General features: G+C 37.2%; 1 protein-coding gene across 3 annotated transcripts; it reads left to right on the forward strand.

Moving 5' to 3' along the window:
- The first annotated feature begins 61,375 nt into the window (after positions 1–61,375).
- LOC128533964 (xylosyl- and glucuronyltransferase LARGE1-like) lies at positions 61,376–115,251 on the forward strand. 3 transcript variants are annotated; one of them, XM_053508199.1, is made up of 16 exons: positions 61,376–61,547; positions 62,025–62,687; positions 76,852–77,038; positions 88,424–88,698; positions 89,955–90,037; positions 96,664–96,787; positions 97,215–97,386; positions 102,561–102,665; positions 103,835–103,947; positions 104,443–104,568; positions 104,705–104,860; positions 106,980–107,143; positions 109,480–109,758; positions 110,031–110,177; positions 113,100–113,295; positions 114,135–115,251. In XM_053508199.1, the coding sequence occupies exons 3-16, from the start codon at positions 76,933–76,935 to the stop codon at positions 114,330–114,332; spliced, it is 2,244 nt and encodes a 747-aa protein (XP_053364174.1). In that variant the 5' UTR covers positions 61,376–61,547; positions 62,025–62,687; positions 76,852–76,932; the 3' UTR covers positions 114,333–115,251. The 3 variants fall into 3 exon arrangements, with proteins under 3 accessions (XP_053364174.1, XP_053364173.1, XP_053364175.1); XM_053508198.1 differs by lacking the exon at positions 61,376–61,547 and adding an exon at positions 61,590–61,765; XM_053508200.1 differs by lacking the exons at positions 61,376–61,547; positions 62,025–62,687; positions 76,852–77,038 and adding an exon at positions 81,233–81,293.
- Positions 115,252–144,179: the final 28,928 nt, after the last annotated feature.

The raw sequence follows: 144,179 nt of genomic DNA on the forward strand, positions 1-144,179 counted from the left end.
TAGTATGTGCTGTACAGTATGTTCTGCGTGCATGCAGTGTGGGGACTCAGTGAATCAAACGTATTTGTCCAGCACATCCCACACATTTTTGAATGGGTTAAGGTCTAGGGACTTTGGAGGCAAAATTGTCATGTTCCTCAAACAATTCCTCCACATTTTTGCAGAGGTTCATGTAAAGGGGTGTACTTGCCCTGCAAGAAAGTTTAAGTAGGTAATAAGTGTCAGAGTAACATCCACATGAATGCTAGGACCCAGGATTTTACAGCAGAACACAACCCAGACCACAACACTAACTTGTCACCTTGCCTTCTTTCCATAATGCATCCTGGTGCCTTCTCTCCCCAAGGTAAGCAATACACAGGTACCCATCCATACACATTACATAAAATAATTCTGACACCTTTCCATCACAGCCAGCATTAAAAATAGCTTTTCAGAGGGAATGAACCAAATTGGCTAACCTTCACTCCCTAGTTTCTGGTTCTCCAGTTGTCCTCCCGTGGACCAAATTTCCAACACATTATCTGTAAAAACTGACTACTCACTTGGGTATATAATATGGTGTTTTGCTTAGCATGCAAATCTAATAATGTCTTATTTCACAGAATGTGTCGCAGATTTTAAAAATTATGTATAACATAACTGTTATTTTTTTGTAATTGTCATGTAATTGTTAATGCTTGTGAAACTGCAAGAACAGTAACAGAGTGTAAATATATTTTTTCTTGACTTCAACATCCTGTCTCTGTGTGCATAGAGTTTGACACTGAATACAGGATAAAGCGGTACAGAAGATGAGTGAGTGAGTGACTTAAACATTCTCCACGAATCAGTTGAACTTGTTTAGATCACTTACGACAGCTGCTATTTTGCCAAGCTGGAATTCTTGCTTCATTGATCATACGACAGAAAGAAGCAACACTAATGGCTTTCCAGAACATAATGTATTTTGATGTAATTCAATGTTTACTGTGGTTTGCCTAAAATGTGGAAGTTCAAAGCTTCGAAAGGAATGTTTTTACATTAAAACTTGTTATAGACAACCTTGTGTACCAGAAAATATGAAAAACAAAAAAATTGTAAAATATAAAAAAAAGAGTGAAATATTAAAAAAAAATGACCGTATATGTGCGTTATTTATGTAATATGCAAACAGCAAACATAAAAATATGCAAAAATGTTCAGAAATAAGTAACAGTGGTGTTAATAATAAGTAAAGATATTATATCATATTTACAGTATATACGGTAAGGAACTGTGCTTAAGCCAAGTTGATGTGAACCTTGGTATAATCAGGTTCCTGTAAATTGCATATTGCAGTGTTTTACATAAACTTCCTTAAGCAATAAACATATTTAGTCTGTTCAGAAATAATGTTGTTCCTCAGTGGTTCTTTGGGGGTATTGATGGTTTTATTTAGAGTTCTACTTAAAGCTTTTAGTTAATAAAAACTATGTGGAAACCTACAGTACAAAATAAAACCATTAAATGCTCTCCAGACAAACACAAGAATTGTCGAATTAGATTTAATAATAATGAATTTTTTTCATATTATATGGTGGCTAAATCCAGTTTTCAGGGTATTCCATAAAGTAAGCTAATAACAATATGGCATATTTACAATACCCTCACTGGACTAGTGTAGAAACAGCACTCCAGGCTCAGTGATTTCCATGAACAAATTAAGGTGCCAATTACTTCTGGCCTTAGTCAAGCCAGAATTATAAAAAAAATTAGGCTCACACATGTGTGCAAAACAGCAGCCCTATTATTTGCTTAAAGTACAGAAATATGGCAGTGGACAACAATTTGTATTAATAATAAAAAAATTGTTTAAACATTACTGCAGATAAAAGCAACATTTGACAAAGCTTGAGATGCAGCATGGGAGAAAACAAACAAACCAAAAAAGTAAATACAGTATGTCAATCAATTAAAACAACTACATAAAAGAAGATGACTATTTCAAATGATTCTACATACTAAAACAATACAAATATTTTGCAGCGGATCAACTCTCATGTCATCAAGATCTCAGCCAAAACTAATTGCAACTCTGGATAGAAATAAATGTTGTTACATTGCATCTTAATTTGTAGTCAATTTTCTCAGCTCAGGTTGCTGTTTTTATATGATGTTAAATGATGTTTTTATATGATGTTAAATATCAAGTCTTGAATTTGGTCCCTTATTTCTGTTTTATATTTCTGACAGTGTACCTTGCATGTTTTAACGTCTCTTCTTGCCCAGGATAGTTGAATTTGTCTGTACTGTGATTTATGCTGTATTATCTGGTATGTCCAAAACTAAGTCTAACATTAAATTTCTTTTCATTAAAAATCCTGTTTTTCTTTCTCCCATCACATCTGCCACCTTTCCTTCAGTTTCTGCCTAATGTTCTTGGCTTTTGCCCTGCTCTACCTTGTGTATCTGCTTTTATGTAACTTCTCAACCTTGCCTGCCATTTAATTTTCGTGTGAGCCGGTACCCACACATACTTATTGGCACCCACAAATAATGTTAATTCGTCCCATCTTTTAAATTCTATATACTGTATTGTTTGTTAAATTTCTATTAAAATGTCTGTTCTACTGTCTGAATGACTATTATAAATTGGAAGGTGATGTATTTTAATCTAAACAAACAACTGCCCTCCATATCTTTTATCCAATGTGGTGCTAAAAGTATTCAAAGCAATTCCCTTGGGTAAACTGATAGTGCCTCATTGATGTATTTCTCCACATTAAGATTCAATTTTGGAGCAGAAATGCCACGCTTATATGCCTCTGTGTAGATCTGAATTTAAATGTAATCCGTCTATATGTCTGTTTTAGCCTAGAAATTTTGTTAATGTATTCTTTTAGTAAATGTTATATTTTACTGTAGCATCTGGAAGCATCAGCAGATGTATTGTCAGCACTCCTTAGCACATGGAACATCTGACATAATATTTCGGCATAAATAAAAAAGAGGTTTTGTGTACATTGGTCAGAACTCGCTCTTTCAATTATATCAACATTTCATACATGGGAGGACCCGAAACCCATCTCAGAAAATGTTCTGTCTGTCTGCCCAGGCAGACTTTGCATTATTTATTATAAATAAAATCAAAATGTTGAGTAGAAGGAAAGTTATGAGCAGTTACAGTATGTGCCACAACTGGCTAGACAGAATTTAAACAAACGTTTACACTAATTGGATATCTGCTTGAAGTTGAACCTGCACAACAAGTGACATCAAAATGTTGAGTATAAGCGATGTTATAAAGAATTATTTGCTGGAAATAATAATCTATTTAGTTATTAATAAGCTACTCAATGTAGCTCAATGTTAACCAACACCTGCACCCCTGACCCACTCATCATCTATACCGCTTTATGCTGTATTTAGGGTCGCGGGGGGCCTGAAGCCTATCCCAAGAGACTTAGGGCACGAGGCGGGGTACACCCTTGATATAGGGGCCGATCCAACGCAGGAAACACACACATACACACACACTACGAGCAATTTGGAAACGCCAATTAGCCAAATCTGTACAGTAGGTCTTTGGACTGTGGGAGGAAACCGGAGTACCTGGAGGAAACTCCATGCACACAGAGACGGGAATCGAGCCTGGCTGGAAATCGAACCGGAGTGCTAACCACCTTACATCTGCACCAATAGATATTAATTAGAAAAGCTAAACTGAATATTTTTACCGGGTTTACTTAATATTTTTACCAATGAAATAACAGTGTCAGGGTTCTGGGGTAGTTCAGTGTTTAAGGTATTGGACTATGGTCCAGAAGGTCCCAGGTGTGAGCCCCACCACCAAGTTGCCCTTGTTGGGCCCTTGAGCAAGGCCCTTAACCCTAAACTGGTCAGATGTATAATGAGATAAACATGTAAGTGGATGTAAACACTCTGGATAAGGGCGTCTGCTAAATGCTGAAATGTAAATGTTATTAATTTAAACCCGGCCTTCAAATAAAGTGGTAACTATCATTTTTGCATAGAGACTTCTTTTTCCACAAGGACTATATTTAAATATCTTTTTTATTTATTTTCACATAAATAAAAACACTTTCTGTCCTTTATACTGGAACTCCTAAAAAATACTTATGTTATATAAAAAAAAGAAAATCTCATATTACAGATTGTATTTGTGTTAACTGCATGTAATATCTATACAAATCCACCACACTATAGAATAAAATTGATGATGCTTTCCATTAGGATATTATAGACTTCTCCGGAGCATATTGTGCACATACTGGCAATATGCCACTGCTCTCACTGCAGAAATCCTCCATTACAAGTAATTACAAATAAAATGATTGAATGTAAATTGAGTACTACATTCAGTGGAGAAAGGCACAGTTAACTTCTATTTTCTATGTAATGAACGTGGGGCATTAAATACAACTGTCAAATAACAGGAGTTATTTGGGTCTGTGTGAAAGAGATAGACTAAAACAGCAGTCTTTAGTTTATGTGCTGCTGATTCTGGTTTGGTGAGATTAAGACTTCAAGTGACAAAAGACCATGATATGCTATATTTGACTTCAGAATAAATGCATGTAAAGTAAACTGATAAATAAAACCCGCAAAATGAAGTTTAGAAAGCCCCATTTTTCAAGTATGCTCAAAAGTGCTCTCTGCAAACACAGGTTTAAAGTGAAAGGAGCTGAAACAGGAGAGGAATATTTTCCAAATTCTCTTCCTAATTTAGTCGTGTCATTGGCACTATTACCAGTCAAATCTATTACTACCAGTCAGGGAGGGCCAAAGAACATCATGTGTTTCCTGTGAACCATGGTACACCATCTTTTCGAACTGCTTATTCACGCACTGTTGGGAGCAGCGTAACACTTGGAGGACATTCGCACTATCCGCTCCCCCCACTTGCATAAGCGCACAGATGCCCATGATTGGCTTAGAATGCCTCCTATACCCCCCTCCCCCAGCCGGCTGTGGAAAGCTACAGCATCACCAAGGTTAGGACTCTTCAGATGTAAATACAGTACTTCAGTTTACTACACTATACTGTAGTAAACTATAATATTATTCTTATGGGGTATCGTCAGCTGGAAAAGGCACAGCAGAGATGTAAAGACATTTGATGAAAAACTAAAACAAACAAAATAGAATTCAGAACATGAACAAAACTGCCAATAGTTTGACTAGCCAAGACTTTAACATATTAAAACAGGCAAAAAATGGCTGTATCAAAGCAGATGTGAGACCCCTCACTGGCTACTCCAAGCGACATTTATTCACACATGCCTAAACATGATGGCAATCTAGGTTTTGGCAATCCAAACGTGTGACAAAGGTGCACTCTGGGAAAAAGTCCCAACCCTAAACAAAGTGCAAGGCATCCTCCAGAGGTTATCTTGTGGTTTCTACAACCAGGTTGTGGAAGCAGTGCAACAATCACTGAACAATCCATGACTTTTCATCAATAGGTAAGACCTATTGACACCTGGCTCAGGAGACACCACACACACACTCAACACACTCAGATCACAAGGAGTGGCAATTCCCGAAAAGTAGACCAAACGTCAACAGCACGTCACTCCCCCACAAATGATACATCATCTACTGTATGTACCCATCACTTATGATACATACATTTAAACAATTTATTTATACAGATGTATAAACAAATGTTTTATATGGAAATTTACAGGCTTGTCACTGAACGATTTACCCTGACAAAGAGCCATATACTGTAAGAATGGTGGCAGCTGGCACACTTAAAATAGATGCAGGATTATTTTTTATAGTCTAAATAAAAATATTTTTCTAAACATGGGCTATTGTTATTTACCTATACTATTTGTTAATTTAGTTTAAATGATGTTTGGACTGCAGGATGTTAAGCCGGCATCATGATCCCCCTCTTTAATTTCCTATGTACAGTAGTCTAATCAATGTCTAACACAAAGTCTACAAAAAGTTTTCTCAAAGCGCACCAGCAGAAGTAGACTAAAGATTATAAATGCGTCAGGGAAAAACAGCTGCGACCATATTAATAATTCATTGATAAGTTAGTGGTGTCTTTGGTTTTGGCTGTAGTGATGAAGGTAATCATGTTATCTCCGCAGCAGTGGATGCGCCTATATACATTACATCATCTGTCAATTGTTTTTCATTAGTTTATGTATAGGCAGACATTTCGTTTTCTATAAGTTTATTTTTTTCACGTCTGTGAGGCAAGTATACACAGAGTTTCCGGTTAAATTTTTTTTGACGCGCTCAAGTTCACAGAAACCAGTACAGAATAGCGCACCCTGTTTGCCTTTTATTATTTTACAAAAGCATAACATTTTGTCGTCATTGTGAACGCACTTAAAAGTTAAGTCATATAAAGGCAATGTAGCATTTATAGTTTTATTATTTAGTTTTTGCACATTAATCTGACAATAACTGTGGCACACCTACTTTTTCTGATGCACACCCAGAGTCTTCTTTCTAGCTACACATAATAAAATCTAAAAGCTCACTGTATTATTGTTTACTTTGCTTAAATTGGAAATGGCTACATTTAATTTAAATGTTTAATTTGTACAATAATTTTAGTACTGTGAATATGAATTTGTTTAATGTTTCACTTAAAATTATCTGCTACCACATGAGCTGCAGCTTATTAATCCTTGAGAGAATTAACTAAGTCTATAGTGTATAGCTCTAGGAAGAGACCTGGTGGTTTCGAACTTTTTCCACTTACAGATGATGGAGGCCACTGTGCTCATTGGGACCTTCAAAGCAGCAGAAATTATTCTGTAACCTTCCGCAAATTTGTGCCTCAAGACAATCTTGTCTCGGAGGTCTACAGACAATTCTTTTGACTTCATGCTTGCTTTGTGCTCTGACATGAACTGTCAACTGTGGGACCTTATATAGACAGGTGTGTGCCTTTCCAAATCATGTCCAATCAACTGAATTTACCACAGGTGGACTCCAATTAAGCTGAAGAAACATCTCAAGGATGATCAGGGGAAACAGGATGCGCCTGAGCTCAATTTTCTAGCTTCATGGCAAAGGCTGTGAATACTTATGTACATGTGCTTTCTCAATTTTTTTAAAATTTTTTTTATAAATTTGCAAAAATCTCAAGTAAACCTTTTATGTTGTTATCATGGGGTGTTGTGTGTAGAACTCTAAGAAAAAAGAATACATTTTATCCATTTTAGAATAAGGCTGTGACATAAAATGTGGAAAAAGTGATGCACTGTAAATACTTTCTGGATGCACTGTACTTAAGGTGGTAAAGCCAGAAAACGCACACCTCTAATGCTGGTTAAACCATAATTCTGATCGAGTAACATCTACAGTATAGCAAGATTGCAAAGTTTTCAGAGCAGACAGTGCCTTCACAGCAGACAGTGCTTTTGACAAAGTTAACAGAGCCTGCAACAGTGCTAACAGAGCTAACAGGCCTAAAAGGGTTAATTGAGAAAAGCTCTGAAAGATGGCACTTAACTTGGGCTAAAACTAGGTGCTAGTGGATTACCTGGTCACCTCTATCTTGAGCTGAGCAAGCTTTCTGTCGAGTGCTGGATTTCACCAACAATAGTCTTCACCTTCTGCCCTCTATCAACACTTGGTCTGGGGTTCATGTCCTTGGGTTATCTCTGACAAGTATGCTGCAAAAATTGATTCAACTTATAAGAGTTTTCTGTTACCTGGAAATTGATGTGGTTTAAGTAGTATCTTCCCAACAAAGGTGCAGTCCTCATTTGTCTTTACAGTATGTATCATTTTAAATTAGGTCTATTTAAAAGACAGCTTAAAGTTACACAGTATTTTCACTGGTTAAACTGGCTATGAGTATGGTGTCAAGTTACAGTAAAAAGATAAATTAAACAGCTAGTGCAAGTTTGGAATGTTGGAATTAGTCACATTAATTGAAAAAAATTCAAGCTGCTATTTTCAACTTAAAGGTAAATTTAAAACACTAAAAGGCCTTTTTTTTTAATACAACGTGACCCTCTTTAGCCAAAACGTATGCCTTGTTGTTTCCATTTGAAAACCCTGGTTTCTAGTGGAGTGGCTCTATTCTGGCTGAGGTAATATCTGTGGAAGGACAAGATCTGTTGCAGGACAATATTGTACAGGTTTTCTAAAGTATTGTAACATTGGCAAGAAATCTTAAGTCGAAAGCATTATTAAACTGCAAAGGCTAAAAAAGGGAATGGAGAGTGAAAAGAAAGGACTGGTAAGAAGATGGAAAAATGATGGGGGTAGCAAATCCCTCCAGGCATCATCAAAATGGTAAACACAAATGAACATAAAACAACATGATGTATATCATGCTGGCAAGATAAACAGACCACATGCTAACAGATAACCATACAACAATATTAAGCATTAAAATAACAAAGACACTGCTGAGGCTCATGTGTATGTAGATTAGTGTTTGCTCATAAAAACACAGTGATAATAGAGAATCTTTCACCTTTAATTTCATGTGAGAGCAAAGCCTTTTAAGGTCGTAATCAGCAAATTAGTTTTCTCTGGGTGCTAATTCCAGTGCCGCTGAGAGCAACTTATGCAATTTGCCTCCATAACTGATTACCCCCTTGTAAATGGACAGCCAATGTGAAGCTAATTAATTTATTTACCTCATTTTGAATAGAAGGCTGTTGCTCTGCTATTGCTGAATTTAAATATCACCTCGGTTTGACTTGAAGGTTACCTTTAGTGATGGTTTCAAATAATACCCCAAATTAAGCATCAGAAAAGCAAATTAATAACTCCTGTTTAACTTGTTCTAAGGAGAGGCATTTGGTTTCCCGTGGGAGTAAAACCATTTCTGGTAAAACCACCTATAAAGCAGCAAAGCATCAAACAGCACAGATTGTGTTTAGGCCAACTGACTACATATTAGTTGCATTCCCTGAGGAGGTATTGGATGAATGGTAGTGTTTATAGAAGGAGCTGCTCTATCAGATTGGAACTTGACTCAACTAAATTTGATGAAAAAAGCAATATCAGTAAAAAATAATAACAATCTTCCGACCTGGGAGAGGCATAAAAGAACTGGAGAGTCAGTCAGCATGACATACAAAGTCAGAGGAAAAATACAAAAGAGACAAAAATCCTTTTGCTCTCTATTAAGCAAACCCAGCCTTGCTGGAGAGGCCACATTTCCACTCTACAATAAAAAGTCCTGAAAAAATCTTTTAATAATATGAGCTGGTTGGTCAGGAGACACATATAGTTGCATATCCTCAATGTGCAGACCTCAAAGTGATCAAACCTGAGCTCATTAGCACATTTGAATAAAAAGACCCCGACTGTATATATACATACAGTAAATATAGCATTAGATGCACACACACACACACACACACACACACACACACACACACACACACACACACACCAATGCATTTTGAAGCAGTTTCTACCAAAAAAAGCTCAAGATTTTTTCAAGTGTTTTTTTTCTATTTTCTTTTATATGTCTTTGACAATAGTGTTTAAATATAAATGCGCTGCTTGAGATAATTATAATAATTAAACAATTCTGCCAGACAACTGTGTTCATGCAGAGGACGAACAGTCTGAGCTGTACACTCATGCCTGCTGGCTCTTTCATTTCAAACACTGCATTACAGATCCTTAAAATAGATACGTTATCAACTCTGTTAGACATTACCCGCAGTGATTTGTCAACTTTATTTTACTATTGTTTTAAAGTCACAGCATTTTGCACTCTGTATATAGAATTATCAGCACCTTATTAAGATAACCGATAAAAGGTAAAAAAAAATACTTAGTGATAATATAAATAAATTAGGGAGGTATAGCCCTGTAAGAATATTTTTCTTTTACTCTACCCATGTCTTACAAGCCTCCATTTATTGAGGTCAATAAGTATTTGATTATCCTGTGATTTTGTTCTTTTACTTAGAAATCATGGAGGGGTCTAAAATTTTTAGCATAGGTACATTTCCACTGTGAGAGACAGAATCTAAAAAAAAAATGGAAATTACATTGTATGATTTTTTAACAATTTATTTGTGAATTACTGTGTTAAATAAGTATTTGATCACTTGCTTATCAGCCAGATTTCTGACCCTGAAAGACCTGTTATTGTGCTTTTAAATAGTCCATATGCTTCTTACGGAGCCACTCCTTGTTTTTCTTGGCTGTGTGCTTTGGGTCATTGTCATGTTGGAAGACCCAGCCACGGACTATCTTTAATGCTCTGACTGAGGGAAGCAGGTTTTGCCCAATATGTCACAATACATGGCCCCGTTCATCCTCTTCTAAATACAGTGCAGTCGTCCAGTCCCCTGTGCAGAAAAACACCCCCAGAGCATGATGCTTCCAGCCCCATGCTTCACTGTACGTATGGTATTATTGGGATGATACTCACCATTCTTTTTCCTCCAAACACGGCGAATGGAGTTAAGACCAAAAAGTTTTACTTTGGTCTCATCTAACCACAGGACTTTCTCCCATGACTCCTCTGGATCATCCAGATGGCCCCTGGCAAACTTTAGTGTATTACTGATAGTAGCCTTGGAAACGATGGTCCCAGCTCTCTTCACGGCACTGTCCAGCTGCTCCGGTTTAATTCTGGGCTGATTCTTTACCATTCTTAGCATTATTGATACTCCATTTATGTACTTAGACTTTGGCTTATTGTGGGGTGCACAGGTGTCTTTATGATAGCTAAGATAAAGACAGTAGCACCTGTTATAGACCTCAAACAGATGCTACTAATTTAGAATCATGAGCAGAGTGTAGCTAGACTATTTAAAAGCACAATAACAGGTCTTTAAGGGTCAGAAATCTGGCTGATAAGCAAGTGATCAAATACTTATTTGACACAGTAATTCACAAATAAATCGTTAAAAAAAAATCATACAATGTGATTTCTGGATTTTTCTATGCTGAAAATTGTAGACCCCTCAGTGATTTCTAAGTAAGAAAAGTCAAAGGGTGCTCTAATACTTATTGACCTCACTGTATATTGTCACATGTATGGAACATGAGCAAAACAAATTTATGTGACTTATTATTTGTCACATACACATCATAGCACAGCATTTTTTTTTTACATTTCTTGTTAGAAAGCTGGGGTCAGAGTACAGGGTCAGCCATGATCCAGCACGGCTTGTGCACAAAGGATTAAGGGCCTTACTCATGGGTAAAACAGTGGCAGGGTAACGGTGCTGGGGCTTGAACCCCTGACCTGAACCACTGAGCCATATCTGCACCGTAGTGCTATATAAATGCCTATTTTCTTACTGGATTAAGAACCAGGTGAAAGATTTAAAGACAAAAACTAAAATGCAATCAAATCATTCTGTCAGGAACACAAAGCATTCTGGGACTGAAACATGGAATCTATAGTAGAGACTGAGTAGTAATAGTAGTTCAGGTATTCACTGCAGTGGTGTTCATGCAGAACATTTTTCAAAGCACAAAGATGGCAAACTGTGGGGGGTATGTGTGTATACAGTATATATACAACTGTAATCCTATTGCATTGAAAAGTTCAGAGTCTCTGACCACTGTTTCTACAGTGCAAGACCATTAATTACATTCTTTTTTCCCTAAGTAGTGTTTCTTTGCTTTTTAAGGAAATTGGGCAGTCAGTCAATCAATTAACAAAATGACAGGGAAAAATATTGATAGCCATGACACACACATACGTACAGAGAGAGGAAGAAAAAGAGAGAGAAAGAGAGAAGTTCAGCCAAGAGTCATGAGCAAGTAAACTGCAAACAAAGCAGTGAACTAGTCGGCAAGACTACCAGGAAATAAACAAAAGTCTGTACATCGTGAAGTACGAGACTGGGCTATTTATATAATTGCTCTTTATTGACAACAGGTGAGTCTAACTATTCATCCAGAAATCTGAAATAGACCCGCCGTAGGCGGTTACAGAAAAAAAGTGTTGTCATGCTCATTCTGCTTTCCAGTCTTACCTTGTGATGGATGAAAAGAAAATGTTGTTTAGTATAAATGCTCCAATCCTCTGGGTTTCTAAAAATCTTGTAAATCATTGCAAATATTGTATTGTTAATCTGCATCAACACTGTTCCAATATTTAATATTATCTAATGTCTTATGATTGTAACATCCTAATGAAATTAGGTGATGGTCATGATTAATGGCCAAGTTGTATGGGAATATTTCCAAAGCCTTGCCTTAACTGCCCTGGTATGTTTGTTTGTGATGCATGAAGCATGCTCAAAAACTATAGAAATACTGCTGACTTTCTCTGCACAGCTGTGAACCAGGCAGAAGATATCACAGCAGAGTCTCCTGGAAATATAAAGCTCTTTTGCCATGTTGCAGAAACATCATTGGGCAGCAGAAAACTTCACTAATCAGTCCCATGCAAGTGGAGCAAATGGCTTAACAGTATTGGAATGCAGTCAAGGAGATTAGCAGACTACAACCACAATCACATACAGAAAAGAGATAAACATCACAAACACTTTCAGTGGCTCTCTCTCTCTCTCTCTCCCTCGCTCTCTCTCGGGTATGGCCAAGACATGGGTTCAGAATGACAAAAGCAACACAATGCATAAAAGTTTCTCCGCACAGGCAGTAGCTCTAATTAACACCTTTAAATGTGAACACGTTGTTACACCTGTGTATCCAGTACCCTACTACTTCCTTCTTAAAAAGATTTTAAAAGTACATTTACATTTTATTTTAATTTATGGTATTTACCAGATGCCCTTATACAGTATGAGTGAATTAAAGTAGTGCTATGAGGTGTGTCAAAAATATACATCCTCATGTTCACAGACTAGGATACAATTAGTCTAAAACATTTTGGGGAAAATTGTAGGAAAAGCCCACAGACAACATAAAAAAAAGTAAATTAAGTAGTTTAAAAGTGAGGTCTTTATACATACTTTGAAGAGCGCCATGGACACATTGTTCAAACATTTAGGGGAGGTTTATTCCATTGTGCAGGTGCCAGAACAGAGAATAGTCTTCATGCATGCCTTTCTCATACACCGAGAGATACAGGACCTGTCAAGCAGTGCTGGAGGTTGTTAGAGTGCATGGTGCAGTACAGGGTGTGATAAGTGTTTTGATGTAAGTAGATGGTGAGTGGTGAAAAATAAGTCACATATAAGCACATGAGTGGCATGTGTGGATAAAAATTGATGCATAATTGATACAAAATTTTGTAAGAGGAAATGAATATACTGTTAGCATGTTAAATTAGTATTAATTTAATAAACAGTGGTATGAAGGATTATGTAAGGGTACAATCTTATCTAAAGATTGAGTATAAAGGGAGAATAGAAAAGGCCTTAGTATTAAGTTCTGTGGTACACCAGTGGAGATCCCCATGAAGCAGAGTAGATCCCCTCTACTTCAACTGATATGACAGACCTTTGTAGTTGAAAGCAAACTATTGTTATGCTGTGCCACAAATAGGAAGGCTCATGAATGAACAAGAAAGTCTTGTGGTTGACCATGTAAAATTTTGCAGAAGGGTCAAGAATGAATAATAACCATCACAAAACTGCAGAACACTCAAAAAGAGCCACCGACCAGGCTAATATACTCTATGAGCAATACAGTTTAAGTATCATGCAGGTTACAATTCAGGATGCTACATAATGTATAAATTAGAATTGCAACACCAACGTTTTTACCAGCAAAAAATTGACCCATTAGTGTAATATATGGCAGAGACTGTACAAAACTGCAGGTATGAAACCACAGCTGTGTGGCAGAGTAGCTGTGATCAACAGACCAGCCACAGTTGTGGCGTAAAATAATATTCTGAGTAACATCAGTACAGTGAGCAAAATTAATGTCAGCTTAAAAATAAATAAATAAATAAATAAATAATAATAGTTTGTTAATGCACTACTGCAGTGACTTCACATTGTAACAAATTGTCTGTTATACAGTAAAAACTCGGATTGCGAGTAATGCAGTTTGCGAGTGTTCCGCAAGATGAGCAAATTTTTTTTTATAAATTTTGACTTGAAAAACGAGCACGTCTTGATTTACGAATACAGAGTATCATGTAGCACGCGTGCGCTTCTTGTTTTGACATCGAGTGTCACGTGATCACAATTGAGCCAATAGTTTTTCTCTCTCATGCACTGCGGAATTGTGGGTAATCATCTCCCCTGCTCAGTCTTAGTGTGTGTCTTCTACTTGTACAGCATAATCAACATCGTGCACCCGTGTAGCCTACTGTTTGCAATAACACTGTGACCATGTGTGTGCGTGTAAAGCATCTTTTATTTCCTGTTTGTACGTCTGTATGTGTTTGTGCGTGTGTGTGTGTGTGTGTGTGTCAAAGTCGTCTATTCACGCGCATGTGTAAAGCAAAAGCAAGTGTCATTAGAGAGGTAAAGATCCATTTTTTCTCTCTCTCCATCAGCCTGCACTGATTCTGCTAGTGTGTGTGTGAGCATGTCATTAAACCATTAATTCTTAAACATTTTTTGTCATTCTCCACTTAAGTGGGTGGACGAATTTTCAAGCCCCACTTGTCAACAAAATGATAACGAAATCGGCCAAGAAGTCGAGTGGCTTATTAACGTGACTGGGGTGTGTTGTGTCTTCCTACTTTGTCGGTCTCATGCTGTCTGCTGCCAGCGGTTTAAGTCACAACACACACACACTCTCCTCTGCCCCACCATCCCCACCATGAATCCAAGCGCAACATAGGCTTCATCATGTTTTCCTTTCGGCTGGCTTTTTGGTTGATTAGGCTGATAGTGCTGAATCACCTGCTTTTTTGTGGCCCATGTAACGAATGTATTTATTGAAGTTATTATGGTCACTACATACAGTACGCTACTGACCCGGTTTTATATTCGCATCTCCGAATTCAATATCTGCGTAAATAAACCCACAAATAAGATACCCACATATATTTCCTCTCTACATTGTCTTTAAGCTACATTCGCCTTAAATTATACATGTTCAAAAGCATAAACACCATTATTCTCTACGGTGCAATGAATGATTTAGGGATCATCGCAAAATGCCGCACACCAACAAAAAGCGTAGAACGATATTGATCTTCCCTTTTGTTCAGCGCCTGAAGGATCAAAAGGCAACTTTGTTGAAATGCCAGACTAGTACTGCCTGATTAAATATTAATTTTTAACAAAAATACAGAAACATCAGCATACACATTGGAATAAATGAAATTACATATAATACCGAATATTTCCTTATATTGTTCCTCTGCAATTAACAGGCCAACGTTAAACTGTTATTGTTGCACTATGGTTCTGCTTTTTCTCTGATGTTATTTTAATTTACTTGTATTAATGATCCATTTCTTTGTGTGTGATTGTTTAGTTTCGAGTGTCCGATCTTTATTGTCAATAAAGAAAAGCATTAATTAGAATAGGTACTTTCCTATTATTTTCCACTAATTCCCTCCCGTTCATTGCGCCCCATCTGTCATGTCTGTATTTCCCACTAGTGGGGCGCGCCCAACACTTTGAGAACCACGGCAATAAACACTGTGCCCCTTCCCTCCTCCACTCACCTTCACACACACACTTACACTCTAACAAAAACACTGTTCTTTAAATTAATTTGTTTTATTTTTACTTTATAGCTGTGATTCCGTTATTGTGCGTGTGCTCATGTGTCAGAGCGATTTCCTGTTGAGTTTGTTGATGCGGCAGTGTTTTCGTTAATGTGTGTGTGTGAAAGTTGTCCCACATAATAAAGAGAGGGGGAAGGGCTACTGTGTAAGATGAAAAGACCGAGAGGGGGGGGGTCATTCCTCCTATCCTCTTACTTTAGCTTTACACACACGCACACACATACTGTACACAGCGCGTGTGCGCACAAACAAACAAACACACACACACACACACACACACACACACAGAGTGTGCGCGCACAAACACACACACACACACACACACACACACACACACACACACACACACACACATACACACACAGCGTGTGCACGCACAAACACATACACAGCACCTGCGCGCACAAACACACACACACATACACAGTGCGTGCGCGCACAAACACTAACAACAATCATCTGAGTTTCCATTATTTCCTATTGGAAAATTATCTTTGATTTACTTATGTTTTGAAATACGAGCACACTTCCGGGATGTATTATGCTATATTAATTTATGTTGAGATAAATACGCATCCATATTATTATATTGATATGTGGTATTGTATTAGGACATGAGGGGACAGTAAGATTTATCTGTGAGACAATGCTGTGCCTGATTTTTCAGCCCAGAATTTGCTTAGACTTAAGAAGGTTTTCAGCAAAAATTTGTTACAGTGTATTTTCTTTGGGAATGAACTAGGCAGGCTACACTTTGCTCCTCACTCTCATCAACCATTGGGTTTTCCATGACCTGGCACTGGTTCACAGGCAGTCCGCATGTGCTGCCATTTCGGTAATGCTCAGAAACCTGTCATCTTGCATCACAATTTGGCCCTTGTATAAGTCACTCAAATCCTTATGCTTGTCCATCTTTTTACCTGCTTCCAACACATCACCTTCAAGAAATGACAATTCACCTGCTGTCTATTATATCCCACCCATCGCCAGGTCTGAATGAAAAGTGCTAATCAATGGTATTCACTTCACTTCTCAGGAAATGTAATGTTATGGGTGAGCAGTTTATACTTGGCCCTTCTGGGTTCAGTATGGCCTTTTTGAGGCAATTGATAAAAATAAAATAAAAAATCCTATATCCATCCTTGCCATGTTGTGCGCACTTCATATGCCCTTACAATCCAGCAAAAATAATTTGGTACAGTGTATTATTATCTGGTATTTTATCTGGTCTCATAGACACAACATCATGCTTTAAAAGGCCAATAAGAAGCTGTATGTTGAATATGCAAGTGTGTGCGCCTTATTGTAGTTTCTCTCCTTTGTACAATGTGGGTTAGGGTATTAAATGACTTCTTCATTTATGAAATAAATTGTGTTTGATTGACTAGATTCTGACAAGATGCCCTTATAGCAAAATGAGTAGAGTCAATTGCTCTGATTACTTTTGGGAAACCGGATATTGCTGCAAATTATCCCTTGCCGTTGGCCTCTTAATTTAACATGTAAAGAAATCTAATGTACCAACTTGTCAATTTAATTATGACAATCAATACAGCTGGCATGTCGGTGCCTAAGGGTGGCTGGACTTCCCCCCACCCAATAGCTATTTTTAAGCCAGGAATCCATGTGTATAAGGTACCTACTGTACGTATAAGGGAGCAGGTTTTGCACATCGGTCCTTTAAACCTGGGACCATCTTAGCTTATAGTTCCAAGAAAATGGCTTTTAAAAAGCTCGATTTGGCTCACTAGTTAGTCATCATTGCAAGGCAATGTTTGTGGTGACTAAAACATGTTCTTGAATTATTGATCAGTTGGCATGGTCTTATAACAAAAACAAAAACACCTTTGTGCCAGAGACAATTTACTATTCTTTAACCTAAAGAAGTCTAAGTTAAAGTGTAAAAGGATCAAGCTAAATAGTCAACTTCAAGGAAGGATTTGGTTGGGGAAAAATTATGAATGATGGTCATTCGAGATCACGTGCTTGGTGAAGTTGAGTTGTTCAGCTGGTATCAGATGATAGCAGAAGTTTTATGAACCTTCATGAAATTGGCCTGGAGGTCCAGAATGAAAAAAGGTACAGTACAATGAACAATTCCATAAGTGGAGAACTCCAGGCCACCTGGGTCATTTGGGGTGCATATATGAGAAAAATGCCACTAGCCCTGAACAAACCTGTCCTGGCAATTCTCCATTCCACCACAGTTTCATATGTAAAGCAACCATCCTGTTTTCTAATGGAGACTAACATTACTTATGGAAGCAAACCCACTAATGTTCACAAAAATTCAAACACAATAATTTTATTTAGTAATGTGGGGATGTAATCTATTTTATTACAGTTCCAAACTTTATTATTTGGATTTAAACTAAATTCAAATTCAAATTTTATTTGTCACATACACAGTCATACACAGTACGATATACTGTACGATACACACATACATAGGCCTTACAGTTACATTAATTACACTAAATTCTGCTCACTACAGCTATATGAGAGTTGGTGTACCAACTACACTACACGGATGGGAAAAGAGTTTGTAGAAATATTTAAAAGGCTAAAGCTAAAAATAAGCTGATCAGCTTTAATGTAATCAGTGATACTAATTCAGATTAAAGCCCACATACATATCTGCCAGTCTTTCTGTACAGTGGGCCCAACTTATTAATACAAAGAAATACAAGTTTGTAAGATTGTGTATCTTTACGCCTTATTTATGCTAAGTTGTGCTATTGTTTCAGCCAAATAAACCCCCTGTTTAGTAATCGGAGAGTAAATCACAGATAAGAAATAAAAAATGAAAAAAAATTGATCAGAAAAATATAATGTTTTGTCTTAAAATGACTGCTCAAAACTTCACATTTGACTTAATTTGTGGCAAGTTTAACTTAAGGCAAATACCAAAATACCCGCAGGAAGAATAAACATACATTGATCTGTCCATTTATATTTGAAAGGCAGCTTGTACTGTAAGTGCATTACTATTATTTCTGTGTATTTTTTTGAGACTGGTTTCGGGTCCTTTAATGTATGTAACGTAATGAAAGAAAAAGCAAGTTCTGCCCAATGTACAGACAAATATCTCTTTTATTTATATAGAAGCTTTTTTCAAAAAGTTTAAAATTTAAATCAAACTTACCATGTCAGTGTGAATAGGAATATCATATTATAAAGAGATTTGTAAGTTAAAAACAATAATATTTTATCACCAAATAAATGAATCTTTAAGGTTAAGGCATATACTGTAGTTAATATTCATTATCCATTTCTATGCCAAGATAATTTATTAAAAGTTAAGCTTTTAGAGGTTTATTTAGTTCAAGGGGACAGAGAAATGTATATGTAGTTCTACATGTCCCTGACTTATGAACATTTAAGATACGAATTTCTGCATTCATATGTGCTTTGCATGCCTGGTCAGAGACTTCATTATTTCTTCACTACCGGACACACTGGATCCACTACAGTTCGCTTACCGTGCAAACCGTTCCACAGACGATGCAATCTCACATCTCCTCCACACATCACTCACTCTCCTCGACACTCGGAGGGGGAATTATGTGAAAATGCTCTTCATCGACTATAGCTCTGCATTTAATATGATTCCCTCCACCTGGGACTCAGCTCATCTATGTGTCAGAGGATCTCCAACTTCCTGACTGGCGGACCACAGGCAGTAAGGATGAGCGGACATGTCTCAGACTCCATCACCCTCAGCACTAGAGCCCCCCAGGGTTGTGTTCTAAGCCCCCTGCTGTACTCTTTGTACACCTATGACTGCGTGGCCACTACCAACTCCACTGCCGTCATCAAGTTTGCTGACGACACTGTCGTGGTTGGCCTGATCACGAACAATGATGAGACAGCCTACCTAGAGGAGATTGAAAATCTGGAGAAATGGTGCCATAGGAACAACCTCCTCCTGAATGTCAGCAAGACAAAAGAGCTGATAGTGGACTATTGTACAAAGCAGGAGAGGAACTACCAGACCCCAGTCATCAACAGGAGCCCAGTGGAGAGAGTGGACAGCTTTCAATACCTAGGTGTTCACATCACGCAGGACCTATCATGGTCCTGTCACATCAACACCGTGGTGAAAATGGCCCGGCAGCGTCTCTCCCAAGAAGCTTGAGAGACTTCAAACTGTCCTCCAAGGTGCTCAGGAATTTCTACTTCTGTACCATAGAGAGCATCCTGACGGGGAGCATCACAACCTGGTTTGGAAACAGCACCATGCAGGACAGACGAGCTCCACAGAGGGTGGTGCGATCAGCTGAGCACATCATCCGCACCAAGCTCCCTGATCTGCACTCGATCTACAGCAAGCGGTGATGGACCAAGGCCAGGAAGATAGTGAAGGACCTCAGCCATCCCAACAATGGACTGTTCTCTCTGTTGCGGTCTGGGAAGTGATTCCGCTCCCTGAAGACCAACACAGAGAGACTGAGGCGGAGCTTCTTCCCGCAGGCGATAAAGTCTCTTAACCACAACACAAGACTAATACTGTCTTTTTGTTACATCCAACACTGACTGGGCATCCAAGGCCATTTTGGACACATTCATGCACACTTTGCACTACATATTTATATTTTCATCTACGGACCACTGCACAAATCACTTTAATAAGACACTTTATCATATTTATATTTTCATCTATGGAGCACTGCACAAAACACTTTAAATAAGACACTTCACAAAGTCACTTTTTATTAATTTTTATGCATATTTGCACACCCCAGCCATTTCAAAACTTTACAGTTTCTGTTTTGACGTTTTGTACAGCATATTTTACTATTTTATTTTATTTTATTTTGAACACATTTCTTTTATTCATATTTATTTTCTTATGTATAAGCTTTTATTATTTTTTAAGGTCACTGGCAGTCGTGTAAGCATTTTACTGCATATCGTACTGTGTATGACTGTGTATGTGACAAATAAAATTTGAATTTGATATGTGAACAGACCATGGTCCGACTTCAGGTTTATTCACGAAAGTAGCTAACATGTAGTCAGTCACTTTGTCAGACTTAAGAACAAATCCGATTTATGAACGTGCTCCCGGAAGAGAACTCGTTCATAACTCGGGACTTACAGCAAGCTGATGGCTACCGTGGACAGCTGAACCATACTGATGGCCAGCTGCACATCAGTATGGTGAGTAGTGGGTCTTGGGTATGAAACTGATGACTATTATTTTTTTATCTACACATTCAGAGCCTGACCATCTTGGAAACTATCTCACAAGCGGCACGCTACAGAGGTCGCTCCTCATCTCTAGCCTCCGTCAGCTGCAACTGTCCCCAGGTCCGGACATTCGCTCCAATCTTCGGAAGCCAAGGGTCAGCACTCTCTGCACCCTCCTCCCTGACTCTCACCTACACTCCACTTTTGTTAAATGAAAGAGCACATTTTTTTCTCACCCTCCATCTCTCAGTGTCTGTATTTAGTTTGCCTTGGTCGAGACTTTAAAGAATTACATACACATTCTGCTATGTTAAGGTGCAGGATTTATGTATTGTGTTGCTGTTAAAGATATAAGCAGAAATGTAATGAAAAAAAATCCTAAACCCAAACTATTATGCATTTAATTTCTTTCTAATGCAAAAATTCGAAACATACTATTCTTATTTGCCTATGAAGGTTATGTCAATGTAACAACAATAACTTTCTATTCTCTTCCACTTTATCACTTACTGTAAGGCAGCAAATTCACAAAAGATGATTTATGATGTATAAGCTCATGCATATTCAGGTCCTCCTCACACACTGCTATGGGACTATGGAGAAATGACATCCTGGGGGAGGGAAGCTGGTACAGCCAGCTGGTGGACATTTTTTCCTCCATATATACTATGCATTCCAAGCACAATGCTATAAATATGGTCTATTGTCTTTCAGTCCTGTGGGATTGACTGTCTTTTTTCTTTTTCTTTCCATTTTTAGCTACAGTCCAGAATGGTTGTCAATGCACAGAGGAAGACTAGATTCTGCATGTGGAACATAAAGTCAGTGCTAGTTGTTGGGTTATTAATATCACCAAAAAAGAAAAAAGTTTAATGTGTTCCAGTTTTCTGAGCTTTTTATGTTTGCAGCGTTCACATGAGAACTTTTCAGTAACACTCTGACTCAGATCTTATTTACAGTAAGTAAAAAAATTGTCGTTCACAATGAAATGGGAGATTACATTATTATTATTATTATTATTATTATTATTATTATTATTATTACTGGGCCAGTAAACAAAACATTTTAAACTAAGGACTATTAAACATTATTGTGTAAATCATAGAATCTTTGTTTAACCTTTCTTTTACCATATCTTGATTTACAAACTTGCTTTCATTGCTTTACCATGACCAACTTTGATCCATTCAGTTTTCTGCAGGGTGAAACCTGACCAAACAATAAAAACTAAGCAAGCCTTTTTTTCTGGGGGCAAATAGACTAATGCAATGATTTCAACATAAGATACAGATGTTGGAGGTGATTGAAGATAAAGCTAATCATGAAGCTTATTTTTTCTATTTAATATAATCATTTTAAATATCTTAACATACACTTTTTTTTACGTGTGATTATCACATTTGTGAAATTTTCCAAAGTTTTCGACTATGACTTGAGTCCAAAAGCAGAACCTTTTTTTTTTTTACATATTTAAAATATTTTAATTGTAGCATTTAAAAAAAGGTAAAAATTATGTTTTTTTACAAAAAGGGAGTATAGAATGGCAATTTGTTCCGCTCACTCACTCCGTCTATACTACTTTATTCTGTATTCAGGGTCGCAGGGGCCTGGAGCCTATTCCAGGAGACTTGGGGCACGAGGAACATGCAAACTTCATGCACACAGAGATGGAAAACGACTCTTGCCGAGAATCGAACGGAGACCCTGCAGGTGCGAGGTGACAGTGCATAACTTACCATGCCACCCAATTTATTCCAGTCTATTCTTATGAGACATGTGTAGTTTATAAGGTTTAAAAAGTATAGATTACAGTATCACAGTACCACTTGCCATTTCTTACAATATCACAGATATAATTTGTGATTCATTAGATTGAAATATGAAATGACCCTTAGTCCTCCTGTCTAATCTGACACACTGCCTTATTTTCATACACTGCACTCTCTGACTACTTTGTATATATTTAATATTAATTCTTCCTTTTCATGTTAAATGTGTGGTAGACCTTATGACAGCTCCTGTTCCTATCTTAGTCCCTGTGGTCATTCATCTTTCATGGTAGATTAAGTCGCATTAGACACAAGCGTAATTTGCTCTCAGTGTGCATAATCCTTGCCCACTGAGGCTTTGATTGTTCTACTTTTAGGAATCATCAATCTAGGCACAGCGTAATGACCTCACACCCACCAATAGACACTTCTCTCTATTATCACACCAGAACCCACCCACATAGAACTGTACCTTTCAAATACTTTCAATTCACCCAAATCACTGCATCACGTTTTTACCCTGTAAGCTCAGGAGAAAATGGACAGCTACTGTTGCTATAACAACCCAACACTTAGCAGAGCAAATCTTTGTGATGGACAGACTCCTGGGAATCAATCGTTTGTCCTAGTTATAGATCTGCTTCACATATTGTCCTCCTACCTGTATGTACTTTCTTCTCAAATATTTTGTATGTAAAAGAAAGGCTGATTTCTCATAAATTTTTTTTGCTAAATTAAATGTATGAAAAGTAATTAGGTCACTATGCTAGTTGTGTTTTTAATAGTATTTTCGTTCAAATTAAGAATAATTTACAGTGGGAACACATGATTAGTGGATTATCAACTTTTTTGGTTACTACATTGTGGTAGGGTAGATGAAAGGTGTGAGAAAACTGGAAAGCCTGTTGGAAAACCAATCAGATACTGGGAGAACTCTTGAAACCTCTCATAGTGAGGGCTAGTTCAACTTAGGACCCTAACACTACTTTCAACATTTTTTGGCAAGGGATCTTTTGTAGAAAATGGTCTGCCTCTTGTTGTAATTGTATTTATTATAGATGTGGGTAAATTACCAACACCTTATTAACCCAATAGCGCTATAAAACCCAAAGCATGTTTATTCATTTGTTTTTATAACTACACTTTAATAAATGTATACAGGTTTTAGGATTGCATGCCATATCCTTTGTGTGCAGCCCAATCTAGGCAATATGATGGAAAAATAATTTACATTTTAATTCTCAACATGATTGAGAAAAAAAACCCCATTAATATAGGCAAATAAAGGCCATAGACACATGTTATTATTTTGTTTCTCGATGTTTCTGTGACCAACAAATAAGAATAAGAGCATTTTTTTAATTCTTCTGTTCCAGTTTTCTGGTAAAGGTAAAATGTATGTGTTTTGTTAAAATAATTACTTTTTTTTTGACAGGATGGTCTCCATGAAACTGTCCTCAGTTGCCACACGCATCCAGTTACTAGAACATCCAGTTACAGTCCAACCTAGAGATGATAAAACCAGTTTCAGGCATTGAGGAAGGTAATTCTGTTGTTTCTTACAGCCTAATGAGGACCCACCCAGTGTGTTCAACTCTGGTCTCATCAGTGAGGAAGGGTCTGTCAGTTTCACACATTATTAACTATTAACAAGGATGCAGGACAAGGAATCACATTCCCTGAATTTTCTTATTAATACGATTTCCATAAATATCATGCCCAATTAAAAGCTACATTATGAAATAATTTTTAGAATATGTCTATATTGGTCTACATTATCAATCTCTCTCTCTTTTCACAACTCATGTTATTGCCAACCTTGAGGATAATTAGGTTATAATTTACATTTTGCTCAGAATAGAGGCCGGATGAGGATTAGCACATTACTGAGGCAGGCTTTGACTCGTTTTATGAAAAGATGGACAGTTCCTCTGCAGCTGGCTTTGGGCTGTTTTTCAGCTGGTCAGTTTGACTGATGAGGCAGGATTTGTGCCATTTTCCAGAAAGATGACCATCCTAGCCGATATGGAATGACTGTCTGTCACTTTGATAGTTCATTCCCAGATGACAGGATATTTAAGCAGAAATGAAAGCTTTAAGATCCCAAAATGGCAGCTTTCCAAAAATGCCATCACAACATGAATACCATCTTAGAACGTGTAAATTTTTTAAATGAAATACTGTATTCAAAATGCATATGGACAGCATCCACATTTGATTAAACCAGTGTTGAAATCCTTCCAACAGTGTTTGAAACACAAATAGTTTCCTTTGCAATTAAAAAATAACATTGAATACTAAATGTGCGCAAAATTAAAGCACTTACACTGTCAACAAGGAATTTTAGCAGGTAGAGGTATGTACATAGCTTTACCTCATTTACATACCCATTTGCCGTGCCGCAGACTGAAGAATGACCAACGCCACATTATGTATGTATCTTTTCTATCTTGTATTTATAAAAAAGTTTTTCTTTTTAATTATTAGCTGTATATTTAATCATACACATCCACTGCAAAGCACTATATGTCAAGGATTTCATTTCAGTTGATGAGATTGTCTAAACCAGTGAGTCATATAATTTCTTGGTATTCTTTAATTGCATACTGTACAGTCCTTGAAAGTAAATTTAAACGCAGTTTCCCTGGTGATCATTACCTTATGGCTAAAATGGCCATTTTAATTATAACTAACAATATGTCCTGAGCAAAATGTCAGTAGTCCACACAAACGCCTTTAAATTGTACTGTAGATCCCTGGACCAAAACATTATAATAATATAAGAATGATGGAGAAAAAAAAAACTCTGTTTCGAGAGAAAGAGAAATTTTAGAAAAAGCTGCAAAAAGTATTACAAAATGAGTTTGTGTACGTTTTATATCAAAATTGTTATGGTCATGAAAATACTACACACACCTCCCACAGGTTTGTTAAAATTGATAAATCCTGCAGTTGTTGTTGCGGCAATGTAAATATGCAATTTAGTATCAATTATATGTTGGCTGAGCTTCAATGTAATGATAAAGTGTCTCATGTTTTTATTGTACGTTTTTCCTAGTGAGTCATACTGGCAGGATAATATAAAGAAAATTTTTTAGTTTTGTTGAACATAAATCATTTTTATTTACAAAGAATGTGGAAAATAAATAGAACAATTACCAACTTTATGCAAGTTTGTTAAGCATCTTCTAATGTTATGGTTTCTGTACATACTAGTTAGCTACAGATAGAAAGTCAGACACAGCCACAATACATCAACAGATAGTTGATAGTAGTGCACTTTTTTCCGGCATCCTTTTACAAACAATTTTACAATGCATGATCAACCTCCTACTATACCAGTTTGAGATTCACTTCAGTATCACTACAGTAGTTGATGATACTGCCTTTTCATAGTACTTTATTTCTGCTATGGTAACTGCAATGACAGTAGGCATTCTTTTTTCTTGGCATCACTTGACAAATATTTAATTAAGTCATCATAGCAGTCACCGTTTTCTGTTAGTTCAAATCGTTTAAATCGTTTTTTTAAAAAACAAACAAACAAAAAAAAGTTTTTTATAGACAACACAGGTCATCAAAACATCATGGCAACATTAATTTGCCAAGGTTACAGATGTCGAAACACAATTTTTAATGTCGAAACAATACTAAATTATAGCATTCATTTTTCTCTCAACTGAAATACGTCCTTGCTGTTGGTAGTTTTTTCTTTTCTTTATGCAATAAAGACAATCTAATTCTGAAACCACTGCTGAATGCGACCACTTGGGAACCTTCCGCTGATTTTAAGAAATGCATATATTTTGCTTTTAAAAACGAGCACCACAAAATAAATAAAAAGAAATACTACGCAACTGCAATTTACTAAACCGGTAAATTGGAAGTACTTGGAAGAAAACAGAGAAACAAGTACTGTAGCTCTGTACTGCTTTAGATAGTTAGCAAAGCTGTGTAGTATACTGTAGTAAGGCTGCAGTGCAATGTGACTAAATTGTGAACAATATATAATTTTTTCAACTTTATCTCTTGTTGTTGGCATCATTAATACTGTTTTTTTTAATGCATTTGGTAGCCATGCATTTACTGTAATATTAAAAAAAAGGAAATTAAACAAAAAGATAATTGCATTTTGCAGTGAAACCAATGAAGTATCCAAGTCAAGTAGGCTTTTATTGTCATTTCAACCATATACAGTTCAGTATACAGTGAAATGAAACAATGTTCCTCCAGGACCAAGGTACATACATGCCAAAACATTTGTCTTAACAAAACAACGTAAATTAACAACACACTTTACCGGAACCAGCTAACTAAGAGATCTAATTAGCTGACTAGCTCAGATATGACAGAAATTTTTTTTTTACGTTAAAACTATTTATTTTTCATACAAAAAAGAGACAACAAAAGACAGCAGACAACAAAGTAAAGGTGCAAATGTGCAAACAAAGAGTTACAGAACAAAGTAACAGTATTTTTTTTTCTTTTTAGTGATGAGGTATGAGTTGAGGTAGTGGGAAGAGAAACAGTAAACAGTAAACGTTGACATATTTGTGTGTGTTTGAGAGAGAAAGAGAGAGAGAGAGAGAGAGAGAGAGACTAAATTTCCAATCACATATATTGCTAGTACTGTACATATGACACAAACTGCACCACATTTTCTTATTTTTAATATTTTTTTCTTTTTCTATACCTACAGTAGACTATGGTATAGACCCTGGTTAAGCACATCCCCTCCTCAGTAATAACGCATTCACTTATCTGTGATCACTGAATCCTGAGGCACCCATTGCTTAAATCAGATTTATCTTGCCTTTGAAGCTCTCCCAGCAGCTTTTTACCTTCCAATAAGTCTGCACTTTTTTCTATTCCAGAGAAAAAATATTTAAATTCAGTTCAATACAATAAAAAAAATTGTATAGCACTTTTAACAATGGGCATTGTCACAATGCAAGTGTGCATAAAAAATATGGAAATAAATTTGAAAATGTACTGAAAAAATATATCGGCTATAACTACGATGAACAAGCTGAGGGCGTTTGAAAAACGTACTGAGATGACAAAAGAAAGAAACCTTGAGAGCAGCCAGACTGAATCCATTCTCATTGGGTGATAGCAGACGGTATGACTATGACAAAATTAGTCGCTGATAAACCTGTTTGCTATGAGGTTGAATTTCTAATACAACTAGGAAAGGTGTATAAACTAATAGAAAGGCCACTTTCGTTGTTGGAGACTCAAGGTTACAAAAAAGTAATAATCCAGTCCTAATTTATTGAGTGACTCAGTCATAAGTGATAACAGAAAAACTGCCTGCATCAACCAAGTCCAAGACCATCTTCATAATTAAGTGGAACCATCCTCAGTCACAACATGCATCCCAAACTGAATGTCCTCAGCAGCGGCCAGAGGCCTCCATTCGATGAGAACTCCGAACAACAACTCCTCATCAACTTGTCATATTCCTAGGTAATTTAGCTAAAATTTTATATATAAGAATCGAATATTATTTTTGTTTCTTATATAAGAGTGGAAAGATACATTAATCTATCAGCATTAAGAGCTTCCTCCTTTACCTTTAATTAACTGCTGTTTCCTAGAATACTGTAGACTCCAGGCCCCCACAACCCTGTACTCAGACGATGAGTGAGTAAGTACTGTAGCAGTAACACATTTTGATTGCAAAAAAGGAAAATAATTAGTCTCTTTTGGGAAATTTTCTAGACAATTACTAAACTTATTACTTATTAACTTATTATAAGATAGGCTACAAGATACTGGGCACACTACAGGGCCCTATGCACACACCCATTTAGACAAACATGGGGAGAACATGCATAAAAACTCCACACAGACCAAAACCCAGCTACACTGTTGACCTGTGGACCATGGAGCTGTGATGCAGCAAGGCTACATGCTGCAGAATTTGTGCATCTTATAAAGTACGTAGCAACATGGATACACTATATTTAAGCAATATCAAATGAGATTGCATGCTATTGGACATTAAGCACAACAGCACAACCTCGAGTCTGATGTAGCTTTTCCACAAACACCATTTATTATCAACAGACTATTTTTTGTTTGTTTATTTAACCAGTTCTTGCTCTACCAACACATAAGTTGTATGGAATCTCCATTTATTCCACTTTAGAATATCAGCTTCTTAACTTCTGGGTTGCGGGCTTAAATCTCAAATGCCATTGGTGACACATGCACACGCATACACTACAGGCAATGTACTGTAGGAACGCCAATTAGTCTAATCTCCATGTCTTTGAACTGTGGGAGGAAACCGGAGAACCCAGAGGAAAAACCACCAAGCACGGGGAGAACATGTAAACTTCATGCATCACAGTCTGATTGAGCATGATCAGGACTATAGCTCACTATATAGACTATACTGCTGCTTTTGCAAAGTTTTTGCAAAGGGCAAAAGTGTGCAGACGTGCATTGTCATGCAAGATTACAATGCCCTTGGATAGCAGTCCTCTGCGTTTAATCTGAAGTTTAGGCTTCAGCTTTTCAATAAGCATCTCACTTTAATGAGCAATTAACCTTTTACCTGATAATATTCTAATACAGGTCCTTGAGAATCCAAAAAAAAAAAAAACTGTAAGCAATGGTTCCAACTAATGGTTGACTTTTGAACTTTTCTTGATCAGTGACTGAGGATGTTTCTGCCCTATACCCTGCTGTTTACTCTCAGGCTTGCAGTGATGATTCCTCGTCTTGTCTTCAGTAATAAGCCTCTTTTACGAAACTTTAAACTGCTGATAAGACAGTGCAGCCAAAAGAGGTTTTAAAATAACTGAAGTGCGGATTTTTTTGACTCTACCTTATACTGTATAATCTATTCTATCATGTTCTTTTCTATTATAATATTATAATTAATCACAGTTAAATGCATGATCAACATCTGGTCTCTTAATTACACAACAAAGATGTTCCCTTTTTCAACCTGCCAATCATGTATTTGTGGTAATTCAACTGCTGCAAAAAAGAAAATATTATATAATCTTAACCAAAATCATCACTTTCCCCTATGTACAGAGATGTTTGGGAAATTTTAGAGTCTGGTGTCATTCTTCTTTCAGTTTTTCCCCATTACACAAAGAAATGTCATTTGCGTACGTGATTTGGCACACATTTTATGTCTGACACAAATACTGTACATGACACAACCCTACCCATTTTATGCTTGGAACTGACATTCAGAATGCACTGTCTTGTTCACCCCAGTGGCTGGGGTTCCCCACTAGGGACTTAAACAGTGGGCTGTGTTTCATACACGATAAGTTTGTAGACACCTAATCATTACAGCCATATGTATGGTTGGGCCATCCTTTTCCAGATTTAGTCACACCCTTTGCTGTTATCTAACACTCCTTAGGTTCTGGAGCACGGCAGTGGAAATTTGTGCTCATTGCCACAAGGGCACTAAAAGAGAGAGATAGAAAAAGAGAGAGAGAGAAAGAGAGAGATAGAAAAAGAGAGAGAGAGAAAGAGAGAGAGAAAGAGAGATAGAGAGAGGTGCATACTGATTAGTCTCCCTTTGTGCTTTAGTCTATATCTATACAGTATCTTCCCATAGCATAACATGGTGTTTGCAAAATGTCCAAACTGCACAGTGTCCCATTTTAAAGAACTAATCTCCAAGCATATGATACACTCATGAAATGCTTACGTTGTCAATGCTGGGGTTTATTTTCATTTAGCTGGCTCATGTAGAATGCTCTGGTAAACTGCATTTGTGTAGTCCTTTTTTTATTCTAGGAGTTATTTTTTGGTTTTCGTTGTTGACAAAGGAATATATTTGCATTTACTAGCACTGACAGCAGGTTTCCTGGTGGATTAGTTCCTGGCATCCAGTGTTCTCCTGCTGTAGCCTGGGTTTGCCTCTGGTTTGCCCCGGACTCGGATTTGACTAAAGATTAGCATCAGCACTATGCCTATTTTAATAGGTACTTAAGCAGCTATTTAGTTAACAAATGTTTAATATATAAAAGTCATACTTACAATATTGTGTTGGGGTCATTCCTTCAATGTTATCCTACTGTCATTAAGTCAATGTTATTTCAACATCCTTGAAAGTAGTTGTGACTTTTAAAGACCAAATCCCTGTGGTTCAATGTCAGTAATGTTGGCAAAACATTTTGACAATCAAACATTTCTGCTGTAGGGGCTGTCTGTGTGTGCTTTGCAGCCAGTATCAAGTTAATAGAGTATGTTAGAAATGAATTTTATACAAAATTAAATTAAATCTTTTGGAATTTAGCCAGTATAGTGCTGTGAAGTATAAAGAGTGACAGGACAAGGAGCAGTTTGGTAGCCAGTCAGGTTTCAACTTGCCCATGACCCCGTGACCTTGCCCCAGATCAAGCTCTGCTTCTGCCCTCTAGTTCTTCTATTCCAGTGTTGGCAAACCTTGTTCTAATGACACTATTTTGTACACAGGGTATTGTCATGCTTAAAGATGTTTGTGTTAGACGCCTAGATCAAGTAAAAGGAAATAGTATAATACACAAAGACATACTTATTAACACAGTGTTAAAAATGAAAAAAAGATTTTACATGGTTTTACATGGTAAAACAACATTATAATCCACTGCCATTATATATATATATATATATATATATATATATAATGGCAGTGTATATATATCTACAGTATATATATATAAACACAGTATATATATTTTTTTTATTGAGTTACTTTTTAAATATATCTTCTCACAGATACTGTACCTCACATGATTGATTGTTCATAAATCCACGAAAAAAATCCCAGTAGTTTTAAAAAAGAAATCAATATTTATCTTTCAATTTCTTCCAATTATCAAAATTGCTCATCAACACGGAGCTATTTGAAACAGTAGATGGTTACAACTTACCATATACAAAACTAATAACATTGTTAAACTGTGGGAAGAAAGAATATCCCACAATGTGCTAATAATATCCTTGTACTGAACGTAGCTCCATAAGGACTGTGAAAACTTTATATAAATTAAATCATAACCTAACTAATGTAATCACTGAATTGTATACTGTAATGATATGAATATCTGAATTTGCTCTGTACAGCTATTACTGTGTAGCATTGGTGTGAGCCCTGGGTGTCCCATAAAACGTATAATAATGCAGGTTTTGTGTTATTTCTTGAGGTGCCAGGATCTATCTTCTAGTACTTTTAAAATATATGTGACATGATGGAGCTGAAGTCATTCGACGAAAAGCAACTGTGACATGATCAGAGTAAGACATCACAGTATGCATCACCTCACAGTCACTAATGGAGCAAAGGTACAGACTCAACATACAAGCACCATCAGTGACAGGGAATCGCCATCTCACAGTCTATAATATGATGTAACTATGATGTAACAGTAACTGTAACTGTGTATAAAAACCTGCGTGTAAGAGACTGCAGTCAGTAACATGTGAGACAGGGAAGCGCATCGGCTGCTGGTCATCTCAGGGACACCGTTGGTATGATAATTCCGCTCTTTACTTATACAAAGGACTGATCACTTAAATCTGAGTTACTTGATATTTGATTTTTTTCATTTGATATTTGATTTAATTGCTATTTTGCACAATACAAGAGAGAAAGAGTAACTTATGTTATGATTATTATTTAAGTGTTACTTAAATACATGTACTGTATTTACAAAGAATGTAACATAATGTGTATTACATGTTTGCTAAACGGTTTATGGAATAGTAAGTGTTAAGCTTAGTTAAATAATTTTGTTGTATTTGTTTACATTTTATTTAACTATTATTTATTAGAAGTAATGATTGAACTATTTATCAGAATTAGTGATGTACCTTTTTGTGGCTTTTATTTAAGGTTATCGACAACTTAGTTGAATCTACTTTGAACAATTGTTGTGTAACCTGCAAAAGTGTCAAACGCCTTTGAATTAAAAAGTGATTCCAGAGTTGATCCTCATGTCCCCTGTAGTTGGCTAATGGCTTTCTTCCGAATTTGAAGCAGAAGCTGTGCAAATTCCCAGATAACTCAACAAGTACAGGCACACCTGGGTGGCAAGGTTACTGATCCAGCTTGATCACATCCCTAGTTTCTTGCACTTGCACTTTTTTTGCATAAATATTTTATTTGTGCTCGGACATATCAGAGGAACACAAGACTCAACTCTATGCTCTTACTTTTAAAATAAAACACAATAACTATACCACCTATGGTATAGTTGTTGTACAAAAGCTCTACCACCTGTATAAATCTACATGACTCTACATGTAGCTTATTATGACCATATTCATCAGGTGTTTATCATTTTCTATTGCTAGTCGCACTTTGCAGGATATTTTGCAGATAGGAACATTTATTTGATAGCCTTGGTATTGACAATAATGTCCAAGTTAATAATATAAATACTATAAATTACAGCCCCCTGTAAATAACAGTTATTCTGCACATTTAATAAATAGTTTTTCAATTATCCAGAGTTTCTATTAACAACCAGTCTTATAAAACAGAAAAGGTTCACATTTAACTATTTTGATTAAAATACACCTCCTGTCATAACCACACAATAAACTGTATATTCAAATTTTATTTAATTATAATATATTTTTTTTATTACTGCATATCTAAGCTTAGGCATAGTGTCTTACTTTCACTCTATGGGTCCTGATTCTGTACCTGCTTTATTTTTGCCGTGCAAATAATATTATAACTGGCCTCAGTTGGTTTAATCTATTCCAATCGCAGTGTCTTTTTTATCAGCTGTCAGCTGGACTATTAATTGAATATTAAGCTTCATGTTAACACACAGCTACTGGTGGTGTGTAAAAAGCCCTGACTAGAAGACATTATCCCAGGGCCACTAGTAGAGCTTGTAAAACAAATGATTTTTGCAAAATATCAAATAAGTTAAATAAATGAATAGATTAATTCATTCTACTGTGTCCAATTGTCTATGATTTACTTAATCTAAAATTGTACACACTGTGTTTTCAGTTGGTTTTTGTTTGGTATTATACAGGTAATTGTTTTTCTTCTTTATATTAAAAAAGTCAGGCTGTAAATGTAGAGTAGCCCCGACTTTTAATTATGTATTAAAAATGTTTAAATGGTACAAGAATTATAAAGGAACAAATTCAAATAATAATAGAGAATTCTTTTTTTATAAATCAGATAAATATCATTATAAATTACTTATAATTTTTTTAAATGTTTAAAGCATTATTAATTTTATTATGTTATATTCTAATTCCATGGTCTTTCTTGATTTTTATTTTTTCTACAATCCTGAAAGTGTCCAGTATTCTAAAATGTGAAAAAAAAACAAAAAAAACATTTAATTAGAAAGTGTATCCAAACATTTAATTTGTACTATAAAGAAGGATAGATAAATATGTAAAGAGAGAGAGAGAGAGAGAGAGAGAATGAATAATAATTATACTGCACTCTAAAATAAATGTTGGCAGGCATTTCTAATCAGATGCATTTGACTGTCTAAAAGAGCCAGACAGTTATTCAGGGTTTTAAATCCTTCCCTGAGGACAATAAGAAACAGCTGTATCATAGACCTGCTGCATTTGAGTCAGTTGGACTCTTTCAATGTTCAAGTGTCAGGTTTGCTGGAGGATTGATTTGTCCAAAGCTCAGGCTTACTTCATTTGTTTACACAAAGGGAGGACTTTGTATTATTAGATGTAACAACAGACACAAGACAAAGACCCTGCTGAAACTACCATAAAACTTGATCTTTTAAAATATTTTATAATACAATACACTTACAGTGTAGGCCTCAAAGCTGACACAAAACCAGAAAACAATTCATTTATAGGACATACAAATAAGCCTGTTTACATTTCTGTTAAGTAACATGTATAATTTAGGGTTTAACTGCATGTTTACATTTACAATACATTTAGTACTGGAGTGACCTAGTTTGTTCTTGTGCTATTATGGAAGCACATTTTTCAGTTTGACAAAGCTAGATTTTTCCAGTGAAGCTATGGGACATTTTCCACACATTCATGCCACAAGAGCATTTGCAAGGTTGGAGTCTGATTTCCAGCAAGAAGCCATGGTGCACCGTCAGCATTCCACTTTACCCCAAAGGCGTGCAGTCAGGTTGGGATCATTCTCTCTTGGCCACTTAAGTTCTTTCACACAAATTTTGGCCAACATGTTCTTTTGAAGTTCATTTTCTGGATGGGGCATTGTCATGCTGTAAAAGGTTTGGACTAAGATCCTCTAATGCAATAAAAGGAAATCATAAAACTACAGCAAATGAAACCCTTCTAGAGAATTGTGTGATTTGAGCTTTATTGGAACAGTAAATTGGAGGCTCGTCTACTGTATAAGTGTTTCAGCTAGATGTCAACATACTGTACAGTATTTTAACGAAGTGTCACCATATTAAATAAAGTCCCTTGAATTTAATTATAACAGTTCATATGTCTTTGCCTTTTGTATGTCTTTTACACTTGTAGCTGTTTAAATATGTCTGTAATTAATCCAAAAATGTGAATTAAGAATAATTTTAAAACATAATATTTTGGAATTTAAACAATTTTACAGTGATTGGAAATCTTTAAATTATCATACAGTAAAATGAATGGAAGTTATAATCAAACTGATTAATGAGGAAAGCTAGAATATACACAGTACACTGCAGTGTGTATCCATACTTTACCTCAAAATTACATCTCAAACCTTAGTGCAAAAAAGACATTTTCAGATATACCAGTAAAAGAAAAACAATATGTCATTTAAATGTTTTGTTATTGGTTTTGGTTAAATAAAAATTTTATTTAGAAAAATCTCAATATTACTGCAGTTTTAGATCATCATGATAGACTAACATGATACTCTGCCTGCCCAAAGAAATTGACTATTTAGATGTAAATAAACAAGTACTTTAATTAGATAATTACAGCAGTGATTAATATGTTCCAGCTGGGAACAATTATTTAAACACTAACTTGTGCAGAGCAACTTCAAATTTTTTAACCCATAAGAACCCAGACCTATTTCTTCTTTAAACAAAAAGGGCAGATATAACATAGGCCAAATAGACCATATGGAACACATTTTGAAAGACAGCACATGGCATTTGCCCTGACAATTTTAGTGTTAAATATGTGACAAATGTCAGTAATATTTGTTTAATATAATTTAAATAATTAGATATAAAATTATTATAATTGTTAAATTGGATGGAACTTACTTTTTGTAACATGAACAAACTTTTTAAAAATAAGCTAGTTCTGTCACATGTGCTAACCAGACACACCACCATATTGGAAATGTTGCCATGGGTAGATAAATTCATGGATTGTCACATGACTGCACCAGGATGTTCGTTTGATGTCATTTAGTGACTTTATGAGTTAATGTCAAGGAAATAGCTGAATAAAGGATTTTCCATAATATGTGACACCTGTGTCACTATGGGTTCATATAGCTTTTAAACAACAATGCCGGTAGGCATATCCTGCGGTTGTGGAAAAGATGATTCTGTGTTTTAGAAGGGTCAGATTATTGGCCTGCATCAAAAAAAAAAAAAAAAAAAAAAGCCAAAACCATCAGAAATGTTGTTAATGACTGGAGTTAAGAAATGGGTTCAGTTACAAACTGTGCAACACATTAAAATCTGGAGGGATAATACTGGACCATCAATTTTACAGAAAAAAATGTGGTTGGGAATAATAATCATATTTTGAGATCACCCAAACACTTTGTAGTAGTATATGTAGCATTATAAGAAATGCATTGTAAAAGAAGGTAGCTAGATAAGTGAAAGTAAGAACATGCACCATGTGACTGACTCACAGGACTTGGAGAAAATAGCTGTGTGGCCATAACATTTTTTTTTTTTTTTTTTATGTTAATAAAGCAAAATTTACACACAAATAAATGCATTGTAATGCAATAGAACAGAGCTGAGTTAAGCCTTAAACTACTTACCCTCTGAACTTTGAAACCACATTCTAAATACATATGACTGGTCTTAACCCACACAACCATGTCTAACAGTCTAGTCCATCATACATTAACAGTTCTGCTTAATTGATTTGTCTATTGAAACCAGCAGAAATAAAGCCCAGAGTTTAAATTGTACTGGATGCAGCTTTTAGTGTTTTACTGACAGTAATATTCTGGTCCTCTGACAACATCACAAAGTGCATTATTAGTGTTGGATATGTCATACTTACCTGAGTATGTTGGAAACACTTTTCTTCAACCTGATGTGTCCTGCAGTAATCAGAACTGTAGGAAATGTTCTAAAACAATTATTCAGCTTTTCAGCTTTTCAGCACCAAACCAAGTAAACTGGCCAATTCATTTATCCAATCTGAGCTGAAGTTGGTTAGAGGAACATACTTGACAGAGTAATAAAGGCAAAATTGTGATGCTGTGTAATGTGTGTGTGTGTGTGTGTGTGTGTGTGTGTGTAAAAAGGAGTGGGGAAATGAGTAGTTTTCTCCTGTTTATTATAGTTATTATGTGCTAATTAAGCAATATCACACCAGAGGGAGTTCTGTTGTACCGATTTTCAGCACAACTGTGATGTGGTCAGAGCCACTGTTATACCACAAACTCAATTTATTATAAAGAAATTATGATTTGTTCAATTTATAGTTATTTTTTGCTTTGCCAACAAATATCCTTCCATGAGCTGGTGACCAACTCTTAGTTACTGACATTAAGTATCATTAACAAGGGGTGAAATAGTTTTACGTAAATACTTACTGGCACTATGTAGCCAACATGTGAGGAGAATAAACCATGGAAGTGTTGCCAAGTCCTAAGAAACTGACGAGGTTTATATTTTCACCTATTCTGCTTTAGAATAATAGCTATCTTCCAGGGTTCTGGAGTTGAATTCTAAATAGCGTAAAATGAAAAGCTAGGGTGGTGTGCCGAAAAGGGTGTAAGTTAAAAGTAGTGGCTTTGATCAAGGGTTAGAGAAGGATTTGAGATTCAGTCTTGTGTTAATAGCTAGTGTAGTAGCTAGCGTTAACTGTGAACAAAACAACATAACCAGTTCAGAGACATGAACAGAGGCAATTTGGAACAATTACTAAGAAGATTAAGTGTTGTTTAGGATGCCATAACGTTAACAAATGTGTCTTCCTGCTGAAAGAGCATCTATAATTGGTTTTAAACATGAGTTTTGGCAGGCACCTGCTCTATCCTCTTACTAATACTGCGGATCTACTCTTACCCTTGCTACGACCAACAGTTGGTGTAATTACCTATTGTTAGAATGGAGTGAAGCATATAGTTAGCCGTCCAAATCCTGTTATGCTCTACTGTATATCACCCACTCATGGAACGCCCAACTTCCAATCAGATTACTTGTTTGGAGCTAACTGTTGTATAATAAGTTTTATGTGTCCCACTCTTAAGTGATGCAATAACTGCAAGCTCTGATGAATGTATGCTGTCCTGACTACAAGCTGTACATTAAATCACACCATGCAATGAGACCATAATTAGCCACTAAATCTGCATATTGTCTTTCAGATCATGCAAAAATATTTCTCCACTGTTGAAAGCTGCATGCACTTCTACTCTTTAGAGTCATTTTCTCAATTCCTAACTGAAAGGTTACTTCCTGACATGGGGTTATGTTCAATTATGTATAAGAAATATTATTACATAGCTATATTCATATTTGAAAGACTAGTCAAAATGACATTGGCTTCAGAATGTTTGAGCATTTAGGAGTGACTTCCTTCCCCTAGAATCTTGATGAAAATGGTCCCTGGTTCAAAAGTTAAGAATGAATATTATTACATTAACTTTTAGCCTTAGAAAAAGCAGACCTAAAGTAAGAGTGTTGAGCTGGTACTCAGAACCCAGATCTGTCATATCCTATTTTAGCAGCTGACTGCAATGCGTAGAGGGTGCACTATGCAGCTGCCTAATGTCTCCTTTTAAAGGATTCAGTTTTGCAGCCTAAGATTGGCTCTGAGTTCCCTAAACAAACAGTAACTGATCAGTGCAAAATATATTGCTGCTCCTAATGGAGTCTTCATTAAACACCTAATGGAACAACTAACATCTAAAGGCACAGCATCCTGCTTTGATTTGAATATGCGAATCTCATTATAGCTAAGAGAAGACAAATAGACAAACTACTGAACCGTAGTGCTCACATGCAGAACAACTAGGCTTTCTGTTGTTTATTTGTGCACTGTTAATATAACTCCATTTCCAGTCTTCGTATATCCATTTGTAGCCATTATTTATTATGTATACCACTAATGGTTGAAATACAGAATGCACTTTCTATGATGGAAAAAAAAAAAAAAGCAAATGAAGGATGTTAGTGACTTGGAGTACTTTCTTTGATATTTCCTTTATGGAAGGCCATAGTGCAGCATTTTAAGACTTTCCAGCATTAGTTATGTAATGCTTTGCACTCTAAATTGTTCATGTCAGGCTTTTCTGCCTCAAATACCAGTAGGTTACATAAGCCTTGAGGATCAGATGTTCATTTTTGATTTTAGATTAATTTAGACAAGACAGTTGACTAAACTTTTAAACTGCTAACCTTTTAACCTTTAATTTTTATTAGCTTATGTTCTTTATTTATTAAATCCTATGTCTCCGGTTAAGTGACACAGGTAAAGATTTACTTATGTTAAATTTAGGTTCAGGATGATGATTTTTTGTGAATTTAGATTTACTGTAACAAATAAGCTTCTGTTTTTGCTCCTAATTTTTCACAGCGGGTATTAACTTTTGTGTGAATCATGGATTATCCATTATATTACTTCCTTTACTGATATACAAAACAAATGTAAACAAAAACAAGTTACAGTACTTAATAAAAAAGATTTTCTATACTGTTGTATTTCCGTTATATTTATAACACTTAACGTGGGTGCCAAGAACACATTCACTCATACATTACAGGCAATTTGGAAATGCCAATTAGCCTAATCCTCCACAGTACCGTGAGGACACACACCAATCATGGGGAGAACTTGTGAACTCCGTGCACACAGACCCATGACAGAAATCTAGTCTCAACCCCTGAGGTGCAAAGCCACAGTGCTAACCACTATGCTACTTTGATGTCCCAGTTACTTTCCAGTTTTTTAAAATGAGAAACATGTTCTGACTGATTCTCTCCATGAGATTAAATTAATGACCTTACAAAATTTATACTTACACTCTAGGCTGTGGGTTTGATTAGTTCAGTTAGCGCCAGTGACCTCCAATGCTCCACAAGATGCCCTGGTCTTGATGCCTGTCACAGGGGCCAATAGATGTGGTCCTTTTTTAGCCAGTCATTTAGCATCTTCCATTATTGGGCAAAATACCTATCAGTTTTCACAGCTCTTGAGTAATAGCAGCTCTACTTTGGAGTGGGAATTTATATGCTGCCATACCTGTATTGCTATCCCTGCCTAAACAAAGATAGATATCTCCTCCAGGGCAATATCAAACATATTATGTTTACTGAAATGGAAAAAAAAAGTCACTGACGTTGCTGATTAAACTGGATTCTGCAAAGGCATTGGAACTAAGTACTGCTATATTCACACCAAAACTACTGTATTGTAAGACCCAGTGGATTGGAATAAAAAAAACATACAGACTCCAGATTAATTTATGATGGTATCTGCTGTTTGGAGACCCTTTAATCCTTTAAGGGTTTAATTTAAAGGATTTTATTTTAAGCATGTGGAAGGTTTGTGGGAGTTGGGTTGGGTCTTATACTAGGCAAATATAATTTCATCAGTTGGAGTGATGAGACCTCTGACTCAAACTCCTTAACATGACTGTTTGCTAAATTAATTCTGCTGTTGATTTTAGCAAAAATCCTATCACATATTTCATAATATTTACATCAACAATTTACACAATTTGTTTAAGTCTAGTTAAAGTTAATTGCTCTATGCTTAAACAAGAATAAACTTAATCTTAATAAAAAACAATAATAATAATAATTTATCATTTAATAGTTTAATAAAGTCTGGAATGCAAAATTAGCAGAGGTTAAATTAAATAAAATTATAAAAATAGTAAGGAAAGTTGACCACAAATGCTATTTATATTTGGTAAAAATATAAATCATAATGTGGATATACCATGTTACACTGTAGAGAATTTTCTTTTCATAATGCACTTTACAGATATTATTTATATGGTATTGAATATTTGTAAAAAATTACATTAATTTATATAATTATTACATAACATATTAAATTATAACAATAATTACAATAATTATATTATTTAGCTTGTTTGTGTGATACTTGATTTTAATACTAGAACTGATAAACAAGAAATCATCCTTCTGTCAGACCATACAGTTTATAGACTGTTCTGTAAATAATTAGCACTCATGCCAGTATAACTTAATACTTCTTAAAACCCTAGTTTTGGTGTACAGTGGAACCTCAGATTTCGAGCATAATTCGTCCCGGAAGTGGGCTCGTATTCCAAAACACTCGTAAACCAAATTAAATTTTCCCATAAAAAATAATGGAAACTTGACTTAATTGTTCTACAGCCCCCAAAAATAAAAGCATAAAAATAATTAATACAAAATAAAAAGTAAAAATAAAACAAATTAACCAGCACTTTACCTTTCAAAAAAGTAGAAAATGAAGCCCGGCAGATAAGTGTTTTCTTTGTACACGCAGGCTCTGTGTGTGTGTGTGTGTGTGTGTGTGTGTAAGGCTAGAGCAGTGGTTCTCAAAGTGTGGGGCGCGCCCCACTAGTGGGGAATACAGACATGACAGATGGGGCACAATGAACGGGAGGGAATTAGTGCAAAATAATAGTAAAGTACCTATTTTAATTCATGCTTTTCTTAATTGATTTATTTAATCTTTATTTTCTTGATCGGACACTCGAAACTAAATAATGACACACAAAGAAATGGATCATTAATACAAGTAAATTAAAATAACATCAGAGAAAAAGTGGAACCATAGTCCAACAATAACGGTTTAACGTCGGCATGTTAATTGCAGAGGAACAATATATAAGGAAACATTCGGTATTATATATGTAGTTTCATTCATTCCAATGTGTATGCTGATGTTTCTGTATTTTTTCAGGCAGTACTAGTCTGACATTTCTAGTTTCCAGTGTGGTAACAAAGTTGCTTTTTAATCCTTCAGGCGCTGAACAGAAGGGAAGATCAATATCGTTCTATGCTTTTTGTTGGTGTGCGGCTTTTTGCGATGATCCCTAAATCATTAGTTGCGCCGTAGAGAATAACGGTGTTTATGCTTTTAAACATGTATAATTTAAGGTGCATGTAGCTTAAATACGATATAGAGAGGAAATATATGTGGGTATCTTATTTGTGGGTTTATTTTCGCAGCTATTGAATTCGGAGATGCGAATATCAAACTAACTTTACCGCGGACACAAACACGTGTTATGCGCTAAAATGCCCTCCTGCCACGGATTGCCCCCCTACATAATCTCTATCAATTATTATATTAGGAGATACATTAAAAGGTTTATTATTATCAAATATATTATTACTATTATAATTAACCCTAGGCACGTGACAGCCGTCGAGACAATTAATACAAATCCCCCAAACTGATTATTTTATGGCACATTTATTTTGCAGGGGTTTGTCAATGTACAAATAACAAATTATTTATCAAAAATTACACTAAATAAATATTGTTTGTGGTGAAAAATTACAGGAAACGATTTTTATTATAAAATAAGCAATATAAAAATATACATGTTGTATATGAAAAAAATATATAGGCTAATTTATATATTTTTTTCTCCTATACAAATTTTTTTTTATATTGCTTACTTTATAATTAAATTCATTTGTTATAATTTGTCATTTGTAATCCATAAACCTATGAATTTATGTTCTAATATATTATTTGAAAGAGTTTTTGTGTGTGGGGGGGCAATCTGTGGCAGGGGGGGCATTTTAGACCATAACACAGTAGCGTACTGTATGTAGTGAGCATAATAACATCAATGGATACATTTGTTACATGGACCACAAAAAGCAGGTGATTCAGCACTATCAGCCTAATCAATCAAAAATCCAGCCGAAAGGAAAACATGATGAAGCCTACTGTATGTTGCGCTTGGATTCATGGTGGGGATGGTGGGGCAGAGGAGAGACTCGTGTGTGTTTTGTGTCTTAAACCGCTGGCAGCAGACAGCATGAGACAAAGTAGGAAGACACTTATCGACAACACACCCCAGTCACGTTATAATAAGCCACTTAACTTTTTTGAAAGAAAGCTCTAGATAAGTGACAAAGTAAGCCTGTTATAACAATTGCACATGTATTTTATCTGTTTTGAACTTGGTGTTATTTGATCTTACTGGTCTAGAAATTGATTTTTCAATAAATAGTAAACTTGGCCGTTTTGGTTATCATTTTGTTGACAAGTGGGGCTTGAAAATTCGCCCACCACCTTAAGTGGGGAATGACAGAAAATGTTTTTAGAACCACTGGGCTAGAGTAATGGAGACTTTTGCTTTCAGCCCCTTCTGTCTCCCCCTTCTCATCTTACACATTAAAACTTTCTCCTCTCGTTTAAACACACACAAACACACACACACACACATTAATGGAAAGACTGTTGTTTTCTTCTAAATTATTAAAGCTTCTCCATTTTATTTTAATGTTGCTCGTGACAGCATAACAGCCCGTTAATTCATGCTGGTGTAATGATGAGATGGACAAACTGGTCGATGCACACCTGTTCTTTTATTTTCTGCATTGTCAGGTTATAGTACAAACCTTCAGGTGGATCCTGCACTTAAATCCAACTAAAAAAACTACTGGAGAACAAAACTCACGCTCTATATCCTAGCTTACATCTCGCATTCACGTTCACACACACCGGACTGCATTACCCACAATGCATCTCCCGTACTGGACTACACTTCCGTAACAGCGGTCATGAATCAACGTCTCTCTCCCGCTATACTGTTTTATTTGAAAATTAGCAATAAACATCGCTAATGACACTCGTGTGAGCGCAAACTAACAGAATCACTGCTGTAAAGTGAAACAAACAAACGAACCAGTACCTTATCTCTGAAAAGATTTCGACAGAGCAGAGTTTCTTCGGAGAGCAGAGTGTGTGTCTCTTACCTTAATTTCTGTGTGTGTGTGTGTGTGTTTGTGAAAGGGGTTTAAACACACACACACAGACGGCACAGTGTCAAATCACGCCGCGCACACGCACACACACACCGCGATGAGGAAGAAAATAGATTTTTAACCTCTGTATTGAGAATTTATTTTGGTGTCCTCGCGTGCACACAGGTGTGTTATAAGAAACTTTACACGTGCTGTACACACGAGCTTCCGAACACAAAATAAAATATGTTTTACACACACACGTGGTCACAGTGTTATAGTAAACAGTACACGCGTGCACAGATGTTGATTATACCAGTAAGAGACGAGCACTAAGACCCAGCAGGGGTGACGATTCCGCAGCGCAAGAGAGAGAAAAACCGTTGGCTCAGTTGTGATCACGTGCTGCTTTGGGTCAAAACAAGTAGCGCATGCGTGAAACATGATACTCGGTGCTCGTAAACCAAGACAATGCTCGTTTTTAAGTCAAAATTTATAAAAAATGCTCGTCTTACGGAACACTCGTAAACTGCGTTACTTATAATCTGAGGTTCCATTGTATTTTAATATGCCCTATATTCCCAGTATTTCAAAACCCTGCTCTAATACCAACTTTAATTCCACTGTAGTTCCACGTTTTAAATGTGTGCTGTTTTTATATCGGACATAGGAAAAGCCAACATGTGACACTACTATTGGTTATTACACCATTGTGCAAATCCGACTCCTACAACGTCAGTTTTTCTTTTCTCTTGAGCAGTCTGGTGCTATGGAGGCTTATATGGCTTATAACAGGTTGTCAGGATCAGTTTCCGCAAGTGTAATGAGACTGGAAACTGCACTAGCAGACTGTTGGTGCAGGAAGAAAGTTAATTTAGTATACAGCAGGTAAGAGTAGCTATGTTTCAGGAATCTGTTCTTTTTTTTAATGCTTATGCAATAGTTTGCGTTCATGTTGCTGATATGATTCATTGTGTGTGGATTTATTTTTACGATTAAAATAAAGTGTGTGTTTTATTAGAGAGTCAGAAAGGCATATTAACAGATCTAAAGGGTACTAAATAGTCAATGCAAACATTGTTTGTCTGAGAGACTTTTGTATTATTTATATACATATATACATTTGTATGTTGCCATTTTGGAATTCAGTTATAAAGTCAAAGCATTTGTAATATTTGATATTTAATGTTGTTTTTAACACTCTTGATAATGCCATAAAGCTTTAAAACATTGGCTCCTTTTCAGTCTGACTATAGTAAGGAAATAGCTCTGATTCTTTAGATTTAGATGCTTTAGTATAGATAAATAATGTACTATAGGTTAAATATAGCATGGCCAACATTCATTAACAGCAACAAAATATACTCCAGGCTAAGTTTGATTTTTGTGTAATGAGTAAAAGACATCTCTTTAACACTAAGGACAATAGGTTCCTTCTTAAGGAGAGAAAATGTCCACTTGATGCATCCCATTACTTAATTCAGAGTGCAGTGAGCCTGTGAATCAGTAAACAGTGGAATGGAATGCAATAACGTAAATCCAATATCTTTGTTTCAACTGCATGACAATTAGCCTTCCATTGATAATTTTGTTTTAATTATGTAATGCTGTCTTCTATATAGTGTATCAGTGCAGAATTGCTAAATATACACACAAAAATTAATTGGGTAATGTCCAACATCAGAATGGGGAAAAAATTGATCTCTGTGATTTTGACTATAGCATGATGTTGGTGGCTGACAAGACAAGGTTTTTCCACACAAAACAGTCTCCAGAGTTTACCCAGAATGGTGCAATAAAGAAAAAACATCTGGTGAGCAGCAGCGCTGTGGACAGAAACACCTCATTGATAAATGAGGTCAACAGAGAATGCCAGACTGGTTTGAGATGACAACCAGCTACAGTAGGTCAGATTCAATTCAATTCAATTCAATTCAATTGATTTAAATGATCAGTTTAAATTAAACTGTTTAAATTTAAGTGCCGTGAAAAGTTTAGTACAATGGAAAAGGTGTTTAAGTTCATTTGAAGTCCACTTTCATTGTTGGAGGCTCAGGTACAAAATCTTTTGTGGGAATTTTGGTCATAAACTATTGAGCAACTGCAATCACAAGCAATCAAAGAAAAAACTGACAAGCAGCCTGCTCACTTTGACTGAAGTGGGTGTTGTGGATCATAAAACAATACCGGTGCACCCAGGAATTGTGATCATTTAGTGCTTTTTAGGTCACTAGCAGTATATCGATATAAAATTCCCCTGGGAGCCAGTGCAGTGTGAATAGGGGTGATGTGCTTATTTCTTTTGATTCTAGTGAGGATGTGCTGGGTGCTGCATTCTGGACTAACTGGAGCTTGTTCATGCATCTACTGTAGTTAAACATCCAGACAATAAGGCCTTACATTAGTCCAAACTGGTAACGAAAGCATAAACAAGTTTTTTTCTGCATTATGTATTGTATATTGGGAATATTTCTAAAATGAAATAGGGCTATTTTAATAATATTACATACATGACCTTCAAAAAAAAGACTAGAATCAATCATTACACCATGGTCTATTACTGCTGCACATGACGAAACAGAGATACTGTGTTATCAGAAAGCTTATTTCTAGCTGCATGTAGCCCTTCTAGCCCTAGTACTTCTGTCATGTCATAATAGTACGAGTAAGTTAATAAGCATCCAGTTAATGTTTAATAACTGCTAGTTTAAAATATTTGGGAACATTTTTAAGTGAGGAGTATTTTTGAAAATTGTACAGTTATTTCTGGTATTATCTGTTTGATGATTTTTTAACAGATTAGTGAAATTAGTTCAGTCTCTAAAATTTTCCAAATGCTGATTTGAGATATTTACTGTACATAGAGGATAACCTATTTAAAACTGTCTGGGTTTAAAGCCTGAATCTTTTACCTGATATTTTAAATTTTGTTTTTGAAAAAAATCATGAAGTTCTTCCTACTACATTGTATTGGTGTGCATGTGTCTGTGGTGGTCTTATTCCTAGTTAATTTTACTACATTGGCAGTCTAGTGACATAGTGGTTAGCACTGTCGCCTCCATCCAATTCACGTGTCAGGTCTGTGTGCATGAAGCATGGTCTTCCTGTGCTTGGTGGGTTTCCTCTGGGTTCTCTGGTTTCCTTCCACAGTCCGAAGACACACAAATTAGGCTAATTGGCGTTCCCAAATTGCCATAGTGTGTAAATAAACATGGAAATGGTCCATGGACAACAGAGGATGGATGTAATTTTGCTACAGTATTAAATAAAAATCTAGCATTATTTTCATTTTCAGGAAAGAAGAAAGATATCTTGCAGCACTAAGGCTTTTTTTTTTAGTTTTCAAGAAGCTCTTTTTGCATATGCGATCATTATATGAGGTGTTAGGTTTTCTCTAAAATTATTAATCTTTTAAAAGGGAAGCTGCGTTATATATGGTGTAAAGGAATGTCAACTCCAAATATTTATCATATGATCGAGTTCTGTGGGGTCAGATAGTGAACCAATCATACAGTAATTAATAGCGCAGGCAGATTACTGATAAAGCTCTGTGCAATAGTTGGTGTAAATGTACGTTTAGATCATCTTAGATGATCTTAGATAACTTTGGACCATGGAAATGTCAATATATTTTCTATATTTTATCTAAAGGTTAATATTAAATCCATAGTATGACCAGCTTTATGAGTGGGGTCCTGCTATGCACTAATTTACTCTTACTGAGTTCAAAATGGACATATTGTAAATGCTGCTCTCAGAGGGTCTTCTGGATTCTCTAAATGAATATCAAAGTCTCCAGCAACTAATGCTTCGTGTATAGAAATGACCAGGTTAGAGAGGAAATCCGCGAACTTACAAAGAAATTCGAAGGACCGTCTGGGGGTCTTACTCACTCTCACTCATCTTTTATACTGCTTTATTCAATATTCAAGTGCCTATAAGGAGACTTAGGGCACAAAGCGGGGTACACACTCGACAGGGTGGCAATCCCTTGCAGGGTAATCTGCATGTCTTTGGACTGTGGGAGGTAACTGTAGTAAACAGAGGAAACCCACCAAGCACAGGAAAAACATGCAAACTCCATGCACACAGAGACAGGAATCGAACTTGCCCGGGAATCGATGCTGGGGCTTGAACGCCAGATCTTCCAATCAGTAGCCTAGTAACCCCCTGGGGGTCTGTAAATAATTACTGTAATCGAATAGGCAGTCTTATTTTTTGTGGCTATGATTATGTTGGTATGGATAAATTTAATTGTGTTAAATTTGTGTCCATGTTTTTGTATGATGTTTAGATTATCATTATAAATAACTACAACGCCTCCTCCTCTACCAGTTTGATGAGTCTCTACTGTTTGTAACTGTATCTAGAGGGACTAGATACATTTAAAGCTCTGTAGTCATTTAGTTTAATCCAGTGTACCAGACTTCTGATCAGTGATTGTTTCATTAACAGTAATCACTTCTGATTATTGTTGTGAAAGATCCAATATTTAACAATCATTTAGATCAGAGGTGCTGGCAGTGCATTTAGTGGTCTAATTTTATTACTATTATATTATTTTATTTTTTATATTTTAAATATTATTAAAAGAGGCTTTGTGATTCTTTCTACACTTTTGTTTAGCTTGGGGAACAGACACAGTCTCAATGTGATAGAACTTGAGTGACAACTCTGTGCAGTTAGCAGATGATCAAGCCTGTTGGAATGGAATACTGTATGATTTCTTTTCAAATGTGGTAGAATGGTAGATGCACATAAAAAAAAATCTTCTGAATTTAGCCAAAATACCAAAAAGAAATATTTTCATATAGAAATATTAATAAGATTATAAATATAATATAGGAATATTTCCATACGCTGTTACGAAAAACAAAGAGTGGCCTTCCTTCCTTCCTATTTGCTAAATGTGATCAGGGTGGGTCTGATCACATTTAGCAAATATTGCTCAGTGGCCAATTCTTGTCCTTGTCAAGTTACACAGAACAATAAATTTTATATTATTTACCAATTTTATGTGACCAAAAAAAACAGGGTTAACCCTAAACAAAGCTAATTTTCATAAGCCTTTATAACGGCTCTAATCTGAGGTGCTGTTGATTTGGTGATTTCTGAGGCTGGTAACTCTAAAAGAACTTCTTCTCTGCAGCAGAGGTAAGTCTTGGTCTCGCTTTCCTGGGATGGTCTTCATAAGAGTCAGTTTCATCATGGTGCTTAATGGGTTTTGCAAATCTACTCGACAATACTGTTCTTGCAAGAACTATTCCAGAACAGCTGGCCTTCATCTCTTAAAATAACAACTGACTGTTGCGGTTACTTAATTGCCTAGTGCAGGCTGCTTGTCAGGACTTTTTATTATGAAAACTACAGCAGGGGGCAGAGCTTTTTCCTACAAAGCCCCAAGTTATGGAATAGCCTTCCAATTAATGTTCTTAGACATAGTCTCAGTCTACTAGTCTAGGTTTATTTATTTATCCAAGCCTTTTGTAAATAGATTTAAGGTAAAGGAGCAGATCTGGGGGACTCATGGACGTGGAGTATTATGGTGAACTGGTAGAGTATGTTTGGATGCTGTCTTCCCCACTCTTACTGATGACTCAGGTTTGTTGTCAGTGGAGCGACTTCCCAGGGAGCCCTCATGTCTGTGTGTGCTTGCACTCTGCACCAAAATACATTCACTTTATACAGTACCTTACTGTATGTGACAGAGGCCATACCTAACTGTTCTCTTTTAACTCCCTCTTAATCATAGTTTTGTGTCCAAAAGTTTATCTGGTACTGTATGCCAAAAACATCCTTGGACTTGTTTGCAAATTGTCACACATTAGAGAAGAATTGTGTCCTGCATAAAATACTTTCTGCGTTTAATTACCAGCAAGAGAAAAATGGCAAAAAAGAGATACAGACCAGCAATATTTGTTTGTTTGTCATTGATAGTAAATGCAGTTATTATTTTAAAAAACTACTTATGACAGAGACTTTAACAGAGGTTTAGCAAAAGTAAGCCTGCATGCATGGTTCATACGTTAATCTGACTTGGAACTTAAAACCAAGACTGACAAGTTGCTTACAATCCATAAAGCAATCCAATTATTTGTGCCTTAAGGATACAGTGCTTAATAGTTTGATGTTGAATTTTGAAAATGGTTGACATTTCCCTGTGGAATGATCTTTACATATTTCCAATACTTCATTTTTATGTTGCCTTTCCAATGGCTCCAGTGTTTATAAGTAATTAAAAAAAAAGTTAATTAAGCAACCAAACAAACAAACGCTAATGATTTTGTAAACCTACTGTATGAAACTTGAATTGGATAGGACAGCTCCAGAAGTCTTAATTTTGGGCAAAGTTTGGATTTAATTTGAAGCACTTCTAATGTTTTGCATTAATGCTGAGTATCTCCTCTTATTCCAAGCATATTTAAATTTCTTTGTGTTCCACTAAGCCATTAGCACCCTGAAAACAATTCTAAAGAAATACCTTTTTAATTTAATTAGCAGTTATCTATACTTGAAAAAGTGACAATCGACTGCAGACTCCCTGTGACCCTGTACTGAATAAGCTGGATAGAAGATGCATTAATTTTTTCTTGTGTATAAAAAGATTTGTTGTGAACATTGTTTTGCATCTTGACTGTTCTTTGTAGGAAGCACTATTTTATGAAAAAGAACCCTGTATGATGTAAAAAAAAAAAAAAAAAATTATACTACATTTCAATATACAAGCCAGTATATTAAAATATCTTATTTGAAGTCCTATTTGCTAAAATATAAAATGCTGTATATTCTACAAATTTATATATATTTAAGTTTATAATTGGACACTTTAGAAAACAAAGATTTTTGGATGTGATTTTTTTTTTCTTCAAAATGACTAGGGATTAAATGGAAAATATATTCTAATACATCTATTTTGGTGGTTTGTACTTTAGACTGATTCACTCAGGTTATAGTACAGTATTTCTATCGCTTATTCTGTTTTCCTGTTCATAGCATTTCTCTTTTAATCCAGAGTACTTTTAGAAATGCTTGAATGTTCATTTACACAATATTTTTTTTATAATTGATCACCCATTTAATAGTGAATGACAAGTTAAATTAAGTGATTAATTAAATCAATTTGGTAGCCTATTGTAGCCTGCAAGTGATGATAAAGCTGACCCCCCAAATTTACGCCTACACAAGTACTTCATTCTCACCTCAATCCCCTTACAGTATGTAAGACTCTTCATCCTTCTTTTTTCTCCCCATAGAAAAAGCTACATTTTAGCAAGCGTCATACCTCATAACACGAACACTGAATGCCCACTACATTTTAAAGGCAACAGTCATTAACTTTTATTGGTCCTGTAGTTTGCATGTGCAATTTATATAACATGTAACATGATAAAAGGTCTACATGTCTACACAACAGATTCCATTTTTATTACAGGTGTAGACTCCCACTCATGTTTTTCTTGTTGAGTGCTGAATTGAACAACATGTTCTATTGTGCTGGTGAATGCTGGAGAGCCCAATGCATTGGCCCCCTGTGTAATTGTGAGCCAGTGCCCATCAGCTTAAGTTTAATTTGTTATGCTAAACAGAGGTGCTCCATCTTCACAGCCATAAACAATAACCTGATTCTTCATTCTGTCACAGGGAACTCAGGAGAGCCCAGAAGGACCATCTGCTCTCACTAAACCAGCTACAGTGATGAATTTTTCAGCCATATGAACCTGTGTGGATCTGAAAACTAAATAGTTTTCTTTAAACCAAGATAAAGTACAGTGCATCAAACAATTAAAATATTGTAAAAAATATTTTTTCATCATGTAAATTAATTTTACATTTTATTTACATTTTATTTTACTTTAATTATATCACAAAGTGAAACTTACATATTTTAGAATAATGAAATGTGTATCCTAATATTTCAAAATTAAAATTTTTTGAAAAAAAGTATGCTAAATATTAAATCCTAGCATGCCAAAGCATACTTACTGTAAGTGTACTTGCTCCAGACTAATGACTAGTATACTGTACTTGTAATTTTGGAACAACTTATTTTGTACTAAGTGTATTTAAGTTATAATTAAATTGAACAAAAGTAAAATTTTAAGTGTATTAAGTATACTTTTGTGTGCTATAGAAGAACAACTTTAAGTATATTTAGTACACTTAAAGTACAGTTGAACCTTGGATTACACGCATAATTCGTTCCGGAAGCGGGCTCATAAAACAGTGTAAAACCAAATTTCCCATAAAAAATAATAAAAATGCAAATAATTCGTTCCACATCCTAAAAAAAATTAGTACATAAAAATTATTAACAAAAAATATTAAGTAAAAATAAAACAAATTAACCACACACGGATGTTGATTATACCAGAGACGCACACTAAGACTAAACAGGGAAGATGATTACCCACAATTTCGCAGCGCAAGGGAGAGAAGAAACATTGGCTCAGTTGTGATCACATGACGCTCGGCGTCAAAACCAGAAGCGCATGCGTGACACATGATACTTGGTACTCGTAAACCAAGACTTGTTCGTTTTCCAAGTCAAAATTTATTATAAATCTTTGCTCGTCTTGCGGAACTCTCACAAACCGCATTACTCGCAATCCGAGATTTCACTAAATATATTTAATGTATTATAAGTGCATTACATCAATTTGTATTTTAAATGTTTTACCATTACACTAAAGATGTTTAGGATAATTTACAAATGCTAAATGTATTTTTTACACTATAACATGTTTTTGAAACACATTACATAAGTAATTATTAGGTAGATTTTTATTCATAAGTTCAACAGATTTAATTTGCAAAAAAAAAAAACAGTTTTCCAGTTTATTTGTGTTCAACAAAACGTCAGGGTGTCTTACAAACACACAAACTAAAATATTAACTTAGACAAACTTTTGTCTAAACCAAGACAGACATTAGTATTAGAATATACAGGTACAGTATTAGCTCAAATCTGGTGTATTGATTCTAGCTGTTACACAGAGACTGAAAACAGGCCCACAAGAGACAAGAGAGAGATTCAGCGTGCAAAAATGAGTCTGAAACGCGCACGCACATTTCTATGGGGAAATGTACAGAAAGTATACAGAAGAATATTAAAATTTGTATTCTAATGTATACTTTCTGTACATTTTTATAATGATTATTTCCAGCATATTTAAAAAAAAAAAAAAATAAATAAATAAATTTCATACAAATACAAATATAAATACAAAAAATGAATAAATAAATTTAAATAAGTGTACTTTGGAAATGGGACCAACTTTTCACATAAAGTATACTTTCCTATAATATATTTTTGTAAAGTGTACTACAATACAATTATTTTGAAGTATAAAGTTTAAAGTTAATAAAAAAAATTGTAAAAGCATGATGTTAGTATACTTTTAATATATTAACTGATGGTACAACATTTTCTTAGTATATTTGCAATGTTCTATCGAAGATTTCTATATATTTGTACTTTGTAATACATTAAGTGTATTTTTTAATTTAAGGGAAAAAAAACCCTTAAATTAAAAAAATTATGCACTCAGTACTTAGTTGGGGCCGTTTAAACATGAATTACTGGACTGATGCAGCATGGTGTGGTTGTGATCCATCTGTGCCACTGCTGAGGCATAATTGAAGATTAGGTTGCTTTGATGGCAGCAGTCATCATCGTCTGTATTGATGAGTCATGTGTTTTTATCTCTCTCTCTGACAATATCCCATACATTCTCAGGTCAGGCGAGTTCCCTAGCCAATCAAGAACTGCAGATATATGGGTAAGCGTGGTACGTTAGTGGTAGTTTTGGCAGTGTCAGTAGGTGATAAGTCCTGCTGGAAAAGAAAATCCGAATCTCTATAAAGCTTGTCAGCAGACGGAAGCCCTAAAATCTTCTGGTAGATACCTGCTTTGAATGTGGAACTGATAAAACACAGTGGACCAACACCAGCAAATGACATGGTAGCTCAGTTCATCTGTGGACTGTGGAAACTTCACACTGGACTTCAAACAACTAGGATTTTGTGCCTCTCCACTCTTCCTCCAGACTCTGGGACCTTGATAATTTCCAAATAATTACAAAATTTAGTTTTATCTGCAAAGAGAAACTTGAACCACATTTTTTACTTCTTAGCTCAGGTAAGACATTTTTGACATTGTCTCTTGTTTAGGAGACAACCTTTGACAATCTTCTTTCTGAGCTGTAAGCCATGATCAATAAATGAAAAACAAAAAGGCTCCAAAATATTTTAATTGATGTAAAATTAATCTAAAATATATGGCAATTAAAATAAATTTAAATTAAATTATGACAGATTTTTTTTTTTCTAGATGTGTTGTATGTAGCACTGTTGCCTTGTGCCTCCATGGTCCGAGTTCGATTTCTGGCCAGGATTGATTCCTGTCTGTGTGTGCATGGAGTTTGCATGTTCCCTCCATGCTTGGTGGGTTTCCTCCAAGTACTTCGCTTTCCTACCACAGTCCAAAGACATGCAGAGTAGGCTAATTGGCCCACCGTGACCCTCAATACAGGATAAAGTGGTATAGATGATGAGTGAGAGAGTGAGTGAGTGTTGTATGTGCTTTCAGGGAAATTATTGTATATAACAGCGGCACAGTGGTTTAGTGGTTAGTACTTTCGCATTGCACCTCCAGGTCCTGGATTCGATTTCTGCATCCTGTTTGTGTGTATGGAGTTCACTATGTGCTTGGTGGGTTCCTTCAGGTTCTCTGGTTTCCTCGCACAGTCCAAAGACATGCAGATTATTCTAATTGGTGTTTCCGTAGTGTGTGAATTCATGTGTGAATGTTGACTGGAAGTCCCACCATGGTCGTAGAGAATGGGAACAAATACAATGTCATCACTGGCCTCCACAGTCCCAAGTTGGACTACAGTGGTTCCTGGATGGATGGGTGGATACTATAACTATGTGTAAACATACTGTGCATAGCAAACAGTGAAAAAGTAGGGTCAGAGAAAGCTACTGGCTGTTTCTATTTAACAGCAATATGGCTGGTCTGTAACAGTTACCTTACCGCACTCACTGAAGTCATTTACAGATTAGCATAATTAGTCCTTCTGGCATCATGCTGCAGTGATGCATATTTACACTATGCCTGTCAGATACAGATACCCAAAAAGTAGCACAAATATAATACATAGAACTGTTAGCACCCAAGGGGATATGGTCTACAAGGCATGAGCTACCGCTCCACACTGCATTACGCAACCTGATTGTTTTCAGTATGACACATTTAAGGTAATGATTACTAGTATAAATATAGCATGTCTTGCACTCAACTAAATTTCTTTTTTTTTTAATTAATTATTCTTTCTATTTTGGTGATAAATTATCATAAAATTTGAAAAATCCCTGTTAATTCCCTACTAGCATATACTAGTCTATGGCCTATATTCTTGTTTTCATGGATGTTGTTTACTGTAGTTGGTACTTGGAGGTAATGGAGTAAAAATTAATCTGCATTTGCCTTTCGTGACCAAACTCTCACACTTCCCTTAAATTTACGTTTATATTTCATACTTGGAATTATTTTTATATCCACATATAACAACATTTCAATATGTACAGTATTAAAGACCACATTACAAAAAATATACAGTTTAAAAAATAATACATATTTTACTTATACAGTAAAACATTGCAAACTTTTGTGCATGACAGGCCTTATGGAGAATTTCTTCTGCCTTGTACAATAGTTTTCCGATTTAAAATTTTAATTGTTTTTACACCATAAGATTATTCCTATATATTGGATAAATAAAGCTACTAATTAATTGAATTGTCAGTAGTTAGAGCAATGACCACATAACAATAACTTCTACTAAGGACTGAGCCAATGGCAGAGCTTTTAATACTTGTAATAATTATTGTTTACATTTATTTTTCATAATTTAATTAATGTTTAATAAATTAATATTTACAATTACCTTACTTTATTCTGGGTGGCATGGTGGCTTTTAGGGTTGAGGATTTGAACCCGACCCTTGATCTGTGCCCCACGATGGGTTAGCACTTTATCCAGGGTGTACCGTGCCTTGCGCCCTAAAATTCCTGGGATAGGCTTCAGGCACTTCATGACCCTACACAAAATAACCAATCACTGTTGCAAAAAACAATAGGTTTGCAGATAATTAACCAGCATAATCAAAATGTTATTGATAATAATAGCTAAATTCTGTTAGCTTGAAGGAGCCTTAACCTCTGTAAGCTCAGAAAATAATGTTTTATATAATGATGTTTAGCTGTTAAAAAGGTTTAACCAATAAAAATCATGTTTGATGTGCAAACAAGATGGAAATAAAAAGCCTCCTCTTAGAATACAAAAGAAGTACCTTTTGATGGTACCACAAAAGTGACAAGGCCAAGTACACTTTGGTGCCCTTTTTTTCTCGGAGTATATTGAGTACTGATTCAGTTTGTGCCCTAAAAGACTGGTCCGAAGTTGCTGCAGTTTGCCTGCGGTTTGTGGCTGTGCAGTGGAGCATATGAATTAGCTAAAGGTAGTTGGCATTTGTTTGCTGGTTGAGCTCCCTTAATCTCTTTTGTGGAGACCTATGTCTGTGGCATTATTAAGACCTGCTGATATTCACCGCATGTTCTCTTTAGCAATTCTGTCTGCCTCCTTACTGAAAGTCAGTTCATTGTAGTTGGCAAAGTATAAGATCTTGTCTCATTTGCTTGCAATGATTTCTTCTTAGCACAGGGTAACTTTTTCCTATGTGAGCCTCATTAACAAATAGATAGAGTGAAGCATGGGAGAACTCCATTCGGATCTTCATCCTGGAGCGAGCTGTCAGGCCGGTCTCTGGGGAGGAACTCCACAGATGTGCTCTCTGTTCTGTCCTGTTGTTTCACACAGAGCAATTATTTATACGTTATCGGATGTGACAGGCAATACAAATCATGCAGATACTTCAGGTACTCAGAGTAGCATGAAAACACAGTCAATGGATAAGCAATGTCTGTGGGAAAACATGCTCCGGGCAAATACCATGTGCCATTATTCTGTTATTCTACCTGAGGCTAGCATGACTGACATTTTACCCAGAACATTGCTTAGTTCTGGTCATTGATTGCTGTGATATCCTCTTTAACAGTAGCACTCATTTTGCATAAAGCTGCAATGAGAGACAGATTATAAAACATAATATACTTAAGAACATAATGCTTCTGATTAGTAGTGGCCGTTAACCATAGATATTGGTTGGGTAGGATGACAAAAATATTATCATAACATCAAAAAAAAAAAAATTCACAGGGAATCAGGTGTCGATTTCTTCTATATGCTATCTGGCTCATTTTTAGAGTCACTTACAGTAATAATAGGCAGTTGAGAGTTATGAATTCCACCATGCAGTCCAACAGGAAACAGGTAATTAACTTTTTCCCCCCAAGGCTACCTAGTGACAACAGAAAGCTGATATTGCACATGATGGCACAGCCACGGACTAACCATACCAAGTGTTGGCTTGTAAAGTATCCTGGCACTATTCTATTACAATGAACATCTTATAGATGGGATTTCCTGTCCCAGTTGAATCGCATCTCATGTCTTCTTAAGTCTGGTCTATTTCTTCAGACTGTATCAGCCTACGAAAGTCCACTGAGACTTTCCCCAGCTTGATCTATTGCTTTCCAATGTTTCTGACCTCTATTACTTATTTCTAATTATAGCCCATGTGTAAAGTCTTTGCTGCTGATAGTGGAAAGATTCTTCTAGGCAATGATACAACGACAACAAAGTATTCTTCAAGACCTTTTTTACTTGACGTTTTAGCTTTTCATCTGTGACCTTCAAATTATATAAAAATAAGACAGAGAATTAATTTAATAACATCATGCTGTCAAAACACTGTGCTGAAATCTGAAGGTGTGGATTCATTTTCTGTGACAGTGTGATCATTCAAATGACAGGTATACATTAATGTTCTTTAAATATTACTGTCTCTATAGTAACAGCTCATTTAAAGGGCGTACTTTACAAGGAATTTACATAGGAACTCTACACAATCTATGCATATAAAAATAAAATTATTTAACAACGCCTTTAGTTAAGAGATGTTTGTTTTGCATTTATGGATCATTTATGTATAAGTGCTTAATAGTTTTGTTACAACAGTTTTGTTTTGGATGAAATAGCCTGAGATGTGCTCTTATTGGAAAATGGTCTAGGATGTAATAGATTTTAGTAACCTACTGTGTGCTTAACAAAATGCAGAAATTGAACACACACAAATACCTTCAATCATCCAGTAGTAATGACAACTCAGGATAAGAACAAAGTTTTAAAATAAATAAAAAAGTTTTCATTTTAAATTCATTACCTAATTGCAAATGAGGCAGTACAGTATATGACTTTGGACCATGTTTAGATGTGTGTGTGCGTGCGTGCGTGCGTGTGTGTGTGTGTGTGTGTGCAGACACCATTAATTTGATTTCTGAGAACACTGCCTATAAGCACTGCCACCTGTAGGAGCAAAACCACCATCAGTGAAGAAAAACTGCAGCCAGGTTTACGTGATTGACTGGCTTTTCAAAACATATTCCTGGCAATACTTACAGTGGAAATATATACCAATATTATAAGTCATCAAGGATACATTGTTATACCTAAGATAGCATGTCAGTTCTTTATAGTGTTTACTAGTTCTAACTGTGATGTATAGGACACTTACCCTGCCATAGCTGACAAAACACATACTGATTAGTATGCCTAAGTGCAAAAGCCAGAGCACTTAGAAAACACAATGACTATGTATAGAGGCAGTAATTGCATGTCTTACAAGATAGAAGTAAAATACAATAAGAGGAGACAGAGTAGTCAGGACAAGCAAGAAGGACTATATCGTGTTTATGTCTACATTAATTTGGCTACATCCAAGTGATAATTTTATTGTTTGTTTTCCCCTTCTCAGAATAGACCCTAATGAATGATAACTATCTCTCACTTGTGCACAAAAGCAATTTGGTTCTTGATTTTAGATACTTTTCAGCGTCTGAATTAGTGTGTCAGCTCAAATCAAGTGAATGTTTACAAGTGTGAATTTCAGATTACATTTCATGTGTGGGATTGTGCAAATTGCCTCAAATTAAGTACCTGCTTAAATATTTTCCCCAAATGAAATTATCCATTTTTGCATTTGGTACTTGATTGTGGTATTATATTTCTGTAACAACAAAAGGGGTATAAAAAGCGCAGTACAATTACATCACTGGCCTAAAGGTTATGATAAACTTATATTGTATACAACGATCAGCCATAACATTACAATGCAAAACATTATGCTAAATATTGTGTATGGTCCCCCTGTGTCTCCTGGGCAGGTCTGCTCCCTCTCCATTGTGGTGTCTGGCACCAAGACATTGGCAATTGATTGTTTGGGTGCTGTGGGTTGCAGGACAAGGCCTCATTGGGTTGGACATTTTTGTTCTCTACATTGGATGCTTGATCAGATTTGGATGTGGGCAGTTTGGAGGCTGGGTTAGCAGCCTGGCCCTCTTTGCCTGCTGGGTTGGGCTGTGATGCACTGGATGTTTTGGTGCCTTTCTGCCATGGCCAACATTGACTTTTGCCTATGATTCTGTCAGCAGTTTGCTGGATGTAATTGGCAATATGTCATATGTCAATGTTATGTGGTGTTAATGTTATGGCTGATCAGTGTATATTTAATATTACCATAAATGGGATATTTATTGTTTTTACACACATCTTTATATAGGTAATAGTCAAAGGCAGTAATGAACCCTTTCACATACAATAGGTACTTCATCCAAATTAGTATACTGGTATTAATTACAGACAATGAAATGTAATCTGAAATTCAAACTTGTATACACGTCTTATTTCCACAGTTCCCTTTTAGGATATAATAAATTCATGTTTTCATGTTTCCAAAACAATGTACATGGCCATGTATTACTGTAGCAGTAAAGCAAAATTAAATTGCTCTGCATAATATAAATGTGAACACCAGTAACAACATAAAAAACACTAAGAAGCTGACAACAACAAAAACAATCTCCAAAAAGTACCATACTTTTCTCTGAAGAAACAAATTAATTTGGTGGCCAAAAGGTCTGTTGCTGGTAGCTCAGCTGATCATGCTCTGTGAAATGCTGACCTTCCCCGCAACCTTCTCACACCTTCATTAACCTCTATTATTCTTGGCTTGTGTGATGATTGCTGCCCTGTGGCTATGAGAACTTTGATCTGCAGCAAATTGAAAGTTACCATCTCCTTGTCTAAGATAAAATTTATTACTCAATAAAATGACCCAGGACTCTGCTCATATCCGAGAAAAGTTCTGTGGAGCATCGTAGTGCATTTAACAGCTTTCAGAATGTCTAAAATCTAGGTGCTTTACATGTGAATATGTTATAGAGCTGTTGATGATTATTCTGGTCTACATGTTAAACAACTTCCTACTGTAGATTGTATTCCTGAATAGCCGCTTTGGAAACAGCTCATTGCAGGGTACCATGCATATACATACATGATCACTTTTTTTTTTTTTTTTAACTATTTAGAGACCAATTTACCTACTGGCAAAAGGAACCTGACATATTTGGGAGACCACGCTGCAATAACCTGAGCTCAGAATCAAACTGGAGACCCTAAAGATGTAAAGCAACAACTCTCCATTTAAAACTACATTATATTCATGAAACTAATTGAACATTTTAAATGCTTAGGTTTTTTTTAAATTAAAAAATATACTTTTGTGATACAACACATTTCAACTTATAATAACTTGAAATAGAGATACAGTACAAACGAGCCCAGACTCATTATTCAGAGTTGATGGCATTAAAGATCTGATTAGTCGATTCAAACAGATGTTTTTATTGTCTTACTGTCAAAATTAAATTTTGTACATTAAAATATTTTGCATATGGCTTATTTATTTTATTATATTATTTGGTGTAAAATGTATATTTTAAAACAGGGAAATGCAATTTCTCATTTTAAAGCTTTAAATTCAAATCCAATTGGCACAAATTATTATTTAATTTAGACTATCATTTAGTTTTAAGTGGAGTGTTGCTGCTTAACATCTTTAGTCTTTAGTTCTACAAATTGATCCTGAGCTCAGGTTATTGCAGTGTGGTCTCCTTGTTGTGTCAGTTTCCTCTTGATTCCTCACGTCTCCCAAAAATGCCAAATGTTATTCTAAAGTGATTGTGTATGTACTGTATGTGCATGAACACTATCCAGGGTGTTTCCCCACCCCGTGCCCTAAGTCTCCTGGAATAGGCTCCAGGGCCCAAGTGACCCTGAAGACGGAATAAAGCGGTATAGACAAAGACTGAGTGAGTGCGTGTATGTGCATGACACCCTACAATAAAGTATTTCCAATTCAGGGGATATTCCCATCTCATGCCCAGTGTTCCTGAGATATGCTTTTGCTGAAGATAAATGAAGAAACTAGTGTTTTAAAGATCTTACTAAGCTACTTACTTCCTAAGATAATTCAACTTATGGAATACAAAATCTATTGGATTTAAGTCAGCTTCAACGTGATATGTTATTTTAGAAGAACAAAACAAGCTTAGATCATTTTATAATCAAATCCTTGTATGATAAATGTCATTCTGTAGGGCCCGTGTTGTGTGTGTGTGTGTGTACAGGCTTGGTCTGCAGTCCGATCCGGACGGCTGTACCGTGTTTTACGGAGCGCACATTGGCGCGGTGAGGATTGGATCCTCCGTGCTTTACATTACCGGGAGGATGCTGGGAGGATGAAGGCGCTGTTGTGTTCAGGCGAACAGCACATGCAGCCGGCGGTTTCTGCCGGTCAGACCCAGACTCGACTCTGATGATGATCTATGAATAAGGAAACGTTTTACCGAACAGACATGTCGCTCTCTGACTGATCTCCGGCGCTGTGGACGAATCGGGATTGGACCTCGGTGCTTATAATGAACACACACACACACACACACACACACACACACACACACACACGCTTTCTGTGTTGGGACTGTGAATGACAAGCGGAACGAGAGCGGAATTTCAATGATCGCATTTCTCGCGTTAATGCGGAATGTGTGCAACTTTGCCCGCGATGTGTGTTGATCTGCCTGCGTGTGTTTGAGAGAGAGAGAGACACTCAGCAGTATGAACAGCGGTATGATACGGCTCGGTTTTTATTTAACACCGTTGATTTCTTAAACAGCGTCCTGATGTTCTGATGTAGATTATAAGGAGAATCAATTTCAGGAACATATATATATATATTTTTGTTTTGTTTATTTTGGCTAATCGAGATCGTTTTTCCCGATAATCACGCCAGGAAACTCCGTTGGTGTGTAATACTGTACTAACCGTACGGAAGTTAGGAAAACTCTGTAATGTCTTTATTATTGTTGTTGTTTTTGACTCTCCAGGATGGCGGATGGAGCCGATGCCCCAAAAGACATGAGTGGTTTTGAACACGTCCTCTGAAATTACTCGGATGCGGCAACATTTACAAGCTGGAGATCGCTTTCGGATGGGAAGAAATGATGCGGTTGTTGTTTGAGATGTTTTTCAAGCTTCCAGGAGCGAGTCATAAAATCGGGCGCGATTAAATGTGGAGACCGAGACAATCCCGCGTGTCCAGTGTCGCGAAAGTGTGAACGCGGACACATTTATCACTCATTATTATTGACCAGAGGACTTGGTGACAAACATTTCACGACTCTGTCGCTTTTAAAAGTGCGCACACTGAACGATTTACGGAGGAAGACCGGGAACTCACCGATCACACGCGATCATCTCACTCTGAGTAACAGGCTGGAAAAGGTCACAAAGCTTCCCCCGCGATCCTGGACATTTATCAGCTACTTGTAAACCACGCTGCAGGATTTTGGTGTGTGTGTGTGCGTGTGTGTGTGTGTGTCAGTCCGATGAACAAGAGCTTCGCCGTCGAGCGCGCGCTGAGCCGGAGCGGAGCTGTCCACTACCGCGGGTTCTGACGCAGAGCTTCACCCGATACTGACAAAGCACACACACGAACACATACAGACACACACACACTACGGGTTGCCGAGACTGTGTGACTTCACAAGGTAAACAAAGACTTCTACATGTTTGCATCTATGAAGTAAAACTTAATGTAAAGTCTCTCTCTCTCTCTCACACACACACACACACACACACACACACCTACACACACGTACTGTATATGCAGAATTTTAGGGCATTTTAAACAGCACATTTTTTATGGGCTACACAACACATTTAAGTTACTTAAATGTAAAGTTACCTAATGTACAAGAATAAAAATGAGAGAAGATGCTAAATAGAAATAATAAAAACAATGATTGAAAGAAATGGACACAATAATGTGAAATACAATACAAAAGGATAGTAAATTCATGTAATTAAGAATAAACAATATTTAAGCTAGTTGGAGCAGCAAAGTTAAATATATGATTCAATATGTGAATCTCTTTGAGAGCTCTGGGTTCTTCTAACATTAGTGTAAAAGCTGCTTTTTCAGTCATTTCCGTACACAGTGTTTGGCTATTATTCCACATCACATTCTTTGTTCATATACAGTACACATACAGTACAACAGTGCATTTATTAGAAAAAAAATCATCCCTGTAATAGCCAATACATTCCACATAATAATCTAACTAAAAATAACTGATAGGTTTAAAAATCATTAAAATCTACATAGCATCTATACTGTTAGAATGGCAGTAGCTTTCTGAGTGGGGTAAATTTAAAAGTTTTGAAATTATTGATACTTGTCTTGCACTTTTTAAGAATAAAAATGATTAATTTCAAAGGAAAATCAAGGATGCATGATGTCTCATATTCAGATATCCTAAAAGCGTAGATATTTTTGCTCTTCTGTATATACACAGATTAGCTCATAATGTTAAAACATTACATCCAATATTGTGCTGTTGGGACAGGTCTGACCCATGGGGGCATGTCTCCACAAGACCTCTGGGGGTGTGCTGTGGTGTCTGGTGACATTAGCAGCAGATCCTTTGGGTGCTGTGGGTTGCCAGGTGGGGCCTTCATTTATTTGACCTGGATCCTCAGTCAGATTGAGATCTAGAAAATTAGAGGCCAGATCGATGACTATGAGGTCTGTGTTTGCTAAGCCCCATATGTGACAGGCTATGATGTGTTGGGTGTTCTGATACCTTGCTTTTATTTCGTATTATTGACTTTTTGTGCAATTTGTGCTGCATGAGCCTTTCTATGAGAATGGACGAGACGGGCTGGTCTTTGGTCCTCACAGACATACTGTAGATAAGCCTTGCCCATGATCCTTAGGGAAGCTGCAAATAAGCAAAACCAGCCCTAAGCAGAAAGTTCTATTTGTTTCCCAAATATAGCATGCTTAGTGTGTAATTTTGCATCTAAGTAAAGGTAAAGTTATTGTATTTGTGTGAATCCAAATTGAGGTTTTTTGTAAAATCTGTTTCAAGTTAACGCAACACAGGTATAGTGTTATTGCTGTTCCTTTTACCAATCCCCGTTTAGCAACAAGGCAGCTTAAAATGACCAGAATGGGGTTGGGGACTGTTCCTGGATAATTGCAGTGTTTAAGTAAACCCTTAAAATGAGTCAGTGCCAATGTTCATGGTCAAACTGAACATCATCCATATGTTTAAATGTCCTACTCTCTGCTCTTTTCTCGCTCTTTCTGAGAATAAAAATAGGGTAGCATCATACTCCCTAAAGACTCTATTTGTAGCTGAGGAATTTAATGAATGTTCTACTTCCCTGACCTCATTTCCTTCCTCCTGTTGTCATGAGCCCCCTGAGCTATTTTCCCATGACCTTTGATTGAATAATAGGCTTCTTTTTGGTCCTGAAGGTAAAGGTAAAGATTTGTGATGTTGTCACCTCACAGTTTAATGGCATCATGTTTAATTGTTTATTGTCTCACAGGTTTTACCCATGCCGCATAGGTTTACTGCAGGCTCTCAGGTTTCTTCCCACCTGAACAGAACTTGGATTGGCTACTCAAAATTTCCCCTACTTGTGAATATGTGTGTGTGTGTGTGTGTGTGTGTGTGTATGGTGGACTGTATCGGATTGACAGCTTATCAAGGGTATATTCCCACGTGTGCCTAGCATATTGGAATGAGCTTAATATCCACCATGACCGTGACAAGATGAAGCTGTTACTCAAAATGAATTAATTAATAATTACATAAATAATTAAGTAAAATTGTGGCAGAGACTTTTGGGGAAAAGGAAACAACTTCGATGTGAAATCCCAATGTTTTATGCTGCTGAGGTTTTATTGTAATTTATTCAAGTGAAGCAGGTGATAGTTGTTTTGTGTGGCTACGTGTTTTCATTCCTCTTACTCCTGATGTTATTTCGTGTGTGCTGCAGTTAAGATTTTGCCTTAGTGTTGCATTTACACAGTGCTGACTCCACTGCACAGGAATAGACTCTAACATTCTTACTCTCAGACACATGAGCAAGCATTCAAGCCCTTTTTGCACAGTTTATTTTCTTGAGTTGCACTGCATGATTGCTTGCTGTTTTACACTGTTATACGGGGACTGACTATCCAGATGTGTGTTTAGGTTAACATAAGCCTCATATCACAATGACTCTCACTTTGGTTAGCTCTCATTTCGTTGGGAACCTGTGTGCTGCAGGGAGTACAAAATATTTTGTCTTAGCAGTGTAGTAAATAAGAGCCAAAACTTAGATATTTTAACTTTAACCTATAAATGTGTGTTTTTTAAAAAAAACTTTATTTCTACACCCTATAAATAACACAGTTGCTTGTTTATTTTCAAATACCATACAGATGATCTAGAAAGTATGTGTACCCTGTGCAAATTACATGTTTGGGCTGTAAAGATTTAAAACTAAAATAAATCATGTCAGATCTGTTTTTACATTTAGATATAGATGTAAATATAGAAGCTAACCAAATTAAACAAGCAAATTTTAAGGGGAAAATTTACAATAATCTAAATGCATAAGTGAGCAGTGTGCACAGCTAATCCACTTTGTTAAAGCACCTTTGCAACTACTAACTGTAGGAGTCTACCATCTTACCACCTGTTGATTTGGCAATTTCTTTTCATCATTATTTCACTCGCAATATTGCTCCAGATCTTCCAAAATGTTATGATGTACTGAGTACAGCCCTCTTCATGTTATTCCCCAGGTTATTTCTTTTTTTAGAGAGATCAAAATGAGCTCTGCTTAGACCATTTCAATGTTGAGCATCTTTTCCTGATGCTGTTCCTTATTTGAGATGGATTTGAGCTTTGGGGTATTATTGTACTGCAAGGTAAAGGTTTCCTTTAACATGTCACACAAAGGTCTGCAGGTTTTTTTTTTTCTTTTTTTTTTTTTTACCAAAGAAGATTGGTATTTTGAGCTATCCATGATTCTGTCCATCTTGAATAGAACCCCAGCCCCAATTAAAGAGAAGCTGGCCTGAAGATAAGCTGTCATGGTTCTGCCATCACCAAGCATCACTATGGTGCTTTAGGCGGTAATACAATAATCCCATATCCTGGGATATTTAAAAATAGCAACATTATCCCTTTAATTACAGTCCTAAAACAAATCTGCTGTCCAGTGTGTGCTGTTTATATCAGAGTTTGCACAGTCACAGAAAAATCCTGGAAAAATCCTGGAATTAAGAAATCACCTTGAAAAGTTGAAAAGAAATTTTAAACATTTTAATCATAACAAATGCTCAAGCATATGTGTGTGTGTGTGTGTGTGTGTGTGTGTGTGTGTGTGAGGTTGTGTGTGTGTGTGTGTGTGTGTGTGTGTGTGTGTGAGGTTGTGTGTGTGTGAGAGGTTGTGTGTGTGTGTGTGTGTGTGTGTGTGTGCGTGTGTGTGTGTGCGTGTGTGTGTTTGTGTGTGTGTGTTTGTGTGTGTGTGTGTGTGTGTGTGTGTGTGTGTGTGTGTGTGTGTGTGAGGTGGTGTTAAGCTGTCCGATGGGTTGGTGAAAGATGTTCAGTTAGAGGTCTTTGTGCTGCGGATATGATGTAGTCTTGAGTGATTGTGCACTCAGTGAGTAAAAATTATAGCATGGATGCTAAAAGAAAAACAGTGTGCGACCCTCCACACACTGCATTTGAACAGTTGCCTTTCCTGAAATCATGTTCATTTGAAGCCACACACAAATAAGTAACAAAAAATCATTAGTAAAGAGTAATATTTAGTAGTATGAGTTTGAATGTGATAGATTTATGCTGAGAACAATCACATGCCCAATTACAAAATAAAAAGATGCACACACATATGTAACTTCATTTTTAAAGGTGGTGGAAGATCTGACATAATTTGTCCTTTTTGCATTTTTTTCTATTGCTCAAACCATCCTGTCCATGCACTATTGGGCATTTTTATTATTTTTTATTTTTTTTTACCTTGCTACAGTTCTTTCCTTTAAGTTGTCTCTGTCCCAGTTACTCAGTATGTTTACTAGTATTCAGTGCTGTGGAAATGACATTCAAGTCAGTGTAGAGCAGGAGATATAAGCAATAAAGGAAGCAATTGTAGCTAAATAAATTCAATGCAGGCACAGTAGGCTCACACATTTTAATCTAACTGTGACCCCACATGAGTCACTCGGAAAACTGGGAAGTCAAGTTACACACACTGCATGACTCAGTATCAGCAGAACACTTATTTCTTTGTGGGTGAAATCTTTTTTTTAATGCAATTTGCATCACACTACCCATTTCAGACAACATGTCCTTCAAGGCTATACTTGTACAGTAGTCTGCTTTAAAACATGAAAATTTATATTCTCATCTTAATAACATAGAGCTTACTTTCTGTAGCGGATTTGTGTAACCTTTTTCACAATAAATGTACCAAGGTCTAGGAATGAAGTTGAACAATCACACGTGTATATTTAAACAATATTAAGATAAGGAGCTGTTGGTGCAATGGGTAGCATTGTTACTATGAGCTCCAGGATCTTGGGTTTGATTTTAAACATGATGTACTGTGTGACATATAGCATCGTCTATCCTGTTACCATATGTGTATCTTCTGGGTTCTCCAGTATGAGCACACCTCCTACAATATGTACAGTGCTTATACTGTAGGTGATTGGCTTTGTAAATTGAATGCCCTGAAATGACCTGGCATTCCATAAAGTTCTGCCTTTCACCCAGTGCCTTTCACCCCTGACCGGAATGAAGTGGTTAGTGAGGGTCAATGATTGAATCAGTTATTCAATAAATGCAAATAAAATGGTTAGGGGGTTGTGGTTTGCTAGCTATCCATCCAGCCATTTATCAATATAGAGTTATTGTATGTATCTATTAATACATTTAAAAATTACATGCTGTAAAAAAAAAAGCCTGATTCATAAAGTACTGATCCATAGAGAAAGCAGCTCTCAAAAATGTATGATTGAAAATAATTGTGACTAAAGTAATTATCTTTATTTTTTTTTTAAATAGAACAATTTCCCAAGGCGAGCTGTAAAAGTTTGTTCAGATTTTTCCCCTAGATTTTTCCCCATTTTATAGTGCATGAATGTAGGAACAATTGTGTTTTCAGGTGTTGGGGATTTTTTTATTACCACTGTTTGGTGGCTCAGTATGTCTGGAGACTACTCACTCACATTATGACAAAAGGGTTAATACTATGTTAGGTGTGTGAAATTTTTGGGTTAAAAAAGACTGATGATATATTAACGCTATCAGCTGGAATAGAAGAAATGTTAGAGTCATTTTCACTCAGGAACACCTCCCCTGCAATGTCTTTGATTCTGAATGAATATCTGTTCACTGACTTGGCAATTCGTTAGAGCTTATGCAGAATAATCAATGCATAGGCTAACTCCTTAGAACTTGGTGTATGTTACAGTGCCTCAGTCAAATCCTGTCTGTTTTACTGTTTTTTAAATAAGCATTTAATTACCACTTTATATGATTCTTCCAGCTTGTATCAAATTGAGGTCATGTATGGCTTCTTCAATTCAATCCCTACTTTCTTTCTTACATTTCCAACTTTTTTTTCTACCATGAGTTACATACTGTACTGTACTCACCCTGGAGGTCACATGATTCACTGATGAGCAAATATTTTGTTGCTACAGGGACAACTTCACAAATACGTAGCATATAAATACCGTAAAGGATCAAAGATTCTTATAGAGCATGATCTAATTTATTCAGTTCAGCAAAAAGTGTGAACTTATATTTTAGCCTGCATGGTAAGTATACATTAGAAATATGAAGATGATGCACAATGAGATGGGTCAATCACTGGTTGTGGGCTGCTGTTGTGCAATGTTCTCTTTTTAATAAGGAGTCAAGTAGACCTATGTGTCATTTCCAAGAGAATGATTTGCATAAGTGGAATGGGCTTTAATGTGGCATTTGATGGCCTATAAATCATAATGGGCTCTGCCGTTTGCTGTGGCTCACTGCACTGTAATATGACTACAAATTGATTAGTTTGTTCCATCATCACACTTGGTTTCTTTTTATCACTGACGTACAGTTATGAGGACAAATATTTTGTAATCCCTATGCAGGAGCTCAGAGTGAACGTCTAATTTTCCTGCAGTGGAAATCAGTAAAATTGAAAGTACAGTACACTTCAAGCATCAAGGTGAATTATTAAATTTAATACCCGAGTGGGCATGCAGACCTAGCTTCAGGTCATCTATAGAAGGTCTTTAAAACTCTAGACTTTCCTAAAATAAATTTAGGCTATCTACTAAAGATACCACTAATTACTCTACGAAGACACCGTAAAGGTGACTTTAGCATGATGACTTTAGTATAGGGCTTACAATGAGTCCAGGACAGTTCTGGTGTGTTAACATTTTTAGGGATCCTGAAGACATCCCCATTCCCAAAGGCCTCTACTTTGTAGACATCCCACGTCCCTAGCTGTGCCTACTGGGGCAGTGCAAGATTTTAGCTCTTTATAAATCACATATGTTGAAATGAGATACTGTAGTTAGCTGTATCATACTACTTAATTAAAGTGTGCTAAATCGCAAAAAGGAACTCTGAATTCTTTTCTGGTACATGATAAGATCTTAAACCTGCAGTAAAATAACTGCTATCTAATAGGTAATGCCAGGCCAGACGTATAAGACAGGATGCAAGATTAGGATTCAATGGCACAGGCAACGTTGGGCAGTGGTGGGTGGGTGGCTGACTGTTTGGGCAGCTGAAAAATGTCACTACACTGAGTCTAACATAGGTTCTAGTACATACATTAGTGCTGAGGAAAATTAACATCTTAACACTTGCAATAAATGGGGATTGTAAAAAAAAACATTAACGCCATTAATGCAGCGTCAATTTTTTACTTCCCTGAGGCTTCCTTGTTGTGGTTGTAACAATGATCATCACTTTAATCTGTTCTTCTGTGGGCCAATCCTCATTCAGCAAGGCAGTGGCTCTGGAATCTGCTTAGCGTTTCCCGCCAAATCCATGCCTGGCATGTTCATTTAAGAGTTTTAAGGTTTTAACATTTTTAACCCTTTCTAGCATGCTGACTTTTTAGGGCACTGAAATTCAATTTGGATTTGCTCAAGTATGTGTCACAAGTTATAGTTCTCACAATGTCATATCTGTTACGCACCTGTAGAATGGAAAGAAAGGACATGCACTTCTACACTAGGTAGGACACAGGATATTTTATAGATTCTTTATGAGGCTTTTGTAACAACAGGCAACACTGTTGCTGAGCATTTTCTAATTGTTTGCATGTGCTTGCACTACAGTATATTTGGAAAAGAGCGAGAATGCATATTTCATAGTTTTCAGTTCTACCTGGAATAAGTGTACACTAAATAATTTAAAAGAGAACATGGAAAATGAAAGCCTAACGGCATAATGAAAAACAAATGATTTTTCACTATTAACAGACTTGTACTTATGTGTGAAAGGCAAAAACCTTGCATAAGCGTGGGTGTGATACAGTACAAGGTGATCAGAAACTGGTTTGATGTGCTGTTATGGTCGGCTTTATGGTAAGCTTGTATTGTCTTATGTTACAACTACACAGCCTGCAGTATTTGAACTGTATACCGACATCAGGTAAAAATGTTTTCCCCAGAGTGAATCTGAACCTCACCTACAGTATGATGCATAGCCTTCTACTATACCCTAAAAGTTGTCTCTAGATGTTTAAGGAGCTGTGTGAATCCTGCTTTTGGAACTGTTTGAATTTTTTAATTATGACTTAACCTTCAGCTTATTCACAGTAGTTAACAATATACAGTACAGTAGAAATGAAGTTTATTTTATATAGCATTTTTATAAATCAGTAGTCAGTAAACAAAGCGATATCAACCATACAAAAGCAGAAAATCTCAGATGTTAAACATATGCAGTAGGACACTGCAACATATAAAAATTAAGCAAAAAGCCATGCGGTAAGATCCACTCACGTTTTAAAAGCAGTAAGGCAAGGCCTTTTGAGTTGTAAATCATGGTACATTGTGCATGCTCAGTGTGGCACCTGTTTAAAAAAAGAAAGAAAATCCCCCTTTCCCACAATTTAAAAGAAAAAGAACATCACATGTATCAATTAGGGATGCAACAGAGAAGAATTTGCTTCATCATCTGGAGATTGCAAGTTTAAATCCAAGCTGAGCAAATTATGTGCTTTTTAATGTGGCATGTTCAGACTTACATGTTGATCACAGCAACTTTATCCACTCATGAACAGATGTGGGTAGAGTAGCAAAAAATATGATAAGGTAAGAATAGCTGTCCTTTAAAATAATATTACTCAAGTAATCTACTACTACTCAAGTAGAAGTAAAAAGTAATCATCCAAAATATTATTTAAGTAGGAGTAAAAAACTATTCCATGAAAAGATACTCAAGTACTGAGTAACTGTTTTAATCGTAAAAAAGTTAAGTATCTCAGTTAAGTATTCTCAGTTTTTTTTTTTTTTTAACTAGCTGGGTTTACTGCTGCCAAGAGCCTTTATTCAGTTATAGTTTGAATCAGATAAAAATATTAAAATATTTTCAGATTTATCTCTACTATATATAATATCACTGGAAGAAACCATTGCTAAAATAAACCATCAATACGATACAATCAGGACCTTTATGATAAGATCAAAATAATGACTGCCCTCCCAAACGGATATAAATATCACTACTTTAGCCTTTCTGAGATAGCAGACCAGCTGAGGATATATGATAAATAAAGGTTTCTCCATTTTAAACTCAAGTAAAGTTTTGATAAATTGCCCTTCAGAATTTTCTTCTTTGTGCTATGATTGTTTAAAGCAGATGCAGCGGAAATGCATGCTATTTAACAGATTATGTTTACAGCAGACTGCCTTATATAGAGTGACTTACATTTTAGCTCATTGTAGTGGTTGAGGAGTTGAGGGTTACAGTAAGGACCTCGATCAAGGGCGCAAGAGTGGCAGCTTGGTGGTGCTGGGGTTTAAACCCGGGATCTTCCAATCAGTCGTTCAGCGTGATAACCACTGAGCTACCCCGCCCCGTGACAGATTTCAGAGACTTTTCAATTAATTTTGATATTGGTAAAGCATTTTCATTTATTATTTGTTTTCATTTTGTGTCTTATGAGTAATAAAAGTTACAATTCTTGCAGTATTTAAATATATAGCCCAACTGTTCTATTTTTTTCTTTTAAAGACATAAGAATTGTATGTAGGAGAAGGAAGTAGATGCTAGAAAGGGTTGTAGAAAGAGGTATTATTTTGCTCCTTCTTGCTTAGGACATTTATAATGCAGCTTCCCTGGGGCTGTTTTAACTCTGGTTTAATTTGCTCCGTACCAGATTTAAATAAGTTGAAGCTCATTTTGTGGCATTTTTCATTTAGTTCAGATATTTCGCATCGCATCAATTTTCATGATCAAGATTTAGGAGTGTTTTACAAATGCTCAGGGATTTGTCATGAATTTGGTAGCATGGCATTTGATGGATACTTTATGAGAATAAAAAAGCTTTTTTTTGTCGGATACTGTAGTTAATTACCAAATAATAATGCGCCAATATTACTTATAATTCAGTTCAATAATTATGCTTATTTCAGTTATATTTAAAATGCCAATATCAAAATAAGTCTTCACACAATTATAGGGCTATAGTATGAAACCATTTTATTAGTTTGAGGAATTTAAAGGAATATAAAAGCACACAGAAAAAATTTCCCTTAAAGTCCAGCTGCACCTACTGTATATAAATACTGTACAGTGTTAATTTAACACTCTTGTTGTTTATTCAACACTCATGATTTTGCTGTGTATGCATGTTGATCTGCATAGGCAGGCAGAAGTGCTCCCGTTTTTCCATTAACACAAAAAGTCATGTACTGTGATATCGATCAATCTCTCTGACTGTACTATTGCTAATTGTGCAAATAGTACCGAAGGCATGGATTTGTCAGCGGAAACCTCCACAATAGATTCTAAATTAGAAATGGAAAGACTGATGTCGAAACTGAAGCTTAATTTTACTGTGGTGATGGACGCTTACTCCCTATAACATGCTTTCGGGACAGTGCTCTTGCTTCCTCTGTTTGCATATTAGCCTTATCTCTGACTGTCAAATCACTTTGCCTTCATTCCATTTAAACATTAAAAGCAACTGCATAATTAATTGGTTGCAATCTTGTTGTATAATTTAGTGGGCTATCATAATGACAGTCTCACTTTACAGTTGCATATATTACAGTATGATTATTATATGTTCCAAACAATAATTTTGTAATTCAATAATGTGATTATATCATCAAGCGGGACAAAAAAATATAGATCCATAGAAAACAAACAGCTAGAAACGCAAACACTTATTCCTAAAGATCTGGATGCATTAATTTTTTTTGTAGAGTAGACTTGGAAATATTTTATTATAGCTGTCATCTTGGAAAATGTATGCAATCCAAATAAGACTATAGACCAAAAAATAAAAACTCTTTTAAGGAAAGTGTTTTAATTCATGTTCTGTGGTCACTATTATTGTATTATAAAGGTATTATTTTGTATGAACTACTGTATGTTCATATGTTTATGTTCACACCCTGTTTTTGTTTCTTCATTAAATCTCATTGATTTTGAAGAATTAATACTACAGTATTATACCATTTAAGGTATTAATTAATAATTTATCATTATCTGCTAATGTTGCTCTTAGGTTTTTAAAAAATAAATTTTTAGCTTTAAGCACTCTTTTTAAATGTATATGAATTCCATTTCCTAAGGCAGAAATAACTAAGCATTGTTATCGTTCAGGGTATAATTGCATGCTCTTATTTTTGCCATGTTAGTCATCATTTTAACATGATAACATGATGATAACACTCATGGGATAGTATAACTATACACAATGGCTAATTACTTTATAAAGATGCTAATTTGTTTTCGTCATCTGAATATTTTCTACACTGATGCAGATCAGGTTTTAGTAAAAAAATATTTGAATATCCTACATGTTATTTTATTTTATGTGTTTTTTTGGTTGTATTAAGTCCCCAATCTCCTTTGTTCCAACAGGATGTTGGTTAAAACATCCAATAGGATGTTAATGAAAGTCTAAGTAAGATAATGGAAAGTGAACCAGATTACATCACTAATCAATATGTTTGTTATAGCTGAACCAGGTTTCTATTTTTTCCAGCGTAGCGTCAGAGTGTTCTTCTCAGCATAATTGGCTCCACATGATGGGGGCATGTTTGCAGAACTGGGGCCAGAAAGAGACATAGAGAAAGACAGCCAGGATAAGTTGGAGGGAGCGGAGTCTCTGGTTATATGTTGCTGGAAAAGATCTTGAGAGCAGGTTCTTCATCTCTGAGATTCTCTTTCTTTCTGCCTGACAGAACTGCACTCCGAAGGCAGGGAAAACCACACAGTCCTTCCTTCTGTCTGCTTTGAAGGAGATTAAAAGACTTCTCCCATTACCTCAGAAGGTGGAAGTGTTGTATTGGAGTACATGTGACAGCCTTAATATGCTGGTTAGGACACCTCAGCACAGCATGACCTACTTATACAATCAGTGCTGTTTCCATGTGGCCTTGTTTTAGAAGCCGATTAGGCAAAGGGGAGAACTGTTCAGGACTTACTAAGCTTATGAAGTTGTAAAAAGCATTAAATCTACCAGGTTGTTAATAGAAGTTTTCTGAGATCCTTGATTACATTTACATTTACGTTACAAGGTTTCATGAGAGTAGAAATGCTGGTCTTTTTTACAGAAAGGGAGGCCTACTGTAGGTTCTGATATACAAGTATTTTACAAAATAGTTGGCATACTATAATATCACACTATAACATGGTAATTCACTGCTTCTTTTAATTTATTAAAGAGTAAATACTTATTACCTAATGCAATGTCTAACACAGTAGGCAAAACCCTGCTTATCACCTGTTGCATGGAGATGAAAGAACAATGTGTGAGGTACTATAATTAAGCAAGTCACAGTCATCAGCCATCAAGACCACCACTCTGAAGTAGAAGATGTATGAAGTGCTTACTGACCAAGGCAAGCCAATGGAATCCTGCATCAAACACTTTCTTGAGATGGATTTAACCCAGTTACCAGAGATTCACAGATGCCTTCCCAGATCTGCCAGTTATGGATGAGCTAGACAAATTGTAAACATGGAAGACTCAGCAAAAGCATTGACTGAAACAGGTGCTTCAAGATGCTACATACTGTATGATTGGCTGCCTGCCCAATCTCCTGGGCATGCACTGCTCCTGTGGTGCAATATTTAAAGACTTCACAGTGAGGACTGGAGTGAAGACTTAGTGCCACCCATCACCATCATTCACCACACTCTTTAGGTAGTTGGCAATGATACCTACCTAGTGTTTATAAACACTGTCCTCAGTTTACTTCTCTAACTTGGGGAGACCTGGACAACCCATGGACAAGACCTGGACAACCCATGCTAGAAAATGTCAGAAATACCATGGCATGTGCATGGATTTAGAAGCACCAAATCCTTTTCCTGTGACTTTCTATGGTGAGCTTGTAAATAGATTCATCTCCAGCAACTGTAAAAGAGGTAGCAAAAAGTAGGTCCTAACTTTTCCTGAAACTGACAGTTGCCACTTCCATAGCCATTGATGTTTTTATTTATGTTTGCATCACTAGTAGAATGCATCCTTTGTAGCCACATTAAAGTGCTGTTATTCTTTGACAGTTAAAGGAAGGACCAACACTATAGCACCTTCTGCACTAATTAGAAGGACTAAACTGGTTTTGCACATTGCAATTTGTTTGTTTCAAAAAATAGCATTAAGCTGGTTATATGACATAAAGGGGAAAAAAGGTAGCAGTCTAGCATAACAAAAAATACATACTATTTGTGTAAAATATAGCTTGTTAATGTAAATGCTACATTATTTTAAAAATAGAGAGTTTAATGCTATAGAGCAGGAAAAGCTGCTATGATCTTATAGTCATGTTTTGTTATCTCTAAAACACAAAAGCGACAATAACAGCAAGTAAACAGTATTCGGATAATAATTTATGAACCAAAGTAATAGTATAATTGATTGGCCCTTTGTCATTTATTGCAAAACACCAATGTGGTTACTGAAAGATAGACTATGAAACATTAGGATTATTTAGCATTCTCCGGAGTGCTACTTTTAATCAATTGAAGTGGCAATACTGACCTTGTTCTCTCTTACAAAATGCATTTTATTTTACATATTAAAATACTTTTAAGTAGAGTTTGGCCAGTGTAGAGACTAGAAGCTGGGGTACTTTTATTCGCTACTCATGATGCTCTGGGCTCCGACTATCTTAATTTATCTCCCTACATTCCCTGAGCACCTGTTTCTGGGTCAGCCTAGTTTCTGCCATCCATCTCATCATCTACTCTAAAATTAAAAGCCATGCCATTTACTTTTATAGCCCTCCACTATCTTCCAAATGCACCTTGGTTAGTTGAATTATGTAGACATCTTCCAGATAAAAAAGATACAGCTGATGTGGCTGTTTCTCAAGGAGCCACTAAATAAACGCCTGAACCATAGCAACGTTGTAGTGGCAGCTCTGTACTTGTTTGTCTTTTTGTTGTGTCGCAGTACTTGTGGTTGTGTGGTATACTGTATGTGGGTCTCTTAAATTGAAGGATAAAAGATGGAACCACATAGCTATACAGTAATATTGTAGCAATAAGCTATGAAGATCTGTTTGAGTTTCAGTGGGTTTGTTGTGTGCATAAGCAATAATCTTGTTTTTTTTTTTTGTTGTTTTTTTAAACCTGTAACTTTTGTGTTTTTCTGTCAGAGCCATGCGCCCCCTGGCTAAAACTTGCTGCCCAAATAGAGGTCTGTCAGCCTCCTGAACGCCCTCTCTCTTTAACGTAGAGGATGCTGGGAATGTGTCGTGGGCGCAGGAAGTTCCTGGCTGCCTCCTTCATCCTGCTCTTTATCCCAGCACTCACGTGGCTCTACTTGTCTGCTACTAATTTCACAGGTAGGACGTTTGTGCTTGTTTACAAGAAAATATCTTTTCTCTCTGCTTTGCATCCTTGTCTCATGCTCTGTTTATGCTTTGTTCATGCTCTGTTTTAATATGTTGATTTCTAACAGAATAAACCTCATGAAATTTTTTCCTAAAAACATCACATGTTTAATGATTAAAATTTTATGAAGCCTGGTCAGTTTAACAGTTGTTGTTTTTTTTGTGTGTTTTTTTTAAATATTTAAAATCCAACAAATCTTAGCAAAAACAGTGATCAAATTCCGGCATGATTAAAAATTTAACTACGTACTATTTTGCTGGGATTGGATCCTGCTTCACTTTAAATACTGTATAAAAAATTAATTTTTTTATGTCATGTCATTGTCAAAATGAATTTAATTGTCAAGGAAAATTGTTAACCATTTAAAATTATTTGAATTTTTATTAAAAAAAAAAAAACAAAACTGTAAAATGCTTGGATAAAGATTAAATAATAAATATTATTTAATCTTTATCCAAGTTATAATATTTTGGTTATGAATTAATTAGAAGTCATTAATGAAGAAAATGAAATAACTCCAAACAGTTTACAAAATATGATGGTGAGTCAAAATAAATAATTAGAATTTATTTTCAATAATTTGTAGAAAAAGCCAAAGACATCATTTTTCTACATAATTTTCCTTTGGAAAACACTTTGTTTTAAGTCTGTCAACAAGCTTTCGTATTTCCTCGCGCCACAAATGCACCGCTGTCTTCAGTTTTTCATCAGAAGTGAATTTTCATACAAGGGTTGCTTTCAGGGGACCAAACTGGTGAAAATCCTGTGGAGCAAAAAAAGGACAATAGGGAGGATGCTTTACCTCCTCAAAACAAAGTTTTTGCAGTGTGTCAACAGTGAGCGCAGAAGAGTATAGATCTGCATTGTCATTCAAGTTCACAACACCCTTGGATTATATATAATGTTCCAGTTCTGGCCCTTGAGAATCCCAGAAAACTGTAAGAATCAATTCTCCTCCTGATGGTTAACTTTGTAACTTTTTCTGTCTGCGATTTAGGATGTTTACATTCCATACTCTGCTGTTTACTCTGAGGCTCGTAGTCATGAATCCATGTCTTGTCACCAGTATCGATTCTCTTTAAGAAACTTTCACCTTCCTTAGAGTATAAAAATATTTGTTTGCGGATATCTAAACCCTTCAGTTTATGCTTTTCTAGGAGTTTAAACAGCACCAGGTGCAGCCTCAGGCCACGAAAAAGAATCCCTGCACGCTGCTCTTCTTTTGTGAGAATCACAAGTGGGACATCCCTTTTTGCTCGCATCTAAGTTGCAAATGAACTGATGTAACACGTTCACACCTGCACAGCAGTGACTGGGGAGACGGTAGCCTTGAACAGAAAGCACTGATAAGACCATTATAAGGCCAACTCTTGGATTATAATATAAACAGAGTGCGGATAATTTTTGACTCACCCTCGTACTATAGGTATTTATTCTGTCCTGCATTAAAGCATGTGTTCTTTAGTAACATAACAATGTATTTAGACTAGTAGAAACATTTTAACAACGGTTTTGTTTAATCTGTTGTCTGCATGTGTACAGTAAGTGTAAATTATATACCACTCCAGCCTTTGTATTTGCTTTACTGATCTTGCCTACTGGTATGTCCAGAAATGCTTGGGCTAATGGATGTGTCAGTATAGTGGTATTTTTAAACCATTTCATCTGAATTTACACTTATGATACCACACCACTTCTAAAGACAGACACAAGGCTTCAGCACAATACAGTATACAGGGTGTATGTGAAAAGTAACTAGGCATTAAAAATTGGTAATAAAGTCCATATTTGTAATATACATTTATTGAAACAATTTGTACATGTACCTGTGCTGCCTCCAGGTCCTCCAGTGTGTGAGGCTTTGTCCTCTATACCTCCTCCTTTGTGTAGCCCTACAGGACAAAAATCACATGGAGTGAGATCTGGACTTCTTGGAGGCCGTTTATTAGGTCAGTGTCGTCTTAGCCAACATCCTGGAAAATGCTGTAGGATACACTGGAAGACTTGGAGACATGGATTCAGGAGATTTTCCAGCAATATCCCACAACTTCCTTCAGGAGACTGTGTGTTTCTTCCCCGGCCACTTGAGGAAACTAATTGATGCCACCAAACCTTCAATTTCCTAAGTTAAAAAAAATGAAATATGGACTTTATTACAATTTTTATTTCCTACTTACTTTTCTTCCATCCTGTAGAAACTGTATTTTCCTGACCACTTTTCCATCATCGTTATCATGATCAGTATTCATATAGCATTTTGTGTTTGAGCCTGCATGTAAGATGATCTTTCTTTAATTGACAAGTGACCAAGCTTTTGAGCTTGCACTTTGAACATGAAGATCTTGCTGTTAAAGCTCTATGTGCTTCTCTCTCTCTCACTAATCCTAAACAAACCATACAAACTTAAGTGTGTAAAAAATGTCTAGGCAAGAATATACTGCATTATACTGCATGCTATAATGAGGATTATAATAAAAAGTAACTGTGGTCCCAGAGAGCTGGAGGCAACTGTAATGTTTTATACTCGTCCTAAACCTGAGGAGTTCAATTAGATATGTTAGAGAATGAAAAGCATCAGTGGAAACTGTGCTGAATTCCAAATGTATAGGGTAGCCCAACAGTTGCATCTATTTTTGCTTATATGTAATTTAAGCCTGACCTGACTTAATGTGATAGGCACAGAACTTTTTGCACTAAAGTATATACGCTATAGCTCAAACGTTTGGGATGCTTTCCAACTCCATGGTTGTTCCTGATTTTTATTTCTTTCTACATTGTAAAGCAATGCTGAAGGCGTCCAATATATGCAGTAATCTCCTTTAAACAGTTAATGTTGAGATGTATCTGCTACTTATGCTCTGTAAAGCCTTCATAATGGCTCTAATCTAAAGTGCTGTTTGTTAATTAGGGATTTTTGAGGCTGGTGACTCTAAATGAACGTCTCCTCTGCAGCAGAGGTAAGATTTGGTCTAGCTTTCCTGGGAAGGTCTTAAAGACCTTAATGATAGCCAGTTTCATCTTTGGTTCAGCTTTCCTGAGAGCTAATTTCATCATGAAGTTTGAGATGAACTAATGACAAGGTTGACTTATTTTAATGATATAAGGGCGTTTCCTATTTAAACTTTAAAGTAGCATATTTTCTTCTTATCATGGGCTGATTGCAATGAAACAAAACCTATATGTTACATCAAGTTCGTCCAAACACACCTGTGAAAACCCAATTGAAATTTGTGTTTTTTATGTGATGTATGCACAAACAAACAGACAAACAGACAGACAAAAACTCCAAAAACCATCTTGATGTGTTCTAATACTCGTCTTACTGTACGTCCCCCAAATTATTTTTTTGGTTATATCTTAAATGTACAGACATGCCAACTTTTTACATAGCATTATATGTATCAAGTAGATTTTTGTTTTTATACAAGCCATTGGTGTTTTAAATCTAATGAAGGCCGCAACAGGAAGCCAATTTAGGAAGTGTAGTAATAGGGGGTACATTTAGATTTGGGAAAATTAGAGAGACTGAAAACAAGTCTTGCGGCTGTGTTCTGGATCAATTGAATAGGTTTCACACAAGTGTCACACAGAGGCACCCGCAGAAGACAGTTAAAGGTATCCAGTTTTGATAGACAAGGGACTGAACAAGCACCTGAGTGGCCTGTGTAGTTAAAAATGAATGAATCCTTCTGGTTTTGTAAAAAAGAAACTGACATGAATGTGTCAGCAGTGTAAGCAGGACAGGACAGTTGATTTTCCAGCGATACCCTAGAGTTGCATGCTGTGTCCAAGAGGAAGATCATTGAATCGTCCAAGGAGATCATTAGATCCTGATGGGGAGAATTAATACCTGGGATGTGGAGCAACTTATTTTTGCTCAGATTAGGTTTTAGCTGATGAGCTGACATAAGACAAGATGTTGGACAGACATGCGAAGATCTGAGTTAATACATGAGTGTCTGGGAAAGGGAAGTTGCATGTCCTCTGCACACCAAGCGATTAAGCATAGAGGGAAAAGAGAAGAGGACAACCACTGAGCCTTGTAGGACAAAAACTGAGAGTCTGTGTAGAGCAGATGCCGATCCCCTCTGTGACATCTCATTCAGTATGACCGGCTTTGCAGACTCCAAGACTTACCGTATGATGATGGACAGCTGGAAACAAAAATTTCATGAATGAGGACAGATGACAGGTTGTCGATGACAGGTTAGTCGATGTAAAAGCATATAGGTTCCCAGTGATGGCCAAAAGGACAGTCTCTGTGGAATGTTTCTGCTTTGAAGTCAGACTGGATAGGATCTTTGAGGGTTTGCTGTAAGAGATAAAGAGACATTTGATTGTATCTAGTGTGATCAAGGATTTTAGACAGAAAGGAGAGAAGTGATACTGATCCCTGGTTGCTAATTCAGGATGGGTCTAACCTTTAGTGTCTTGAATGCAGCAAGTACTGTACATTACCAGATGTTTTGAAACCATTTTGGAGATGACCTCAAACCTTTTGGACACCTTGTACACATCCTGAAGTATTCCATGTCTATTATATAAAAAAGGCTGTTAAAAAAAGTCTTACGAAATCTTTGATAAAAATTTCTTAGCACAATCTTCATTAGAGCTGATAATTCAACTATAGATTTTTTACATTTTGTGCTTTTAGTTGCTTTTTAAAATCTATGCAATTGGTTGCATTTGCTCTCATTCTTGTTGCTGCAAATAAATATCGTAAAAAGGATTATTTTCAAATCAACACCTTAATCTCAGTAGTGGTTAAGGTTATTAATATATATATATTCAATTCACTCACTCACTCACTTATCTTCTTTAACGCTTTATCCTGTATTCAGGGTCGCGGGGACCTGGAGCCTACCCCAGGTAGCTTAGGGCACGAGGCAGGCTACACCCTGGATAGGGTGCCAATCTAGCGCAGGGCACACACACATACACTCACACCCATTCACACACTACAGGCATGCAGGTTAGGCTAATTGAGAATGCCAATTAGCCTAACCTGCATAACTTTGGACTGTGGGAGGAAATTGGAGTACCCGGAGGAAACCCACCAAGCATGGGGAGAACATGCAAACTCCATGCACACAGAGATGGGAATCGAGCCTGGCCAGGAATCGAACACGGACCCTGGAGGTGCAAGGCGGCAGTGCTAACCACTACACGACAGTGCCGCCATATTTAATACATTCAGTTCGGGTCAATTTTATTTGTTTATCGCTTTTAACAATTGACAGTGTCGCAAAAGCAGCTTTTCACAATCAAAAGTATTATTTAAATTTATATGTTAATGTGAACGTGTATGAATCAAAATGATAAGACACTGGCGACAGTGGCAAGGAAAAACTCCCTGAGATGGTAATAAGAAGAAACCTTTGGAGGAACCAGATTCAACAGGGAACCCATCCTCATTTGGGTGAAACAGAGCAGAAATTGATCTGCCTCATACTGTGTGAGACTGGAAGTTCAGTATAACAGGAGACATGTTTATGTTAAAATAAAGTCCAGTTTGTTATTGGAGGCTCAGGTAGACTGTAGGAAAGTCCTGAACTATCGAGTGACTGAAGTCACAAGTCCTCAGGGAACAGCTTTCTGCATATATATATATATTTATATATATATATATATATATATATATATATATATATATATATATATATATATATATATATATTTCATTTTTATTTTTCCCGTCCTAGGGAAAAAAAACGTCTTTGAACCGTCTTTGACCATCTTATCAACAACAATCTGGCTACTTATTTAGCTAATACTGTACAAAGAACAGGCAATCAGATCAGCATTCAAAGAAAAAAGTTGTATATTACCTTTAAAGGTGGAAAATGTGGTGTTTGAGTGAGACTTCACTCTAGTTTATCTTCTTCTCTAGAAAATGACAAGACAGAACAGAGCCTTATCATTCGCTAGGACACGGATCAGAATGCACCTCTCTCTTTGTGTTTTGACACATAACTAAATTTGTTTAAATCTTTCCTGCCACTGAGTTCAGTTGCTTAGTCAGTTTACCTTCAGGCAGCATGACAAGAATGCAAAATAATTTCCCCTGCCCTTCTCCCAGACATTTTAATCTTGGCTCACAGCCAAAAAGTAATTGCTTTACCTTTCCGTGGAGGAGCATTGACTCGATATTGAAATAATATTGAGATAACAGTCATGTAATGCTATGCCAAGGTCATGACTCTTTTCCTCCTGTCCCCTCCGCAAGGCTCAGGGTAAATATATTTATGAAAATATATTGAAAGGACATAAATTTGGAAGGACATATTAAAAGGACAATATTAAAGGCAAATAGAGGATATAAGGACATAAAAAAATAAACCTGTGCAAAAGAAAATGATCATTTTAGTGATTGACATGATCAGACTTTTCTCAGCTTGAATGAGCCAACAATCAGTCAGGTCATTGTCGAAATATTAATAATAAACAACATCTTTCATTACCAGCTTAGGCTAAAAGTCTACCCTCAATCAGGAATTCAAAACTGATATTGCTATTTTGAAGTGAATACATAATGTATTATGGCCTCTGAATTATACATAATGTATTATGTTCTGGCCAAAAGTGCCAAAAAGTGCATCTGCATATTAGAAATCAAAAACATATCAACTGCTGAAAGTCAAGTAGTGGTAGTCAAACATGCTCTTGGACATCCACAAGTATATACCCATCAGCCATAACATTAACACCACAAAACATTAACACATTAACACAATAGATTATAAATTATATACCAGCAAAGTAGTGACCAGTATCACAGGCACCTAAAACTTATTTATGCCCGTGGGAAAAAAGTCTAGCTCGATATCAAAAAAGCCAATACAGCACAAATGGCTGAAAAATGTTACTGGTAGCCACAATAGAAATGTATGAAACCCAGTGCAACATAGCCTGCCATGCTTGGGGCCCAGCAAGTAATAAGCCCAAGGCTGACCCAGCCTCTTAACTTCCCAGATCCCAATCAGAACAAGCACCCATGAGATACACTGAACACCACACAACTTGCAGCACCCAAGGGATCCAGTGCCAGGGCCTTGGTGCCAGAAACCACAGCACAATCCAGAGGTCTTATGAAATCTCTGAGACCACCCAGGTGGCACAAGGGGAAAGGGGAACCAACACAAAACTAAGCACCATGTTTTGTGTTCTAATGTTATGGCTGTCTGTGTATACTGCTATGTTCCATTTGTGTCCAGTGTAAGGTACATCAGACATGCTCATCAGAGCAACGTCTACCTATACCTCTGGTCTCACATAGCACTCATGAACCTCTATAAAGTGTTCCCCGTAAAGTCCCAAAGATAAACTATAATGATGGTCATAGGACATCAAAACTCTAAATCTGTACATCTTGTTCCAGTAAACGCAGGAAATCCACAGCTTTTGAAACCCCTGAGCTCCTTTTACACCCAACTATTTCATTATTATAGCATAGCAGAAGACAGTCAGTGGCCAAGGCACATTGTTCAGCTCAGCTTTGTGGAAAAGCTGAGGGTCACAGTGTACTTTTCAGTAAGAGCACTAAAATGTGAAATGAGAAATTCAAAAAGCATTAGAAAAAGTCCCAGGATGTGCCGAGGATGCTTAACCAAAGTAGGACAATTAATTAACAATTAATTCATTAATTTTACAGGTATTAGGTATTATGAAAAAATATGAATCAGTGCCTAGATGAGAAAAGAGGAAAGCAAAAGCCTTTCCTGTCTTTGGTAATGCCTTTTGCACCACATTATTAAGCTGTTGAAGTAAAAGCTATTATATACCAGAGGTTTATTGGGCTCCAGGGTTGGCAATAGAAACCAGGAGAAATTACAGAGTTTACTATCAGAGAATTGCTGAGAATTGAGAAACAGCACATAGCAAGGTTGCGTCAAGACTGAACCTTAAGTGAATGGTCCCTGGCATAGGTGTAACCGATTGCTACTATTTATAAGATAGTGCTCTCTGGCTTCCCCTGGAACCAGAACCTTTTCAAGCAATGTTTCTTACTTCAACATTGTAAAGATGATACAAGACTAAAGTAGCTATCCATAAATGCCATGGCTACAATTGCTATTCACCATGATAAAAGGATAAATTAGCTTTCCACTAATAGGAAATACCATCTATTCGGTTTGAAATCATTTTGACCTATACAATGCTTTATTGGGCTTTTAAACAAAACTGTCATTTTTTACAAACAAAAGAAATATGCATTATGTTCAATTTAATTTATTCCGAAGGCGAGCTCTTTGAACTCGCCTCCGGAATGAATGGCAAAATTTTGTACGCATTTTCCCATAGGAAATAATGTAAATGCATATCATCAGTTCCAGCCACCCAAAAATAGTACCTATATTACTAATATCCCAACCCAACACTATATCTTTTTTGACACCAGCTGCATTAAAAAAAACGAAACTGAAAGTGTCTCTCTTTTCTTTTCTGCTGCCGTCCTTTATAACCTTCTTGGGACCCATGGTGCTACAGTATGTCCACTAAATTTTGCACAAAATGCAAAAAAAAAAAAAAAAAAAAACTACAAAAAAATATGTAAACTTGCTTTGCTTTGCTTCCCACTGACACAAACAAGTTTTAAAGAGATCCCGGGTGTATGCGCAACTTAGACTGCTGCTATGTACAGAGCAGTTGCTGGGCCTCAAATAAATACACTCTCTCACTCATCATCTATACCGCATTATTCTGTATTCATGGTCTGTATTCGGCCATCGCAGGGCACAGGCAGTTTAGAAATGCCAATAGCATAATCAGCTGGTCTTTGGACTATGGGAGAAAATCCAAGTACCGGAGGAGACCCACCAAGCACGGGGAGAACATACAAACTCATAGAGACAGAAATCAAACCTGGCCAAGAATCAAACCCAGACCCAGAAGGTGCAAGGCGGCAGTGCTAACCACTACACCACCGTGCAGCCTTCATACTGTACTGTATACATTTTAACATCTACAATTCAATGTTAACTCATATAACTATTACAGGGAGACCTTATCAGACATTCATTGTAGTAATGAAGTGCTACATAAAGGACCCCATTTTGGCTCTAAGACTTTAGTCTCGAGTTTTATCTGATCCTTCTGGAATGTATCAAACCCCAAAATTGACATCAGTCTAATAAAATACTGCATTATTTAATTTGAATACAAAAACAGGTATGCATATTTTGAACACCACACAAATACAGATGCTGGCTTTACATTATACTCCTAATAAGTATGTATGAGGACACAGTTCACTGTGACCGAACATAAGCCAAGGACTCAATCTTTCAGCAAATTGATTAGTGCCTTTAAAAGTGATAAAGTACATAATAGCAAGGATCATTTAACCAATGCATTGCTCCAAAGCAATTTCACTTCTCTGCAGTTTGAAATCTCTCTTATTGTGATGCGAAATTAATTGTGCGCATCAAAAACAAACAAACAGTAATCTTTTTTTAATTGAAAGTGGGTGTCCAAGGCCAAATGGGCAGGAGCTGTTCAGAATGAATTGTTTAGTCTGTTGACTAAGGGGGCTTGCACACCACAGGCTTCTGTCCATTTAAATCGTAAACAGTATTACACTCAGGTGTGGACCAAAACAACCAAAAGGACGTGGTCTCAATCGGAGTCATCTCTTGAACTCTGGTGTCCTCCTGTTGAGAAAGCATACCGAACCAAAAAAGGACTAATGTACATTCCTTCTGAAATATCTTTGGCTGATGAGCATCACAGGTCAAGAGGATTAATGCACGCTGCTGTCTTTGGTGACTCCTGTGAAATAACACATTGTTTTCCTGCCATAGACATGCTGAAGGACTTCCTATGTATGAGGAAACACCGGACCATTAAGTGGATGGTCATGAGAACATAACCCTGTTCTCATGAGGTTTGAAGTGATACATTTTGGTATGCCTGGCTTTTGACTCGAAAGGTATGAAGTGATAAATTTTGGTATGCTTGGATTTCGACTTAAAATGTTGTGTTTATTTTGCACAAACAAAGCATCAAATCAACCACAGAATTGTAACTTCAAACAGGCAGGGGTTGATCTAGTGGCCAACCATGTAGAACAGGACAAGCAGAATTCGGAAACCAGAATAACAAAAACAAGTCAAACACTTGAAGGTATCCAAAGAAAGTAAGACTTGGTAATGGGCAGATAAATTCATGTGGTGTGTACAGTATACTTCACAACGAGTCCTATTTATGCACCTGGGTAATTGGGTGCGGGTGTTTAGAAATCGGTGATCTGGAACATTACTGTTGGAAAGTGTAGTTGTCTCCACCATGCTTGTATGCTGAGACAACCCTGCTGGTTCTGCCATCCTAGCTGGCCTGACAACCCAAGTGGTTCAGACCAGAGCAACTGAACTAAAGTGTAAAATCACTAAATGGACTGTGAGTATTATTAAAGCTACTTAAAACTTGAAAGAATTAATCACATGTCACTCATCAGCACACATTTATAGTACCATGTGAACCGGTGGTTTATTTGTACTAATATGCATTGTCTCTTATCTATCTGCCTTTTTCTTTAATAGCTCTGCTCTGCCCTGATGATTTCTGGTGTCAGATTTGTAAACTAATCTAATATAGGCTTAGCAGCCTTTGCTATGGATTTCACCATAGAAGCCTTTTGATCCTCTGGTTTTGTTGCTACATACTGTACAGTATCTATTAAGACTTTCCTACAGGGAAGCCTGAGAAAGAGAGCTTTCTTTAGACATTCCTCAGGTAGAGAAATGGTAGATTAGGAGTTTATTGAAAATGTTCTTAGAGTAATAAATGGCTTTAGCCACTGTATCCATATTATTTTCTCTATTTTCTGTACTCTCTGTTCAATCCCTGAGGAAGACTACACATGGGACTTAGTGCTGAGATGACTGATGATGCCATACAGTAAAGCTATCTGTCTTCTGACCATGATCAATAAGAGCAATAACTGCTTACACCCCCATTTACTTTGCTGCTGTATGAATACGATTGTGTGTGTGTGTGTGGGGGTGTGTGTTCTGGAGTGAAAGTGGAAGACAAAAGTATGGGTCCTCTGGCCTTTATTTACCATACAGTAGGAGTGTGAGATTCATTGCTGTAGCATAAAAACTGTCCTTTTGCTTTTTGCATAGTTTGTCTTCAAATTTGAATGTAGAAACATAAGGTTTTCCCTTCCCATAACCAGCTGTACCTTTTCAGCCAACACATGTATTATGCTTTGCATTCAAAGTTAGCGTTAGATGAACTGAATAACCGTGCTGTAAATGTTTCATGCATTTTTCTGTCTAAAAAAGACTTTAAAAAAACAAATACTGTAAATTTCATAGTATTTTTCTTGCCCTCAGTAAAGCCACTACCTCTGTCTCCACTGGAGCCTCAGTCCTCTACACTGGCCCTGGAACTGCGCGTAAGGGAGGTGGAAGAAGAAAACCGAGCACTCAGGAAAGAGCTGAGTCATCCACCCAGGAGCCCCACCCACGGCAACCAGTATGGCAGTAGACGCCATGGCAACCAGTCCCATGTTGGCAGAGATGGTTCGAGGCATGCTGACGCTCCGAGAGGCATCTTACCAGGAAACAGCTCTGACTGTGTGTCTCAGCCTGTGGTGGACAAGTGTGAGGTAATCTTCCTTTTGGTCCAAAAAAGGACTGACAATATATTTGTAACTATGTAGGTATCTTACAAAGAAAACCAAAGGTGAGGGCGATGGTGGTACAGTAAGGGAACTTCCTGAGATGACAGGAACAAACCTTGAGAGGAACCAGACTCAACAGGAAACCCATCCTCATTTGGGTGATGTCAGATAGGTACAGTAGGACCATAAATCAGTCATTGGTGTTACAGCATCTGTGTTCTAAAAGGTTAAAAGGGCAGTATAGTGGGGAAAGGTGCTTAAGTTAATATTAAACCCCACTTTCTGCGTTGGAGGCTCAAGTAAATGGAAATTTCATATATATTTAAAATATAGAGCTACTGCATTCACAAGCCATTACAGAACAACTGTCTGCATCAGCCAAGCCTAAATCCATGTTCATGGTCATCAAGTAGAACTGTCCTCAGTCACCACATGCATCCCAAGCTGGACATACGGGGCCATCCCAAGCAGCAGGAAGGCATCAATACAATGGAAATTCCAAACAGAAGTGGGGCACTAGGATGTATCAGACAGATCCAGCGGGCAGGAGGGGGTAGGATCACCGTCAACTCCCGAGTGCCATGTATAGCTTGACAGAAGGAGAACATAAGAGAGAGAGAGAGAGAGAACAATTTGGTATGCTAACAGTCACATAATGTATAAGGTGAATGTGTATTTAGTGCAAAGTGCAAGCAGGGACTCCAGCAGGACTATGACAGCATAAAAGGGAGAGCCAGAAGGAATCAGACATGAGGGCTCCCTGGGTAGTAAAGCAACATGTCACTTTAACTGTTTTCAGCAAAGGCGGAGAAAGACAACATCCAAACATACAAGTTATAACATATTTACCTATACTTTACAGTACTGTATGTGAAATAGTGTCAAAGAGGGAACACATTATTATAATATAATATAAATTAATTAAATTATATGTAACTGTATTTATTCATCAGCATGTAATAATATTTCATGACATGTTAACTATTGACTAATATACTGATAAATGCTTTATGAGTGTTTAAGAAGAGTTCAAGTGGAGGATTTAAACAAAAAATCTCATTGTGGTTTAGATAGTCATCAGTGTTCCCTTAGTGGAGCTTTGCAGAAACAAATTGGTGCTTAGTGTTGAGAGATCTCCTATAATGCTGTGCTGCTGTAGAGATACAATTTTACTTATGCAATCATGTAACCATCATTATCCTCTTCATTTTTGTAATGATTCTTATTCTTTCTCCCTCTAGACAATTCATATGGCCATAGTGTGTGCTGGGTATAATGCCAGTAGAGATGTGGTGACACTGGTGAAATCTGTCCTGTTCCACAGGTAAGGATTGCATCATGCTTAGGAACATTATATAGGAGTAACCTTTGGCTTATTTTTAGGCAAAACCAAAGGTGTTGTCATGCCTTCATCTTTTCCTGTCATGTCAGCAAGTTTTCATTCCCAGCATAAACACACACACACACACAAACACATGCACATGCACACTCACTTGCACGCACACACAGACAGTCTCTTTCTCCCGCTCTTTCTCTCACTCTCTGCTTCTCTCTGTGCCGGCCTTGTTGTTGTCCTTAGCTTACAAATCTGAATATGCTTCTCTCATGACGGCAGACTGTTGCCTGGCAACGTAACCTTCATGAACTTCAGCTCTCATCCAATTTCTCCTCCTCTTCTCCCAAACAAAGTCCCACAGTGTAAAGAAGGAGAAACACAGAGAACGAAAAGAATATATACAGAGACATACTGTAGATAGACAGTTTTAAGAAACAAAACAGGCAACTGTAGAGTGGTGTTGTAGGTAAACAGTTTAGGGGTTTGAAAGTGAAAACGCTCTTTCTGTGGAATTTACTGGATGCTGGGCATTATCATTCCAAAGGACATTGTGATTATGTGGTAATGTTGCTTAATAAGCCATATCAGATGCCAGGCTTATAAGATTACGACTGCACATATACCATTTAGTTTTAAACAGAAATCTGCTGGTACAGCTTAGCATCTTCTGTTTTCCCATTGCCCTTTTTTCCAATAAGCTAGTAGTTATGAAATCACCTCATCCTGCAGTCTTGTGGCCCCTATTTATAGTCATCTGTTCAACATGTCATTTATATTCACTCTGTCTTCCATTCACAGACATTTAAACAAAGTTAAAGAGAATCGATTGAGAGCTAATGCTAACATAAAACCTAATGCTAACATAAAACCAACATCGATCATTTGGGTTATTAATTATACTAACCTAAGGTTTCTGTAATGTTAAATCTCACTCATCTTTAGTAACCACTTTATTCTGGTCAGGTTTGCAGAGAGCCTGTTCCACGACCACTGGCGCAATTCAGGGATACAGGATAGATGAGACACAACTTCATGACAGCCCACCATGCACACACCCTCCAGTGTTTTGTGACTGGAAACCAGAGAACCTGGTGGAAATCTGTGGATAACAGATAAAAAATCCACAGAGACAGTTACGCAAGCTCAGAATTAAACTCAGGACCATAGAGCTGTAATGTATATAATAATAAACAGTACCATCTATTCATCCATCCATATACTATCTTCTGTAATCCAACTCAGGACCATGGAAGCCAATAGTGACCATTGTATTTATTCCCATTTTACGTAACATTTACACACTACAGGCAATTTGGGAATGCTAATTAGCCTAATCTGCATGTCTTTGGACTGTGGGAGGACACCGATTTACCCAGAGAAAACCCACCTAGCACGGGGAGAACATGTAAACTCAGTGCACACAGACTCTGAGGTGGGAATCAAACCCAGTTTTTATATATATATATATATATATATATATATATATATATATATATATATATATACTTTTTTTATTATTATTATTATTATTATTACATTGGTATTGATTACCACAGAATTATGAACATTGCAACATCACATACACTGACTGCCCAAAAAATAAATCACTACTTCAGGAGGGTCAAATTATTAACCTACATCAAGCAAAGAAAACAACTAAGGAGATTTTTAAATAGTGGAATAAAAAAAGAACAACTGGCTTTAATGTGAGTATTGTTATACTGTATGCATTCTAATATCCACAAAATAAGACAAAAATATATCTACTGGATTAATTTGTGTTGAGTGATAGGACATTTGCAGATTAATTGACCTCTTCTTCCAGGTGCTTGAGTCCTCTTTATGACTAGTATATGACATGGCATTAATAAAACTAGCCTCCAGTGTTTTCTACATCATGATGTAAAGCACTGAAGGAATGTTCAGGATGTGTTAGTAATATATGATTGCACTTTTTAAAATTAGTTCCCCTTTAATAGCTTTTTACTTTACCTAAGGCTTTTTGACTGGTGCCCAAAAAAGTTGGCATTCGATTGACCTATGCTGGATTGTCCTCGATGTCTGCTGTATTAATGTGGATTCTTAATAAGAGAGGAAAGTATTAAAGTACTAAAGCACTTTGGGAGGATATAACTTTATGTAGTTTCCTCATTTTTAGCACATTAAGCATTTCTGTGTAATTTAGTGAAACACCAGATTAGAATCTTACTTGCTAGCAGAGATCACGCTCTCCCAAGGTCTAATGTTGCCTCTCTCAAAATTTCGGTTTACTTTAATTAAAAAATGTTGGCTTTCACTTCAAGGCCTCACAGTGGCTTAGTGGTTAGCACTGTCGCCTTGCACCTTCAGGGTCCATGTTTGATTCCCTTCTTGGGTCTGGAGTTGGCATGTTCTCTCCATGCTTGGTGGGTTTCATTCCTCTGGAAAAAAATGGAAGTTTGTGAAAATGGTTTTGCAAAGAAGTTAAAAAGTATTGCAAGCTGGTAAAGAATATTTAGTCAAAAGGCACAAATGCCAGAATATGTCAAAATTGGTTTCTTCATTGCAGTGTGATTTTTGAAATATTTCTCTCAGTCTCTCAGTTCTGCCAAAATTGGTAAATCAGCCTGCAGTTATGTTTGTGACAATGTAAATATGCAATTTGGTATGAATAATATTTGATTGCATTTGTATCTTCTGCACCAGTTTAATTTTCTCTTTGGTACCACTTCAGTAGTTGGCAACCTTGGCTTGTTACAGTACTCTATTTAGCTTATTCACAGAAGCTGCAGTTTTGCCCAGCCAGTAGTTTCACTCCACTAATCAAGTGACAGAACTAATGTGATTGCCTCTTTTTTATGTGTCATGTTTTTTCTATGAAATGTACACAGTTACGTGTAAGCTGTAAGCTTCTAAAAGACAAATATGTAGCTTGTATGGACAACTTATTTGTTCCTGATGAACATAATTTGTCAGATTGAGTATTGTCTTAGTTTTTTCCTCCTCAGCGAGTTTAGCTCAGTGGATTGCATCTCAGCTCAGTCAGACAAAAGTTGTACATTAGACATTTTGTATAAGACTATTAATAGTCTAGGGAACTCACATCCAGGAATTGCTTTTATTGTTGGTTGTGAAAGGTTCTGCCCAAATACATTACTTTTCCAACTTGAGCTGAGCAGATACTGGATCACAGCAATACTGCACTCCTGCTTTCTAGTTTCAGGACCGCTGATCACACTTTCATCCTTGTTTTGCATGTGTACAAACAAAAGCTCTAACAGGATAAAAAGGTTCTTAGCACAGAATATATCTATGAAGTGATGAGGCTGTTCTTACACTTCAGGGCTGTTCCCAGGATGAAAATTTCATGAATTTCCAACAGCAGACATTAATGAATACACAAACTCCAGTTACATCAGTATGTGGAAAACTGTCTGTGGATTGCAACAGCTATGCACTAATCATCCCTGTGGCTGATGAGATCAGGACGGTTAACCTACAATATATCCTGATGTCCCTGAAGTCGAGTTCGCAAAGCATCTGCCAGACACCTAGCAGAGGTTTTTACTTACATTTTAATCTCTCCCTAAGACTGTCCATGGTTTTCACATATTTCAAGAAGCCACCTGTTGTCCCTGTCCACAAAATTCCTACAGTCCCCTACAGTCAAGTGCTTGGAGCTGCTAGTTAGAAACCATGTATTTTTCATCTACAGTATAATGGACCCGCTCCAATTTGTACAGACAATACCACTTTTAAGATAAAGATAAACATGAGAATACCGATCATTGACTATAGCTCTGCTTTAACACTATTATTCAACAAAACTCATGACAAAGCTGAAAGATTTGAACATTCATCTGTAATTGGATTTTGGACTTTCTGAGGGGCTGACCCCAAATGGTGGAATCGATGACCACGTGTCTTGCACATTGTCTCTGAACACAAGGACTCCATAGGGGTGCGTTCTCCTCCGCCTCTCCTGTACTCTCTTTCTACTCAAATATTATTTTCAAGTTTGCTAATGACACCACCATCCTTGGCCTCATCATGGACAAAAATGATCCCAGAACATTAACAGAGAGGTGCAATGACAGCAACCTCTACCACAAGTGGTTGTCAGCCGATGGTGCCGTAAGCAGAATCAGTGTGAATGTGCTGCACCTGGCAACGTGTCTATTTAAGGGTCCTGATACCTGCTCACTTGGTGCAGTCATTAAGTAGAACTGATAAAGGTATCAAGGCCAAGAAAGACAAAACGCGCAGCAGAACAATGGCGAAAGACTGAGCCAACGTCTTACATCTAGCCAGTGTTTGGAAGCGTGCAAGCAGTAAAGCGTGCAATCTCAGTTTAAGTGTTAAAACACATATAAGTCGGATGTAAATCCTAGGTAAGGACGGATTCTCCCCCAGCAGATCAAAATCCTTATTTTTAGTTTTCAGAGCCCTGCCGGGTCTCAAGAAGCATTTTCAGTTTTCCTTGATTTCCTTTTCAGTTCCCAATTAATCATCCCACGCTATCCCCAAACAGGAAGGTCTTCCCATGTGTGTCTCATAAGCACTCTCAGAACCTCCTATTACCTTGACTCCCTCAGAAGCCCTGTGTAAGGGCTCTTATAAATATTATTGCATCCTGTGGTGCAGCTCTCTAACCCGCCCCACGTAAAACATCAGGCTAAAGAATAGCTTTTACCTGCAGGCCATCACAACCCTGAGTAAACTAACCCAGTCATTAGACCTTTTTCGTGCTGTTACACTTATGCCTCCACTACCTGGTCACACACACTGGTCACCTCGCTGACAGCTCAATGGCACATATGGACATTTTCCTTATATTTCTGTCACTTTTGGACATGTTGGAATATTTCTACGGGCACTATTACCAGTTGTATTATACAGTAGATTAACTTTAATTGTATTTTTTTATTTTAAACGCTAATCTGTAATGCTAGATCAACTGCGTTCTAAGCTCCTCTGTGTCAATAAAGGACTGCTCAGACACTGCATATGCATATAGCTACAATTTACTGTATACTCTATTTAGCCATAAGTTTAAAACCATTAACAACAAAACTACCTAGATTGTGTGTTCCTTTTATGTTGCCGGAATAGCTTTGGCCACTTGGGACCAGGGGGCTTCACACGACCCCTGGCGGTGTGTTGTGATGTCTGTGATTTGGGAGCTGTGGTTTTTGCAGGGTGTTGCATCCATGGATTAAGATTACAGTATTTGTCCAGTGCATTCAATGGATTCTTAATCAGATTGGGACCCAGGAAATTTGGAGGCCAGTTTAACAACCTTTAACTCTTTGTCTACCATGGCACCTGCATTACCGGCTGCGATGTGCTGTGTGTTCTGATATCTGTCTGACTTTTTTTGCGGTTTGTGCTGCATTGGCTATTTGTGGGATTAAGCCGGATGGGCAGACTGGCTCTTTATTCCTTGGGTGGAGATCATGTTACTGGTATACAAGTAGTAATCATATATATATATAAATACAGTACAGTATATCCATTCATCCACCCATCAATACTGTACATACATACATATGTACATACACCTGACCCTCACATCAAGTACTGTATTTTTACAGTATGTATATTTGTCACTTACTTTTTGTGCATATGCCAATTAAATGTGAACATTTAACCTTAAAACTTGGGGGAAGTCTGATTTTTTTTTCATGTTTATAGTGAATCATAACTGCATAAGCACTTTTGCCCATCCTTTAGTTACATACTGTATATTCCAAGCCTTGTTTATACCTGGAAATGTGTCTTAACCAATTACCTGTTTTTTCTTTGAGTACTCTTTGGATTATCCTGGTTCTGTCCTTTTATGTCTGATTGTGTTTGAATCATGCCTGCTCCCTCATCACAAGTTGAAGTGCTTTATAACTGGTGTTAGCATGCTCTATGGTGAAAACGCTACCCTAATGGAGTTAATGATGTTCACGCTCTTACTGCATCAATGAGACAGCATGAGTCCTGTCCTTTAGCCTGGAGCTACATGTACAATAAAATGACAAAACCATAACACCTCAGTTGAAATCATGACCTTCCACTGGCGTCCATGTCTTCACAGCCACATGACAGTCTAATTAAGTGTCTGGCTCCCGACATAGCTTTATTTGATAGGACAGCTAATGGAGATGTACAATCTGTTTGTTTATACTGTAGTTTGTGGAAGACTGTAGATGTATGACAGCAGTGTCATGCAGTTGTTTTCAGTTTAGAAACGCATTAAGGCTCCCATTCAAGGGTTTTGCACTGAGCAGCAAAAATCTGAGTGTCCTACATTATATACCTTTATAATTACATGGCTGATCATATCACTGAAATTTTACTTCCATATGCATTGGAATAGAAGTGTAATGAGAAATAGCGTTTCTGGACATCACATGCACTTGTATCAATCTCTTCGAAGATTCACCAGGTCGTACACATTAATTGTGTTTACATGAACTGCTCATCAAACTGCAGAAATCATCACATTTGCACAAACATTGCACATTTGTTGGGATGCAAATGTGAAAAAATATAACTAAAAAGCAGATAGTAGCACAGAAGGTTGTTCTGTGATTAACTGTGTGTGTGCGTGCGTGTGTGTGTGTGTGTGTGTGTGTGTATGACAGACGGAACCCGCTCCACTTCCACTTCATTACCGATTCCATTGCCCAGCAAATCCTGGCCTCCCTCTTCCATACCTGGATGGTGCCGGCTGTCCAAGTGGACTTTTATGATGCTGATGAATTGAAGGTAATTCAGTCCATTGACAACTTAAATATTATTATAGGAATATACTTTTTTAATCATCGTTTGGCACAAAGTGGTGTTGCAGCATTATTGATATACTGTAAGCTTTAATCCTCCAGAGGTCAGGATGAAGTTTTGCATGTTCTTATTATATTTAAATCTTTTCTCTGATTATTAGTTTCTCTTTAACCCCAAAACATCCTTAGGTGCATTACTTACAGGGGTGTACTGTGCATGTGTGAGTTGATTTATGTTTTATTACCCCCTCCTTGCACCCAGAGTTTAATTGGAAAAAAGTAATTAAAGAGCATAATGCTTTATTACTTTAAAAAAAAAAAAACCTTTTTTTCTAAAAGGAAAAAAAAACTGCCCTTTTTTTGACAATTTAAATAAATAAAGGATAAACATTTTATGTTTGTATCTGTGTTAGTCTGAGGTGTCGTGGATCCCCAACAAACATTACTCTGGGATTTATGGCCTGATGAAGCTGGTTCTGACTAAGACGCTGCCATCAGACCTGCAGAAAGTCATCGTTCTAGATACCGACATCACCTTCGCCACCGACATCGCTGAGCTGTGGGCCGTCTTTCACAAGTTCAAAGGTATTGTTCCCTTTTTATCCAATCATCTAGATTTGTTTTAAATGTTCTTCCCTAATTACCTGCATCATTAGATCTATTCTGTGTTTGATTCAATAAAATATAAAAGAAGAATCATAGAAGATGTGTTCCTTAGCACTGAGACAATTTAATGTCCTTTTTTTTGTAGCATAACATTGTAGAGACAAGTAGTAGTACACTTCATGCCAAGGAGCTCAGAGGGTTAAGCTGGCATTCAGGAAACCATGTCGAGCCTAGCAGGATTATGGAGAGGAATCATGGAGAGAACTGGGATCAGCCTGGCAGTTCTTCAAACATTTCTCTAATGCTATTATCCCCTTGGTCATTTGCATGTACATCCTCATACACTATGTAGGAACTTTATAACGCTTAATTCTGCAAACTACAGTGTTCCTACTACAGAGGAATGATTGACAAAAATTGAAATTGCAGGGGCTGTAACAGTTATGTAGCTTGAGTAGTTTTAAAGATATACTGCATCATCTACATTAAAAGGTAAAAGATACAAGTTAATGTAATAAAAAAAAAATACAGACCCTAAAGACAAAGGTTTAGTATCTTTTTTCTGATAGTGTATGAGAGTGTGGAATGTAAACTTCGATCCAATAAAGTATCCTGGGAGTTTAGGGGTTAAGCAGCCATTCTGTTAGCAAGCCAAGCTCGACTCCTGCTCTTGTTACCCCCTGACAGAGTTAACCAGCTCATGTGTGTATGGGTATTTCTCCAGAGGAGCCATTAACAGAATCAGTAGGTTACTAAAAGGACTAGAGGGATTTTAGGCTGCATTTCTTCCCATTTTAGCTCATTAATAACCTAATGAAACTGAACCTAGTGAAATGCTGTGTCGACAGGGCTCAATGAAAAGCTTGCAATCTTATTTAAAATCAAGCATGTAAAGACAGGATGTGAAGTCACGCTGCTTTTTTTTCTTTTTAGTTTTTTAAAACAGCTTGTTTCAAATATACTAAGAATAATATATGTTATTCTGCATGCCAAGCAGTGATAGTCTATTTTCACGACTAAACAGACATTTACATGTTATCATGATATGTCACAATTTAAATGGACACATTGTGATTATATAACTCATTAGACAAAACAAATATAATATGTTCTAAATTGTGCAAAGTAAATGCAGCTAATTTTAATGGCCCATGGTGCATAAATCCTTTATGTGCACTGACACAGTAAGTCTAATAAGAATAAGGTGGTATACAGTTACATGATATTACAGCTATGGTCTGTGTACTGAACCTTTCAATGTTTTCTTTCATGTGATCGTGTCTTTCAGAATGCCATACTCACTTTATATGAAATGTATGCCTTCGAGCCTATTGAAACCAAACCCAGAGTCACTTCGGCTGCCTCCATCAGTAACCTCACTGGCCTTGAAATGGCTAATTAACTTTTTCTGTTAGCTTCTCTGCTTATTGATCCTCAAATCAACGCTGTATTCACTAGAGGTCCAGCTTCTCAGGCAAAAGCCAATACATACAATTTAGAGGTTTATAACAGTTACAAAACAGTAAAACTTTCCATGCAACATTGACACTGACTCACAGGCACATAAACCAGAAGCCATGTCTTGGTTTCAGAAAAGTCAACTGCCTGTTAGCAACTGCTATTAACTATTTAGCTATTTTTAGAGGTGGAAAGTAATGAATTACATTTACTTGCATTACTGTAATTGAGTAGTTTCTTTGTGTACTTCTACTTTTTAGAGTAGTTTTTAAAATCTGTAATTTTACTTTTACTTAATTTTTTTTTGTTTAAAGTATTGTACTTCACTACATTTTAAATCATATTCGCTACTGAGTAAAAAATAAACGAATGAAAATGAAAAATAATACAAATAATACAACAAGGAAGGAAAAAAATTGCACCCTGGAAACCACTGCACTAATTGATTGATGGGCATGGAGAACAAATGCGCTAAATTTACAAGAATGATGGAGACGGACAAACCAGATGCCAGTGATGCAGACACAGCTGAAAGTGAAATGCCAACAAATTCTTATGAAGCAAACCCCTGGTCATATTTAAGCGACCACTTTGATTTTAAGCACAATAAAGGGAACAGATTTATCATGCAAGGGTGTTCCATTCCCCATCCTACCAAAAAAAAGTAAAAAAAAAAAAAAATGTAACTCTAACTTTTACTCTGAGTAAATCTTCAATGAGCTACTTTGTACTTTCACTTGAGCTTTTACTATTAGCTTAACAAATAGCCCGTGTACGTATGTACAGTGACAGTCAAAAGTTTGGACACACCTTCTTATTAAAAAATATTTTGTTTATTTTTTTAATATATTTTTTGTTTTTACATTGTATAATAATAATACTATGTTCATGAAGGCCTGACTCACACAGTCTGTTCCAAACAGTGGAAATATAATAAATATGTCTGCTGCCCTAATTTGAGATGCTGTAAATAGAAAGTTCTGAGGCTGGTCACCTTAATAAACTTATCCTCTGCAGCAGAGGTAGGTCTTCGTCTTCCTTCCCGGGAAAGTTCTTATGAGAGCCTGCACTTGGGGATTCATTCAAAGTTCATTCAAAGTTAGATTTTTTTAATTGACTTACTTTTATTTCTTAAACTAATGAAGGGCATTGCTTTACTTTCATTTGATTTAACATAACACTCAAGAGTGTTTCTTGCCATAATATGGATTTGTACAGTAGTTGTAGAACTGTAGCATTAATAGGGCTGTTGACTCTGTTCTCACCCTTCCTCTGCACAAGACAACAGCTGGTCTAAAGCACATTTAAGGAGACAATAAATGTCACAAATGGACTCTTGACAAGGCACATCTGTATATTGAAAACCATTCCAGATGAGAATCTGATGAGAGAATGCCATGCTGTTATCCAAGCTTATTGTAGCTACTTTGGACTATCTAAAATATAAAACATAATTCCATACATGTTCTTCCATAAAATTGAAAAAGTTTCCACAAATGAAACACTCAAATCTAAATACAAGAAGCTAGATTTCTTGTTCACAAACCTTTTTTAATGAGTAACTATTAGCGGCCTAGCAAACCTGCTTGCTCTGTTTAAACACCTTGCTGGCATCCTCCTGCTTTCTTTCTTCTTTTCTTTCCTTTCTGTCTGTAACGATCTGCACAGGTTCTTGGTGGCTTTATTAAAAATTCACCCTGGTTTACTCGTCTCGTCTATCTAGATGACATTAGGCATTATTAATAGCTAAAAAAAAGTCCTGTAAAAGGCCATGTACTAACCTTACAGTAACTTTAAAAATAGCATCACCAGCTTTAAAATTGTCCATTGTTCAGAAAGCAGTCTAATGTCTCATACAACTTTAAAGGTAACTGTAGGAGCATTTTAACTTTAAATAAAGTTTCTTGGCTCCACTTAGTATTAAAAGAGAGGGTTGGGTGCTTTTATTAATATATTTATTAATATCCAACAAAAGAGCATTGTATTTTACGAATTAAAAAATGGCTACTCCTTGGCAGAGCTGAGAGAGATTTTTTTTTTAAACAATTAGCTTCTTTTTTCTTGCCATTGTTATGAACCCTAGTGAATATGAAGCATTTTTTAAATTAGGACAATTCAGAGTTTTTTAGACAAAAACAAAGGGGATGTGTTTTGCTCATGTTTTTTGCATGTGGGCAAACAATGGAGACCAATGTGACTTTCCAAAATGAGCCAAAAGTGAATTTTGCATAATTGGTCCCACTTTAATGAAAAAGAAATCTGCTTTTGCGTATAACAATAGGAATTTTGCCCTTGCTATGATAAATAAAAGAAGAAAAATTCTAACAATTTTCTAAAATTCTACCTCATTTACTTTAAACCATGAATAATACACTCTAAAAAAAATAACAAATACACAGACCCTGAACACACAGAATACGGTATATATCATATTTAAAACGTGTCAAATGGTGGTAGGCTGATCAGTTATTTATAGTCTTACACATGCAGATAATAAAAAAAAACAGTAAACAATTTAGAAAAGGCTCTAAGCAACACTACCAAGAGTGCATTTCACTGCCAGCCTCCAGGTATGAAATCTGCACTTGAAGATCTTAAACCTCCTGCAGATTTCTGTGTAACAGCTATAACTCTTTAATTTCCATCAGCAGATCTCTGTCCCAAGGGCAATAACAGACTTAGTTATCTTTCAGTGCTTTGACTAAATCATATGTAAATAAATAAAACTACAGAGTAAGCAATACAGTACACTCAATAATTGAACCTGGTAAATAATCAATTTTGAATGTTGTGAGCAACTCCACAACCCACTTGAATCCATTCCTTATAGTACAAAAATGTCAGTTCATATAAATATTGCCATTGAAAATCTACACTTACTATTTAATTGTGCATCCTTGTTTATAATAGCATTGATGCTAAACTATTCAGGAATAAAGGGGCTCTGCAAATGTCAAACTATGCTGTTATAAATTATTGCTTAAAAGTGAGAAAGTAGACCATCCATACATAAAAAAAGTAAATGAACCAATTCAGATGTAAATCTGGAAGGCCTGAGCGTTTCACAAGGGTTTTAAACTGTTCCTCTGCTCTCAAATTTCCTGCTTGAAACATGTGCTGATGCAGCAACTTCGCTTTATGTCAAGCTAAATGAACAATGCAAAATAAAATACATTACAATATGTTAAACATGGTCAGACGTAGTAAGAAATTGCACTTATTGGACTATTTTCTAAGGGAGAAAAAAATTATTATTATTGAATAGGCCAACAAGGTAGTGTAATGTGATTAAAAGAACACTGCTAGCTCATCTCCTCTCTGCAGCCGGTACACTGAACTATACATTTTTTCACATAATATAATATAATATAATATAATATAATATAATATAATATAATATAATATAATATAATATAATATAATATAATATAAGTCATATAAGACACTTTGCCTAAACAAAGCAGCTTTTGTAATTTTAATTGTACTGTCAATCTATTAGTTAATATTTAAATAGCCTAATATCTACTGATATACAGTATGTCTACAGTAGGTACTGTATATAAAAGAATAGGAAAATCAGGCTTCAATTGAACATTCAGTACCAGAAACAAAACCATGATCTGCATAGTACTCAACAAATGAAATGTCATTAAGCTTTAAGTTTCTCTTGTTTTATGTCGTTTTTTTTTTCTCAGGTCAGCAAGTGCTTGGGCTGGTAGAGAATCAGAGTGACTGGTATTTAGGGAACCTGTGGAAGAACCATCGACCATGGCCAGCTCTAGGCAGAGGTTTCAACACTGGTGAGTTTGAACTGCAGTAAAATGCTGTGACAACAGTACACATGCATTTCACAGCATGCTAGTATCAATTTCACAGGTCTGATATGCAGGACTACTGTATGCTTAGCCACACTATTCTTTAGGACATTTATCAGTTTTCTGTTGTTGTTCTTGTTGTCATCAGTCAGGTGAGCTACCTGTATTTCTGTAAAAGTGGGTTGTATCATTGCCGATCAGAGAAGCACTTTAACATTTCTACATGCTTTATACAGAATGATAACACAGTTTACTCTAACCTAATGTAGCTTCTATTCAATACCTTGCAGCAATTGCTAAAAGATGGATTTTACTGTACCTAACTCTGTTATCTAGCATCCCTGAAAAAAAAAATAGTTCTGATACACTGCCCAGCCAAAACAAATAGTTGCACACTCAAATATTTTGTTGGGCTGCCTTTTGGTTACGTGCTTTGGCATCGTTTTGATAAGCTTATGCAATGTCATAAGTCAAGAGTTACATTAATTTCTTTCCAAGATCTTGTATTGATGAATGGGACTGCTGGACTGTTGTCTAAAGCCTTCTTCAGCATATGCCAAAGATTCTTAAAGATTCTTGAAATAGGCCCATGGCTTAAGGGAAGAAAAAAAAATCCATTGTTAAAAGAACTGGTCATCCAGTATATTCAGGTTGTCATCTGACCTCACTTATATGCCCACCCCTTTTTGCTGGACCTAGACCTGACCAACTAAAGCAATCCTAGATCATAACACTGCCCCCACAGGCTTGTATTGTAGGAACTTTTCATGATGGGTGCATCACATCATTCTCACATCCTCTCTTCTTACCCTGATGCACCGATCATTCTGGAACAGGATGAATCTGGACCCTTCCGACCACATGACTGTTTCCATTCTTTATCCTCCCTAGCAAATTGAGACATGGACAATAATATGACCCTTATTAGCTCAAGCATATTAAATCCTTGCAGTAATTATCTACTGGAAGGCTCTTAGCTATTTGCTTAGTTACATCCAGATAGTGACTTTTTGGACCAGGCAGTGTATAACAAAAAAAAAAAAAGTGGGTCAGTAACAATTTTTATTGTATAGGTGCATATGATGAAATATACATAAAAAATGTGTTTACACCTAAACTTCACAATAGGGTTTATGCCATTATGTGTGTTACAGGTGTGATTCTCCTGCTGTTAGATCGTTTGAGGAAGCTCAGATGGGAGCAGATGTGGAGACTGACGGCAGAGAGAGAGCTGATGAGCATGCTGTCTACATCACTAGCAGATCAGGTACACAAACATAGATAGACAATTATTGCTGCTAAACATATTATTTACATCATAAATTCAACTGCTTGTCTTTCCCGCTGTCGCTTTATTTTATGCAAAAAAAGTGTTTATAATGCCAAGCCACATGAATTAAGTGCTTGCTAAGTAAAGCATTCAAAATCTTCTGTTTACTAAAAAAGAAAAAAGGTATTACTGGTAAATAATATAAAGATGTTAATGCTTGTGTTCTGTGTACTGTTCCTTTTATCCACAAACTCTCATTGAATTGCCATTCACTAGCACACCATTCATCACTCTTTATCTCTTTTTACATTATCTGGATTAGGGCCTTTAATGTAGTCAATTGAAAATGTGAGTCTAAGTGATATGGGGTCCGGAAGGCCTTTTGTATTGCGGTTTTCATATTGAAAAAGATAAGTCCAATTCAGTAGTGTCCACAGATGTCTAGGGCTGTTGTAGCTGATGAAAGGCTAAGTGTAGTTTTGTGCTTTGCAGGATATCTTCAATGCTGTGATCAAACAAAATCCCTTCCTGGTGCACCAGCTCCCCTGTTTCTGGAATGTTCAACTGTCTGATCACACGCGCTCTGAGAAGTGCTACAGAGATGTGTCTGACCTCAAGGTGAAGGGCAAGTGAGATCAAAATATGAAAATGAGGGCGTGTGCAGGAAATGCATAAATACAAATGAACAATGCAACTTTTAACATTACAAGTATACTTAAACATAAAGTATATATGTCACTATCTTGATGTCCAGGTGATCCACTGGAACTCTCCAAAGAAACTGCGGGTGAAGAACAAGCATGTGGAGTTTTTCAGGAACCTTTATCTGACCTTCCTGGAGTATGATGGCAACCTGCTGAGGAGGGAGCTCTTCGGCTGTCCGAGTGAAACTGACCACAATAGTGAGAATGTGGGTACATCCAGCATAAAACTGTTGGAAAAAAAATTATATAAAGTTAATGATACACACTTAAAAAAAAAAGGCACAGCAGGAAAACAGGATTTGAACTGACATTTTGGCCTGCAATGATAGGTTCCTGCAACAAGCAAAAAAAAAAAAAAAAAAAAAAGCTAAGGAGATTTGAAATGGACAGAACTGGGTTAGGCGGCAGGGTGGCTTAGTGGTTAGCAGTATCGGCTTGCACCTACAGTACATGGTCAGGACATGGTCAGTACATTCCTACCACCGGTATATGTGCATAGAGGTTGCATGATCTCCCTATGCTTGGTGGGTTGATGGGGTATTCCAGTTTCCTCCCACAGTCCAAAGACATGCAGGTCATAATAGAAATTGGGGCTTCCAAATTGCCCATACTATATAAATGAGCATGTGTGTGTGCCCTGCGATAGATTGGCACCCTGTCCAGAGTGTACCCCGTCTTGTGCCCTAGGTCTCCTGTGATAGGCTTCAGACATCCCATGACCCTGTATACAGGATGAAGCAGTATAGACAATAAGTGAATAAGTGAGTGAGAATTGGGTCCAACACTTTTTTAAAAAACTGGAAGTATATAAAATAACGCAGATCACTAAAATCCTTAGTGAATTTTCATCCTAAAAGTGACAGTACCCACTGCCTGGTCAAAATAAGGTAGCGAAGTGTAATATTTTGTTTAATAGTCTTTAGTTTTGATCATGGCAAGCAATTTAGTGGCCAAATCATGTTTAAAAATAATTCCTCAAGCTTATAAAACTACTTTTGTACAATTTTAGTACTGGAATATGGCAGTGCCATCAGTGGTAAAAATCATTAATGGGATAATCTAGTCATTCGGTACATTCAGATATTCAGAATGGAAAAACTCTAGGAAGCAAGAAAGCATCGAGTGATAGCCTGGATCAGTTCATCTAACAACTGTTGGAACAGCAAAAACATCGAAAGTGTTGAAGAACTGATTCTGAGCCAAGAAGGTAATCCTGGAACAAGTAAAAGTATGCAAGAAGGCCGACTTGAATAAAGCCTTCATCTGTTCAGTGAATAATAAAGGTTGACCTGAAATTCAAGGTGTAAAACCAGGTTTTTGTCGCCTTGCCAGCAAAGCAGAAACTCCATGAATAGTACACAAAGCTGTTGAGGCTATCCTGTAGTTACAAGGCTGTGCAGCCTGTGTGTGGTTTTCTTAGGAATCACAGACAGAGACAGAGTTCATACTATAATAAGGAAAAAGAAAAACATCATACCTGTGTGAAGAAGCACTTTTTGCAGTTTGTCGTGCAAACAGCTGCATGCTATAGTGAATTAGTTCGGAAACAAACAATTGTTTAGAAATGGCTCTAAAAGACACCATATTTTCCATTTACTATCCTATTCTCAGATTTGAACTGAGCTCCTTATACTTTCCCATTGTACCATGTGTTAGTCAATGGGAAGAAAAACTCCATAAATGTGATAATCTGGTCATTCAGTACATTTACTGTAGGTTATCAGCTGACTTGCTTCGCTTTATGCACTTCCTCTCCTACCCTGATGAAGCTGTCACACTGGACTACAATAGGGCCAATCTGAACTTATCAGTCCACATGACATTTTTCCATTGCTCCAAAGTACAATCTTTATGATCTTTAAGTCTTTTTCTTATTAATGTCATTAGCAAGTGGTTTTCCTGTGGCCACATACTGTAGCTGTTTGGTCACAATCCTGTGACACTGTGTGTTTTCGGAAATGCTTATACAGTACTTTCACTTTTAAAAAAGCCTTGTGTTTTTACGGTTGGTTTTCTTTTTACTACGCAACGTCACCAAGTGTTTGTAATCTCTATTTATGATTTTTTAAATTACATTTCTTCCACAAAGGTAATGGTTCAACAATATCCCTACTATAATACTGTACATCCCTACACTATAATGTGTTGAAGGGTTCTTACCTGAATTCTACAGTAGAAATGTCAAATTTCCTAGTATTTTTGTTTGTTTGGTTTTTAGCCCAATAATTTAAGCTTTATACCTGAATAATTTGACCTTACTGACTTTTGTTTTGGCCATGCAGTATATATTATCGCTGTCTTTTTAACGTATTTATGGTGTTTCAGCTTCAGAAGACACTACTGGAGCTTGATGAGGATGACCCATGTTACGAATTTCGGAGAGAGCGTTTCACCGTTCATCGTACTCACCTCTATTTTCTGCACTATGAGTACGAGCCCAGTGCAGACAAGACTGATGTTACGCTTGTGGCCCAGCTCTCAATGGACAGGTAGAGTGTGAGCAGGATATTCATATTTTGATCATCTAAAGTGTTTTTATTTTGTGATCTGAATTACTTTTTAACCTGGCAAATATAATGCACTTTTGGAAAAAAAAATTGCTTAGAATCTGAACGTTTATTTATGTGTTTGGATGGAAAGTCAAATCAACAGTTTGACGGCAAAATGAGACAAACACCATATTAGTTCATTCTAGCAGATTAAGTTCCTCTAAGACATAAGGTAATGTGATACCATGTTGTCAACTTTCACTTCCAAATTGATACTTTTTTTTTCTTTTCACTCCTGCTACTATACCTTCATGGGATCTTTGATGCACATGCACATGCACTCGGCACCCTTGATAAGCCACTGTCCTAGCCTATAGAGGTTAAATTGATGTACTGTAGGCCGATGATGCATTTGAAGCAAACCTTTTTATGTGGTTTTTAAAGGTTTTCTTCTGCTCTCTAACAATCTTTTTCATTTAAAAGATTTTATGTAAAACAAAATTGAAAGCTTTTGTCCTTGTTCCAACTTGCTGCCATTGTCTCACTACAAAACAACATTAAGGCATGAGTTTGCTATAATTTTTTAATTACACTCAACCAATATCCTCTTCATACTAAACTGCATTCTTAAATTACTACAAATACAACTGCAGACTGATTTATCCATTGTGACAAAACTGTGGGAGGTAGAGTTTTACATTTTGCAAATTCACACAAAATTCACACTGCAAGACCGAAATAAATTTTAATGTACTACTTTGCCACTTGTGAAAAGAAATCATGCACAAAATAGTTTCTCTCAGTTTGTAATATGTCCTGCTTTATTTGAATTTTTTTTTCTCTTTTCATTTAATAGTTTTTTTCTTTTGGAAATAAATAAAATAAATGATTTGATTTTGCTGTCAAACTGTTCAGGTATAATAAAAAAAAAAAAGAACAAGAGTAACTGAACCACCTTATAATAAAAGTGCAAAGCAGCTGCCTGTGCATGCAGTTCTCCCACTCTTTTTGCTGATGTGTTCATGGAACATCCATTTGGTATAGCAGATTCTGCTATGGAAGAAAACAACAGGATGTACCACCTACAAGCAAAAGAAGCAGTGGGAACAAAGACCTTGCTGGCCATCTTAGACAAAAAAAAGTGTGCAAATATTTCATGGCAGAAAGTTTCTGCCTGTGCCATGCTCAGAGACACAAGGCTTCTTCTCTGACTTCAGACTGATAACCCACTTCTGGTCATTTCTAAGCTTCAGGAATTACCACTGTGGTTGGCATTCAACAGATCTAGGCTGCACATGGTATCAAACATATTGGCTTGGTTGAATTCAGCTGGTGAGTGAAAGAAGTCCACTGTCTGATATGAGTGGATGAATAAAGTATGCAGCTGGCAAATCATACAATCCTTTAGCTTTTTTATATTCTGATATGCAAGGAAAGTTAAATAATGAATAATGACCACTCCGTCTTATTTTTGTTCGCCCCGTGGCAGATTTTTACATGATTGGTTTGCTAGGCTGTTGCACCCAGCAGTTGATGATCCACCGCTTCTCCCCCCCTGCACTCTAGGGATGGTAGAACTAAAGTTTTTTTTTCAACAGCAAGTTTACTAGAACCTAATAATTTTATTTATTTTTAGCCATATTTTTGCATGGTGAAATGCCTCACAGCCAGTTCCGATGTGGTGCTGTGTGTGCCCAATTGGAACATAGAAATTGGTCGTAGTAGCCTAACGCAGGGTATTATTGGTTTGTTTGATCATGTTTTGTGTTTTTAAGGGATATGCTCACTGTTACTGGATCTTTTTTGGTGCACATTTGGGAATCCACCCTGCTAGTCACATTCTTCCCAAATGGTAGACTGCTAGGCATTGTGTATAAAGCTGTTCAGTAAGGATACTGTGATTAAATGTGTGTAACCCAGGGCATGATGACCATGATTATCTGTGAAGGCACGAATAATAATAATATTTACTGATGGTAGTCTGGGCTGCTGAGGTTGCTAATATGCATGTAAATGCAATAACAACGGGTTCCAGCAAAACATATGCACTATGTTTTATTAAAGTGAAATATTATATAAAGGTTGTAAATCATCTTCTTGAAAGCACTAAGTATACTTCAGGGGAATAAGTTGGCGTCATTGCTTCATTACATTTTCAGTCCCCTAATTTTATTGCTAAATGACCCTTATTCATATATACTGTTTCAATACTTTGTGGATAGATTAATGTTCAGAATCTGCTGAAAGCTCACAGAACAACGGGGTGATTAAAGAAACTCCTCAATGGCAGAGTAATTGGTTAACACAATATTTTTTTTACAATTTGCATGACACAGGCTGCAGATGCTAGAGGCCATCTGTAAACACTGGGAAGGACCGATCAGTCTGGCTCTCTACCTGTCGGATGCTGAGGCGCAGCAATTCCTGCGCTATGCTCAGGGTTCCGAGGTGCTCATGAGCAGAAGCAATGTGGGATACCATATCGTCTATAAAGAGGGCCAGTTCTACCCCGTCAACCTCCTGCGCAATGTCGCTATGAAACAAGTCAACACACCCTACATGTTCCTGTCTGACATTGACTTCCTGCCTATGTATGGACTCTACGAATACCTCAGGTAAGATGAAAGGCTTCCTGATAAAATACCTTTTAAAACTCGTAAAACGTATGCACATATTCATGATGTTCCAGTTCCCCATTACCTTTGCTAATTACTTACAGTACCGTTAGCTGGAACATAACACAAACCTGAACTAGTTAATGATTTTAGATAACTGGATTCAGAACCTACTGAAATTGATGCAATTGTATAGACAAACAGTTACATAACCTGAATATATACTGTATGGACTTGTAGAATGTGAGCAGAATTTGATAATTGTCTTACAGGAAATCTGTAGTACAGTTGGACATGGCACACACTAAAAAGGCTCTGGTGGTGCCTGCATTTGAAACACTGCGATACCGGCTGTCATTTCCCAAATCCAAGGCTGAGCTTCTGTCTCAGTTGGACATGGGCACACTCTTCACCTTCAGGTAAATTTTTTTTTTATATATATTATTACATCAAAACAATTGTCATATGCAGAGTAAAGAATATTTATCATAAGACATAAAGGATATTGTCTCCATTTGCTGTTGTAATAACCTCCACTGGAAAGCTTTTCAAAAGATTTTGCTGTGTGGCCATGTGGATTTGCCTTCCAGTTACTAGAGCATTAGTGATGTTGGGCAAAAAGGCATGCGATGCAGTCAGTGTCCAGTTAATCCAAAATTTGACTTAAGGCCCCTTTAGTTCTTCCACACAAATCCTCCCTTTGTGGACCTTATCTTGTGCAAAGGCAAACTGTCGTGATGGAACAAGGTTAGACATTCTTAGTTGCATTAGAGAAATCCCTTATACAGAGCTACAGTACTTACAGTCTCTGACGTCTCCATCAAAGAAGACATCCTCATACATTAGCACATTTTTAAAAGTGTCTTTAGTTGTCATTTGAAGATAATCTAGGTGGAGTTCATTGTGTGATAAGTGGCTAAAGGTAGATAAAGGTAGAATCAGTGTCTCTAATCTAAAACAGGTAGCTTCAGAAAGCCAGTGGAGGAAGTGACGTTGTGAAGGTTGAAAACACTAATGCAGTTATAGATCAGGTGCAGCGGTTGAATGGCACTCAGAGGCAAACCTGACAAAAACGAGTTGCAGTTGTCCAGTCTTAAAAGGGAAAATGAAGAAACAAATACCTGAGTCACCTCTGTGGATTAAAATGGTGGAATCCTTCTGATGTTATAAGGGTAGAGCTGTCGATTGTCCATGACTACCTCATATCTAGTAGAATTAACAGAAGAGCAAGTACTGAATCTTCAGGGACACCAGTGGAGAGTTTGCATTAAGCAGGTTTGAACAAGATTCTGGGTACTGTAGGAAGCGAACCATTTAAGTGCTGTGCAACATATTTTAAAGCATGGGTATTTACAAGAATCATATGGTTGAATGTTTCTGAAATGCCAAGGAGGATAAGAACCAATGATATTTTGGCTGATCTAGAAGCATAGAGATTCTCAGAGATGGCAGACTGGTTAGGATCTTGGAAATTGTTTTGGTAGAGAAAGACAGACTGTAGGATTGTAGATAGTGTATTTAAGGATTTTAGAGAGAAATGAAAGAAGTAACTCCGACTGGAACTTGCTGAGAACTTGCATACTTCAGAATGGGAATTTTTTTTTTTTGTGTCTTGAATGTAGTTGAACAGGTATTATGAAGTCATTAATTATAATAGGGATAAAGGGTAGGTCTTGTGAGATGGTCTGGAACATTTTGGCAATGCTAGAATTGGCAGGTGGTGCAGTATGATTTCAGGACAAGATGACCTGCACGATCTCTTTTGTTGATAGTGGAAAAAATTTAACAGAAAAAGATGAAACCTGTGTAGCCTATTATATGAGAGAGGGTAGAAGAGAAGGTCTGGCAGATTTTTTTTTTAATCTGTACTTCAAAATACTGTAATGTACCAAAATCATCGGCAGTCAGGGAGAATGGTGCACAGAGGGTTAGGGAGTAAAGAAATGTTGTGGAGCTGAATCTGCCAGCCTGCTATGGTAAAATTAATAGGTGTAGCTAGAATTAATCTAACTGTAATAAGGCAGAACAGATCGGAATTCATGTGACTTCTCTGGCCTCTGCGCATCCATGGAGCGTTGATGTAATCAGTAGGCAGCATACGGATTTATTAACAGTGCTAGCAACAGCTGCTAAAACAGCTAAAGTAAGGTGTCTGGCTTTCTTCCTTCTTCTGGACCTCAACAAATATAGCCGACTGTTACAACCGACATTTGGTGAAAATATGCATCTTCTGTTTGAAATGAACGAGGGGTCACAGAACTCAAGACATGTTTTAGCCCAGATGGCGTGAGCAGACATATTAATGTGCACATACAATACGTGCCTTTTCAAAGGATTGAGACATTAAGGTTAGGTAAAAGTAATTATGAAGGTGAACTGCCATGGCATGCAAATCTGATTAGACCAAAAGATTGGAATTGAAAAAAATTGGCTTGTAATGTCAACATAGCCTTAGATATGGTATCTCATTTTTTCTCCTATGAAAGAAAAAAGACTTTCCATGAATTTTACACAAAAGATATAAAAGTACGGCATTAAATGTACAACATTTAATAGCTACATATTTTGGTTATATATATATATATATATATATATATATATATATATATATATATATATATATATATATAAAACCAAAATATATGTATATATATAATATACTGTATATATGTAGACAGTAGCACTGGAATTAATTCTGCATCTTCTTGAGAAAAATATATTTAAGGTCAAGGTCAGAATATCATTTACATGAGATACAGTATTTTAGTTTTTTTTTTTTTTTCAACTTTGCCCTCTCACATAAATATCTAGATGGCATATTGTATATGTATATGGTCACATATAAGGTGTGCACTGTCTATATTGGTAATTGAATGGTGTTTCAACTACTTATGTGAACAAATAAGTTAAAAATATAAAAATTGCAGTTAATGGAATATGGTAAAATATAAAAGTGCGAATTGAGTTTTTATATAATTAGTTAAAAACTTGTGTAAATGTATTAGTCTTCATTACTGTCCACACTCGACATGCTACTATGCAAATAGTTGATATGCGCCCTGTTTCCTGATCTAAGAATAACATGGATGCATGAGGAATTAAGTAGCCATCTATAGTTTGTATGTAGGGCGAGTCCTTGAAGGCTCAGGCTCAGAGCGTGAGCACACAATGTAATTTTTGGACCCTCCTGAAAGTCAATTGCCTCATTTTATCTGAGCTAGACTATTTCTAAATGTATTGAATTTTAAATGTTTAAATATGTATAAATCCTTTTTTAATTAATGCCTTATCAAGTCTATTATAATAGAACAACTTTAAGTCTTTGTTAATGAATTATTCAGGTACCATGTATGGACAAAAGGTCACGCTCCGACCAACTTTGCGAAATGGCGGACGGCCACGACGCCGTACAGAGTGCAGTGGGAGGCCGACTTTGAGCCTTACGTGATGGTGAGGAGGGAGAGTCCAGAATATGACCGCAGGTTTGTGGGATTCGGCTGGAACAAAGTGGCTCACATTATGGAGCTGGATGCACAGGTAAACTGTCTAATAGGAACTGTCTGTCTTCTCTACATGCACTGTATTGTTAAATGACAAAAACCTTCCCTACAGATTTAATGCTCATGAAGAAGACACCTAGATTAAATATGATGAATTAATGTGATGGATTTAATGATCTGCGATAGTGATGAACACAGACAGCAATGTAAGGCGTAATTTTTAAAATGAAATGCATTATGGAATACCAAAGAGAATGAAGAGCAGACAAGACAGATGCCAGTGAAATTTCACTTTAATAAGGCACAGCATGATACAAGACAAAACTCAAAAGGAATAGGAAAAACACTACGAACTAGATTAATGATTTGAATATTTTTAGAGCAGGAACAAACATGCAGAAATTCAACAGTAGTAAGACAAAAATAAATGGAAAATCCCAAAACTAAACATAAGGAAACCAACTCAAAACAGGTGACAGATGATCCAGGGCAGGACCCTGATGTAACCCCACTGTAAGGATCTGCTCACATTAGTGACTGGTTAGTTACTGTAAGAGGGTCATTCCTCTCAAAGCTCTTCATGAAGTTTTTACCCTGTAAATGTGTGTGACTAAGAAAAAATTAGGTTTATATTGTTTGTCATCTCTACTATTCACTGAAATATAATGATTAGGTTTTTTTTTTTTTAAAGTGCTTACTTCAGCTTCCACCACATTACTTCTATTGTTTTTTAACCACAACGAATCTAAATCTAGACCTGAAACTGAAGCTATAAAGACGTCCTTATTATAAAATGATATGTCACATGTTAGTGTCATTTAAGGCTTATATATTTGAATATTTAACATTTTTATTACATTTATGCTTCCTTTGCAGGAATACGAGTTTGTGGTTCTCCCCAATGCTTACATGATCCACATGCCTCATGCGCCAAGCTTTGACATCACCAAGTTCCGCTCAAATGAGCAGTACCGGGTTTGCCTCAAGACACTTAAAGAGGAATTTCAGCAGAACATGTCTCGCCGCTATGGATTCGCTGCGCTTAAATACATGACTGCGGAAAATAACAGCTAACACCACAGATATACTGAAATTCTGCATGTAAGATGGACAGAACTGCTTTAAAGTATCATAAAATAATGGCAGAAACACCAGTAGGTGATGGACTCTTAAAAATCTTTAAAACATAGAGCGGCTGGTACGCTCATAAAAATGGGACATTTAAAGGACAATTAAATTAATTTTATGTCTATAATTCCCAATCCCTTTGGCTAGATGGGTGTTTATTCCTGTATCTAACTTCAAACTGCAAATTTGAAACTTTGAAATGTATATTTTTTCTAGGTTTCTTCCTATTTTTTGCCGCAGCACGAATTATGGTACAGTATTAATCGTAGCAACACAACTTCTAAAACAGTTTAGCTTTGTTTTACTTTTAAGAAGTCATCTTTAAAAGGTTGTTTTAAAAGTTTTAAATACACTGCTGTTTTTAAAAAATATTCACCTTAATCTATAAATTAATATATTCCAAGGTATTAAAAGTGCAATTATGTATAATGAATCTCATATGAACTAGACTGAGATAGGTGAAAAGGTATCAGCTCCAAATATAGATATGTTTAAAGCTAAAAGTAAAAAAAAAAAAAAGTTAAATATACACATTGTTAGAGAACAAACATACCAACTTTGGATAGATCACACAGTGCATCAAAGACAGCAAAGGTTTAAACTGAACTTGAACTTGAAAGTGGAAAAATTGTTCATTATTTAATTAAAGAAGTCAGTGAATAAGGTTCACTACAAAGCTAGTGCTTATACATGCAAGAAATAGGACAGAAAAAGAGAGATATGTATATTTCTTTTGATTGTTAAGATTATTCAAGATTATTGGATCTTTTCTCCACATTATCATGCTGTACTGTTGTATACTATAATGAAAACAATGTTATGGCATTAGCGAAGAGCTGCAAGCAGTTCCTCTCAGCCAGTTAAACCCCAGAACAATGTTGTTAAAATGAATATGTCTATTTTGATAATAAAATTATCTTAAGAATTTGTTTTTTTTATTTGATTGATCAGTTGGTCCTACAATAATGCAAGCTAATCTTGCATCTCTCTGTACCCATCTACTTCTTGTTCTTCTTTTCTTTGTTTGTTCCCTTTCAGGAGTCGCCACAGCAAATCATCTGCCTCCATCTAAACCCTCTCCATCCTCTTCTCTCACCCCAACTAACTTCATGTCCTCTCTCACTACATCCTTAAATCTCCTCTTTGGTCTTCCTCTAGACCTCCTGCCAGTCAGTTCCAACCTCAGCATCCTTCTACCGCTATATTCACAATCTCTCCTCTGAACATGCCCTAACCACCTCAATCTGGCCCTCTGACTTTATCTCCAAACATCTAACATGGGTTGTCCCTTTGATGGACTCATTCTTGATCCTATCCATTCTTGTCACTCTCAAAGAGAACCTCAACATCTTCAGTTCTGCTACCTCCAACTCTGCCTCCTGTCTTTTCTTCAGTGTCACTGTTTCATCGTTGGTCTCACCGACGTCTTGAACACCTTTCCTTTTACTCTCGCTGATACTCTTTCGTCACATAACACACCTGACACTTTTCTCCACCCATTCCAACCTGCCTGTACACGCCTCCTTACCTCCTTTCCACACTCTCCGTTGCTCTGAATAGCTGACCCTAAGTACCTAAAGTCCTGCACCTTCTCTACCTCTGCTCCCTGTAGCCTCACCGCTCCACTTTTTATTCACACACATGTATTCTGTTGTGCTGCAGATAAGTTTTATTCCACTGCTTTCCAGAGCATACCTCCACCTCTCTAGATTTCCCTTGACCTGTTCCCTGCTCTCACTACAAAGCACAATGTCATCTGCAAACATCATTGTCCACTGAGACTCCTGTCTAACCTTATCTGTCACCCTGTCGATCACCAGAGCAAACAAGAAGGGGGTCAGAGCCGATCCTTGATGCAGACCCACCTCCACCTTGAACTCTTCTGTCATACCTACAGCACGTCTCATCACTGTCTAACAGCTCTGGTACATGGCCTGCAGCACTCGAACATACTTCTCTGCCACCTCAGACTTACTGATACCATAACACAGTCCTCTCATACGCTGTCATACACTTTCTTTTAAATACTGTATACTGTACAAAGACACAATGCAACTTCCTATCATCTATCTACCTATATATCTATTTCCCCTATTTCCCTATTCTATATTAAGAATATTCTAATTCTATAATAGTCTAATTATGAGTCAGTGTGGCTGCAAATTAAGACTTACAGGATTAGAACTAAACAGCCATGTGGCCTTAGGAAAACCACTGGTTAGTAAAATTTATCTCAAAAAAGCTCTGGTTTGCTAAGGAACATAATACTTAGACTTTGGGGAAATACTGTTGAAACTGGTCATGTAGTCTGATGAGTTTAAGTTAACCCTATTTTAAAGTATGTCTAAGTCAGGGTAAAAAGGTAACCACAGGAAGTGATGCGCCCATCATGCATAGTGCCCACTGTACAAGCCTCTGCAGACAGTGTTATGATCCCAGGCTGCTTTAGTTGGTCCGATCTAGGCTGAATAAAAGTATGTGTCAATAAAATGAATGTACCTTTTAAAACCTGAATGTACTAAATGACTATATTATCCCATTCATGGATTTTCTTTCTGACCTTAACCTCACTGAAAGCCTTTGGGATAGAAATCTTTATTGAGTGGTTCAATTCCCCCATCATCAATACAAGATCTCAGCCAAACATTTATGTAAGAATAAACATTGTGGCATTGCTTAATGTTTTTGAAACATTGCCATAGTGGATGTGCACTGCAATTTAATTTAAATGGGGTCCAACATAAGTTTACACTATGCAACTTTATTTTGCACCATGCACCATGGACGCCAGGTTAAAAACAACCGAATAAAGCCATGGGAGAAAGTGAATAATGATACTTGACTGTGAATTGTTTAAGGCCATAAAAATCAATACACAGTCTGGGGCTTTATCCCTTTCTTTTAAACAAAGCAGGATCCAGCAGGAAAGCATGCAAGAGATGTGGAATGCCTGCTGTATTTTTTTTGGTGCTATATCAATGTAGTCTACCATTGCTTTCCTTTCAGTGTTTATTTTGTCCTTACCCATAAAGACATAATATCTGGCTGAGCACATGCTTTAGTCTTACTGAAGGCCTACCAAAGCTCTTCATAATACCCCGGGATGCTAATTACATAAAGCATTATAGAGGTATGGTTTGTTATATAAAAATATAATAATAAAAGGTCAATACTACTGTATGAGCTTTGGGCTTGGTGGGAGACTCCCTTATGAAATGACAGCACTCCAGTACACATAGTACTAGTGTCTATTTACTGTATATAAACTTCCTACTGGACTTAGTGACTTCTGTGCCTTTTCAACCCTCCTCCGCACTCCACACCATCCAATGAGTCATCTTTGTATCACTGAGCAATATTTAGTATACTATTGTTACACACTTACAACTCTCCTGTCTGAGTGATACAGTAAGTAAAATGTATACTTACTGAGTAAGAGTACTAAGTATACTTAACGTAGCTCTAACACTCTTAGCATAATTATATTTTACACTATTACATAATGAATGTTGTCCAGGGGATTTGTACTTTCCTTAGTTGTTAGAGTTGAAATACAACACTTATTATTTAGTTTTTACCACACTGTGGTATTATGATATTAACTTGCCTAAATTTTCTTAGCAAGGGTTAAATTTTCTGGAGAAATGTAAGTTGACGATTTTCCTTTTTATACTTAAAATTCAAGAAGGATTTATAGCATCTATGTTTATGGCACAAAGGCATTTTATTATAATCCTTCCATGTACCTTGAGACAGCTGAGCTATAGTAAATCTGTATTTTAGAGGAGCCAAGGCCTTTCTCTCTCTATTACCACTGATGTTCTTGAAACAGAAGCTGTCCTAAGGTCCAGGATAATAAATCATACCATACTATATCTCCTTATAACAGCTTTCTTAGATTTATGACCATGTGATGTGGGGCTTCTGGTAGCCAGTGCAGGACTCTCTTCTCAGGTGTTTTGTAGGATAGCACACAGTGTCAGTATACAACAGGCTGAATGGGGGAAAAAAGAAAAAGTTAGCGCATACTGTCCGTGGAAGTAGCAGCCATTATTGAGCAGATAGAAAAATCGTTTCTTACGTGTCAGACATAATGTTTTATTTTAAAACCTACAGGGAGGCGAGTAAAACCACTGTGCATGTTTTAAAATCATTCTTTTTTAGGGACACAATAGCAGAGCAGGTAGTATTAGTGTCCCACAGCTTTAGGGCCCAGGATTTGATTCTAGGATTCTGTCCATGTTCCCATGTTCCCCATGGGCCAATGTGTGTTCTCCAGGTATTCCAGTTTCCTCCACATGTACACATTGTTGTAGATTCTAAATATATATATATAAATTTTTAATGCACTGTACATATAAATACAATATTTTTCTAAATATATCTGTATTTATTACTAACAGCTTTATAATCTACAACAATGTTTACAGGTGGAGGAAACTGAAATACCTGGAGAACACACAAACATAACAAACCACAAATGTACTGTATGGTGACACCAGATCAGCAGGGTGACCTTGCGGATCAGCATGACGTTTGAGTCCTGCAATGCTACTGATGATCAGCATCTAATAAAGTAATTGTAGAGATATGCAAGAGTCTTAAACTTGGCAGTTCTGCTCACCATTCTCATTTGGCTATATAAATATATAAATTTTACAATTCCTTTATAGCCCACTTTTTCTTTATAGTTACAGAATGCCTGTGTTCATGAAGCATTATTTTGGCAATAGTAACTAATGAACCTAAGAAACATTAAAGTTCCTGATATTGCTTTACTTCTGTGGAAGGCACAACAGATGCAAAAACAGTTAGGTGTAAAATTCTGGTTGTTTTTGTAAGCAAGTTGCCATAAAGTGATTTTTTTCCCCCCAGAGGCTCTTATAGGAGACAATATTCAAATGAGCAGAGTAGAGAGGCTTCAGCGTCATACTGAAGCAAATGCAGAAAGAAAAGGAGAAACAGATGAAAGGAAGAAACCGATTTTTATGCCCTAACTTATCAACTTCCAAGGCCAAGAACTTTTCAATTTGCCTAAGCTCATGTCAGCATCGCTTCTTGTAACAGAAGGATGTCTTTCCTCACTGAGCTCTTTTGCTTTGCTGACAGTGATATGTTTTTTTTTCTGCACTCAGTTTAAACATAAAAGCTTGTTGTCAGATTTTAAATAAGGAATATACAATAATTCATGTTAATAATGTGTTTCTCGTGTTTTACCATTCCAAAACAGTTTTGGTAAAATTGTAATAGTTTTTATATTATTGTAGACATGCACTTATTTCAGGTAAACATTTATTCTTTCTTTATTCACTTGTTCATTCATATGCCGTAGTCAGGTCATGATGAACCTGAAGCCTATTCCAGGAGCACTGGCTTGAGGCATGAATACACACTAGATGGGATGCCAGTCTTTTTCAAGCCACCATGCACACAAATTCACACATTTAAACACCTAGGGGCAATTAGTTAAATCCAAATACTATTTTGGGGGAGACAGAATAAAACCGGACACTTTCTAAAAAGGAAAAGTTGCACATAGAGAACATGCTCAGAAACTTGGGAGATGACAACCTGAGCTCAGGATCTAATCATAAGTTATTCTGTTCATGCCATGCTCAGGGCAGCGTGTCATGCACAAATTAAGCAGCCTGTTGCAAATACATCTGCTTGCAATGCATTTGCACATAGACATTACACCAGAAAGGGCACCCAAGAGCAATGAAATAATTGCATCCTTGCAATCTTAAAGAGTGTAACCCAGCTTACTATATTTCAAAGCCATAGTTGGACCAACCTAGCCAGTAGTACTGTACATTGAGAGGTGTTTTTGACTAATATAATTATTGTATATTTCTTATAAGGTCTGGAGTCATGATGTCTAGTCAGAGGAAGTACTGTAGTGTTATTAGTACACTCTTGGGGAAAACAAGCCTGCTCAAAAATGTTTGGTCTGACCAACTAACATCAGCCTAAGCTTAAAACATCAGAGAGCTCGTTAAGACCCAGTTAGAATCAGTCATGTTTCAGCCCCGGTTCTAGTGAAATAACAAAGGTTTTTGCAAAAATTGAAATTGAAACTAATACTGGATTTGGCTGTTAATAAAACTACCATTACCTTCAATATATAACATGTAGTTCTCTTTAGAGAAATTCATTCTAAAAATTATAGTATGTACTGTATACTCTTTTAGAATATGAATGAATAAATTAATTTTTCTTTGTTGGATTTGTCTCAAATTAATTCTTTTTTTCTTTTATTGTATGACTTTATTATGGAATCATTAAAAAAACATTTCTGATTGTTTAAACATCAGTATTTCACCACAAAATTAAAAGTCACAGAAAAATATTTGTATGCTAGAAAAGAAAGCAGCATATACACAACCACAAAATAACAAAATAGAAGCTGCTGGATAATTTCCTTATAAAACTTTACCTGTAAAAATTGTACCGGGCACCAAAAAAATCCCCAAAGCATTGTCACACCAAAGACAAATTGTGTTTTATTAATTACTGTTTACTGGGCTTTATAGTTTTATTTCTTTATTTTCATGTGCCTAAGACTTCTGACACCAAGTCATCAGAGTCTTTAAGTCCTGTGAGGTAGGGCCTCCATGGATCAGACTGGTTTTTCCAACACGTCCCTGAGATGCTTGATTGGATTAAGATCTACTGTAGAGTATTTGGAATCCAAGTCAACACCATGAACTTATTTTTCTGTTACCTAAACTGCACTTGAACCATTTTTGCAGTGTGTCAGTGTGCATTATCCTGCTGAAAGAGGCCACTTCCCTCAGGGAATATGGTACCTGGTCAGTACGAACAACGTTTAGGTAGGTGGTGTGTGTTAAAAGTGACATCAACACTTTTCAGCCGGATCTAAGGTTTCCCAGCGAAACCTTACCCAAAGCATCATACTGCCCCTACCGGCTCACCTTATTCCCAAAATGCATCCTGGTTTTATCTCTTCCCTGGGTAAGTGATGCACACACTCATCCATCAACATTATATGAAAGAAAAGGTGGTTTATCAGATCAGGCCACCTTCTTTCATTGCACTGTGTTTCAGTTCTGATGTGCTTATTGTAGGGGCTTTTGTTGGTAGACATGTGGCGGCATGGACATTCTTACCAGTCTAGAATTAAATGGATAGGACACACATGCATCAATAAGCCTTGGCTGTCCATGACCCTGGTTCATCAGTTTACCTTCATGGACCACTTTTGTTAGGTCCTGACTATTGCAGGCCGAGAACATCTCAGAAGAGCTGCGGTTTTTGAGTTGAATTTTCTCGAATCCTTACACTTGCCCATTTATTCCTGCTTTTAACACATTAACTTTAGGGATAAAATGTTCACATGCTGCATAATATGTCCCACTCCATCTTCCAGTGGTCATAATGTTAGACAGTAGTTGATCAGCGTATTTACTGTACATAGAATTGCTATTTACTGTGATTAGGTATTCCAAGCAGTGATGTCAAGTTCTACTACATTAAAATCAAATAACCATATAAAGTTATTTGAACTTGAATCTTTTTGATGAGTTTTTAGTTCTCTCCAGTGCTATGGTTCAGCATGAGTGCTTTACAACATAAGAAAGATTTTAAAAGAGGTCTCTTTGGCAGTCCCAGAGCAGCCTTAATTAAAAGAAAAGATGGGTGTACAAGGTAGATATTGAATAATGGTGCCTTTTAAAGTATTGAAAGTGCTTGTTATAGCGCATATCATTATTGAATTTACGTAAAGAAAAAGGAATAAACAGATAAAAAAAATCAGATAAATCTGCAGTAGCAGAATCCTAGTGAGAGTCATTAATCATAGGTGATGTGAGTGGTGGAATCACTTTCAGCATCAGAGGTAGAGGTACAAGACAATCTGGAAAGTAACTGCCACAAGCTCCAATGTCAACAGCAAGCAGATAAACAGATCACAGTGATGGATGAGAGAGATTGGGAGAAAAATAACTAAAAAAGAGAGGTGTGGGGAGGACAAAAATGCTGAAACTTGATTTTTAGTTATTGATGGAGAAATTCTAATCCCATCGTCACAGATGAGAGAACAGTATCGCCTTCAGATTTATTAAACTGTCTTTATCTCATGAAAGGTTTGTGCATGGTTAAACATAGGAAGACTACTGTTGAGTTCATACAATGGATACCACATAGCAATATAAATATAAATAAGGTCCAAAAAACATGGTAAGACTAGCTATATATATATATATATATATATATATATATATATATATATATATATATACACTATTTATTGAACACTCAGTTGACATTTCAAAAATAATTGCACATGTTGGGCAAAAACAGGACATGGAAAAAATCTAAATGTTCAATGCTTGTTTTAATAGCCCTAGTTTATGTGTCATCTTTTGTGTCTATGTTGTGAAGGATGTGTCCTTCTGAGAGTTGCAATAGTTCAGGAGTTTATTCAGTGAGAGCCCATTCTCCTGTCTCAAGTTTTTCTCATGATTTCAGACATTTATGAAGCTCAGAGCAAACCACCTTTCCTACAGATTAGTGCCTGAGTTGGGATAACCAGTAGAAGCTTTTAGGTCTCTGGAAATTGATTGAATAACTTTTGTGCTCTTTAAGGCATGCAGTGCACTATCACGCTGTACTAACTGCTAATTGGAAATCACTCGCCAGCCACACTGGCCTTGTCAACTCACCACAATGATGTTCAAGAGACTTTCAGAATGGAAGTATAAAAGCAAATTTACTTACTTTTAATCTGCTTAGGTTTGAACATACTGCTTTTCAAGCTGCAGAGTGGAATAGGATGATACTTTTTTTGTCATTTGGACTGCAAACACTTCTACTCAAGCAAACATTGGCAGAAATAATATTTTTTACATCTTAAGTAGGAGCAAAATATATAGATAAAATCAAATATAGACTTTTTTTTAAAGTATGTCTTCAACATCTTGGTCTCACCATGACTCTTGGATGAGGGCAAAGGTCCAGACAAACTATCAGCAACCAGCAAGCTTGTTTGTACTGTCTGGGATTTTTTAGGTCCTCCGCATATATGTTAATACTGCATAGTTAAACTTTAAACAAGCAATATCAATGTATATCAATAAATAATAGAATCAAAGAATAAACCAAAACTTTATAGATCTGAATGAAGTAAGCAGAATTTATTGCAGCAATAAAATCCAACTGAGCCGTGCTCAATTGCTTAAGTGGCAAACTCAAGAATCTTCAAGAGCAGACTGACTTGACAAGCGTATGCACATTCCTTATATGGGGAGGGGCACACTTGCCCATCCTACAGTTTTTTATTTTCTATTTCTATTCGACTCTTATTATAATCTGATTTTATTTAGATTTCATGTCTATTTCATGTAATTTTTTATTTTCTATTTCCTGCCAACTTTGACTCTCATTATAGTCCTAATTTTCTTACAATTGACTTCCTGTTATCTTTAAACCTCTTTTATTTAGTTTATAAAAAAAAATAGTAAAGTAATACACCTTGACATATGACTCCTACATTTCATCCTATTATAACTCTATATTCATCTGAATTCCTTTCTATCATCTTTAAACTTCTTTTGCTCGATTAAAAAAAAAATTAACAAGACGGCGTTTGTTATTCTTACATCATATACACCCTGTTATCTTACTCCTGTATTCTCGGGTTAACTTTACAGTTTTAGAAGACAGACCATGGGTCTGCCCATTTCTGTATTAGATGAAATAGTTAATACCTATTACAAATGTTAACCTATGTTATTATTTTTTTTAACTATTAAACACACAAGTACATGTTCTAAAATTGCTTACAGTACAAACAAGTGAGAATTACTTTTCAAGCATCCAGGGTCCTTAGCAACTACAAGCCACTTACGAAAAATAGCAGAGCTGTGTCTTCAGCAATCTCAGCTATATACTGCTAATCAGTGACTTTGCTGAATGTGTCTGTCTAGGAGGAAATTTGTTTTTCTTACCATGTATTTCTCCAAGCAGACATGTCATGGAGAGGTTCATTATGTCTCCTCTTACACTTGCTTGTGTGTACATTTGAGGTCATTATTCTTTACTGATTACTAAATCAGACAGGAGAACAACAAACCATAGACCTGCCCAAGTAAGTCAAGCACTGCATTCTGAGCTGGTTAACAAAAGCAGGAGGGTAAAAATATATTTAAAATATAATTACAACAAATAGTCCCTGTTGATCATAAAATTGTGCAAAATTGGTTGTGACTACATGACCAGTGCTGATCAGCTCATAACAGTGTTGTAGGGTCTTTTATACAGTTTTTATAAAGAACAATAATTATCATAATTGTGAGATGCAGTAAACATTTTGTATGGTAAACATTTAATTACTATCACGTACTGTAAGTTGGTGTGATTTTTCCGAAGCTGCTTCTATCCCAGTTGTAACTGCAAATTGTGTTATAGTTTAGGGGAAATAATATAGATTGAAATATACAGTGGGGCAAAAAAGTCTTTAGTCAGCCACCAGTTGTGCAAGTTCTCCCACTTAAAAAGATGAGAGAGGCCTGTAATTTTCATCATAGGTATACCTCAACTATTACAGACAAAATAAGAAAAAAATTAAAGAATTTATTTGCAAATTATGGTGGAAAATAATTATTTGGTCAAAAACAAAATCCAATCTCAGTACTTTGTTATATACCCTTTGATGGCAAGGACAGAGGTCAAAAGTCTTGACAAGGTTTTCACACACTGTTGCAGATCTTCTCTAGAGAAGTGATGTGTGTGGCTGTTACTGGGCAACATGGACTTTCAACTCCCTCTAAAGATTTTCTATGGGGTTGAGATCTGAAGACTGGCTAGGCCACTCCAGGACCTTAAAATCACAAAAACAGCCTTTTTCCATCTTAGAAATATTGCCAAACTTTGGAGCATCTTATCCGTATCTGATGCAGAAAAGCTAGTTCATGCATTCATGACCTCCAGACTGGACTATTGTAATGCATTACTAGGTGGTTGTCCTGCATCCTCAATAAACAAGCTTCAGTTAGTCCAAGATGCAGCCGCCAGGGTTCTCACTAGATCCAGAAAATATGATCATATAACCCCAATATTATCATCCCTGCACTAGCTACCTGTTCAGTTTAGAATTAATTACAAAATAGTATTACTTACATACAAGGCTTTAAATGGTTTAGCTCCCACATACCTAACCAGTCTTCTGATACGCTATAATCCACCACGCTCCTTAAGATCACAAAACTCTGGACTTCTTGTAATTCCCAGAATTTCCAAATCTACAAAAGGGGGTAGGGCTTCTTCATATTTAGCTCCAAAGCTTTGGAATAGCCTTCCAGACAGTGTTCGGGGCTCAGACACAGTTTCCCAGTTTAAAAGTAGACTCAAGACGCATCTCTTTAATCTGGCATACGCGTAACTCATCCCATAACCTCATACTCCAGTACATCTATCCTGAATGGCAACTACGCTAATTCTCTCCATCTGTTCTGTACTTTTCTACCCATCCATGCCATATACAGTAGGCATCTGGAGACTGTACCAGCTTCAGTAGACAAAGGCCAACCCTGCGAGGATCCTGAGGCATCCAGAGAAGGACCAGCTCCAGCTGGATTCTGCCTTATGGTGGTTGGAGCTACACATCCTGCTCCTGTGCTCCCAGTGATCCAGACCCCATCTGCCCTCTGCACCTACTGACTCCCTGTGCTGAACTGGACTTCATGTTAATTTAAAGAATTTCTGGTATATTTTACTTTCAGCTGCATAACACACATGATGTTATATCATCTCTATCTGTTATTACCCAAATGGGTTCCCTGTTGAGTCTGGTTCCTCTCAAGGTTTCTTCCTATTGCCATCTCAGGGAGTTTTTCCTTGCCACTGTCGCCGTCACCCTTGGCTTGCTCATCAGAGACATTTCATTCATTTATCTCATTATTATCTCGACACATTTTTCTCACACATACACAATTTATTATTATTATAAATAAATAATAATTATTTATTATTATTTTTTAAAATAAATTTCTTTCATTTTTGTAAAGCTGCTTTGAGACAATGACCATTTTTAAAAGCGCTATATAAATAAAATTGAATTGAATTGAATTAAAAATGCTTCTTTGTTGCCCGGATGGTGAGTTTGGGATCATTGTTATGCTGAAAGACCCACCCATGTTTCATCTTCAATGCAATTGCTGATGAAAGGTTTTCACTCAAAATCTCATGATACATTCATTCTTTCCTTTACACGGATCAGTCGTCCTGGTCCCTTTGCAGAAAAACAGTCCCAAAGCATGATGTTTCCACCCCCATGCTTCACAGTAGGTATGGTGTTCTTTGGATGCAAATCAACATTCTTTTTCCTCCAAAAAGGAAGTTCTATATTGGTTTCATCTGACCATATGACATTCCTCCAATCCTCTTCTGGATCATCCAAATGCTCTCTAGCAAACTTTAGATGGGCCTGGACATGTACTGGCTTAAGCAGGGGGACACGTCTCGCATTGCAGGATTTGAGTCCCTGGTGACACTGTGTGTTACTGATGGTAGCCTTTGTTACTTTGGTCCCAGCTCTCTGCAGTTATTCACTAGGTCCTGGTTCTGGGATTTTTGCTCACAGTTTTTGTGATCATGTTTATCTTGCGTGGACCCCCAGATCAAGGGGATTATCAGTGGTCTTGTATGTCTTCAATTTCCTAATAATTGCTCCCACCGTTGATTTCTTCACACCAAGCTGCTTACCTACTGCGGATTCAGTCTTCCCAGCCTGGTGCAGGTCTAAAATTTTGTTTCTGGTGTCCTTTGACAGCTCTTTGATCTTGGCCATACTGGGGTTTGGAGTGTGACTGCTTGAGGTTGTGGACGGGTGTCTTTTAGACTGAGACAGATGCCATTAATACAGGTAACGAGTGAAGGACAGAGAAGTGAAGAAGTTACAGGTCTGTGAGAGCCAGAAATCTTGCTTGTTTGTAGGTGACCAAATACTTATTTTACTGAGGAATTTACCAATTAATTCATTCAAAATAAATGATTAAAAATGTGATTTTCTGGATTTCTTTTTTAATTTTGTCTCTCAAAGTTGAGGAATACCTATGATTAAAATTACAGACCTCTCTCATCTTTTTAAGTGTGAGAACTTGCACAATTGGTGGCGGAGAGGTGGTGAAGGGTTTGAGTTGGGAGGTGTGGAATACCGGAATCGATTCGGAGCGCCGCAAGCAGCTGAAGCCGGTGGGTAACAGGATTGATCCGGAGGGTGATGCAATTTGGGGCCGATAAATCTTGGTGAAAGTTTCCATGATTCTGTATGGAGGTGAGGATTTTTTGTTGACAGTCATACCTTGTCTCCTACTGTACATTGTACAATCGTCCCGTAGGGTGTCAATGGCGATGTTTAGTGTCGTAGCAGGTGTTGGCATGCTGGATGGCATGGTTAGCTTGGTGCCACAGCCGCCGACACCAGCAGACCAACTGTTCGGCCGACGGTACATCAACCTCCTGTTCTTGGTGTTCGAACATCGAAGGGTGGAAACCATGGCATACCTCAAATGGCTTAGGTTCATGGTGGATGAGACATGGAGGTTGAGTGATAATTCAGGTAGCGGGCCCAGGAGCACTGGCGATTGGCGACGAAGCATCTCAGGTAGTGCACCAGTTGTGGGTTGATCTGCTTCCTCTGACCGTTAGTCTGGGGGTGGTATCAGGAGGATGGACTGCAGGTTAAATCGAACAGATGGAAGAAGGACATCCAGAAACTGGGGCCCCCGTCCGAGACGATCTAGTATCAGCTGTTTCCTTGGCTGACGGGAGTCCGGCGAGGGCCACCAGGTGCATGGCCTTGGAGAACCGATGTAAGAACCCGGCTAATAGTCTATCGCCAGGTCGTAGGGGCGATTAGGAGGAAGGTGTGTGGCATGCTTCTTCAAATGGCTCTGTGGTGTGCCGCTGATCCACAGTAAGCACAGAGTCCTGTTCTGCAGTGGTTAGGGAGGCGCATCCTAATTGCATGGGTTCCCTGGCTCCGGTGTCAACCATGGCATGAGGTGGAGATCCGATGGGTCCGGTAGCTGTGGTGGTGAGAGGAGGCCAAGCTTCGGGAACTGGGGCGTGGGAGAAAAAGGTTGAGGATTATGGCGTGATGTGGGACAGTGAGGGTGTAGCTGACGGCAGAGACCGTGGGGCTGGCTTCAAACGAGAGAGGAGACGTTCAGACTAGCCGGAAGAAAGGCAGCTTCGCGGAGCACGGCTTTCTCCCGCAGCAGACCACGCGACGCAACGTCTTGGATGCTACCGTGGAGAGCCGCGACTTCACTGTTTAGCTGCTTAATCAACTTGGCATGTCTGTTTACCACATCGCAGAGGTGAGCGTAATCTGCTGGGTTTACTGCAGATGGCTCAGTCATTCTGTCACAGGAACAGCAGGCGGACCAGTTGACTAGCAGTTAGCCCGTGCAGCGTGGATGGTAACCCAAACGCGAGCAGGCAAGATAACCACGCAACTTATTATTAGAACTCCGAGAGCACGAGTTTACACAATTAAACTCATGTTTTAGCAACACACACTCGATCAGAAAGAAAACCCAAAATGGTGAGTACTTACAAAATCCCTGGCGAGGCGTCAGAAACAGCATGGGCAGACTCAATGACTGATCGATGTGATGCGCCATCTTGTCTCCTATGCTTCTTCTTGAATCGCGACCATACTACTTCCGGGTCCTGGTGCCGGTCGCGGAGCGAGTGTGTGTGACAAATATATATATATTTTATATGTTTTACAAATCACACACATAAAGGATAAAGTAAATAATAAACATTAATGTGCAGCTTTTTAGTATTAATACCACCTCTTGAGGTTTGTCAAAATCCACTTACAAGTAGATATTAAGAGCTTCTCTTTTATTTACAGTGAGAACAGACATGGCTTTGAATTATGCTTTAAAAGCCCAAAGCTGGTTTAAGAATAAAACAGTGCTTTGGGCGTAATCAATCATATGAAAATAAAATTAAGTGAATATTAATATTATTTTATATTTACAATGTATTTTTAATATGACATTGCCAAGGTCTGGGAAAATTGTATGCAACACTTACTTCTTGGGGATAATACTATTGAACAACACAAATAGAGATAGCTAGAGAGCCATAGCAAAGATCTTAAACACCCCTGTCACTGCAGTTGGCTTTATAATATGCAGGTTTAAAGATCACATAAACACAACTAATTATCATTTTAGTACAACTAATGTGTCTAATGCCTCGGTTAAATGGAGAACAAAACGCAATGAACTGTACCACACTTATCCCCATTTAAACCCACAAAAAACTCCTTTGCTACTGTAAGTAGCATGTGGATGCAAGTCTAAAATTTACATACAACTACTTATTAGACATTTTTTTGAATAATAATAATAATAATAATAGAAATCTCTAATTTAGACTTACCCCTTCTTCGTCAACATTTTGACTTTATTCATGTAGGGCTCAAAAATTATGAATCTATCAGACCACGGGAAACCACGGGAAAACGCTCGGCTTTGCGCAGCGCCTCAGACACTCAGACAGGGAAGCCGGTGCAGCTAACCGGATGTGCTCGCGCAGCCGCGCCGGCTGAATTCCCCGCAGGAACGCACGGCGAGCTAGCTCTTCCTGCTGGACGGGCCCGAATTCCGGGTAGCCCTGGCGTGCGAGAGATCTTAAATCCATGGCGAACGCCCCCAGTGGCTCGGAGGCGCTCCGCTCGCGGGTCGCTAGCTCTTCGCACGCGGCCTCCTGGCGGTCACCCACGCCGAACCGGAAGTGGAGCGACTCCCGCAGCTTCGCCCAGTCCTTCCTCTCATCCGCCCGGGGGTCTTCCAACGACCGGAGCGCCTCGCCCTCCAGCGAGAGGGCCACCCGGACGGCTGTTTCCGCCGGGGACCAGCCCGCAAAGTCGGCGGCTAGCTCCACCTGGGCGATGAACGCGTGGGGCTTGACAGCGCCATTGTAGGACGGCAGGTGCTTCGCCGGCTGACGGCGCACGGAGCTGTAGCTTGCTCCGGGGTGCGCTCTAACCCGTTACTCTCCATCCCACTTCTGACACCACTGTGGCGTTTTATCGCCGGGAAGGATGGTGGAGAGACGAGTGAGCTTTCTTGCTGCCCAATGCAAATGGCTGGGAGTAATTTATTTAACATAGCACAATTAAGTCACACAACCACACATTCAACACAGATCCACAAGACACACTTCTAACTCACACACACACACCCTGGCCGAAGCCACTAACCCAAACACCTTTCCTCGACAGGGTGAACACCTAACAACCCCTCCCGCAAAGCATGATGGTTACTAGTCCCAAAACCCCGCCCACGCCACAATATATATATATATTTTTTTTAATCGAGAGAGTGCTACTCCTAGCTCATTACATATTAATGATAATTTTTATGGTATATACTGTATACTTTTTACAGTGTAAAGATTTATTTAATTAATCTGCATAACATTAATTTATATTTTATGAAAATAATAGAACACAAATGCACCAGTTCTATAAACTTAAGACCTAAGCCCATTCTGCACTATGTATTCTTCTGATTACAAGCACATGACATAAAGACATGCATTAATTCTTTTTCTCTGCCCTTTTCTTTCACTTGCTGTTAAAATACAAGAACAATTGTCTGCCTTTAAAATACAACTAAATACCATACACTTTACCAATATACAGGACACTATACAATTAAGCAAACACTAAATTGACACATTAACAGGTCTTAGACATTGTTCGCTTTTTTTGTTTTAACACCAGCTTGCTGGTATTCGCATAAGCATTTCAAGTTTTCTCATCTAACTGCTACTTACAGCAACTTAAACTCTCAACATATGTTTTTATATTGTCGTGTTAATGCATTACAGAAGTGCACATACTATATGATAGTGTTTCATACTGTACAATTCACACACACACTTTACCATCCGATTCACAAAAATCGTCTCCAACATGAGTCCATGTTTTTGCAACATTTTACAGTGTTACCTTAACTTAAATTACTCTGGATAAAGGCATCTGGTAAATGGTGTAAATGTCATTAGGCATCTTCATAACTGGCAAAGCAGAAGTTTATCCATCTTGATGATAAATATGTTCCTTTTTTTTAAGAACTGTACAGTATGTCTTTTTATGTATTTATATTTTACATTTTAACTTAGCTCTATTTATAGTGGAGGCTCATTATGGTCAATAATACTTAAAGAATGTCCCCATCTTTACCTGACATGTTAAACATTATTCACTTGTTCACTTTGAATAGCCTACACTTGTTGACTATATGTACTTATGCACTGTGAACATGATTGCATGCAACAATCTATGACTTGAGGTAGTTTATATCAGTCTCAATGAGGTGCTGTGGCATGTCTCAGATGTCACTGGATGAATGGCCATATCAGTGGCAATTGCAAGGTTATTCAATTTGAAGCGATCTGCTGTTGCACATCTGGGGGTTCAAGCAGTGAATAGACCTGAAGGTGACAGTTATATGGCAATAGATTTGTATAAATTGAGGTTACTGTGACATAAATGTGAAAGAGGATCAATCCTAGTCCTAATCTGCCTCAGATGTGTGCAATGATCATCAATAACCAGACTTGCCCTATCTCACAAACACAGAACACAGAATTCATTGAAAGTTCTAAACTTATCTTCATTCTGAACAAATATTCATTTTAAACAAGGTCTTTGCCTGTAAATGATAATATTACACTATTCAAAAGACAATGCTACTGTTGCCTGTTCCATTTGTGGCAAGTTGAGGTTCCACCTACTTGCACCTAATTGGTCATTTAGTTTCTTGGTTGTCCTATGGAGGGGTAGGGGGAAGATATACAGTATAGGTCTGGTCGCAGAGTAGCCTTGGTCATAGGTCCCGCCCCTGCCTTCGGGCCATCCCTGCATCATTCAGGTAGGTGGAGTGAAGCTGGGTTGCTCGTGGTAGACTGTAGCTCATGGTAGTGTGTTTCTCCCTTAGTGTGAAACATTAAATGAAGCGCCATTGCTGGCATTGGCCCGAGGTTATCCCTCTACAGGGAAGAGAGTTCATTGTAAGTACCGTAGTTCTCGTATTTCCTCAAATGTTTAGCTGTGTTTGTCTGTTTATTCAGGTTCAGAGGCCTCTTGGTAGTGCAGTTGTTTCCCAGATAGTGTGAGTTCTGTTCTCCGGCAAGTTGTTGGCTTGCAGTTCTTTCCCAAAACAAGAGGGAAATGTTCGACCTATTGCCTTTGTCTGTCGTAGTTTGTGGCCCACTGAGCGTAATCCTACCAATTACAGCTTGATGAAACTTGAATTTGAAAAAGTGGGCAATGACAGAACAGTTTTGAGAGTACTGTATTTGTTGGGGCATAAGTGTATTGTTTTTACTGATAATTCTCTGAGTCACCTTGCGTCAGCAAAGCTGGGAGCCATTGAACAGCGTTAGGCTGCCCAACTTGCTATTTTTGACTTCGAAGTTCGGTATGGGCCAGGCAAGAGTAATAGTTATGCTGATGCCCTTTCAAGAAAGCCTCCATTGAATAGCGAGGAAGTAGACAGCTTGTGCCAGCTACTGCAGTTCCGGTACCAGTGCGACACGTTACTGGGGGAGAGCCAGGTGACCCAAGCAGCACTTCAGGTCTTTCTGAGTCTTTCTGCAGCGGATTTGAGAGCACTGCAAGAGTCTGATCCAGATATTGGTAAGGTTCTATGTTTTTTGTGCCGGAAGAGCGTTCCCAGTCAGACAGAGCACAAATTGTTGGGTAAGGGTAGCTTAACCATTCTCCGACAGTGGGATTGGTTAGTAGAACATGAAGAGGTACTTCATGGTCAAATTTTCCGCCCAGATGGAAGGGCGGAAATTTTTGAAGTACTCGTGCCTGCTGTGTTAAGAGAGTATATCTTGAGGTGGCTCCACCAGGAACATGGACACCAGGGGGTGGAACGCACCACGGAGTTGGTTCGCCAGCGTTGTTATTGGCCAGGTATGTCCGGAGAGGTGGCTAGCTGGTGTAAGGAGTGTGAACGTTGCCAGTCTGCCAAAGATGGGCAGTCTGTTGCCTTCAGTTTTATGGAGCATTTAATTGCTTCTAGACCGAATGAGATCTTAGCCATTGATTTTTACCCTATAGGAGCCATCCAGGTCAGGTTTGGAGAATTTGATAGTGATGACATATGCCTTCACCAAGTACACATTGGCAGTCCCTACACAGGATCAGAGAGCCGAAACTGCGGCTCAAGTACAGGTGTGGAATGGTTCTATAAATTTGGAGTCCCAGGTTGCATACGTACATTCCGACCAAGGCCGTAATTATAACTTATTCAGCAGGTTTGTAGTTTGTACAATGAAGTCACATACTACACCCTATCACCCCTCGGGGAATGGTCAGTGTGAAAGGTTTAATAGGACTCTGCATAACCTATTGCGCACCTTGCCTCCTTCAAGCTACAATATGACCCCACACCAATCAACAGGTAAGTCACCTTTATTATTTAATGTTTGGACAGGAGCCCCGGTTGCCAGTTGACTTTCTGTTGGGTAGATTGGAGGGAACTGTAGCAGGAAACGTGCATGAGTGGGTTATAGAGCATCAGACTCAAATGCAGGTTGCTTTTGCAGGGGCACGGGAGTACCTGCGGGTTGCCGCTGAACGGCGTAAAGCGCAGTATAACTGTCATATGCGAGATGCACCCCTGGTGGTGGAACAACTAGCCTATCTCCTTAATACGTGGTAGACTGTAGCTCATGGTAGTGTGTTTCTCCCTTAGTGTGACACATTAAATAAAGCGCTATTGCTGGCATTGGCCCGAGGTTATCCCTCTACAGGGAAGAGAGTTTATTGTAAGTACCGTAGTTCTCGTATTTGCTCAAATGTTTAGCTGTGTTTGTCTGTTTGTTCAGGTTCAGATGCCTCTTGGTTGTTTCCCAGATAGTGTGTTTTCTGTTCTCCGGCAAGTTGTTGGCTCGCTTGATTGGGTTCTAAGTGATTCTACTTGCATGGTATGTATTTTATTTTGTTTGGTAAGCGTGGAGTGTCAGCTGAGAGGCCTAGATTGTAATTTGGTCATCGGCCAGTCAGCCAAAACTATTTTCTGTGCAGTGGGAGTTGCTTTGCCTTTGGAGCTAACTGCTGTTAGCCGGGACCTGGCTGCTTTTCCTGGGAGCTAACTGCTGCTTTGCCTGGGAGCTAACTGCTGCTAGCTGGCAGCTAACTGCTGCTGCTAGCTGGGAGCTAACTGCTGCTGCTAGCTGGGAGCTAACTGCTGCTGCTAGCTGGGAGCTAACTGCTGCTGCTAGCTGGGAGTGAAGTGTGTGAACAAATTGAGAATTGTGTGTGAGGTGTTGTATTGACTTCATTCAGAGTGACTGATTCTACCAGGGTGTCTGTGATAACACTGAGAGAATTGTATAACCTATTTTTGTGGTTACAGGAGCTGAGTGCCTAAGGCAGGGTATAGTCCTGGTGGCGGTCTCCGTTTCTCGGGTGTGTGTGTGCGCATGCGAGTGTCACTTCACAGGTGTAAAGAATGGTGCGGTGCTGTGGAGGCCTAGTTGTGCCCCTTGTTGCCCGCTGTCACGCCTCAGCTGTTGTACTTTGAGCTCAGTCTCTTTTTGGGATATCTCAGTCATTCTTGTATGATGTTCATGATGTGCTTGCATGTTTTATGTTAAAATGGAATTGCTCTTCTTCTTTTGTTGTTTTTTTTTTTTTGTCTTGTATTAAAATTTTATTTGTTTTTATATCTGTGTCTCCTGCCGTCTCACTGAGAACGAACCTGTGCTGTTTCTAAGAACAAACATTCTCTAAATATTCCCTGGTGAAATTCCAGGGTGGCGTAATCTTTAGGTGGAACTTCTTTAAACCCTACAGACAAAAAAAGAAAAGCACAACTAGATTCGGATCTCCACTGATATCGCTCTCATCCACAGTATTGGAGTTGTCTGATGTGACCACTGCCAAGATATTCATCTACAAGAGAAAGCTAGAAGCATTTACTGCACCTGATCCATGCAAGCTCAAGAGCATTTTTCTTTGACTTCATAGTTTCCCTTCGCCTCCTAACTTAACTTCAATAAGAAATAAAATCTGCCAAACTTTCTCCTCAATCCCTACAGTACACTATCCCTGTTTTTCGTCCATCTTTATAATGTTTTTTTACCTTTTTTTACAAAAAAGGCTTCACTCATCCAGCACTTTTCCAGACAATCTATCAAGACCACCCTTGCCTTACTCGTATCGCAAATGACTTTTTATCTAACAGTTATTTTGAGTCTACTAAAACTGGTTGGCATAAAAACCCTTATTGGTACTTTGTCTGAAAGCATTATGCATTATGATGACAAAGGACTTAATAGCTTACTAAATATTCATTTATCCCAAATTAATGTGCAGGCAGAAAAGTATTGGAACACTGTCATGCACATAAGACATATAAACTCGAATAAACCACACAAATATGATTCAAATAGTTTAGGGGTAAAAATCCACTACGTTTGGGCGTTTTATAACCTTGCATTATTTACAAAGAATTTTGCTTTAGAAGTAGAATGGGACTAAAAATGGCAGTCACATTTGACATTTAATTAAAATGATGATAAACTCTGGTGAGTTGTCATCTGAATTATTAATTAAATTGCACTCAGTGAACTTGGTCCAAAATTGCTTAATATATTTATAACATTGTTTGCCAAAAAAAAAAGCACACTCCAGGATTTTGTTCAACTGCCTTTATCTATGAAGTTATCCTTACAGCCTGATTACAGTGCTGGATTGGTGGTCAATTTATATATAATGATTCCTCATGCTCCCAGTACCACTCTTTGAGACAAGTGTGACTGTTCTGGACAGGCAGTGTTTAAGCACAGCATAAAACAAGTATACAATCTTTTGACATGGGTGACTACTACATGTTACTGTGTACAGTAAATGTCATGAATGACTGTAAATACTGATACTGTAAACGTTTACTTTGGATAAAGGCATCTGGTAAATGGTGTAAATGTCATTAGGTGTATTCAAACTGGCAAAGCAGAAGTTTATCAATCAGTATATCCATTAGTTTTTTTTTTTGTTTGTTTTTTTTTTTTTTTTGGGGGGGGTGCGTTTACAGTATACAGACAGACATACAGACGCACATACTTGAATGGAGCCATACAGCTATACTGTACATTTGCAGTTTTTGGTTTTATTGTCATTTTCTAAAGGAATGTAATTTGTGCCATGTTAGTAACATGTTTTAAAAAGTATCGGGTAGATCACAGGATTCTGCAGCCAGATGGCAAAAAAAAGAAATGAAATCAGTGAAATGATAATGCACTGTCAAATATAAAAGAGAAATGAATACTATCATTGCCTTTTTGATAATCTAATGGCTATGGAGTATAATTACCTGCAAAAACTGCATCTAAAGCTTAAGAAAAACCTGTAAGAATTCAATTCAATTTAATTTTATTTACTTTTAACAATGGTCATTGTCTCAAAGCAGCTTCACAAAGATGAAAGAAATTCATAAAAAAAATTTTATATATATCTATATAATAATAATAATAATAACAATAAATTGTGTATTTGTGAGAAAAATGTGTCTAAATAATAACGAGATGAATGAATGAAATTTATCTGATGAGCAAGCCAAGGATGACAGCGACAGTGGCAAGGAAAAACTTCCTGAGATGGTATTGGAAGAAACCTTGAGAGGAACCAGACTCAACAGGGAACCCATCCTCATCCTCATCCTCATCCTCATTCATTAACATGAAGTCCAGTTCAACATAGGGATGAGTCAGTAGGTGCAGAGGGCAGATGGGATCTGGATCACTGGGAGCACAGGAGCAGGATGTGTAGCTCCAACCACCATAAGGCAGAATCATGTGGTGTCCAGCGTGGGAGGCTAGAGGTAGAGTAGGATCAATTATTATCCTTTTTTTATTAATTGTTATTATTAACATATCATTATTATTATTATTATTATTATTATTATTATATCCGTATTATTTGTAGATATAGCACCATCTGTAATAAACTTCTGACATGCACTTAAACATTGTTTTGTGAACTGTGAAGCAGCTGGGATAAAAATCAACAACAAGTGCGATGCTATTATTTTCGCCAGGAAGAGAGCAGGATGTTCCCTTAAAGCTGGGGATACACTCCATGACTTTCACAATCCTAAAAGATTTTGAAAAGAAAATGTGAATAGACTGACAGACTGGCTTCCGCAGACTTTATTTTAAATTTTTATGATGAATCAAAAAAAGTGGATCTTCTCCAGATGACAGATCATAGACTATATGACCTGCCACTCCAACTGAGGCCAATTGAATGCACCAAATGCTCACACAAATTCTCCTGAGAGTGAGACCTTATTTTCTAAGAGAAAGGAGAAACAAACATGGATTCAAGATAGCAGCGGTTTTGACATGCCTCACCAGCTGCACTAAGAAGAAAAAAACAACAGAAAAATGAATTCAGGGGAAGATTCTGTCCATGATCCCTCCTCCTTTATGTTCACTTATCAGCTACACTACATTATGGCATCTAGAGAATTCTCAATTTGTTCTCTTCACATATTGGCGATTTGAGGCTGTACTTCTTGTACACTTACAGATTTCTGTGCCACCTTCCCACGCCAACTGGCCTCAACTTCTGCTGACTGGTGCAGACTAAGGGGGACTCTGGATGATTAGAATCTTACACATATTCCTAGTGTATCCCCACACCAGGTGTATAAATATCACCAAAAAAACCAACATGAAATCCAAAAGGCAACAGGAAATCTCTGCCTACTACAGACTATAGCTACACTATAAGTAGAAACTTAGGCTAAGACTAACAATAAGCATGGCAACAATGAATTAAAAATGAGATAATAATAATAAAGATACCACACGCAGGACAATCCATCCATCTATCTAGGAACCATGGATGCCAAAGGTGATTACCATTGCATTTATTCCCATTATACAACCATGGCAGGATCTCTGGTCAACATACAGTACTCACATGCATTCACACACTACGGGCAATTTGGGAATGGCCATTAGCCTAATCTGCAGTAACTGCAGTTATTCTGCACTGAAGTCCTGTAGTTCTGTAGTCCTGTAAAAAGGTGAGGCCCTGTCAAAAGGTGAGACGCTGAGACGCTGCTTTTTTCCGAGCTCTGCCAGACTGGCCAATTTTTCGTCCCCTTACGAAGAGTGACCATATAAAAGATAAGTATTTTATACTATCTTATAATATATTCACTCGAAACGCGTGTTATATCGTATTAGTTTTAATTGTTTTGCAGCACACCGCTTTTAGCTGGCATTAGCATCGCTAGCCCGTTAGCCCGGCTAACACAAGTTTGTTTACGCTTCTTCACACCGATTATTACCATTTTTATACACCATGTCGATTGTGTCTCTGCCTCTTTGTGCAGGTGAGGATACATTGGAGCTGCACTCGATGGATTTGGAGCTGGAGGCCGTGGAGAAGCTGATCCACAACCTACAGGTGAAGCTGGCCCGGCTACAGCAGCGGAAAGCCACGCTGGAATCATTGCGGACCGACACTCACCTGTCCCAGGTAAATTCTCGGCGTAAAAATTCTTCTACAACGTCAACCCCGCGTGTTTCTTTGCCCAAGTCTAACGCACCAAGGATGCAGCCTGCCCAGGTTTCCTTCACCCCGGCACCGGGATACCATGAAGCCTGGATACTGCAGCAGCAGAAGATGCGCACCATGCACCGGGCAAGGACCTCTCCTCCTCCGCCACCACCTTCGAAATCTCGACCCAAAACCGCTTCGCTCCTCTCCGCGAGACAGCACACGACACGCTGGTCATCGGAGACTCCATCGTCCGGCACGTGCGTGCTACCACGGCTAGAGGTAAGGCGTACACGCGCTGTTTACCTGGTGCACGTGTTCTTGATGTTGCTGCATAGGTGCCTGCTAGTTGTCTAGATTAACTGAGTGTGTCCAGGACATAAAAGATTGGATGACCAATAACTTTCTTTTACTAAATTCAGATAAGACGGAGATATAACTTATTGGCCCAAAAACCAGCACACAACAGCTTTCACAATTCAGTCTGCGTTTAGAAGGATGTACTGTTACTACCAGCTCAACAGTAAAAGACCTGGGCGTAATATTAGACAGTAACTTGTCCTTTGAAAATCATATTTCCAATATCACAAAAACAGCATATTTCCATCTTAGAAATAGAATTATGCTTAGGAGCATCCTATCTGTACCCTGCGAGGTTTCTGAGGCATCCAGAGAAGGACCAGCTGGATTCTGCTTTATGTTGGTTGGAGCTACACATGCTGCTCCTGTGCTCCCAGTGATCCAGACCCCATCTGCCCTCTGCACCTACTGACTCCCTGTGCTGAACTGGACTTCATGTTAGTTTAAATAACTTCTGTTATCTTAAACTTTCACCTGCACAACACACATGATGTTATTTCTATCTGATATCACCCAAATGAGGATGGGTTCCCTGATTGAGTCTGGTTCCTCTCAAGGTTTCTTCCTATTGCCATCTCAGGGAGTTTTTCCTTGCCACCGCCGCCGTCACTCTTGGCTTGCTCATCAGAGACATTTCATTCATCATTTATTCATTCATCTCATTATTATCTAGACACATTTTTCTTACACATACACTCTTTCAAATATTTTCTTTTCTAATAAATTCTTTCATTTTTGTGAAGCTGCTTTGAGACAATGACCATTGTTAAAAGCGCTATATAAATTGAATTGAATTGAATTCAATTAATCTGCATGTTTTTGAAATGTGGTAGGAAACTGGAGAACCTGGAGGAAACCCACCAAGCACAGGAGAACATGCAAACTCCATGCACACAGACCCCAAGGTGGAAAGAGGTGCAAGGCAACATCGCTAAACCACAGTGCTGACTCTCGGGACAATGATTAAACTAAAACACTGACTTTTACTGTAATAGACAATTGAGGACAAGTCAAGGTGCATGTATACTCCAGACCATGTAAGTGGTGAAGAGTGCAAGGGATACAAAGATACTGCCCATTAAAAACTCCCAAAAAACACAGAAAACTCAGGAGAAACCATCAGAGTGTGTGCTTGACAAATGGACTCAGTCATACTGGACTGTGGTGGTGAAACAGGAGCTTAGTTTAGGATAAAATTTTCCCTTTTCCATACCAGTGGTCATAATCCGAAAAGAATAGGTTAAGAGAAATGACCTTCCTTTTCATGATTTTTGAGCTCTCCATGATGCAATCATGAGCTTGAGTAGCGTCTCAAACAAGGGTCTTCACTTCTTTAAACAATGTGCAGGGAGTAGATGTGGTTCCGCTGATTGACTAGACACGAACACCACTGGAAACAACAGCAGAACAAAAGAAGAAACTTGTGGGTTATTTTCAGTGATGTCAAAAGTATTCACATTCATTACTGGAGTAGAAGTATAGATACTATGCTTTAAAAAGTCTTCTTTAGAAGTTAAAGTATCAACTCAAGCTTTTTACTTAAGTAAAAGTGTAAAAGGACTGGTTTCAAAAAGTAACATGAGGGGGGAGAAAGCATTAAGGATAAAAGCTTAGGCTGTGCTACGGGCCTATATACTGCACTAACACCTCATAAAAAAAGAAAAAGAAAAATGTGTTGTTTTTTGTTGTATTTTTTAACGGCCATAGTGATTTGGGATACTGTATATGGCAATTAAAAAAAGAAAGCATTTTAGTACAATGCAAATACATTAAAGAACCATGTATGTGTACTACTGAGCATTAACATGTTTTATGGAGAAGAAGATATGATAACTAGTTGCCTATAAGTATTTTAATGGTGCAAAAAGTCACACTTCAGAGGCATGTCATCGGTAACCTTTATTGGAATGTAAATGTACATCCAAGCTTAGCTGCAGGAATCTTAGCTCCAAAAGAACACTAAAGAAAATTAGTGTACCCAGGGCAGGCTTAGTAACAATTACCCAAGTGATTAATAAAAAAAAATTATCATCCAGGTTACCTTCCTGGTGCTGTTACCTTCCTGGTGCTGTTAGCTTCCTCGCTGGTGCTTGGTTGTGATATTTCGCTCGAATCTTGAGTCTTTATCACGGACATCTTCGTCTACTCATCACAACCTTATTAACCGAAAATGCTATTTTATTCAAACGTCTTTGCTGGAGTGTGTGACGTGACGTCATGTGCAGGTGCGATGGATCGTGTACCAACCAATAGGGTGTCGGAACAGATGTTTATACTTCTCATCCAACCACAATCAAATTCGCTCCATCCAGATGGCGCGGTTTATTCGGATGTTTTTTTTTGTTTTGTTTTTTGAATGACAAACTGAAATGAAAAAAAAGAGTAACGAGGCTATTTTTAAAATGTAAGGAATAGAAAGTACAGATAATTGTGTGAAAATGTAATGAGTAGAAGTAAAAAGTCGGCTGAAAAATAATTACTCCAGTAAAGTATAGATACACAAAATTTCTACTTAAGTAAGGTAACGAAGTTTATGTACTTCGTTACTTGACACCTCTGGTTATTTTATGCATGGATAAAATGCTGTTAAAATAAACAATGAGGATTATACACTGTAAATAAGATGTCTGTACTGCTTTTGGACCAGTTGACGTAAATTATTTCAATCATTTAAGTTTGAGACAACCCTAAAACCTGCTATCATGGGCATTTCCTCTTTAAATGTGACCTGCACAGACTTCATCACTTTAAACTAGACTGCAATGTGGGACTGTGATTTGATCCTTTGATAACCCATCACAACACACATATCAATGCACTATACAGTAGTAGGCCTGGTTTTCTATTTCAGTGCTTCATTTGGGTTCAGATGTTTTCATTTTTAAAGGAGTGAGAGTTTGACAGATCCCATACCCTCCAGGGCTCCTGGAAATTAAACAGCCAACAGAAATGTGGTTACATTGGTGATAAAGAAGCTCATAGAGCTAGGTGACTGATGTACATTATCCAGAGTTCATATCTGGCCTGTCAAACTACACAGCCATCTTGAATTGATGCATGAATATGCTAAAATGAAGTCTTCGGCTTTATCCATTCAGTTTAGATTTATAGTGTGATTTCTGCAGTGATACATGGTGGTTTTTGGACAGATTTTTCTTTTACTCATTTTGGCACGAGCGTTTTTAAAAATGTGAGGCAACTTGCAAGCCAAGCATTATGATGTACAAAAAAAAACAGCAACAGTGGGCCTAGTGCGGAAGTACAGTATATCCCTGAAATGATGAAAAGCAAGTACAAGATCATTTGCACGGAATTTAGCACACACACGCAGATGCTACACATACAGTAATAGTCACAGAAAAGTGAGTCAGGATACACAGAGCAGGTCTGAGTGCAAGTCAGAACAACTTTAACCACAAAGTATATTACATTAAAAGGTAATCACATGGCATAAAGAGACACATGCGGTGACAGAGTGGTGGAGACAGATGCAAGTACGGACTTTTAATTTCATAACAGGCAAACAAAACCAGATTTACTAAATGTACCAAATAGAGACTTGAAAAACAAGACAATAAGCACACAGTAGACAGCAGAGACTTAGGAACCAAACTAAAAACAAGCAGGATTTAAATGGAAGCACTAGTCAAAGGGAAACACAGGGAAAAACAATTTCAATACACAGGCAAAATAAAGCAAATGATGAAAATCTACAATTTATGTGCCAAATGCTTAGTCAGCATTTAAAATGAAATCTTTCCTCAGTTTTGTGTGTGTGGAGTCTGCATGTTCTCCTTGCCCCTTAATGGGGTTTCTCTGGATAGTTGGGTTTTCTGGCACAGTTTAAAGACACGTGCTGTGAGGTGATTGGCATTTAAGTTTTCTGGGACAGGCCCTTCCCCCATGACCCTACCGGATAGGCAGTAAAGATAACTGATGGATGGATGTGGACCTACGTCTGCAAAAATGCAGGAAAAAATTGTATTTTCTATAAATATAATATATAATATATACTCTGCCATCAAATGAATTATTGTTTGTATCTCTTTAGAAAACCTGCTGATTGTAGGATGAGACTCTAGTCATTTACAGTTATCTTCTTTCCTTTCTTCCCTCCTTCCTTCTACCTATCAGCTTTGGTGTAAATCTACTAACTGCATATAGTTAACTGAAACGCATCTTACGCTGCTTTAGAAATGGTTCACTTTATTAGCTGCATATAAGCCCACTGATGAAGAGCTCGATTGGATTATCCAGCATAAATGACTTCATTAGAGTCACTGGTCTACTTGCATCACCAGTGTTGTGTGTGGTAGGCGGTGTTTAAGGAAGCTGCTGAATCTTTCACTGTAAAAAAAAAAACAACATAATAATAATCCTTTAATTATTGCCAGATTCCATCCAATTGCATTTTAGTTACGGCCCTTATCAGCTCCACACCATAAATATTTTAATTTGTTAATAAACTATAAAAAATTTTTTAATAAAGAATGAATGTAGATTTTGTAAATGTGCTTAAGACAAATCTGTATACTACACTCAAAGCTACTTTGAAAGCTACATGCTTTCTACTTAAGACCCTTTATATTATGTCTTTCATAAAATGGACAAGGACACCTGTGAGCATGAGCCAGGTTTTATGTCCCCTCTAAAAAGCCTCAGTTGGAACAATATATTTGACTCTACCTCATTCCCGTCTGATGATAACAGCTCCAAGGCATCAGCACAGGTGTGCACAGATAACCATGTTTCACTTCTTGGTATCCTGCCAGAAACATCTGCTGATTTTCCACTTGTTACTATACAACAACCACGTATCGTGTTATTGCACAGTAAAAACATGCAAGTTCTTA

Source organism: Clarias gariepinus, chromosome 12 (genome assembly GCF_024256425.1).
Source record: "Clarias gariepinus isolate MV-2021 ecotype Netherlands chromosome 12, CGAR_prim_01v2, whole genome shotgun sequence".
NCBI classification, from domain to species: domain Eukaryota; kingdom Metazoa; phylum Chordata; class Actinopteri; order Siluriformes; family Clariidae; genus Clarias; species Clarias gariepinus.

Coding starts and splice junctions, on each gene's coding strand:
- LOC128533964 (XM_053508199.1), top strand. CDS start 76,933: ATGCTGGGAATGTGTCGTGGGCGCAGGAAGTTCCTGGCTGCCTCCTTC. Junction 104,569..104,704: donor GAGATGTGTCTGACCTCAAG/GTGAAGGGCAAG, acceptor CTTGATGTCCAG/GTGATCCACTGGAACTCTCC. Junction 107,144..109,479: donor GCCCAGCTCTCAATGGACAG/GTAGAGTGTGAG, acceptor TGCATGACACAG/GCTGCAGATGCTAGAGGCCA.